At 55.1% G+C, this 139,212-nt stretch overlaps 7 protein-coding genes across 7 annotated transcripts; 1 reads left to right on the top strand and 6 right to left on the bottom strand.

Moving 5' to 3' along the window:
- Positions 1-37,335: 37,335 nt before the first annotated feature.
- On the bottom strand, positions 37,336-38,009 carry LOC309602936 (transcriptional and immune response regulator-like). Its single transcript, XM_082337110.1, has one exon. It carries the CDS (start codon positions 37,970-37,972, stop codon positions 37,652-37,654), a length of 321 nt encoding a protein of 106 aa, XP_082193236.1. The 5' UTR covers positions 37,973-38,009; the 3' UTR covers positions 37,336-37,651.
- Positions 38,010-56,901: 18,892 nt separating this feature from the next.
- Positions 56,902-64,461, bottom strand: LOC309602320 (indoleamine 2,3-dioxygenase 2-like; the record flags this gene model as incomplete). The annotated part of the gene is made up of 10 exons (XM_082335813.1): positions 56,902-57,272; positions 57,959-58,107; positions 59,955-60,006; positions 60,464-60,581; positions 60,786-60,885; positions 61,356-61,370; positions 61,729-61,847; positions 62,034-62,153; positions 62,786-62,881; positions 64,369-64,461. 10 exons carry the CDS (start codon positions 64,459-64,461, stop codon positions 56,902-56,904), a joined length of 1,233 nt encoding a protein of 410 aa, XP_082191939.1.
- A 5,044-nt stretch (positions 64,462-69,505) lies between these two features.
- LOC309602593 (disintegrin and metalloproteinase domain-containing protein 2-like) lies at positions 69,506-79,620 on the bottom strand (the record flags this gene model as incomplete). The annotated part of the gene is made up of 19 exons (XM_082336253.1): positions 69,506-69,557; positions 69,826-69,979; positions 70,166-70,274; positions 70,749-70,829; positions 71,119-71,302; positions 71,685-71,790; positions 72,788-72,986; positions 74,539-74,628; positions 75,547-75,727; positions 76,012-76,148; positions 76,436-76,517; positions 76,605-76,771; positions 76,917-76,988; positions 77,226-77,291; positions 78,019-78,196; positions 78,312-78,388; positions 79,139-79,217; positions 79,382-79,443; positions 79,522-79,620. 19 exons carry the CDS (start codon positions 79,618-79,620, stop codon positions 69,506-69,508), a joined length of 2,175 nt encoding a protein of 724 aa, XP_082192379.1.
- A 1,121-nt stretch (positions 79,621-80,741) lies between these two features.
- Positions 80,742-89,489, bottom strand: LOC309602592 (disintegrin and metalloproteinase domain-containing protein 32-like; the record flags this gene model as incomplete). The annotated part of the gene is made up of 14 exons (XM_082336252.1): positions 80,742-80,902; positions 81,063-81,171; positions 81,737-81,817; positions 82,067-82,250; positions 82,668-82,776; positions 83,313-83,511; positions 84,045-84,134; positions 84,378-84,558; positions 85,778-85,914; positions 86,418-86,567; positions 87,413-87,484; positions 88,287-88,479; positions 88,679-88,755; positions 89,376-89,489. 14 exons carry the CDS (start codon positions 89,487-89,489, stop codon positions 80,742-80,744), a joined length of 1,857 nt encoding a protein of 618 aa, XP_082192378.1.
- A 682-nt stretch (positions 89,490-90,171) lies between these two features.
- LOC309602591 (disintegrin and metalloproteinase domain-containing protein 32-like) lies at positions 90,172-103,056 on the bottom strand (the record flags this gene model as incomplete). The annotated part of the gene is made up of 18 exons (XM_082336251.1): positions 90,172-90,237; positions 90,589-90,658; positions 92,916-93,072; positions 93,180-93,297; positions 93,955-94,035; positions 94,358-94,541; positions 94,845-94,953; positions 95,758-95,956; positions 96,690-96,876; positions 97,434-97,570; positions 97,824-97,872; positions 98,287-98,453; positions 99,396-99,467; positions 100,153-100,342; positions 100,548-100,624; positions 100,765-100,843; positions 101,282-101,343; positions 103,045-103,056. The coding sequence occupies 18 exons, from the start codon at positions 103,054-103,056 to the stop codon at positions 90,172-90,174; spliced, it is 2,016 nt and encodes a 671-aa protein (XP_082192377.1).
- On the bottom strand, positions 101,791-132,216 carry LOC309602416 (disintegrin and metalloproteinase domain-containing protein 9-like; the record flags this gene model as incomplete). The annotated part of the gene is made up of 22 exons (XM_082335985.1): positions 101,791-103,916; positions 104,696-104,823; positions 105,418-105,520; positions 106,004-106,142; positions 107,850-107,952; positions 108,902-108,982; positions 109,645-109,828; positions 110,566-110,671; positions 111,200-111,395; positions 111,630-111,722; positions 111,844-112,015; positions 112,230-112,363; positions 113,143-113,224; positions 114,481-114,650; positions 115,380-115,451; positions 115,898-115,963; positions 116,772-116,961; positions 117,685-117,761; positions 119,668-119,746; positions 120,852-120,916; positions 122,296-122,393; positions 132,120-132,216. 22 exons carry the CDS (start codon positions 132,214-132,216, stop codon positions 103,802-103,804), a joined length of 2,550 nt encoding a protein of 849 aa, XP_082192111.1. The 3' UTR covers positions 101,791-103,801.
- A 4,704-nt stretch (positions 132,217-136,920) lies between these two features.
- On the top strand, positions 136,921-138,241 carry LOC309602205 (TM2 domain-containing protein 2-like). Its single transcript, XM_082335594.1, has 4 exons — positions 136,921-137,129; positions 137,208-137,295; positions 137,395-137,510; positions 137,699-138,241. The coding sequence occupies exons 1-4, from the start codon at positions 136,924-136,926 to the stop codon at positions 137,910-137,912; spliced, it is 624 nt and encodes a 207-aa protein (XP_082191720.1). The 5' UTR covers positions 136,921-136,923; the 3' UTR covers positions 137,913-138,241.
- The last annotated feature ends 971 nt before the right edge of the window (positions 138,242-139,212 follow it).

The raw sequence follows: 139,212 nt of genomic DNA, 5'->3' as shown, positions 1-139,212 counted from the left end.
CGTGGAGACCTACAGCTTAGCCTGCAAAGTAGCTAAATAAAAGAGATATATTCGTTTAACAGGCAGCAGAGTTCCTCCTGTCATTCCTCTAATAAATGACTTCTCATTGTGGCTGCCAGTCTGTTGTTTGCCATCAGGAAAATCTGTATGTATTCATGGCATTTATCGTGCTGGCCTCCAAAACACACAAAAGGGGTGGTTAAAAATAAATGCTTCCAGCGCTGTGCTCTGCCCTCGTTACGTTACCTGCAAAGCATGGGGTTCTACCAGCAGGGTTTGTGTCTGTTTTAAGCAGGAAAGTATTACAAAAAAAAATCTTAAAAAAGCCAGTTGGAGGCGAAGAAATCTTTGGAGTGTTATCCTATTATGTCTAATACCAGAAAGATCAACATTTCCCAGCCCGGAGTGCAATGATCTATTGTAACCCGTGTTTTTGAACGTCGGTTGTGCGAGAGCGAGGAGCCGATGGCTTTGTACCTGAGAGCGGGTGCCGAGGGCGGCAGGAGGGAGTTGGCCGGGGCTGGGTGCCCGTAAGGCTTGGGAAGCAAAGAGCCGGGTCTGCAGGGGTGAAGGCGAGCCGATAAAACGCCGGGGGTATGGGAGACGTGCCTGGCAGCACGGGAGGATCGCCCTCCTGCTCCGCCGGGGCACCGCTCCCGACGACGGGGAAATTGTGACTTGCTATCCCTACTACTTCATTATTTAGGTGCAATTGATGGGGTTTAATGCTGCAGAATTAGTCCAAGTAGACCAGCACCTGGGCTGTGTTCGCTGTGAAATACTGCTTTACGTTTCTGGGTGGCGCCTACTTATTCAAGTTTGTGTTCAATAAATGCCTGACATATACGTGAAGGGAAGCAAAACATTAATAACACTCTCTGTTTTGTCCTTAGAGAAGTGAAGTATGTGAATGCTTATTGTTAACAAACTACAGGAAAATGAGAGGTACGCGAGCCAGGGAGAAGCAGAACTGCGTTCACTTGCATTCATTAAATGTCCCCAGCGGCGTTGTCACAGGGCTTGACCAGAATATAAATGGATGAACGAGCCGCTGTCTATATTCAGTTTGAAAGCGCACCGCGTGCCGTGGCTTGGTGACTGCTGGTGGAGGGGTGGGTGCTCGGCCCGGCCGGCGCAGCGCGTGCGGCCCCCCGGGAGCGACCCCGCCGCGGGCCCAGCCCGGGCGCCCCTGCCCGCGCGTTCGTACGCGGTTATTCGTGGCGCAGACCTAGAAATAGGTATCTGCCAGTGGCCGAGAGGATGAAGAACAACTCTTGGGTCTCCAGAGTTTGGCTGGAGGCTGGAGAAATCCCCAACCCATCCCAGATCGCTCTGCAGCCTCCCGAAGGCTCGGTTTGTGCTCTCTGCGTACCATGGGTTTTATGCTAATTGCAGCAGAAAGGGGAGCAGACCTTGAGCTGGACCATCCCTCCCCCTGCCCATGGCTCCTGAGAATATGCTAATTTGTTACTTAATATTTGTGACTGCTAATGCACCCTCATCAGCCCCGCTTCTGTCCTAGCAGCCGCGTTCTGCGCAGAGGCAAAGATAAAGCGTTGGTCTACGAGCTGGGTCTCAAGAGAACTGTTGTAGTAAATTCAGTTATATTTTCTTGTCCAGGTTAAATGCAAATAACCTTCCTAGTGCTGCAGATCTTGATTATAAACTTCTCTTGCAACCCCTTTTGGCTGAACAGTATTTTACTGTCCCAAAATCTGGAATTTACCACTTGCTTTTTTCAAACCCCTTGCTGCTGTGTTGATGTAAGTAATCTCACCCGTACAGGGCTAAGTACTAGATGCCAAAGATAACAGATTTTGATTGTCACTACCAGAGATTTTAACAGCCTCAGCGTATTATATATGCAGCTCTGCAGCTGGAGATAAACTAGGATAAGAACCTGTTGAGACCCAGATGATTTTCAGACGCAGTACTGGGTTAAGTCCCTGTTTGCCTCTGCCGGGACACGACATCTTGCTGCAGAAGTGAAGAGTAAGCGCGGACGTCAGGTCTTTGCCGTCCTGGACGAGTGCTACGCGGGCTTGTGTTGCCGTTGCCGTGTCCCTCATTCTGGAGAACGCTGCTAGCGATGCGCCCAGGGAAGGTTAATTAGCAAAGTGATGGGCACAGAATAACGAGTGGGATGGAGAAAAGGAGATCCTTTTCCAGGCTTGGTCTCTCAGCAGAGTCTTGTTGGACAAGGGCGGTTGATGGCTGACTTCCCGCCCTGGTTTTGGTCTGGGCTTGCTGCCGGCAGGGGATGTGCGTTTTGCCGGCGCCGTGCTGCTGGTGCACGGCGAAGTCGCTGGCGTTACGGCTACGGCTGCTGCTTTGCTCGGTGCTCGGTGTGCGCTGCCCTTCCCCGGTGCACGCCTGTGCTGCACGATCGCAGCAGCCGCCCCGCGGGCGGCCCTGGGCGCCGGCGCCGAAGGGCTGCCGTGGGTGCGACGGGACAGCCGGCGGGTGCGGGGTGGGAGCGAGATGCGTGCGTCCTGCCCGTCTCCCGCGGGAAGGGGACCGAGGACAGGGAGGGTGAGCCGCAATGGCAGGGCTGGCTGGCGGCTGCTGTTTGGTGGCCATCCCGGCTGATCCCGGGACGAGGGCACGCGGGGCTGTAGCATGCTGATGATCCGTCGTCTTTTTGTCTTCCAAGCCTTTATCCTAGCCATCCCTGCCACAGTGACCGTTTTGGAAACCGCTTGTTGATGAGCACACAGCAAAGGCTAGTCGCCATAAGAGAGCATTGCATCCCAGATAGATTGCAGGGTTTCTGCGTGTGTGACTTTCTAAAGGTGTTGAAGCTTTTTACTCTGCTGCTGGCATTCGGACTTTATACCCCTTACAATTAACCTGCTAGCATTGTGTTTCAAAAAACAAGCCCCCAAAACCCTCAGCCAAAAAAAAAAAAACCTTCTCATTGAAAAGGGAGGTAATTAGGTACACAAGGAGAATCGGAAACAATAAAATCCCGACTGTAAAGACTGGTGATGCCTTATCACAGGGTTGCAGACTGGGGTAGGGAACGGACTGAAATAAATCTGTGGAAGATAGAAGAGTCACAAAACGCGAGCGAGACAGGAGCTGTGCACAGCCTGGGCTCCTGCCAGAGCGCAGGAGACGAAGAAGTACGAGTTGCACGAGCTCATACCCGCAGATGTGGCCAAGCTCTCCAAATGGCTCGGCTCACTGGCAGCCGGTTGCTGAGAAGAGCAGGGATCGGCCGTGCGGAGCGCTCCCGCAAAGCCGGGCGCTCGGCCCCGGGAAGCCACGCTTGCCCTCCCTCGGGCGCCTTGCGCGGAGGCCGTCGGCAGCCCTGCTCGTCCTGGCCCCCGAGGCCGGGCAGCGCTGGCGGGGCTGGGGCTGTCCCTGTCCGTGCAGGGGCCCGGGGGAGCCCCGCGATCCCTCCCCTCCCGTGCAGCGCTTGCTCTCGCCGCGTCCCATGGAGCCCTCCTCGGCACCGTTCACTCGATGCGGATCCCAGCCCAGGATCAAAGGGGTCCCTGGGGATGGGAGTTGTGTGGTGTCCTGGGCCCTGAGCGAGCAGCTGGGAACTAAAGTCATTTATTCCTGAAAAAGCGCCATTTCTGATGGAGCCAAATGTCTAGGGAGGGAAGTACTGCGGACCCAGTGTATGCTGCTGATTTTTGAGCCAGTTCATTCTCGTTAATGTATTTCTTCCTTCATTATTAGCCTTTCCTATTGTGGCTCAGGGCAGATGCATTATCAACAAACAGCAAATCCCCTATAGGGCCTGTGGGCTGAAATCGGTGATTTCCCGCGGGCCATGCAGCTCGGTGTGCGGGGGGGTCTGCCCGGGATCGGAGCTGAGCTCAGCTCAGCCGCCGGGAAAAGGGCTTGGAGGGAAGGATGTGCTGGAAAGCAGCTCACACTGTCAGGTTTGGAGTCAAACAGAATAAAACTGATCGCTTTTAAAAATTCATGGTTGTGTTAATGCACTCAGTCAAGTGTAATTAAATGTAGAGAGACTCAACAGTTCCATATAAATACTTTGGAGGAGCCTGTCAATCTCCCGGGGAAATGAACACCCCCCCAAACAAATGAACAAACCGGTAAAATCTTCAGCATCGCCTCTTTCAAGAGCAGAGACGCAGGCTGCGGAGAAGCACCCGGGGGTCTCTTCTGCGCCTGGTGTAGAGGCATGTCCAGAGGAGACACGGCGGCTGGTGTACCGGCGGCTGAGGGAAAACTCTTCGCATCCTCTGTTGTGCGTACCTTAGTGCTGCAGCACAGACTGGCAAATGTAGGGCTGGAAAAAGCAGAATTAGGGATCAGAGCCGTCCTGGGCTTTAAATGCAAGCAGCGGGCAGATGCTGTGCTTGGCCTTCAGCCTCACCCACCGAGAATTTCTCCTGCGCCCGCCTTGTCCTTCAGGAGCTGCCGGAGGTACAGGGCCAGGAGAGCTTGGCTGTGCCCGGACCTTTCTGCTCTGGGGTCCTTTGCCTATCAAAACAGAGGCTACCTAACTGAAAATAATTGTTCCAGTTTTAAAATCTGCAAAAAAAACCAAACCCAAAACCAAACCCCAAAAAAACACAAAAAGGGGGGGAACGCTGCGTGCCTAACTACGCAGTGGATGGCTGTGTCTTGAAAATGAGCATTTCCTCTGTAGGAGAGGTTTCATCCTACAAATTGCACTCGATCACTAGTAAGTAGTGGGAAGCAGATGTATGCAAAGGGTACTGAAATGCAGAGAAATCCCCGAGAAACCCCACCTGAGGCTCCCTGTTTCTGCAGCTCGCAGGGGCGGGACGCTGCCCTGTGCCCCCCGTGCTGGCTGCCCCCGCGTCTCTGTACCCCGCCTGCCGAGGGCTGCAGAGCATCCTCGTGTTCCCGCAGACGGACTCGGATGCCTTGACGTGTTTACTCAACAGAGGCGTTTCTGCGGCAGATCATTGCCAGGACTAGCAGGACGCCTTCACGCGGCTCCCTCCGCGGCAGGGCGCTTCTGGAGGTGCTTCTCCGCAGTTGCTTCGCAACAACTCTTTTGGGGTCGGCAGCAGAACGGGGGAAATCACCTAAAGCAGAGCAAGAAAGGGAGACTCAGATGGTACTGGTATCTCATAGAGCTCAATTTTTCCCATTTGTGGTCTTTCCTTCTTTCCCTTGCGCAATTGAATTCTAACCTTCTCACAACAGTTGTTGAATGTCACTGTAAACTTAATTTATTCCTTTGTGAAGTTAATGTAAATATGACTGAGAAAAATACACGCTGTACTTGATGTAAGACTAACGACGTGTCCCCCAATTATCTTCAGTAGTGATATAGCTATAATCAACTTTAGAGAGAAGCTGCGTTGCTCAGTGCAGTTGACAGGGATGCGGGGAATTGGGATTTATGCCTGCCTTTTGCATTAATTTAGCAACAGGCCGCTGGCCCTGGCAGCGATGCGCTCACCCGGCCTCGGCACGGGGCTCGGTAACGCGGCGCCCGCGGCGGCAGGCATTGCCGGAGCCCGCTCTGCCCCTCGCCGTGGCAGTGCCCGGGTGCTGATGCTTTGTCCCCAGTGCTGCTCCTCCCAGTCTGGTCCTGTAAATCCCGGGAAGCGTGTGGGAAGCGGGACGGAGCTTCCAGGCGCCTTCGCCCTGCCTCGCTGTAGTGCCCTGCCGAGCCATCGCGTTGCACCTTGCTGAGATGCCCGTTCCCGCCGCCTTCTGGGAAGCAGAGAAATTCTTATGTCGGGCTTCAAAGCCAGCAAAGCACCTGAGGGTTTTTTAACTTTTATTTTTCTAACTTTAGCACAAAGGCTTGGCTGTGCAGGGGACTCATTTCAGGTGTCAGTTTGCTCAAAAAAGTCTCACCACCTGCCTGGTGTCCTGCCTTCGCGGGACCCAGGCCGCTGTGACACGCCGCAGCGGGGAGGTGCTATTCAGGAACGCGAAGGGACCTGGTGCTTCAGTATCGCCAGTACCTTATGTGATGCTATTGGGTTTTCACAGTCAATCTAATAGCAGTCTTCAAAATAATTGCTATAGAGGAAAAATCTGGCTTATCACAGAGAGCGATGCTTTGACAATGAAAGCGTTTCAGAGCATATTTTTAGGACAGGAAAAAAAAAAATCAATCTAAATCTAATGCTCTTTTCATCATATGCCTTGAGCAGTGGCGGGGGGGAAGGCGATCAGCGTTTTTGCGGTGCTCCTCCAGCACCCGCCAGTCTTTAGCAGGGAAACACAAACTCAGCGGAGAGCCAGATTCGATGGATCCCAGACACACGCACTTGCAGGAGAGGGAGGGTAAACCCGTTCATCCAGACAGTGAAACAAAGAACGGACGCCCTTTTGGATCATTAAGCGAACTAACAGAACAAAACCCCAGCAAACCCCTTGTGTTATCAGCTGTTTTACATTTTGCAGTTCTTGCAGTCTCAGCTAACTTAGAAGCATTAAAAAAATGAAGCAGTTCCTGCATCAAAAAATAGCTGTGGGCATCTGCCGCCCGTTCCTGCTGGCCATCGGGGGAGAGGGGGTTTGCACAGCACCAACCGTGCCTGGGTAAAGCAGGAGACGTGAACGTGCCGCAGCAGCCTCGCGCTTCAGGCACAGTTATATTCATTCCTAGCAGAAAGGTGGTGACTCTGAACGACCTGCCTACCTCTTCTGCCTCTCCTTAGCTCAAAAGAGGGATTATTGATACTTTAAAAAGTTGAGCTGCGCTGCCCCGGTGCCGTGCTGGGGCAGCGGCGGGGTCTGCGTGCCCTTGGTGCCCGTTTGGGAAAGGCAAATGTTTATGTATAACCTAAAAAAAAAAGCCATTCTGCTGGTGTGGGCTGTTTGGTAATAAAACGTGGAAAGGCACTGCAGCCGATAAAAGTAAATTAATAACTAGAGACAACAAAGCCCTGCTTTACTGAGTGCCATAAAGCGATCCTTTGCTGAAGGAAGGAAAATGCGACAGTTTATGAGGAGACAGGTCAAGCCCGAGAGGAACGGGCCATAGCATTTTGTGGGATATTTGTGACCGAGATCTTTTTTTTCCTCAACTTGTGTGGTTTATTCCCTCTGTGCCTCAGGCAGAGCTGTAGAGCAGGATCCTGCCGAGACAGGGCACGCCAGGACTAGGAAAAGCGGATTTGGAGGCTGCCTATCCAAGCTTTGGGAGACAGCCCCTCAGCTCTGCAGCCCAGGGTGCCTCTGCTCCCCCCCGAGCGCCCACGTCTCGCAAAGCCCGAGAAGCCAACCCGAGATGCTGATCTGGGGCTGCTCGGGCAATGCTGGCGGTGCACGTGGTCCTGCTGCCGCGGCGTGGTGCCCACGCTCGGTGCTGGGGTCCGTGCCAGCCGCCGCCCTTGTCTCCAGCTAAATCCTCGGGACGCGCGGAGCAGCGGCACTGCGGGGCGGAGGGAGAGCCGCCGCCGCCGCCAGAGCCAAAGCCCGGCACCGAGCGGGAGCACCCTCGGCGTGGTGCGGTGCCGTGGTGCGGTGCCTCGGTGCGGCGCCTCGGCCCGCTGCCGGCGCGGGGCTGACTCACACCTGCCCTTTCGGTTGCGCTGCTCATGCAGCACAAATTAGGAGGCTTAATTATTTCAATAGAGGTTAATTACATTAGTCACTACAGCAAATCTCCAGTTCATGCCATGCTTTCCACTTCATTTAATTCATTACCCCCTGTGAAATTCAGTAGGTTTCTGCATAGAATCGCTCGTTTATGTCACATGTGTCCCTTCCAGCGGCAATCCCCCACATCTACCCCTTCTCTTTCTTCTGTTTTTGTTCCTCTAAGTGTTCACGGCTGACAGCGACGAAGGGCTTTGGTGGGAGCAGGTCGGAGCAGCCTGGGACATCCTTGGACGTCCTCTGCCCCGAATCGAGGCAGTGGGCAACGCAGGGCTGTACCCAGCTTGCCAAGAGACCCTCGTCCCGGGAGGGGCAGGCTGTGGCTCCCAGGCGCCGTACGTACCCTGGGCTGTGGCTGAGCGGCCGCTGATTCTGGATTCCATAAATCATCCCCTTCCCCTGTTGCATCCTTGCTCAAAACCTGGGCTTAGAGATCCGTGTCCTCTCCCCACCTGCGATGTGGGGCGGCCGTGCCGTTCGCGAGCCCGCTGTCTCCTGACTCCCCCCTGTACAAGACGACAGCCCATCATGGGAAAAATTAGCTGTTGTGCACCCCTTGCGATGATTCTTAAAGAGCAGTTCCTCACCGCTTAATGTATTTCTGTAATAGTAATAGATGGGAGTGCTAAGGCTCTTGGATGTTATTTAATTAGTTTTACTGTGCCTTCCATACTCAGCAGAGATATATCTGAATAGCTGCAGGATTAATACAAGCTCATGCCTTAAACAGAAATTCAAGCTCAAATTAATAGAGAACAACAAAGACCTGAAAATAAACACAGATTTTAAGAATTGCCCAGATGAAATGGCAACGCAACAGGCAGGCAGTGCTCCCGTTAAAAGTCAGCTGATGAATTGCTCTCGGTGGCCAGAAGCCTCAGCTCTGACCCGGCGAGCGCTGGATGCAGGCTTAGTCCTCTGAGACACACGGACATTGGGAAGGGCATTCGCCAAGCTGCACCAAAGGCTCAAAATGACTATGCAATGCTTATCCCCGAGTTAGTGTTAAATTGGTGCACGCTATCATTTGTTCAAGCACATTTATCATATCCTGTGCTGAGCACAGAGTTTAATATTTGGCCACTCTAAAAGTGCTCATAGCAAATCTATTTTGGATGTATGAAAAGGAGAAGTGAAAAGGGCGCTGCAAAAGGCATGTTTGCCTTTAGAAGGGTTGCCAAAGCCCAGGGAACAGAAGCGCTCTGTGTTACAGCCTGTCTCCAGCTCTCCTCTTTCTTTTTTGTTTTTAACCTGAGCTCGTTCCTTTATCCTTGCACCCAGCGGGGGCTCGTCGTTCCCGTGTCTCCTTGTCCTCCGGCACCCCTGCGTGCAGCGTGTCGATGGCGGTCCTGCGGAACACGGCCACGCGCCGATTCCCTTGCAAGAACGGCTGCGTGGCATGCGTCAGGCAGGGCTCCCAGTAATGCCTGCAAGCGCCAGGTAACTTCATTCCTCAGCAATCCGTCCTGTGGAATAATTTGGCTGGAGCAGCCACTTTCTGCTGGGTCACCTGTGTGTGTCTATGGGGTCAGCACTCCAGTGGGATCTCGAAAAGCTCACAAATAAATGCTCTTTCTGACTCTCCGTTTTGTATAGGAAAGGGAAATAAGCACAGAGCTGGGATGAGACCCCCATTTCCAAGTCCAGAAAATGGACACGGTGACTCCTGCTCCCCAAAGGAGGTCGAGAGTCTGGGAAACGGGTCCCTGCCCCAGGAACACCCCGCGTGGGAAGGGCAGCAGCATCCCCCGGGGTACGTGAATTGAGCTGCGTTTTACCTTCCTTCTCTAACAGGACTGTTAACAGACCGTGACACTGAAATTCAGCCCGGTTCATTAGTGCTACGTTCCGTCCTTCAGCATTCATCTACCTTATTTGTTTGTCTCGTCAGTTGTTAGCACGGATGATTGTTTGCATAATTATGCAAAACGATCTCTGTTCTTTCAAGAAGCGGTAGGAGTAAAATGCAATCGCCTGCACTCCCAGCATCATCAGACTCACTAACCTAGGGCTGCCTCTGCTTTCTGTCCTCCACTGGAGGTGGGTGAGATTCCCCAAAATTCCCGCTCTGGAGGACTGGAGGTAGGAGGCACGGGGTCTGTCCTGCAGTGCTTTGCATTCCACCCGCTCAGGCAAAGCCCTGCTTCAGCGGCGCGGCTGTGAACGCCGCCTGGCCTGAGCTGGGGTACCGTACCGAGCGGGCCCGCGCAGGGCTTTGCACCCACTTTTCCGCAGGTACGCGTGCGAGTTAAAATCAGACGTGGCCATGAACCACCAGGCTCCGGAGGAGGTTTGGGGGCAGTAACTATCCCCTCTGAGCCCCAGTGGCCCCTGTCTCTTCCAGCCTGATGCCGCTGAAGGGTTGGAAATGATGGTAAATTAATGCTGTCGCTGCCAGTTCCTGACGGGGGGAGGTTTATGCAGTCACGTAGCCCGAGTGTCCAACTCGTGTCTGCTGCCGTGCGCAAGGGGGAAGTGAGACATTTCCCACCTGTTCAGCTATTTTGCAGCTTGGTGGGATATTTCCTATTTTTAAGTGCAGCTGCAGTTAAAGGAATACACTTGTAAAGTCAAACATAAGGTAACAACCAAAGGAAGAAATTTTTGAGTTGCAGATCTGTCCGACTTTGATTTAGTACATGGCGAAGATTTTCTTTAGCATAATGATACTCCTTAGGGTGCATGATAAAAACCCGCAGTAATGGACAGACACTGTTCTCAGTTATCAGCCTCATCATTAGCATTTTGCTGTCATTAACCTTCACAGGATAAATTGCCTGCTTATAAAAAGATATTTCTTTGTTGGGCATTAGCAGGTCTAGTTGTGGATAGGGATGTGGAAATCGGTCTACAGAGTTTTGCAAACATGAACGTGAACTAGACGCGATTCTGAGATTGGAGGTCAGGCCGGTGTAAATCAGAGAAGTTATTCTAGATGTTGATCTGAATTGAGGCTTAGGGATTTGAAGATATTCATGGGCCTTCACTTGGGCTGGGAAGCAATCAGCCTCGTCGTCTACAGGTGGAGGGACTGACCCGCTCCACCAGCCGGCCCCACAGCCGCTGCAAGTAGCGGTTCCCATCGGCTGCTGGGAAGCGGCTCTTGCTGTGGGCAGGTAAGGGTCTCGCCTCTCTCCTCTCCTTTCTTACATTTTAGGACTTTCCCTCTGGCCAGGGTTTTAGAGATGCTGCTTGTGCATTTTTTGTCCGTGCAGGCATCCCCTGCCGCCGCTGGCGTTCTGCTTGACGTGCCGCGGGAGCAGGAGCTCAGCCGGGGCGCTCGCCAGGTGCCGGCCTTGGCTGGGAGTGCTGGAGGGGCACACGAAACGCTTCAGCTGCCAGAAAATGGGGTACACATTTATTTGGGAATCCGTACTACTCAAAGCACTTTAATAACCATATTCATCTAAAGGCTACATCAGTAGAAATAGCACTGCCTGTTCCCTGTTGAATGCCAGTTAGTGGGGAATGCTGTTATTAACATTTAGCAGGAGCTCCAGGTCACCTTGATATAATCAAACTAACACACATTTTAATGGCTGTTTAATTAGATTTACCATAGGGAAGATGCCACGTAAGAAGGCTGCATTTCTGCTTTCAGCACTTGAGATGGTGGCTGGATTAAATAAAAATGCAGATAAAAGACTACAAGTAATAGACAGAGGTGAGCTTTTTTTTTCCCCCCTGTTCAATATAATTTTTCAGCCCGGTTTGAGCGCACGCGTCCGCTGTCGCCCTGCGCAAGCGCGGCCCCTCCTCGCCGGGCCGGGTAGCTGCTCGCACCCCCGCGGAGCGATGCAGTTTTCAGGCTGCAGCAAGCCTAGGGTACTCCTCCAGGGGCGATTTGCTTTTAGGTGACCCCATCTTTTAGCACCTTGCTGTGAGGCTCTTATTAAATCACTCATCGGGAGCCTGCCCCTGTGCCATAAATGGGGTTGAAGCAGAAGGCAAGGATCTGTCTGGTTTCCAGCGGCAATTTCCGAACGTTATGGCAAACCGGTCTCTGCATTAGAGAACAAATAGCTCGTGTCCATCTCCCATCAGTTTTGATACCTTCGTGAGGTTATGGGAGACTCCGAGGAGCGTTTTGCAAAACTGCCAGTTGCTCCTTCATAGAAAATAAAACATTGAAACATATTGCTATAAAAGATATGACACTTCTCTCAATGGATTTATTAAGACGACCCCCTAGAGTAAAGAGTTATAAAATCTGATCAAGTCAGCAGTTCCAGCTGCGTAATTGATATCCATTATTTCCTATTGACTGCTGTGCAGGGCTGTGTTTTCTGTAGCATCAACAAATTCCTCTTCTGCCTGCTACAGAACTACCAGGGGGTTCGGCAGAAAACGGAGCTGATCAGCAAACGCAGAGCACACATCCCAGGAGAGTGCCAAGGCGTTTTTCCTCAATTGCTTCCCACAAATACACACCTTTATCCTAATCGACACCGTTTCTCAAATTATCCCATTTGCATAGGGCAGTTTTACAAACGCGCTGTGGCTCTGCTGCAGAGCAGCGACTGGGCGACGGTTTCATTTCCCACGTGATTTTCTCATCTGCTTCATTTTACGGCAATTTTATATGTTTTACCAGAGTAGGATTATTATAGTAACAATTTTACTGAGACAAAGCGGGCAGAAAAAAGCTGTCCCCACAAAACGCAACCCATCGGTTTGTTTTCATGCCAGTTCTCCAGCCAGCAATCCAGCCTCTCGCCGGGGCGCGGGGCGGCTGCCGCGTCGCGGGTCTAGCCCAGCAGAGAGCTGGCACTAACCCTGCACCGCCTCGGGTTTATCGGGTTTATCTTATGTCAGAGCAACCCCCGCTTCTTACAGGGCCCTGGTGTAGCTCCGTGTCCGTCTGTCCTAACCATTTGTCTGTCACCTAGCAGGACTAGAATGGCAGATCGCTTCTCAACGCTCCCACAGGTGATTTAGGCATTGGACTCATTTTTGGTGGATGTTAGAGCAATGAGAATAACTGAGAGACTGATAGTAACTGTCCTAACATTGTCAAATATTTGTAATAAGTAGGTGCATATTCCAGGTCTAAAAGCATATTTGTCTTCCCTCCTCTGCTGAGCAGGTATTTGTTGCCGATAATCACTCATCTCATGGGAGAGCGAGATAAAATAGTAGGGAATAGAAAGCAAGAGCATTGTCTGCGTGGTCTGGAGTCACGAAGACACCGAGCAGGGTACAGCCACGGGTGCAGGGCATGCTGCTGGCAAAGCTCTCCGGAGGGCAGGGGTCCCGGGGGTGCTGGGGGTCCCGGGGCTGGCACCCGCTCCCGGCTTGTGACCTGCTGGCAGGACTCCTCCTCTCCTGGGGAGGCTCAATGCCGCTGCCCACGGAGGGGTTTGCAATCTATATTCAAGGTCCCATCTTAAAAACCAGCCTGTTCCAGTATGGGGGTTTGGGTTTTTGAAAACGTGTTGTCTTAGCTTGGTTTCTCACAGACTGCTGTAGCCATTCGGTGCTCAATCAATTAATGGCAAGTGGCAGCATCAGGAAGCGTAGGTCCCTTTGAACCGCAGGGAGCCCGTTCGTCGTGCTCCTTCAAGCCCTGTTCCGCCGTAGGAAGGAGACGGGCAGCACCAGGCAGCAACCCTGCCGGAGGGGAGCAGGGGGGGTCGTGCTGCGCCGCGTGGTTCGGAGCCCCCAGACGCGGTTCTCTGCCCGCGCGTCCCTGCCCAGGCTGGCAGCGCGCCCGCGCCTGCCTCCTGCCTTCTCCCCCTCGCATGGCCGCGCTAGGCAAACCCGTCATTTGTCCCTCTTATTATTTAAAGCTTTTCTCTGCTACTGACCTCCCGCCCCTTCCTCCTGCAAATCATTTGCTTTTCTAGATGCTTCAGTATTAACTTGTGCCGTTTTATTTCTTTTTTTTTTTTTTTTTTCTCCTTATCTCACCTCAAGAAGGAGAGGGATTACCTCATTCCCACCGCCTCAGAAATAAATCCTCATTATGGATTTGTACCTGGGGAGGGAGAAACTGATTTCCACTCCCAGCCGGTTCTGAACAGATATTTGAAGGTAATTGTTCAGTCCAGGGACATTTCACTTGTCTAATAACCATAAAGAGTGCTTTTATTAGCGCTGTGCTTGAGGTTGGGACTATTTAGAAGATATTTATGGGGAAGATATTATTGCAGAAAACTAGAACATGGCCATCAGATTTATGTTTTTATTTCGAGGTGGAGCAAAGGGGAAGGACCTAACATCCGTTAAATGTGTGAGTGCTGGCGCGGGGCTCGTCCCCGGTCTGGGCGAGGCGCGGGCGAGGGGGGCCAGCACCCGCTGCGGGTGATGCTCCCGTGCCCTCGGCGAGGGGTGCTGGGGCTCGGCACTGCCGCTGCGGCGACAGGAGCTGGAGGGACCCAGAGGTGGAGCTGGCTACCCTGGAGCAGGAGCCGGCACGGGGCAGGGATCCCTGTTCACGTGGGCAATCGAACAGGCAGTACAAAGCCTGGAGGGGGGAAATTCCAGTTTCTCTTACCCGTCTTTTGGGATGCAGGCTCAAATCGGGATCAGAAGCAACTGCTTGTTCTGCAGCACGCTTAGTGCAATGCAGCGCGCTCGTGCTGGCAGGACAGTTTGATCCCTTGTACAAATCCCTTTTGCATATCCTCCCCCTCCCGGCGCACGCACGTTTTCAGGATTGCCTCAGATTTGTCAAAAGCCATCTCCCGAGATAGCTAAAACCCAGCAGGGATGAGTAGCTGTTATCTCATGCTGTGATGTGCGCTAGCAGACATTAATAGCGTTTTTTTAACTCAGGATCCAGAAGGCACCTCTAGGTTGTGTCTCCCTAAATGCTCTGGAATACATAAGGCTGAAATGCTGGTGTGATGAGGCCCATTTTTTCTTGGCTAATTGCTGCAGGATGAAATAAGGGCCAGAATAAAATGTGGTCATCTGCTAAATGGCTGCTGCGCCCGACTGTCAGGCTGTTCACTGCAGCCAACGCTATATCGACTGTCACGGCTTTTGAATGCTCCAGCTCGGGTGAAAATCATGCAGTGACTTCTCTGGGCTTTAACAGACCTGGTTCAAAGCTGCTCTCGCATAGCCAGCAGGGATTGACTACATGAAAACAAACAAAGAACAGCCAGTGAGAACTTTCTAGAAGAGCAACTACTTGGTCTGGTTTTGCAGATTTACCCTGAGATACAACGAGGTGGTTTTGCTTCTGCAGATGGGCAGAAATGCTCGGCAGAAGTCCCCAGTACGGAGGCTCTGGGACACTGGGACTCGCCATCCCGTGCCTTTTTCTGTGCGTTTGTGCCATGTGCTGCTCTGCTGCCAGCTTTGGAGGTAGCAAGGACCCCTCACCCACCCGTTTAGTATCCAGCTGCTGGTAAAAGTTTTATGAAAGGTCCTTAATTATTAATGAAGAACGACATCTCCGTTACACGACTCGTCTCGCGGGTGGAGTACAGTCGTTTAGTACCGATGCTCCAGGGTAATGGGTTCTTCTCGCGCTGTGAGCCTTCCTCCCCACCTCTGATCTCACCTGGAGAAGAAGACGGGAGGATTTGTTCGTGCAGGTTGTGACACAGACAAGTCCAAAGCGATCCAGCAGAGCTGGTGCTCCTGGTTCAAACCCGAGTAATCCAGAGCTACCCTGGGTTCCCTCGGGAGATGGCGTTCGGGGTGGACGCAGGGCACTCATCGCTCGCTTCCCAAAGGGCTGCTGGCCACCAGCCGTCCCGAGGGCTGCGCTGCCCTGGCCCATCCTCCCCAGCCAGGACTGACTGCTCCTCCCTGCCCGTCCCTCTGCGCTCGGAGCCAGCCGACTGGCAGCGGGATGCAGCAGCTCTCCAACAGCCTGGCTGCATTTAAGATCCTTGCTCTTAATGCTGGGGGTGGAGATATTGCGGCCTGCTTACATTACATGGATCTCCGGGGATCCTAGTGAAATTGGGAAAATGTAAATCAGACTGAAGTGCCAAAAACGAACGCGGCAGAGGAGCCCAGGCAGTGCTGGAAGCCTGCGGCAGCCTGTTGAGCCAAGGTGCTCGAGCCACCAAAAAACCCATCCCGTGTCTGTAACCCCTGGGGACGCGGGAGCCGGGACCGAGAAGCGTGCCGCCTGCTTGCGCGGTAATTAGCCACTCTGCCTCACGTGGGTTGGTGATGGATTTGCGTCTTGGGCAGTGAGTCTTGTTGAACGTTTTCTGTTGCTGCCTGATGCTGCTCCGCGTATGGGCGCTGAGCAGGGAGGGTAATTAAAGAAACGTTGCATTTCTGCAACCATAAATGAGATGCATTTCTGCTGCTCTCCCAGACGCTGCACGTGTCCTGGGGCTGATCGTTACAGGTGAACATCGTGCACTACTGGAACGGGACGGAGGAGCTGGAGCTAAGGGAAGAGCTGGAGAGTCCCCATTCAGTCTTCACTCCAAAGCTCTTTGACTGTCCACACGTGGTGATTATGTCCTCGGGCTCTTAAAAGCCTGTGCAGTCGCCTCTGGACCTAAATAGTCCTGGCTTTGAGTTGTCCAGAGTCTCTATATCATTTTCTAATAGCCCGTGCATAAGAAAAGCAGGCACTAGAAAGCTGTAAAGCTGGATGTTTTAAAGGCAAACTGAATCCCAGTCATGCTTTCCTTCCCGTGGAGCAGTTTTAGATATAAAGATGATGATACATTAAATTATGTTTGACTGACAGATTTAAATTGGGACTTCTTTCTGCAGCCTCCACATCCACGCTCTAAATAGGAGGCTTGGGATTACGGCCATTAAATTACGTAGTTTATTGGAAAAATAAAATATCAGGAACAGATGAAGATGAAAAGAGAGAGAAACGCAAACTGAGAGAGTGTTAAAAAATGATTAAGCTAAGGTAGCAAATGAAATAGAAGAGCACTAAAACTAGATGACACGTAAGAAATTCTCTCAAAGTGGCAGTGCTGAGGAGTCACTTAGGCGGTTAAAATAGAGAGCTGCGAAGTTAAGGACAGATGAGCTTGATGTTGCCGAGAGCCTGAAATGGTTTTTCAGCCACCACTGGTGCGGAAGGTCGTGCCCTGGGGCAAGGTGCAATTAAAAAAGGAGAGAAACAAACTGCTTTGGGGTATTATAAATGTCACAAGTCGCATGGCTTTTCCAGTTACACGGTGGAAAGAAGCAGCCTGCGAGGCAGGCAGGGCGCTCCGGGAGGGGCAGCCCCCCTCGCTGGGCGGTGAGCCTTCGGAGGAGCGTGCCGCAGGGGCACCCGCAGGGCTCATCTCTCTGCGGCCACCACGGGCAGACTTGTTTCCCTGCTGACGAACGTGCCTTCAAGGAGAAACTAAAAAAGTGGTTTGAAAATTATCTTAATGCCAGGGTAATTATGCTAGAGGGATGCTGCAGGACTTGGTCCCCTCCGCTTCGCTTCGTGACGACCCCTTTGCCATCTTCTCCAGGGGATGCTCTGGGCATCACCGCCCTTCTGAAGAGAGTTTCTGTCCCAGGGCTGCACTGCAGCACAGCTTGCTGGAGCATCGCACGCTGCTTCGTGCACCCACGCACCCTGGTACCCAGGCCCTCTGCCAGTGGGGACGGGAAAGGGATGGAGTTGAACCTCCGGCTGTCCTCGTTGCAGCTCAAAGGCAGCAATTGCTCCTCCTTTCCAGGTCCATGCACCAATCCCAGTCCCTGCCCCCAGCCACTGGACTTTGCAAGATTGTTGTTACTGGCCCTGCTCCTGCCTCCCTGCTTAGCAGTTCCCGCACGCCTCCACCAAATCCAAGCAGAGGTAGCTTTCTGTCTGCTGGCTTTGAATAACTTCTTTTAACCTCTCTGAGTCTTTGCATCTGTATTGCTGCCCTCACTCTTTCCAGTAATTACGTACAAGGCCACGGAAAGAGATCAAATTTTGCTGTCTCCTTTGAATCCTGGAAACTGCCTCTTACGGTACCCTTGAGTCTCTTTAGAGGAAACAAATTGAAACGCTGCAGCCCAGATGACTGCAGGTAAAGCCGTGCACCGGAGGACCTGGCAGTTTCCAGATAGCCCTCTCTATGGCTAGTGAAACATTTCCAGGAGATTGATTTCATATCAGGTCTGGGGAAATTCCGCAGCTCCACAGATCATCTATCACCGCCTGCCCAGAGAGGAGTGATAAATTCTTCCTCTTCTCGAGCATCCATCGTGACTGCAGGAGGAGCAGCAGTGTGAACTGTTTTCCCTGCACATGAAAAAAAGGTAGACTTAGGTCAGAGGAGCGGCTTTCAGGCTCTCCTTCCCCTCCTGTCGTGATTCATTGGAGTCAGGCGGCTCCCCCAGCAGCTCCTTTCCCATTGCACAGTTACAGCTGCGATGTTTGGCAGAAGTTATCGCCTGCTTTCTTTTCAGCCTTTGCTTTCCATTTGTTATTATGATGGGTTTTTAATTCTCTAGAATAGCAGCGTGCGTCCTCCCGAGTGATATTTGTATGTCCCCACCGACATGTGCAGCTTGACCTGATGAATGTCACTGTCCTCCTAAGCGAAATGTCTTTGGGTAACTTGTGCACCGTCCCGGGGTGATGCTTCCAGGGGAGATGTCCTCCTCCTCCTCCTCCTCCTCCTCCTCCTCCTCCCCTCCGCAGGGCAGGCTGGCAGCAGGGACTCCCCAACGTGCCGGGGGCATTTGCAGGGGACGGATCGGTGCCACTAGGTGACAGCATCGGTCTGCAGGCGTGTGGCAGAGGGACAGCTCCTCCGCCACCGCCTGGGGAGGTGCTGGATGCAGATCCAGCCTTTGGACCTGGCTTAAAGTGCTTTAATGACATCTCAGCAGGAAGGGGAGAGTTTGGATAAATGGTGTAAGGGAGCGTACTCCGTTACGTTAAATCACCACTCTGGGTCCTGTTGCCATTGGCAGCCTGAGGGATAGTTTGTGCAGACGCTAAAACACAGGGTAAATTAGGAAAACAAAACAGAAACCAACCAAAACACCATATTGTGCGAAGATCGTTTCTCTTGATACCAGAAAAGCTTCTCCGAAGGAACCGCCTCATTCATGTACCCTTGTTGTTTAGGTTTTTCTTTATTTGAAGAAATGCTTTCATTTCCGCTTTTCTATAAAAATAGCTGTTGTCATTAAGAGTATCTTTGCCGTCTTGCCTGGCTGCCTGCAGTCCGGGGCCGAGCGCTGGCAGGACGGTCCCGGGCCAGGCAGAGCAGAAAGCGCCCCGCCGGCCCCCGCGGAGCTGGGCTGGGCGAGCCCCGCGCCGAAGCCGTGGGGCGCGGGAAGCGCACCGGCCCGCGCAGGTTTAACCAGACTTGGCTTGCTCAGACCCCCACCCAGCGGAGCCGTGGGGAGGGAAGGTGCATCTGCTGCGGGCTCGGACATCACCAGGGGCGTGCGAGGGCCCCTTGCCAGGATGCTCGCATGCCTCCTGCAGCCGGGCTCTCTGCCCGGTTCTCCCCGCCGAGGCCAGTCAGGCTGCAGCAGCTGAGCCTGGCTTTCACAAGCCCCCCCTGAGCCTCCCCACACGGCTCCCGCCTATCTTAAAGTTCAGCCCTTGCACTGGCGTAGCAGCTGAGCACCGTGAGCTCGAGCTGCTTTGCTTACGGTGGTCTCCTGCCCCGGTGGGTGGGTGAGGGCGGGCAGACCCGGCCCCGCCGGGGATCCGGCTGCGGTGGCGGGTGCCGCGGGCGCCCAGGAGGGGAAACGCCGCCCGAAACGCACAGGCATCTCGCGGCCCGCCTGCGAGTCCCCGGCCACCGCTCTCTGTCCAGCACGAGCAGCTCTGCGGTTAAAGGCCACCTCCTGCTGATGGCTTCTTAATGGGGAATGGTCGAGGCAAATTATAAAATTAAAAGAAATAGGGTGAGAATACAATTAGAAGCAGCGTCTCTGACCTGGAACCGCTTTGCCATGAATTGAACATGCCTAAACCTAGTCATGGTTGAGCAGAGCTATTCCACTCAGCATTGGATTAAGTCATCAGCAGAGAGCCCAGAATCTGATTTAATTTGAAAGACTACAAAATTATATTTCTCTGCTGATTTTCCAGGTGGCAGGATTAGATGTGGAGCTTTTAGTTTTCCACTACTTCCTTTTAACTTAATTTGACAGAAATGGCTTTCGGTACAAGACAATATTTGATGGGTACTGCATCGGGGATAATGAAAACGTCAGACAAATGGCAAAGCATAATTGGGGGAGCTTGTTTTCCTCCGTCTGGAAATGCTCTGGGTTTGATAAACCATGAAGAACAAGTTTCCTGGAAGAGCATAAACCGTGGAAATTTGCCGCTCTCACGGGACGGTGCGTGCTCCGCCAGAGCAGCACCTCTTTCGGGGGAAAAAAGGGAAGAGCAAGAGGTGCAGCAGCATCTGGCAGATGCGGTGTGTGCCAGCCACCGTGAGGACACGGGAAGGGTTTGCGGCACGGGCATGGCCACGTGCATCGCGGCTGCAGGGGAAGGAAGGGTGGTGGCCAGGGAGAGGGGTGGCCGCGGGGATGCCCTGCCGCGGCGTGCGGGAATGGGCGCTGCCCTTCCTCCCGGCTTTGCTGATTAAGGAGCTCCTTTTTTTGGCAGTTTGAGCCTATTGCTGGGAGGGAGACCTGGGGACAAGCGAACAGCTCGTTCCCAGCTGGCTCAGCACTCTCCTGTTTGCAGTTCCACCTACCAGAGCTCAAAAAGGCTCCCCCGAAGGCGGCCGGTGCCTGGCAGCCCCGATGCCCGGCAGCCCCTCGGCCGGAGCACGGCACGGGCAGCTCTGCTCATCCCGCTGGGAAGGCGGTGTTGGAGCAGAGGCGGAGGCAGGAGAAGGCTGTGCCCAGGCTGATTTGGAAGCAGTTGTCTGAGCGTTGAAGCAAATGGGCGTTTTTTGGCAAATCGTTTTCTCTTCTGCGTTTGGCTCTCAGTGGTAGTTTAAGCATCCATATGCACAGAGGGGAACGTTAATGAAATACAAACTCTGTGCAGGTATTCACAGTAAACCTGGTCAGGGGATGGAAGCACCCCACCAGCCCTGTTTTCTCACCTTCAGACAGCTCTCAGCTTGCTTTATGCCACAGGCTCCTTGGGCACATCAGACCTTACCCAGAAATCTGTTTATCAGGTTACAGTAAATACAAATGTATGAAAATCACCAGCTGCCAGAACACAACCTGCAGGCAGAATAAAAGGCAATATTCGTGGCACCTACTCTCTTTTAGGAATCCATTCCTCCTCTCCCTTCGAGGCCTTTCCCAAAGGCACAGCTCTCCCAGGGATGCACGGCCTCAAGGGAGGGCATCTGCCAACACCAGGGTGCCGAGGCGTCAGCATCTGCCGCCTGCGCAGGCTCCAGCTCTGCACATCAGGGGACCGGTGCCGACGCCGGCAGGAGGAGGCAGTGATGGAGGGCCAGGATCCAGCCAGGGCTCCAGCACCCAGCAAGGACACTCATGGTTCGGCTTGCTCTACGAGCTCGTTCGGAGCTCCAGGATTTGGATGAAGCCCTACGGGAACTCCTAGGCAGCCTGTTTGTACAGGACTCTGCCTTGCTCTCCGTAAAGCTGCATTCCCGAAGCCCTTTAGAAGGGGGTTTCTCCTTGCACGGGGACGAGACCCCCGCAGGAGCTGCTGGCTGCCCAGGACATGCCGTGCGGACGGTTTGTGATACAGCTCATGGTCAGTGGGGCCCCAGGGGGACCCAGAGTCCCCCGGCAGAGCCTGAACCCACCCAGCCATTTCCAAAGCCACCGATCCCTCCTGGAGGAGCAGGGATGGACCAAAGGGTTAAGGGCGTCATTGCAGGGCTCTCGAGGTGCTGGGGTGGAAGAAGGGCTGGGAGGATTTGTTGGAGACCAGGTCCTCGAGAAACACCAGCCTCCCAGGAGGAGCAGGAGGCTCTCGCCCTTTATAAGGGGGAAGCTGGAGCAGCAGAAGGTTTGGCAGAGTCCTGGAAGAGGCAAGGAGGTGAGAGTAGCTCTGGAGCAGGGTCCTGCTCTTTTCTGTCCCTAAAACATCTGGGGTTGCTTTGGTCCCTTTGGGTGGAGGCTGCCTGGCTCGGAGCCCTGGCATGGTCGCTTTGCCTGGTGACCTGGCGGGGTGTTTGTGGGGGTCCTGGAGGCTTCCAGGGCTTCTTCCCTTCTCTAGGGAAGAAAGGGGATGTTCAAGCTGACCTCCAAACTACAGGAGCTTTGGGGAAGCGTCTGCCCTGGGGGGTGAACAGCGCAGCGCCAGATGGTTTAAAGACCGAGTTATTTGGCTGCTCTTGTGAGCCTTCTCCCCAGGTCATGCACGCCTCTGATGGAGCCCCGCTTTGCTCTGGGAGCAGAAGGGACAGACCCAGGTTAAGTGACCCCTGTGCGCAGTTCCCATCGCTCTCCTCTTGGTCTCTACTGCCAGGCCAGAGCAGAACGGTTTGGCTGGGAAATGGTCTGTAAATTTGCAAGCAATGTGCTTATGAGAGGCAGGCTTCTAATGACTCCCAAAACCGAGATTTTCTCCCTGTAAATGCAACTAGGTCTCAGTGTCCCTGATTAGCTTCTTGTGATGAATTCCATCTGCCTGCCTGGGATCAACAAAGACCTAAAAAAACTGAGCATCATGCTGAGCTTTGTTCATTATAGGAAATCACTTACAAAACAGGAAGCTCTTCCTTGTTCCACTCAATTTCTTGGGCTTATTTGCCATGAAATGTCACCTTCTCAGATGAAAGAATGGGATTTATCATAATTAAGGGAGGCTTTGACATGTCCCTTTAAGTGAATCAAGGGTGCTTTTAATTCCGAATCTGTGCAGGGTTTTGTTGGTGCAACATGAGGCCCTTGCAGTTTATGACGCTCGTAAAACACGCACATTCTCGGGGAGCGGGTGCATAATTTTTGCTGCTTCCAGCAGCGCTCGCTGCAGAGAGCCGGCTAGCCTTTAGCCCGTGGAAGCTAACGAAGCATGTTTACGATGAGTGACTGTACACACGCTGACATAGCTCTGCATGCGTTGGTTGCTGGGCATCGGGTATCGGTGGGGCGTAATCGCTGGGAAGGCACGCAATAAACCGGGGCAATGGCAAACGAGTGCGTGACGGAATAAGTGCTGAATGAGTTAACCTCTGCTGTAGAGAATCAAGTGTACTGCAATGTGCCTGGCTGCTGCTTTGTCCCTGGTCCTCCCAGAAAAACCCCGGTGCGGGTTAACTTGCTGCTCCCTGCACAGCACCCACCCCTGACCCCCCCAGAGACAAACTGGGAGACGTCCCCCAGCGCACAAGCCCTGACAGCGGGCGCTGGTGGGAACCCAGTCCCCAAGACGTGCTGAAGCTGGGGAGCGTGACCCAGCAGAGAGCCCAGCGCAGGCCTTGGGGGGACATTTCCTACCGAGAGGGGCTTCAGCTGAACGCCGCAGCCGTTTTTACCGCCGCTTGCCGTCGTTCTTTGGGGTCACTGCTGTGTGCAGCCGAGGGAGAAGATGGGGGTGGGAGAAACTGGTGTCAACAGGGAAAGCTGAGGAAGAGATTAATAAAAAAAAGTCACTTTTAAAGAATAATTAGGGTTACAGTTGGCTGGGGGGGCTATGGCCAGCGATGCTGGCAGCGGTCAGGGTGATGCTGGCAGCGGTCGGGGTGATGCTGGCAGCAGTTGGTGGTACTGGTGGGCTCCACCGGCCCGGGGCAGAGCTGGGCTCCAGGGATAGTGCCGCTAGCTAAGCATCGCTCTCCTCGGTTCGTGCCGGGTGCTGTGGTAGCTCACATTCTTGGTTTGGCTTCCCAGTCTTAGCTGTTCTGGTAGATGTTGTTTCTCAAAGTGGAAAAACCAAAGCTAGCGTGAGAATAAACAAAGAAACGTACCCGCTCCGGGTGACTGTAAACTCCCTGCTAGCACCAGAGGGAACAGCAACAAGCTGAGATAACATCATTTTCTGCCCGAAACCCCTTTTTGACGGGTTACACGTCCCCAGCGGGGCCTCGAGTAACTCCCTCGAATCGCTGGGGCTGAGCGCGGCGCGCGGTCGCTGTGAACGAGCCGGGGCTTGGCCCCCGCCGAACGCAATCCCCTCGCGTACCGCGCGTCAGGGAAGGAGCTCCGGCTGCGCTGCGCCTTGGCGAGGATGAGGTGGGTGAAGCTGTCGGAAGGGCGTCAGGACGCATTCCCGGGCTGTCGCTGCCTTTAGATATGTGTTGCTGATTTATAGTTGCGTTGATATCATATATATTTTAGAAAAAATCAGAAGGGTTATTAGGAAAGAACGGGTCTGTGTCTCCTTCCTTAGGAATGCAGAGAGAACTGTGCTGGGTTATTGACTGATTGAGCATTTTCCTATATATTTTGGGTTTTTACATTCACACTATACGAAACATCCCATCCGTGCCGCTGGCCTCGTCAGTCCCCCACTTGGCTAGAGAGGTTTTTTTGGCTGGTAGGTGAGCTGCAGAGGAGATGAGCCTGTGAAACCCTGGTTTTGCAATTGCAGGGCCGGGGGGCAGCGGCAGCTCTCGGCAGCGCTCCTCCACCACGGCCTGCCCGGTGCCTGACGTGTACTTGTTCGCCGGCTCTGCCCTTCCCCTCTGGCATTTCTCCTTCTGCAGCCGCAAGCTGCCTCACCGGTGCCTTGGATCAATGTCCAAGGTGTGGCAGCAGCGTTTGTACCTGCGCCTCGCCGGCTTCTTTGCAAAAAGCTTGCTGTGGCCGTACGTTAGTCCAAAGCCCGGGTCGGCAGCTGCGTGGGTTGCTGCCCCTCGCCGGGGCGCTGGCTATGATGCTTTTTCCGTGGCGTGCCCGGTCTCTTCAGCGACTTGAGTGGCTTCAGCAAAGCGTTATTATATGAAACACCCTACAAAAATGTGTTGCATGTGCTGTTGCCATAGCACAAGTAGGAAACCCAGAGCGTGTTGTGGAAGTTGGTGAGTCACTGGGGTGAAGCATTTATCCCAAATCCCCCTCTCCTGGGAACCTTTTGGTGTGTATGGACTTTACAGAGCCAGTAGCCCTTGGTGAGAGTTAGCAGGGCCAGTAAGCGTGTCCTGGCTACTCATATCCGCCTTACTCCGGTATTACCTGGCCCAAAGTAATTTGGAAATTGTCAGTGCTACTAGCAGATAGATGGTTTTTGATGAAGTTTGAGTAACAGCCTATGATTAATGGTGGACCGGTTCCTCGCTTGCTGCTGAGCCTGGCAGGGTCTGCCGCCTCACAAGGCGAAGGGCTCCGCAGCAGCAGGTTTTAATGGACTGAAAATAACTGCTTCCACTCATCCCTGAAGGCAAACTGTTATTCCAGCACCGCGTACAGATATCTCAGAGCTTTCTTCCTGAGGACATGGCTGTGCTTTTCAAACATGGGCTGCGATTGCAGCTGGTGCCTTTGCTAGGCAGACAGGCTGAAGCAGGGAGCAGAGGGATTTCCCTCGCCCCTCTATCCTGCCTGCACCTCTGGTGCAAGCCCCGATGGCAGAAGAGGGTTTGCCGAGCAGAAGATGCCTCCTCCGGACTGTGCATTTACCCGGAGAGCTGAGGGCGCGGGGAGGGTGCTCAGCCCTGCCTGGTGCCGCTGTACGGTGCGCAACCAGGGGACGGGCATCTGTGGCACCCTGCTGCAGCCAGCCCTGCACAGCCCCGCCGCGTCCCCAGAAGGGACCTGCAGGCAGTCGCTGGGGTGCAGAGCGTCTCGGGAAGGCAGAGTGAGGGCGGCTTTGGGAGTACGGCTTCTCTCTTTTGCTTCAGTTATATATTTCCTTCCGTCCTGCCCAGCAAATGAGTTGTGTCTGTGCTTGGGTTGCTACTCGTCCGGGAGTTTTTCTGTTGTCGCTGGGATCCTTCCCATTTGGTGGGGACGAATCAGGCAGTGTCGGTGTCAAGGCTGAGACCTTGAAGCTCATCGCTGTGATGGCTGCAGTCTGCATCAAATGTAGCCTGGGAAAATGCAATTCACGGGACTTTTTAAGCTAAGGTTTGTTTCTACTCGAGCATAAATTCCACCGTGGCAGTACAAAGCCACAGCAGTGAGTAAAACCCCCAGGACGGCGCGGGGCGGCGGGAGCAAAGCAAGGTGTGTCGCACCCGCGTACCTTTTCCCTCCGCGCTGTCTCCACCCTCTGCGGCAGCACCACGTTGCCGAGCTAAAAGCTCAGAACAGTAACTGAGGAGAAAACCCCCTTCGGCTTATGAGCCTCTTGCTCGCGTTACTGCTGAGCTGCTGTGGCTTCAGGTGCCCAGCTGAAGTATTTAGCTTTGCCAGACCAAAGGCAAGGCAATAACTGTGGGTTTTAGTTACTTGGTTGTGTTACATCAGATTTTTAAGCTGTTTTTATTCCAATTCGAGCAGTTCTCCAGCCACAGGAGGGCGGCACCGCCGCAAGCTGTAAAAATGTTGTTTCCAGCTTGCCCAAATGGCTGGTTTTATTATAAAATAAAACTGCTTAACAGAAAGGAAGGGGGGGGGGGGGGGATGCTCAAACGCCCATCCGCAGGACTCGGGACGCACAGGCGGGCTGCTTTACGCAGGCCACGCTTCTGCAAAGCATCACCCAAGCCAGGTGACCCCGCTCCCCAGCTGCTCCCGCCGCATTTGGGGTTGCTCCGGAGAATTCTGCTGGCACGAGCCGCCGAGCCCGGTGCTATTGCCAGGCAGGCAGCGGAGAGGAGGGAATTAACTGGTCCTTAAATGAACTGAACGCGCTCAGCCGCGGCTCCGGCAGACGGGCACGGCGGAGCTGCGGTGGCGGGAGACCCCGGCAGCGGGACGAGCGCCTGTGGTGGGTGCGCGGGGGAGGCTGTGGTGGGGCTGTGCGGCGGGGGACAGCGCCCTGCTGGGGCCGGGCCCCCCGGCGGGCAGGGGCGCGGGGCACCCTGCTGCAGCCTCGGGGCCCTCCAGGGCTGCTGCAAGGGGCTGGTGGTGTTACAGCACCCAAAGACTGACCCCGCTGACCCAGATGCTGCACAGATGTGTGGGGACGAATACCTCCAAATAGCACTTTTGATCTAGAACTGTTACTGCTTTCACACTCCCCCCTCTGTCCTGCCCACGGTAGCGTTGCACGCAGGGTATTTTCTCCATTTGGTCTCTCTTCCAGGACTTTCTCCAGTCCTACAGAGAAATGCGGGACTCCCCATGCTCAAGGATTAAAGTCTAAAATTACTATTGTTAGGAATTTTTTAGGTAAGGGACAGCAAAACCTCAGGATCCGATCCTGGATTTAGGCTTGGTCCCGTGCCCAAAACTCGACTTACAAACTCGGAGAAGAGGGTGCGAGGCAGGCAGAGCTGCAGGGTCCCCCCAGACTGCACTGGAGGGGACCTGTGGCAAACCCCAGCAGCCCCAGAAGCAGAGGCAGCGGGACAGCGCTGGCATTCGCGGGCTGACAGTCCGTGTGCGAACAGCAAGTTGCCTCTATCAGCACCACGGCTCATCGCAGCAAAGCATCCACGGCTCGGGAGGCTGGTCTCCCATTACAGTATTAAACCTTCCCCGGGGGACCCGGTGATGAGCCCGACGCAGAGGTTCAGCGGGTTATCCCAAGGTGACTTCGCTGGCGGAGCAGTCCCCAGCAGCGCTGCAGGAGACGCTCGCAGCCTTTCCCCTCCTCAGCAGGCTGCGTGGGCTGCGGGAGGAGCGTGAATCCGGGGGAAAATGTTAATGAGTTTTCAAACCAAGACTTATCCCACCAAATTAGTTTTTGAGTATCAAAGAAAGGTCAAAAACGCATGAAGTGATCTAGCAGAAGACAGAGCTGTTTCCTCCGAAGGCTGAAGGGGCTGGAGAGGCAATGGGGTTTAGGGGCAGCTATTTCTGGGACCTTTCCACGATCAAAGTTTACTGCGGGGGACTTGGGACACTCTGACTTAACGCACTATTCATAGGAAAAAAGTGTTTTCAGTTTTAAATATCTCTTGTGGAGGGGGAAAGATGTAAATTGCTGGCTGTTTTTTTGTTGTCTGTTTACAGCAGCTTGAAAAATAATTGAGAGAGAAAGCTAGCGCAGCGTGGGCGTGGAGGGCCCGGCGGGCCGGGAAGCGGGTCCGGCGTGCGGGTCGCCGTGCGGTGCGGCTCTCGCGGCGGCGGCAGGGGCTCGAGGGTGCCCAGGGGTGGGCTTCGAGGCGTTCAAGCAAAGCGCTCCTGCTTTGCGTAAACAGCGTAAGTGAGACATGATATAAATGGTATGAAAACGTGGAATTGCTGGGCAGGAGCTGTTGGGCTCCGCAGCTCTCGGTACTCAGCTGATGTTTAACCTGAATTCCCGCTCAGGTAAATGGGACTTTGCCTGTGTCAGGGGTGTGTGAGGGTAAGTCCAGGCCAGTACAGATTCAGTGGTGTTTTCCTCAGCTAAAGATAATTTCAGTTTGCTTAGTCAAAGCTCAGTCAGCAACAGAGCAAGGGCATCATCTCCCCGGAAAGCTTGTTTGCTTCATTTCAAGGAGATGTTTCTGGGCGAGATCCCTGCGACAGCTCAGTGGCGAGGTGAGGAGCGGGGCCGGGGCACGAGGAAGGCGGCAGAGCCCCGGCTGCCCGGCCCTGCCTCTCCGGGGCCTCTGCAGGGCACCGGGGCTCCGGTCCATCCCTCCCTGTCCTCCGACGGCTCAAGGTTAAACTAAGAATTGGCATAAAGCGACAAGGGGTAGAATGTGGGACTCGATGAACTGAACTAGCCAAACCCTGAAAAGTACAAAATTGGAATTATTTTATTAATTTTCCCCCGCATTGATACTTGCAGACTTTTATCTGAAGCTGCGTGGGAAGAGATCGCGGTGCAAATATAATTCCCTTAGGGTGGTGCTTTGAGTAATCAGTTTAAAGGCCTGTGTTCAAACCGTTTCTGAAGAAGGACCCAAACATGCCGGTTACACAACCGATGGCAGGGAATAGCGTTGCGACAGAGATGAACGCGATTAGAGAACTGAGAGGGTCGCTTGACCTAAAATAGTACACAAAAGGCTGAAATTTTTCATTTTGTAGTAAGCAAAAGCTGAAAGCAGAAGGGAGGTTAAACCCAGCCTGTAAGCCAGCCTTCGCAGGCATTCAACATGATTCAGCACTGGGAAGCTATTAAAATATATTGGGACGCTGTTTCAAGTTCAAGTACTTCACTTTATTTTTTTATAAGATATTAAAGCTGTTTACATTATTCAAAATGAAAGGGTTTCAAAAGTAACAGCAAAGCTAAATTTCAGTCTGTAGCAGCTGACCTCGGATCAACCCCGGGTTCTGTGCCAGAATAACCCGGGTTTCTGCGAGGCGACTCTGGACTCTGCTCTGCCCCATGACGGGGCGGGTGTATGTGGCTCTGTGCATTAATTCCAGGCAAAGAGCAATAATTCCCCCCTTAAAGCGAGGAAAAATGGCTTCCTCGCCCCCCGGGCCGGGGGAACGGCATCAGGCCGGGGTGGTGGAGGTTTCCCGAGCCGGTGCTGCCGCCCGCCGCAGCTGGCACCCAGAGCCAGTCCTCGCCGCCGGGGATTAATGGGGCTCTTCATTTAGCTCAATTACTGGCCATCCACCTGAGAAGCTGTAAAGAATAGAACAGTAAATCTTACAATCAAATATTAAATTATACCTAATTTATTTACTTATGGCAAACTGTAAGCCCTGCAATCAAGCGTGTAAAGGTTTATAACACAAGCCCTCCTGGGAGGGAGGGGACGTGCCTGGCAGCGCGCCGGGAGGGCTTGGCTGGGGCTCAGTCTGAGCGGGGGGCACAGGCGGGGATTAACCGCTGTAAACCCGGGCTCTCCCAGCCGCAGAGAGCGAAACGGCGCGGCCTCTCCCTGCGGCTCCTCCGGGCAGCCTGGGCCGGGCAGCCGAGCAGCGGGCAGCCTGCCCTCCGCTCCTGCGTGCTGCAGAGTTTCGCTGCCTTCGGCTTTACGGCTCCTACCTATGGTGTGGGAGGAGGGAGCTTGTCGAGCCTCCCCTCAGCCCTCCAAAGCCATCCCTGCCTGGCTGCTAGCCACCTGCCTAAAAATCAGAGGCACTGGCTGTCCCCCATCAGTGCCCAGTGGCCACCGAAACGGGCTGTAATCCTGCGTGAGCCCCGAGAGCCGCGTCCCCGGGGCTGCCTGGTGCCTGCCCACACGAAGCCTGGCTGCAGGCACGGCCTCGCCGAAGCGGAGTAAAACCTCCTGCATCCCGTCACCCACGCCGCCCCGTCCAGGCTCCCGCATCTGCAGTGCGGCTGCCACACGCCTGAAAGGCGGCGTGGGGTTTCACTCCATTGCATGCTCGCTCTTCTTCATCACGTATGTGGTTTTGCAGGGCATGTCATTTGGCCAAATGTCTGACTGATAGGAATTGCTATAAGAAAAATACGGGGGGGTGGGATTGAAAAGGTTTAGCTTTAATGGACAGGCAATAAATGTGCATCAGTTCGTGCAGGCAGATGGAAACAGGCTGTTAAAATGTCCCACGCTGAGTATTAACTGCTTAGATGCATGTCGCTTCATGCAGGACAGCCGTTACAGCAGGGCTCAAGCTAGCGGGGACACACTGTGCTGCTGCAAGCCAGCGTGGCTGGGAGCCGCTGGTGGCGGTGGTAACCAGCAACAAAGAGCGAAACAGGGAGGGCCCGCAGTGCTGCAGCGAGCAGAACCGTGCCTATAGGGTTTTTCTGGTCCTTGACTTCGATAAACGTCTCTCCACCATCCTAATGCATTTTTGCATACTTTTTATTGCAGCTAAGCCGCTCAGTATTTAGGAAGAAGCTTATTGTTTGAATCAGGATAAAAACAGCATATGTTTGGCAGCGCTCTCTGCAGAATATATTCAAGGTTTTTACTTCTGTACAAAATCCTTCAAGGCGCCCGTATTTTTTCCACGGACTTCGCTCGGGTCAAGATTTCAGCATGCCTTTGAATTGTAGGTTTGTCCTTGAACTCTCTGGCAGCCCTGTGCAGTCATTCTGCAAATGGGCTCAGAAAATGGGGCTCGGGCGAGGGTGGCTGGATGTAAATCAGAGCCTCCCAAAAAGTTTGGCAGAGGCAAAGGGTCCGATGGCTCGCTAGCACATACGCGAAATGATAAATTGCGTCTCGTACTTTGCGGTTCAGAGAGAGGGAGAGGAAAAAAACGCGTCTGGGTTAGAACTTTTTTGCCGTTCAGGATGTTAGGTGAATTTTAAATAGAAACCCAGCTGCAGAACGCGTCCAACCTGGGAAGCATAATTTGACAATTTTCTCTTTCCTTTCGATTATGCAATGTCAAAGCAGAAGCAGGTGGGAAAAGTACCTTGAGCTGCGTCAAGGTATTGTGAGATGTTTGTATGCCAGTTTGTGCCTGCTTCCTCAAGGCATAAAATCACCTTTACTTTGCAAAGACAATGAAAATCCACTTTTTCTTCTGCATGGATGTTTAAAAAAATGGAATTGTTGTGGGAGAGCAGCTGGAATGGAGCAGGAGAAATTGGTGCAGCCGCCTGGTCGGGTGCGTTTTCCAGGAGGGTGCCGTGCGCCGTGGGAGGCTGGAGCCCGGCCCGGACTGCAGTGCCACGAAAGCCGGCCCGCGAGCCGCGGTGCCAGGTCCTGCTCGCAGGCACTGGAGCACCGAGCCGCAGCGTGGCTGGTGCCTGCGAAAGGGACGTCCCCTCCCTGGGCAAGGGCCGGGTGCATCTCTGCTACCCCAGGCATGTGGGACATCTCTGACCACTGGGATCAGGACAGACTGGTCAGAGTGGGGCTGGGACAGCCGAGGGACCCCAAGGACCGCTGAACCCCCACCCTTCGAGCAGCTCCTGGAAAGGGCTCTGCCTTGGGGTGGGCAGGCTAGGGGACCTTTCAGGCCCCCCAAAAAGCTTCACCGCTGCATCCTCGCAGCCCCTTCCGAGCGTTCACATAGCTTCTTGATACCATGGGGAATAGCTTCCCCCCGGAGCGACGGGGTCCTGGCCCCAGGGGCAGACCCCGGCTCGGTCTGGCAGCGCGGCGCCCCGGGGGAGGGCGGCAGGAAGCAGGCAGGGCTCAGCAGCCCCAGCGCAGCTGCCTGTTGCGCAGGCAGTGCCGAGGAGCTGCTCCGCGTTGTTTCCACCCCGGGTGTTGTACGGAACCAGTTGCTTTAGTGTGAGTCAGCGAGCCCCCCCAGCCCTGCGCCCCTGCTCGGCATTCGGAGGAAGGGGGTTTTCCATGGAGGAGGATGCGGTGCTGAGTCCCAACTGTTGCTGGGTTGCCGGAGCCTCCACTCCCGCCGATGACGACGCTCCTTGCGCGTGGGCTCCCGGAGGAGCCGGAGTCCGGGAGGTGACGGCTGGCTGGCTCAGCTCTGATTCACTGCCCAGACTTCGGGAGACACGCACCATAAAAACCTCCCGGCGTGCGAGGGAGCCCACGGGCCTCCTCGGTGCCGGCCCTCCCGGCTTCGAACCCCTCGGTGCCCTCCTGGAGAGCCCTCCCGAGCCCCCCGCGCAGAGCAGAGGCGCAGATAAGCATCGTCATGCCGTGCCACGTGCACCGATTCGGTGTACAGCTCAATGGAAATAAGGGTGTTTTCAGGTCTGTGTATTAAGATTCTGGACATAGCCTAACTTTTACTTTTTAACAAAGATACATGGCAACTGTGCCATCTCCTGTTGGCTACCGTATTTCGGAGGCTTTTCTTCTCATAAATAGCCTTGTCTATCACTTCAAAGTGACACTGTAGCATCATTTTGCTGCATGTGAGGCATTCATGCTTTGAAACCCCAGACCAGCTCTTTTCTGTGAAAACCATACTAACCCAACCATAAATCTCGCCGCTTTATAGCTCTTCACTCACATTTAACACGCTTTATAGTGGAGGTTATCCTTTTGCAGCCACAGATGAAATATGCTTCAGGTGTGCCTTTTTCTTTGGTGGTCCTGCTGCCAGCCTCCAGTTTCTCCTCTTGGGTGGGCAGGCAGGGGAGGGGGTGGCTTTTGCCTTGCCCTAGGCCAGCAGATGCCTCGTGCTGAGGTGCTTGCCCGTGAGTACCGGCTTCCCCCGGTGCACCCGGGGTGCTGAACCGCCTGTTTGCAAAGGAGAGGCTGTACCTCCGGGCGAAACAGATGTGCAGTTTGGCTGAACAGTCAATTTTTAACTTGCCCCATTGCTCAATGGCTTGGAAGGGAAACTTGCCCGGGAGGTGTTGCTGTTGACCGGAGCACCCTGTCCATCCGCACACAAACACTGCCGTGTGAGGTCTGGCCCACCTCCGCTTTGGACTCTGCTCATGCCATGTGTACTTGATTTCACCAGAAATTAGAAGGTCACAGTACCGGGTGTTCAGACCCCGGGGACCATCCCCACCTCCTGAACACAGTGGACAGGCTGAGCTGCACCCTTGACTTGTTCCGACCCCGTCTTCCCATCATCAGGAGGGTTGCAAGAGTAGTTTTGTGGAGAGGTGGGGATGGCTGTTTGATGGGGGGATAGATTGTGGGGCCTCTGCGCTGTCGGCTGTAACTGACCCCCCCTTTGCTCTGGGCTGTTTCTTTCTGGCACCCTGTGAGCTGCTCCCCACCTTCCCCAGTTTGTCAAACCAGAGCTTGGGCGAAAAAAGCTTCCGCTTGTTTGCTGTCCTGGCTTTCCGTGGCTTCTCCCCAGCTGCCCGCAGCGGGGAGCCCACCGGCACGCTCCTGGGCACGGCCGCTCGAGCTGGGGGTGCACAGCCGCCCCTCCGCTCTACTCCTGTCTATGGCAGAGCATTAGAAAAGCTAGATAAAATTAGCTATTCGGACGCATGTTCCTCAGGATGCCGGGACAGAGGGACACCCAGTACAGCCAGTTTGACTCATGGAGAAGAATTAATGGAAACGCCCGGCTCCTGGAGGGAGGAAATACCTTGAACAGCCTTTTCCTCTGTTTGTTGCGTGGGGAGGCTGACAATGGGCCCCGCGTCTGGCGGGAGCGCTGCCGGACTGTCTCGTGAATGCAGCACGCGCGCCCCGACAGACACGGAGTCTGCGGCACCGAGCGCTCAGGAAGGGCCCGGCACAATGCGGGTGACCTGCCCTCCTGCACCGCTTCTGCCCAGACCGCGGCAGGATGGCGGAGCAAAGCGCGGGGCGGGCACCGGTACCTGCGGTGCTTTGCTCGGCCCTACCGCTGCGAGCAGACGGGCTGCCGCGAGCGCCAGGTTGCCGGGGTCCGGCTCCAGGTGCTCTGAGCCGGCCGTTGCGCTGGCCTGGTTGCAGGGAAGGCAGCACCACGAGTGTGAGGGACCTGCAATGGCTGGACATTTGTACATCAAACTCTTGTCGGCAAATGTTCCATAACGATGAATTGCAATTTATCCTGAGCCTGCTGCAAGACACGCTGCTGTTCACAAAGCACAAACCTGCCAAAATGGCATACAGGTTACGACCAAGGAAAATTGCCTTTTTCCACTGTAAAAATCCAATAAACACGTAGCTTTTTTTTTTGAGCACAAGTCTTACGAGGAGCGGCTGGGGGAGCTGGGGGGGCTCAGCCTGGAGAAGAGGAGGCTGAGGGGAGCCCTCATCGCTCTCTGCAACGGCCTGAAAGGAGGCTGGAGCCGGGGGGGTCGGTCTCTGCTCCCCAGGAACAAGCGCTGGGACGAGAGGGAACGGCCTCAAGCTGCGCCAGGGCAGGGTTGGGTTGGGTATTGGGAAAAACTTCTTCCCCCAAAGGGCTGTCAGGGCCTGGCCCAGGCTGCCCAGGGCAGGGGCTGAGTCCCCATCCCTGGAGGTATTTAAAAGAAGGGCAGACGTGGTGCTTGGGGACATGGTTTAGTGGTGGGCTTGGCAGTGCTGGGTCAACGGTTGGACTCGATGATCTTAAGGGTCTTTTCCAACCTAAACGATTCTATGATTCTATGAACTTTTTTGTAAGCGGCCTTTATTTATCAGGGACGCCACTAGGGCCAGTAATTTAAATGTAATGAGACGAGAGGGACTGTAAGGTCCCTAAGTCACAGGATCTCGTCAGTCAGGTTATGCAGATGTTTGTAAGCAGGAATGGCTGGGCAATCGTAGGACGTGCCAGCAGCAACCGCTGCAGCTGGTGCTGCTTTCAGTCTGCCGCAATCGTGGCTTCCTTCAGATTCGCTTTCTACAAGGAAAGGAAGTAGCAGATGATGCATCGGGCTCCCCGATTGTTGGTAGCATCGGGCTGGACGTGGATACAGGGAATCGGAGGGACCGTAGTGAGTCAGGGTACTGCCGTGCCGATGCGGGCGCGTGCTGCAGGCCAGGTGTGGAGACGTCTCTGTCTGGGGAAAATGGGCGGCCGCAGCCCCGTCAGCCCCTTGCAGACCTGTGCCTCGTGGTGGGCAGGTTCTGGGTGCGTGCTTTCGTGGTGGTTATCAGCGTGAGGGGCCCCGGGTCCCGGTGGTGCACGGCAATGGCAGGGAGCCCAGCTGCCTCGCCGACCCCCTCGCAGAGGCTCTGCCCGTGTCTGGCAGCGGCAGCCCCCTTGCGCGTGTCCTGCTGTCGGCCCCCTCTCCCCAAACCGCACGGGGTGCCAAAGCATCAGTCCTTCCCTCGGCACGCCTTGCCCATTCGGAGCTGGGTGCGGGGTTTGGTGTCGGTGCCGCCACCCCAAGGGAGTGGCGAGGCTGTGACAAACCCACAGCTGGCCCTGGCTGTGGAAAGCTCGATGGTCCAGGGCAGGGAGAGAGAGGTGAGCACCGAGTCAGGGAACTGGAAAGCAGCAGGACAGCATAAAGCTAATTTGATACCCACGGCGGGGTTTGGAGAGCGTCCTCTGGCAGCAGGGTTGTTGGTGTCCTATCGTGTAACACCCCAGAGGCAGATGGATTTGGTGCCTGCATCGCCCCGCTATTTTGAGTGTTTGTAACACAAGAAATGGCTCTGATGGGAAAACCTACCGGAGCGGGAGGAAAGAAGCTGCATCCCAAATGCCCGGAGCGGCTGGGGGAGGCAGCGGGAGGGGCGGTGCGGCAGTGCCCTGGGCCGCGGGCGGCCGCTCAGCGGCCCCGTTTGGCCTTTTTTGGAAACAGCTGTTTGAGGCAGTTCGTGTCACTACGGATGGTTTTGTGGGGATGTGTCACGGATCGGTGAAACAGCTGCAGCTGAGTGTGGGACGCTGCCTTGGAACAGGTCGAATGCCGGAAAACTGGCAACGGCCTCTGGAGCAAATCCCATGCTGAGGCAGATTATTCCGAGCGAGGGCAGTTCTGGAAAGCCGTCGGAGGTCCTTTCGAAAAGGTCCATCCCAAACCAGGCGTGACCCCAGCTCCCTGAAGTCTTCCCAGGAGGAGGGACCCCCGTGCCCCCCCTCCCCTGCCCCAGCAGGGCTCCGTAGCCGACGCTGAGCGTGGCAGCGATGGGAGCACAGGGCAGCGCTGCCCGGCGCTGCTCTCCCGCCGCCGTCCCGGCCTCTCGCCCTCCAGGCTGCGGTGGAGGCTGCGGACGCTTCTCCCACCTCCTGCTTTCGGGAGGCCGGCGCCGTCCCGCGCGGCACGGGGCTGCCCGCGCCGATCCCCACACCGTGCATTGCGTTCCCAAGCGTGGTGCTCTCGGGGAATGCTTGGATGTGCTTCATCACGCTATAAATAATTACAATTATCTATTCTATTAAGTAATTTAAGGGTTTACTTCTAGTCTCCCTGACTTATAGGCAATTTGGAGTTTTTCCTGTAGACAAAAACCTCTGTGGCTGGTCTATCATTCTTCTGAATTGTTTTATCTTTGCTGCTCTAAGCAGAGTCATGGGAATGTCTTTTTCTAAACCAGCAGGTTATTAGAGGACATACTTATAAATATCTAGTCTTGGCTATTTTTAAGTATTTTTCAGTATTTTCAACATACTCTATCATGATGGTATGGCATAACCTGCAGAAAAACCAAGTCCAATTCCGCTGCCAAAGCGTTCATAACTCATTTCTGTTTCTTTGGATGATGGGGAGCCAAGTCCGAGTTCTCGGTCTGCTTTGCAGGAATGCAGAGAGCCTGAGGAACCGCACCGCTCGCTGTGGCTCAGAACGGGTCATTTCCTAACCCCGTTTTTCTGTTACGCTATTGCAAAAGATGTAATTCTCCTTTTTTTACATGGAGGAAACGAACAGCTGAGTCTGATTTACAATTAAATTTGGTGCGGTCTTTCTAGGGATGCCAGGGTGGCCCCAGCAACCGTGGGTTAAACTGGTGCTGCTGGAGGGGATGGGGGGACTACGGGGAAGCCGGGGGGGCTGCAGATGCTGAGAACAGGCTGCCAAACCGACGCTTGGGAACTAAGGAGAGGTGCAGGGAGTCTGCTCTTAAACCAGAACCTATGTGAAATGACCAAAAAAAGTAAAAACCCCACTCCTCCAGGAGAATTGAGCATTTCAGACAAGAGAAATTATATTTACTTCATAATTTATTCCATTTCAGATCGCCATATGCAATAAATTATAGTCAATATAATAATAACGTTGTCATAAAATATTACCATGAAGTACTCGTCTAACAGCTATTGTAATCTATACAAATAACGATTGTAGTTATGCTACTCAGATTTTTAGTGTTAATGGGAAGTGAACAAAATATTAAGGAACTTCACAGTAAATTCAGGGAAATATGTCATTATTATTGCTTCTGTGCAAACAATTTATACTGCACATATACAGCCTGAGAAAGAATAGGTACAGTGCGTTTCTAGAGCAGTTGCATTCCCTGAAGGTTGAGCTTACTGTACCCATACGGTGCGCTTACGTGCATTTTAACAAATGCAAAGTGGTCCCTGATCCGTAGCTGATCAGTCTCTAGACCCTCCCGCCTAGCCCGCAACAGCGAGGCTTAGCAAGGGCTCAGACTGTAAGGAAACGAGTTTGAAAAGGCGAAGCACCCAGGTGCAGTCAGCAAACACCGAGTCCGTCAGGTCTGGAGTCACGCCCAGGCGCGGCGTCCCCCCGCGGCTCGGTCCCGGGGCTGCCCGGAGGAGCCTGGCTGCTCTCTGCGCCGACGCTGCCGTCCGTCCGCACGGACACTGCCGTCTGCACCGATGCTGCCGTCTGCACCGATGCTGCCGTCCACGCGGACGCTGCTGTCTGCACCAGTGCTGCTGTCTGCACCGACGCTGCCGTCCGCACCGACGCTGCCGTCGGCGCTGCGGTTCGCTGCCTGCGCGGTGGGGCTGAAGCCCTGCAGGCGGTCCGGCAGGTCCCCCGTCCCGCCAGCAGCTCGAGGGGCAGCGGAGCGTGCCGTGTGTGGTCGGAGGTCACAAACAGTCCCGTGCCGAAATGTTCTCCTCCATTTCTGCTCCCTTCGCCAGTTCAGTGCACTTTAATGGAGTATTTCCGAAATGTCAGGAACTGGAGCAGCTTGTCTTTTCGCCTCTGCTTTAGCGCCATTAGCGCTCTTGTTTTCTCCTCCAAGTCCTGGTCGGTGGCGAGGATTATCTTGGCTCTTTCCTCTGCCTTCTTGTCCCCGGAGTTTTTGAAGAGTTTCTGTAGGGACTCTTCGTTGATGCTTTCAAAGATGTTGGCCACGGCTTTCTTGCGCAGGGCTGTGTCAAAGCGGTAGCCGTGGACCGAGGGGCTCACTCGCAGGGATGTGGACATGGCTGGAGTTTTGGAGCTTCTCTTTGCTTTCATCTATGTGGGGTGCTGCCGGGTTTGCCCTCGGGTCCAGTCAGAGGGATCGGTGCTGTGCTGGCTCCCAGGACCGGTATTTAAAGGCAGTCTGGAGAAAAAGCCGGAGGGCTCAAGTTACAGTGATGAGATCATGCTGATGTCAACGCGAAATAGTCATAGGCGAGTTTAACAGTTAAGCTGCCAACTTTCCTCTGCCGTGCAGCCAAGACGAAAAGTTTTCTGCGTTTCTGCGATGGGGCTGGTTTTTCTTTGACCCGCTGCAGAACTTCAGGGATCGCTGTGGGACTTTGAGCTACTACAGCTCAAACTCTGCTGCTGGCCTTTTGTTGCATGCGGAAAAGCTCTGCATTCATAATATATAATATATAATATAATAAACAGTTAAAACTCCAGGTGGAAACTATTGCAATACTAGCAAGGGGTGTTAGCGGCGAGCCTGTGCATGCAGACGTGCGCTCTTGGTCAGACAGCAGTACGGCAAGGCAGCAGAACCTGCTCAGGTCTGGGCATGGGATGCTGTCTGCTGCTTCCCGGATGATACAGCTCATGTTTTGCGCTCACAAAGCTGTATTTTCTAATTGGCAAGTGGTTTACCGAAGGCAGCTGGTCCATGATGTCCCCCGAGGGGACTTCCCTGGGGTGGTACACCCCAGAGCTGCCCAGCTGGCACATGGCCATGCTCTCGCCAGGGCAGCAGGTAAAATCTCTGCCCCGCTGCGCTGCAGCAACAGCACCGAGCAGTTTGTTGCCCTGCTCCTGCCTCGAGCATCCTTTTTCTTTATTTTCCAGCTCACCGGTGCAGTTCCTCGGCTCCAAAAGAGCTTGTGCTCTCCACCCCACCCTCGGCTCATGCCAAGCCCTTGGGCTGGGAGAGCTTGCTCTTAGTCATACGGTTTAGTTTTAGGTAGTCCTAAGCAGGGAGTTGGACTCGGTGATCCCTATGGGTCCCTTCCAACTCCAGATGATTCCCTGACTCCCGCTCGCTGGGGACGTGGGCAGGGCAGGGCTGCCGCGAGGGGCCAGCTCTGGCCACTGGAGCTGGGCTCAGAGATCTGGTATTGCTGAGCACAAGCAAATCTGGCCCAGAATGGCAGTTCGTTCAAAAGTCACTTGAGACCAAGGATTTAGAGAGAAGTTTATTTTTGTTAATGGCTTAAAAGCAGCCGGATGCCCTGTTTGGAAAACTAGCTTCTTGTTTACTGGTTGTGTTGATGACCCCTGTTACTCATCCTTACTGAAGAAGTCCAGAAACAGCCTCTGTCCCCACGCTGGTTTGACCAACGGCCACAGGGGGTTTCCCCGTATTTACCAGAGAGCTGTGGAGGTGATCCATGACCGCAGCGGTGAGCAGATCCAAAGTAACATTGCCCAGTTGCTTGTCATTGCACATTCCCTTTAAAACTTCTGTTCCTTCGGACAGAGCGAGAGGATGCGGCTGAGCGCAGCCCCTGCAGCCCCCCTCTCCCATGGCCAGCGGGAGCCGTGGAGAGGTAAGGGCGCCTGAAGTCCCTGTGCCAGGCATTTGTGCCGGCGCAGAGCGGAGAACGGGATTCATCGCGGGCTGTGGCTCACCAGGCAATGCGCAGAGCGGGGCAGGCTGCTGCCCGGCCCCTGGAACGACTGGCAGTCCCGGCTCCAGCCAGGCTCTCGTGGGCTTCCAGCTGGCCAGAGCGCGCCAGGCTTTTACCTTTAGGAGAGGCAGTGGGCTGCACTTCAGTGGTTGGCCACTTTCCTGTCTGGGACCGAGGGACTCATCCGTAAGTGCTGGGCACGCCCCGGCACAGCCCTGCATTCGCCCGCGGCCCGCCGGAGGACGGCTTTCCCCGCGGCTGCCGGGACTTTGCTCTGCGCCGTCGTTACCGACACGAGCTCTCCCAGCACGAGCCTGCCGTTTTTTTCCGCCAGTTCTGCATCGCTGTCATTGTGCGGGTTACTTTTTACAAGTTTTTCTCATTTTCTTTTGTATGTGCTAGCTGTTACGTGCTTTAGCGTCTAAACGACGGCTTTGCAAAGCCTTGTGATTCTCCTTCTGCCAGAAAGACTTAAAAGCCTTTCGCTTTGCTGTAGTCTCGCCGAATTTGTCAGAATTACACACCAGCCTCTGTTTACTCAACATTTGCAGGGCTGGTAAATCCACCCTGAAAACAGGATGGTTTTGATGTGGCTGGCTCCTGGGCCTCTGCCTGTGAAAGAGCCTCATGTTTTATAGACTGCTGTTAACGTGAAATACGAGCGGGGAGCGGTAGGAACGGGGACCACGCTCGTCGCCGGTCCCCTCCTGCTCGGATGGAAAGTGCTGTGCGGGGGGAGAACCTGCCTGTAAAAAATGCCTGGCCGAAATGCTAAATGTGCTTTGCTTCACCGGACAGATAATACAGTTTCGGAGTACTTAGGGCAAAAAATAGTGCCAGAAGATCAGCCGTGATCTTGTGGCTGTAGAAAATGAGCCCTTCTTTTGTGAGGCACAGTTTCCCCTAGTTGAAAACAAGAGCTGAGGCATGTTAACGTATGCCCAGTTTTCACCGCTCTTATTGCACATGGAATCATTCTGCAGGTATTTGCAGAGACATGGCTGAGAGAATAAATTAGCAGTATTTGTGGAAGGTAGAAGCTCAGAAAGCCATGCCATGGAAACCGGGAATAAAGCTGATGCTTTAGGAGTAAGACATCAGAAAGCTGCCAAGATGAAGCATGCGTTCTCTTGTGGGCTCATCTGGCACAGAGCAGTAACAAATGTCTTTGCCCCTTCAAGCTCCTCTGCCCACTTTGTATAAATTTAGTTGTGTTCAACTCTGACTGAGAGATGAAGCATGCCTCATCTGTTTTTTCCAGTAATTTTTGTGTATATCGGTCTTTTAATACTGCTTTCCCAGTAATGCCTTGGAGGAATTATTCATGTGTTGGATTGGAGCAAAACTTCAGACGATGCGATTCCTATCATAGCTCTCCTGCTATTATTGTATAATTGCTTTGTGAAACGCAAACGCTCTGTTTCACACATTAATGGGAGGATTAATTCCCATCCCCACCGTCCCTGCAGAGCAGCTCAGCCACATCCCTAATCGTGCTCTGCTTCTCACGACGCCATGGGCTTGGAGCGCTCCAGCCGCGGGGGTCTTCGGCCCGGGGGGACGGGCAGGTTTGTGCTCAGCTTTAGGGTGCACAGGGCCCTTCTGCGGCATCTGGCAGCGACAAGCATCCCACTAGCATCTCCTCCCAGGTCGTGGCCACGAAGGTTTTGAAGCTGAAGCGCTTATGATTTGTTGAGCAGTTGCTGGAGGGAAAGATTTGGGAAGGACGGTGACTCAGCGGCCAGGTCTGCGCTCCGCTGGCATTGCAACGCGTGTTTAAATAGACCTGGAGACGCCTCCGGCTCAGAGCTGCAAGTCGCCGGAGGATCCTGCCTGCCCCGGCCGCACCGTTGTAGGAGAGGGGCAGGTGAAGCAGGGAAAAGGGGAAAAACCCCCGGCCCCTGCAAGGAGCTGGCAGCCCCGGCAGCAGGAGGCGGAGGGAGGCCGGGGCTGCCCTTGGCGGCAGGGGTGGCGGGGGCAGCCAGCGCCTTTCCCGCAAACTCTTGCAGAGAACTTAGTCTGCATTTATGTAACGGTCCAAAATCACTCCAAAGAAGGTAATCTGGGATGCCTTTGCATTTTGCTAGGGCATGTTTCACATAGCTTTCCTTTCACTAGCCTGCCTAAGCCTGCACGGCTTGTAACACCGCGTTGGCATTGAAAGATGCGGCAGTCCCCTAGGAGAGCATTGGTGCTGCCGAGACCTTCCCAGCCATATGCAAAATATTCACAAACTGAGCCCTTGGAAGGGCTTTGGGACAGGAGAGGAAGGTGAAATTATTGCCTTAAAAATATATATATGTGCTTTGTCTTTAGCATATATAAAGTCTAAGAATCTGAGATGCCCAGGAGCCTCAGACCATCTCTTCTCTTCCCATCCTTTCCCTTGCCGCATGTGTTCGACCTCCGGCTCACTCGCAGCCTTCACTTCTTCCACTGGCCGGGGAGGCTGGAGGATCCCTGCCCTCCTCAGGAGCCGTAAACGCTGCTCTTTATGTTTGCTCTCTGCTGGGAAATGTATCCGAGATGGAGCACTCTGCAGCAGACACAGCTGCGGGATGGCTGTAAGGTCAAAGAGGAACCGGTTCATCGTGTTCCTTGTGGAATCCAAATTCCTGGGAATTTGTCGGACATCCAGGTCGTGCGAATGGCAGCGCCTGCCCCAGCTCTCCAGCCTCCCTGCCTCTGCCTTCTTCCAGCTGCGGCTCGTGTGCCTCTTGCCGTACGGCACGGGCTCCACCTGGGTTTTTCTGTTGTCAGTTGGGTTTTTCTGTGGCGGTTGTTTCTTCGGTAGCGCATCTGGGAACGCTTGTCCCGGATCTCACGGCAGGACACCGTGCCCTTTGCTTACAAAACCCAAGAGCTTAACTTGACCGTGTGTGTTCCCTGTGACTTGTCCTGTGGTCCCCAGTTCAGATCTGCAGTACAGGGGGATGTATTTTAACGGCACTTCTGCTGGAGCTCAGTTGCTGGGAAGTAAAGACATTCCTCAGACAATCCTGATCACACAGCTGCCTGCCTAAAAAACAGAAAAAAAAGCTATCGGCTTTCAGACAGCGGTAGACATGATTAAGCTGCTTAAATTCCATCGGAAAAGTTTTTAATAAGGAAAAAAATTTGCACCGTGTCTATTTAATGCTTTTCTTTAGCCTACCTGTGAAAACTAAATTAGATGCTGGCTTCTGGGCTGCTAAGACAGGCGTTGTTCTAGCAGGCGCCGTCTGCAGGGCATCAATTCTGCGCCCCAGCCTCCGGCGGCCAAGGCGAGCAGTATTTTTTATTACCGCCCGTCGCTCAGCTGCAGCCGGCAGCTCCCGGGAGCTCTCCGCAGGGCTCCCGCCGCACCGGGCCTCCTCTCCTTCCCCAGCAACCTGCGCATCTGTTCCGCTGGCACGTGGGAAAACCGGCGACAGCCGAGCTGGTCCTACAGCCGGCGTGGTTTGCCATTTTAAGGGCAGCACAGGGTGCTGACAAGTTAAGAAAATTATTGTTCGTGCAGTAAGAGGAGTCGGTATAAAGTGTCAGGGGTGCAAAGTGGGACCATAGCCTTGCCCCTCGCTGGTCCTGCTGCGGCTCGCTGGCGGCGGCATCCCTGCGGGCAGGTCCGTCCCTGGTCGGTGACACCAAGGGTGCAGGTTGGACTGGCTTGAGCGAGGGGGACTGTGGCCTTTGGGAAGAGGAAAACGGAGCTTTGCAGAGCAGCACCGGCCTGCGCAGGCAGAAGGAACGCGCTGAGGCTGCCCGGCTGCGCGAACGCTGCTGCTCGGCCATGGGAGCTGAGCGTGGCAGGGAGACCATATAAGAGTAAAGTTTGTGGTGTTACTGATAATGAATGTCTCCTCATTTCTCATAAATTCTCTGCTAAATGTATGATCACTGAGTTGATAATGGAGTGGAGGACATAATGAATAGCCAGTTACAGTAAGTAAATCATGCCTGTTAAGAAACAGAACAAAAACAGAAACTTCTGGCACTTTTAAAAGCCAGTATAGTTCTGAAGAAACCCTGCTTTCAGCAAAGCTGACCTGAGGACACATCATCTTCTGGTGTGAAATGGCTGGAGAGGCTGGGGCTGGGGAGGGGAGGCTGGCTGCGTACGGACGCCACGGGTGGCTTCTGTCGCCGGAGGCTTCCCAAAGCCATCTTGCAAAGGGAAACTCAAGCTGTGGTGCTCCCCACTTGTAGTGGGAGATAACTGGGAGAGAGGCTGGTGGCAGATTGCCAGCCAGAGCATGTGGTGCAGCTGAAAGCCTTGTTAAAAACCGAAAAGCCGTGTCTAGCGGGGATGCAGGCAAGCAGCAAACGATGCACTCGGAGCACAGGGCAGGGTAGAAGCGAGGGGGTTTGCTGGGGGCCCAGCCGGTCGCTGGAGAGGGCTGAGGTGACCCCGCAGCCGGGCAGCCTCTGCGGTGAGCACCGGGGCTGCTCCGTCAGCTGGGTGCTGCTTGCTGGCAGGACCAGCACCCTGAAATGGCACCTACCCATCGTGTCTGCCTACCAGCTCACCACCTCCTGCTATTTCCATGGGAGCCAGGGAAGGTATTTTAATATTCTGACTTCAGCATCTTCCTCCCGGGTCAGCAAGACTGAGCATGGCAATGAAAGTTTAGACTTTCAAGCACGAACAACCTTTTTCTTTCTCTGCTGAATTTCCTGTTTGATCTTCCTGAAGGTCCCCGAGTACCCCTGGCTGGAGCAGGGCGAAGGCAGAGCTGTCTCCAGTTGTCAGACAGCTCATTGTCTGGTGCCGAGGGGACGGGCTCACGGGAAATCCTGCCTCGGGGCTGGGACGCGGGGCTGGCTCGGGTCATTGTTGCAGCCCAGCCCATGGGCGACGGTACCAGACACACGTACCAGCGCTCAAGTACCCCCTTCAGCCGGGCTCTGATTTCTGCCGAGCTGCTTCCTCTGCTGCAGAAGGGGTGGCAGACAGGATGCCTGCCTTTGTACTGCTCCGGCTTCTGGGGGCCCTCGGTGCCCCCCAGCACCGCCGGAGCCAGAGCGGCTGCAGCCCAGGGCCGTGTACAGGGGTCAGCGCCAGATCGGGAGCCAGATGTGCAAAAAGGCATGGCACAGCCTCCCACGGGGCCTGAAGCGATCAGGATGGAGGCAGGACGGTGGCGATGCGCAGTCACGAGGCAACGTAGGGGCCCGGGGGGGCGTTAAGCTGCTGATCTGCGGTGCCCGGTAAGGGCTGCCACGGTGCCGAGACTCTGGGCTTGGCAGCGGCTCACCAAAGGCTCCGGGCTGGTGGTCTGCCTGGGACCACGACCCAGGGGAAAGCCTGGGTGACCTCTGTGCGATGCTGCGACTCTGCGAGGGGTCCAGCGTGGCTGGGGAACCACCAGAGGGACTGCGCCGGGATGCAAGCAAGTTAGTTACAATGGCAAGGCACTTTCACTCCAGGGCGCTCAGCCCGAAATCTGGTTTTGATCTGCGTCTGCTGCTTATTTGCCTGCTTTGAGTGAACCGCTGGTTAGCAGTAAGGCGATTTCCCAGCTCTGGGGCACGGGCAGTGACTGACCCCTCAGTTTTGAGGCAGTTTTCAGTTCTGATTTGCACAATGCAGTCCTGGTTTGTGATCCACCCAGAAGGAAATTAAAGAGCATTTCCCCTGGTGAGAAAGAAGCACGGCTTTGTGCAGAGGCAGCTGAGCCGGGTCCTGGCTCAGAGGGCCAGGCTTTGCTAGCAGAAAACCTGCAAATTTAGTTTTCAGTTCCTTAATCTTCTAACAAAGCAAAACAGACACATGGAAGAGCAGCGCGTCTGGTAGCAGCGTGCTTGGGGCTGGGGGGAACATGTATCCGAGGAACGCCGAGAGAAGAAAACTGATAATCAGAGCTGAGGGAATCACCCGGCCTGCCCCTATGGAGATTTATCGGGAAATCAACTGATACTTAAGTCGTGTGGGAGATTAGCTTGAAATTGTGGTGTTATCAGCCTTGTAATTCATCCTCCAGTAACAAAAGAGTTCCTTGGAGAAAACAGATGGTGTTTGCTTCCCGTCACCCTCTCTCGTGGCCTGACAGCTTTCACTTTGTAGCTGCTAGAAAAGCAATTTCTGCGATCCTCCTCCCATCACCGCTGCCGTCACCAGGGCAGCACCGAACCCTCTGCGGAGCCCTGCCCTTAGCATGCCTATGGCAGCAACGGCAGCGGCCGGCCGAATCGCAGGGGCTGGTGGTTGCATACGGGTTTTTGGGGGTTGGTTTTTGCATGCTGAGGCCCTGCTGCAGATCCCCCCAGGGTGCACTCGGGGCTGGCTGCGCCCCTGCTGCTTTGGCGGGATGCTGCACAGGTCGCATGGGTTTGCACGAGTGTCGCATGGGTTTGAGACCCACGCAGCCACTGGAGCCACGGCTCAGGCTATTCCCAGGACCGTTGCGGCTGTTTCTGGGGTTACAGCAGGTTACTGAACTTCTGCCAGTGGTTGTTTTCCCCAGCAAATTGCACTCAGCAGCGCACGTCAGCTCTCACTCCGAAGAGCAATGTCAGGGCTGTAAAGCCTATCTCCAAGCCAGAGGCAAGGCTGGCAGTTTCAGGCGCCGGGCCGGCCAGCGTCGCCTGCCCCAGCTGAGGTCCGTGCCAGGGGCCGGGGAGACTCCCCCCATCCCTGGAGTCACCGGGAGCGCAGCGGGGCAGGGACCTGCTCCGTACGGCCGCAGCGCGGGAACCCCCCCGAGGCTTCCCGAGCAGCAGCCCGCTGCCAGGCTCTGCTCTCGGGCTTGTTTAGCTCTTCCAGTGACGACTTCTAGATGTTTCCTAACAATCACGTTGCCTAATTGTTATAATCTAAGTGACTGATGCCTTGTTTACAAGGGAGCCTTGTCTTTGTTCTCGAGATCTGCCCTTGAATCCTTGTCAAGTGTCAGCGCTGGTTTATGGGTGTTTCGGTCTGTCTGCATCGGGTTATTTATGCAGGCAGTTCAAACAAAAAAGAACTGGTTTAGAACTGCAAGTTTATTTCAGCTCTGTGTAGGAGGGGAGAAAAAGGGAGAGAGATGCTGCTGTGTGGATGTGAAGGAAAAAGTGCTTTGCAGCCCCTCCGACAGAGACCCGGCTGATCAGCAAACTGCTAATTGAGTGTACGAGCCGTGACCGCTGCGGCTTCGGCTCTGATCTGTCAGAGGTTTGGTGTCAAACTAGAAACCAGCCCGGTTTGCAGTTTGTGCTCTGAAGTGCCTGGGAGAAGTAGATCGGATTTGTCTTTCTGCCTGCCCATCGCGAGGGTCTGTCTGAGCGAAGCGGGAGCCGGCACCGATACCAGCCGCCCCTCCGGCTTGGGGAAGATGTCTGGGGAGAGAAAGGCCTCCGAGCTGCCTATGAGGTCTTATAAGCCTAGCTACAGATCTTCATATAGGTTATGCTCTGTATTCAATAGGTGAAATTGTTGTAGGTGCACTGCAGAGTCCTTGCTGCAGGTCACGGAGCTGCAAAGCCTGGTCCGCGTCTCGCAGGCAAGCATGGCGACTCGTTTCTTACCAGGGCTGCTCCCGCAGCAGCGCTGGGCTCGGTGGGAGGCTGTTAACTTCTCTGCATTCAGAGTCGCTGCTTCGTGGCCTCGACGTGGGCCGGATCAGCACGCCGAGCAGGCTGGGCAGCACGCAAAGTGTTGGAGAGGTGGATGGGAGAGCCCCGATGCTGCTTCCAGCCGTGTCCCTTTTCCCTCTTTTCTCTCTTACATAAGAAACCCTGAAAGGCGAATGGGTCAGAGTAGGCATTTTCAGTCTCGCTGGCGTCCTGCCCAGCCAGGCATCGGAGCCGTGTGTGACACGACCTTCCGCGGCCCCCGCCACAGCGGCCGACGGCTGCAGCCTGTCATTAATGTGCCAAAATGCCAGCGTGGAGCGGCGTGCTTTTTCCATAACACATGAAAAGGTCATTTAGATGGAGAACGCTGGGTAAAACAGCTCTCGTGTGGGTTGTCTGCTGCTGATCTGAATGCACTTGAGTGCCTGGATTGCTCCAAGCTGCTCACTTTTGCTCCGCGAAAGCATCAAGGAGGAAAAGCTGAGCAATGCCTTGTGGTTTTGGGAGCAGCGTGGGTGAAGGCTGGAAGGACAGGGCAGGTTCTGCCCCTGCAGCGGGCAGGGAAGAGGGGAAGGGGAAGTTCAAGGTTTCGAGGTTTGGGTATTATCATGTGCGGGGGTGGTCGCTGCTGCTCCTTAAATCGCAAGTTGCTGTTTGAACGGTGCGCGCTGACCCGGCGAGCGGCCGCGCTTCAGGCGGGTTCGTGCAGGAGGAGCCGGGGACGCTGCGGGGCCGGTGGGGATGCGTCAGAGCTCTGCGCACGCCGCTCTGACGTGAGGCACAAATGAAAATAAAATACGTTGTCAGTAAACAGCATGATGTCAAGTTAACGATGCCAGTGAGCTCGTCTCCAGAACCCTCTCCGTGCAGAAAACTGAGTCAGTTCCGGCCCCGATGAGGTTCATGGAAGGAGCGTTTCCCAATGCTGTTTAGGGAAACCTTACGGAGAAGGTAAACAAAATCCAGCAGCTATCTGACCCCCAAACCCTGCCCCTCCACAGGCCTCGCGTCATGGCAGCAGCTGGGGAAGAGAGGATCCCGGTGCAGCAAAGGGGACGGCGCTTGCCCCCCTCACAGCCAGGGCTGCACCCACAAACCTCGGGGCAGCCGCGTGCGGGGGACGGGATGGGGTGGGTGGGAGCTGCCCCACGGAAGGGTGCTCGGGGGGGAGACCCATGCCCTGCCCTCATGTGCCCCACTGCCCCTCACCCCTGTGCCCCCATCCACCCCCCGGAGCTCCAGGGTCTCGTCCCCACGAGCAAATGCACCCCGGCATCGCCGCTGCCACGCAGCAGCAACGGCCTCGAGATGTTCTCAGGCGCTGTGCTTGGCCGGCACGTGGGTAAACACCCAGTCTCTTGTTCGGCAAATGAACTGGGGGAAAAAAAAGGATTAACAGCCTTGCTAATGGCTCCCGGCCTCGCAGGGATCGTGTCCTGACTCGCCCTGTCTGCTCGTGGGGCATCCCACTGCGAGCGAGCTGTGCCCCGCGTCTCCGCAGTGAAATAGTTTCCTCGGGGCTCCTCTCTGTTGAGGAAATGTCTGTGATCAGTAGAAATTAAACCAGGAAAATATTTTCCATTTGTGTCAGGATAAAAATGGCTCAAGCTAGGCGTGATTGATTGCTGAAAAAAATGGGAGCAACCCCGGTGCCGTTTCAGAAGGCTTCCTACTGTTCTTGCGTACAGTAAACACAGAATATATTTAGCAGCGGAGCCCAGCATGAGACAGCCTCTTACTGCAATAATAGCAGTGCCTTGTCTTTTTCTCCTTTTTTTTTTTTTCCTTTTTTCTAAGAAGTCGGTTTGGCGGAGCTCTTGGGAAGCTGGGTCCGGGTTGCCTCACGGGCTCACCGTGCCTGCCTGGAATGCCAGCGCCTTTGTTTGCCCTTGTTTACCCGGGCTAGCAACGGCAGGCTGCGGTGACTAACTCCGCAAACAGGCGCTGGGGCCGCCGCGGCGCTTCCTCTGCGCGGCACCGCCACATGCCACCACGCAGCTGGTGATTCAGCCCTGGCTCCTGGCATGAACGGCCACTCCAGGCATTAGAGAAGTCATTCCCCGCCATCCGCCCACTTTCCCCTCGTTAGACCGAGCGTGCGGCCCGTGGCCGGGGCTCCGGTCAGGCCCCTGGGGACGGCACCTTTGCACCGATGCCCAGTGGGTCCACGTGGCAAATGTGGCACGGCTTTCCACGCGAGGAAAGGCTTGCAGAAATGGGGTCTGCCCTGCCAGTGTCACCTCCTCGAATCCTGAAATGCAAACCCAGTGGGGCTGGAGTGAGAGGCGAGCTAAAGGAAGGGGATGTTGGTTTATGGCGTATCTTCGAGTCTTATTGCAAATCTTCGTGTCGGACACTCCAGCCAGCACCAACCGTCCCAGATACACTCTCTTGATATTATACATGCAAATAACGGCCATGATTTATTTATTGGAAAGACCCATATTTCATGATACTGCACTTTCTTCATGGTATTTATTATTCAAATTACTCTAATGCATCGTCATAAACCAGGAGCCTGCTGTGCTCGTCTCCGAGTAAATACGGAAGACGACAGCCCCGGCCTCAGAGAGCTGGCGCTCAAAGCCTGTGGATTTTATCGCCTCCGCTCCCGGCTGTGAGCAGCCCCGGAGCTGCTCCGGCAGCGTGCGGCGAGAGCCAAGCTGGCGGGGGGCACCTGCAGCCGGAGCAGAGGGAGCCCCGGCCGCCCCCTCCTCCAGGGAGCCCCTTGCTGCCCCGGGGCGCGCGGGGACCCCATCTCCTCCCCTGCTTCGCTGTGGGCTAAAGGATCCCAGAAGGGGGAATTAAAGCCATCGCTGCTGTCCCTGAACACACAAGATGTTTCTAGGCCACACTCGTGATGTATTTTTAATGCTCCCCCAGTCTGTGGAGGGGGGGAGGCTGCACTGCATACCCCTCTCATCCGCTGCCCACGTCTTAAAGACGAGGCTGCAAACCCACTCCTATATCCTGCCATGCACTGCATTTCTGCTCTACATTTTATGAACAGGATTTTTGCTGTGTCCCAGAAACCCATAAAACCTTGGCTGCCAGCTGAGACGCTCAGGTTGCTAGCGGAGAGCTGGGCGCAGGGCTGCGGGCAGCGGGGGCTGCGGCAGCAGCCTGCGGTTGCGGCGACGTCCGTAATCCTAAAGGGAGGTCGAAGACCTTTGTCAAGGCCTGTCTTTGGCTCCTTTCCAAACTGTGTTTGTTCCATGCAAAGCTATTTTTATTCTAATGCTAATGTTTCGGTCTCTGGTTCCTTTTATTTCCAAACAGCATTAACAGTGCATTGGTTTGTAAATGCCGGCCGTACATTGGGGACTTCAGGGCTTGAAATAAAGCCCTTTCCCAAAGGTCCCTCTGGGTATCCTTCCATCTGGTGACTCGCTTTACACCGATGCCGTTTCCCAGCACCGACCATCCATGGGAAAACAGGACCAGAGTTTGTCCGTGCGGTCCTTTTAGCTTCCCAGCAGGCAGAAACGTAAGGTGCCGGGAACCGCAGCCCACCGAGCGTGTGGCTGCGTGTGACAGCCCCGGGCACGCGTCCCTTGTCACCTCGCCCCAATGCCACTGCAGCGCTGACGCTGCGTCTGCAGGGATGACACGCTGCGGCGAGGAGCCAGCGAAAGAGAGGGCAGCGTTAGGCTTCAGCAAACGGAGGCAGCTACAGGAGGTGACGGAGAGCGCGAACGCAGCCCGCACGGACGGAGCGGAGCAGAGCGGGAGAGGGATCCCCACGCCGTTAGCAGATGCTCGCCCGCCTGGTAAAGCTGGGAAGCTAAAACACACAGCAGAACCCCAGAGATTTACTGGAGGTCACACAGGGAGCATAAACAAACCTGTTCCTTCCCTGACAGAGGCTTGTTGACAGGCCGCTGTTGGGCTCGGGGTGGCAGGTCCCAGGGACACTTGGGCAAAGCGCATACAGCATCGAGTGACAGAGCGAGTAGAACAGGATGATGCAAACTGCAGAATTAAACCAGTGTTGGCAAGAGGTCTGCGGCTGCCTCGGGGCGCTGCATCTGGCGTGTCCCCTCGCTGCGGTGCCGGTGGCCCCGGGCTGGGACAACCCCGTGTTCATCATCTCTGCAGCAATGGCTGTTCAATCTGTTCCTAACGCCCCTTCCATTTTAGGCATAATTTAGCAGCTCCTCTCTCCTCCTCTTTCAGTGCCATAATTAGCGCTTTTTGGCTTGAGTCATGTCCTTTAATCATATCTGGACTGCAGTCACTCCTGCCAAGGTGAGTAATTCCCCGGGCAGAGATAAAGCCCTCGGCGTTGCTTGTGCTCTTGCCAGGTCGAGCGTTCAGAGGGATGCGGTGCTCAGGGCATGCACGCGATGCAATGTCAGGTCTTGGGCAAGTGGCAGCACCAGAAAGAAGGTGAAGGCAATTATTTTCTGTGCCCTCCCGTCCCTCCCAAGGGGGAAATGCAAAGCAAACTTGGTTGTTTTTAATAAATTGCTTTGAGACCTGTGGCCAAGCCGTGCAGGAGAGGAGAGCGCAACGAGGAGACCTGTCTGTAGCGGTGTTGTCACGGCGGGTACATGTCCATCGTACGTGCGCCGCTTGCCCTGCCTGGCGTGCCGTAACGTCCATGCCTGGAGCAACGTGCCGAGCCGGGACAGTCCACGGCCGCTTCCACAGAGACCTGCTGGTGGGCTGTGGGTGGCTGAGCTCGGGCATGAAGGGCAGCGTGAGCGGCCGCCCCAGCCGGTGTCCCTTCAGGAGAGCCCCAGGACGGTCCCTGACCATGATGCAGGGACAGCCAGGGCCGGAGGTGTGACAGCTTTGGGGGCTCGCTGCTTTTCCAGGGTACGGTGAGCAGCAGGGCGAAATTCGGGATGTGACCATCCAGAGCCCGGCAGCCTGCGGGTGCTCCCAGGAATGCAGCAGGTCCGGTACTCGCCTCCAGCCGTGCGAGCTGAGCAGGAGTTGGGGGGAGTTGCTCTGAGATAAGCTTGCCAGCAGATAGAGAAAGACGGGGATAAAAATGAGCAATCCTGGCACAGAACGGGAACGCGTGGAGAGGGATGGCAGACACGCGTCGGGCTGGAGCAGGCGGTGGTGTCGATGGGTTCTAGCAGCAGCCAGGGCATCCTGAGATGGGGCTGCAGACCTCCCGGGCACTTAAGGAAGGTTGATCCTGAAATGTTTTATAGCTTATGAGGAGCTCGTAAGGCTGCCAGGACCCGGATAATGGGGGATTTTAATTACTTGGATATTGATGGACATAATAAGTGTGCAGCAAACCACAAAGGGAAACCTGTGGCTAGAGGGGAGAGCGAGATTGATCTATGCACAGCATGTTAAATAACCTAAATCGTTCAGAGCCTCTTCTGGCCCCGGTTCCAGGAGCAGAGCCAAGTATGATAAGCAAGGTCGGGGTTGGGAAGTGTCTAGAATCCAAATGTTTGTATTCTTGTTCAATTTCAAATATTCACAGGGACAAAAGTGGTAGTAGGAGGTGCAGCAAAGCGCTTGGCTGTGTCTGCCTGGGGACCGTGAGATGCCTTGGGGAGAGGGGCCGGCCGCCAGGAAAGCGGCTGCGAGTGCCCGGAGGCATCTCAGGAACTTTTGCACAGATTTGCTACAGTAGACGCCTGGGTGAGACCCGGGCAAGGCGAGGAGGGAACCAGAGGCCAAAGCAATTGAGGAGAAGGACGGAAAGTCTGAGCAAGCAGCGTGGGTGGGATGGCGGCCGCCAGGCTGGGAGGGGAGCCCGGCGGGCAGGGCTGGCGGGCAGGCCTGGCCACCGTGCTGCGGGCAGGTCCCGGGGCCAGCCGCGGCTCTCGTGAGGCTTGATGGCATCGAAGGTGTACCCAGGTGAGGTCTCCTCCCGCCACCTCGGGTGCGCACCGGGCTTCCTTCTCCATCCCGTCAGACATCCCGGGGCAAATCTCTGCTTAATAAAAGGGGGTAACGAGGAGCCAAGAAGAAGGTGGACACCCCCAGAACGGGGCCCGGAGTGCCGTGCCGGGGCTGCCGGGCGGCTCCCGAGCTGCAGAGTCGCAATGGAAATGTGTGCATCAGCGCTGCAGGGGCAGGGCCTCTGTTTGCAGTGATAAGATAGTTTTCTGTGTGGGTGGTGCTAAGTTGGGTCTGTAGCTGCCGTTCCAGTCGTGGCCGAGGGCTGCAACATCCCTCCTGGTTTTGCATCGGCTCCCTGGCAGACATCTGGCCCGGCTGGCCCGGCAGATGCTGCCGGCTTTGGGGAGGTGGTGCAAAATCCCGTTCTCGTTCGTGTGGAGCCCAGGCAGATAGCACCATCCCAGCCTAACCGCGGAGAAGTGCCTCTGGGAGCTGAGGTCTGGGGTGCAGCAGTTCTTTTGCTGTTTTCCCCTTGCTGAAAAAACATTCAGTTTATTAAAGAGCTGCAGAAATGTCCGTCCCATTGCAGGGAGCAGTGCAGGGTGTCTCGGGTCTCCTGCGGGCTCAGGTTGTCCTGTCGCAGCGGGTGGCAGACGTGCAGTGCCGCCCCGCGAGGGCTGGGTGCTGGCTGGGGAAAGGCTGGGGGCTTGAGACAGGGCACAGCGGACCAGAGCAGCAGAGACCAAACATTGCTGCTACACCTGTGGCTCTGTAAAGGTGATGGAGAGCTGGGGCTGGGCTCGTCCCACGCGTCCCGGGCTCCGCCAGCGCCTGCCGAAACCAACCCTTCAGGGCAGAGCGGGCCCGCGGGCCCGCAGTCCATCGCAGCGCGGTTCCTGGTGGCAGCATGCAAAATGAATGCCAAGCACCGTGTAAGTCTCAAACGTATAGTGGCATTTTTTAGGCGTAGGCGTAAATTATTTAAATGCAATGTGCTTCCAGTCATAATGCACCCAAGACCTTAGATGTCTGCATCTTGTGATCAATATTAGACAGCAGTGGTTTGGGAACAGAGAGAAATCAAAGCTCTCGTGCTGCAGCTGTCCCAGCCTGCCAAGAGAAGAGACGGGAAGGGTCTGTGCATCACTGTGCATCACTGTCTGGGTGCTGCGAGCGCGGCAGGATCCTCCCTGGATCCGACTTTAAAGGAGCTGAATCTGATTAATGCCTGTGCCGCCGCTGCACGCGTCTCTGACAAAGTGTTTGGTAAAGTGAACTCAAATGCGGTGAGCCCTTGCTGCGTAGTTTGCTGACCTGGGAACGCCATGGTCTGGCTGTTTCTGTGCAGTTTTTAGGCACCTTCCTCATCCCCCAAAAGTCATCTGCTGAAGTTGAGCGTGCCCACCAGTGCAGGGTACCCCCTTGGCTCTCTCCGGCGTCTCTCCTCCAGTTTCCCAGCTCCTCTTTTCTCTCCCAAGGCGGCACAAATCTCCCTCCTGAGTTAGAGCACCTCTGTGATTCTGCCGAGCAGGGCCAGCGTGCGCGGGGCAGGGCCCTGGGGCTTCGCCAGGGTTTGCAGCAGCAACAAAACCCCCCCGGGGCCCCTCTGCCCCTTCCCGACGCTGGCGTCGCTGCTGCCCAGCGTGGGCTGGGCACTTGGAGCCCCCGCGTCCCCCTGCAGCCCCGGCCTGCACCAGCTCCCGGCGAGTCCCAGTTGGATTTTTCATTTAGCCAGAGTGCTTATTATTTTTTTTTTCCCCTCTAAGTTTGCTGTTTTCCTGAAATGGTCTGAAATGTAATAGACCAGGACAATCACCAGAATGAAATATTTCCTACATAAAATAGGCAGCAGCTATTCAGAAATGAAGATCGAGTGGAATGAGGGCTGCCAGGCAAAGATTTAAAGGTGCTGACATGTTCCCATAGGTTGTTTACTGAAGATATCTTCTCCTAAGCCCCAGTTTTAAGACTGCCTTTCAAAAGAGGGCACAAAATAAAATTTAGCAAGGAGCTTTAATAGTTGAAGCTGCTGTGTGCTGAGCTTTTTGTTGCCCGTATGGGAACGAAGCCTCGTTTCAAAGGACCTTGACTCTCTTCCGATAGTGCAGGAGGAGTGGCACTGCCAGAGCTATTTTTGCACCAAGGCACTGACTGGGCGTGAAACCTGTCCCTGGTGGCTGTGCCAGCAAAACCTGGGCAGGCGAAACACCGAGGCATATGGCCTGATTTCCCTAAAGATGCCGATTCCAAGGAATTTGGGGGTGCGCTCTCACTGTAAAAGGGCATCTTGGGCACCTGGCATTAGGAAAAAAGCTTTAGCGCCGCGAAGATCTGCCCAGCCATCCCAGCGCGGTGGGGCGAGGGGAGCCCAGTGCGGCGGGGGAGCGGGGGGGGCCGGCAGCTGGGCCGAGCTGCGGGGCCGTTTGCTGCTCTTGCTTCGTCTGCCGCCGTGTCCGTATCGTAGGAGCCTGTATATTAGGTCCTGGGCTGAACCCGGCATCAGGCTGGGTGTTGGGCTGCTGCGGTACCCGGTGAGGACCATGGGTTTGTCTGAGGCGTTTTTCCCTTCTGGCCCCTCGAGGAGTCTCTATGTACCCACGTCCCCTTCCACAGCACCATGTTGCTCATGGAGACCTAAGACAGTGAATCCTATGTGTGCTCGAATGTTGCAGCTTTGCCCCTGTGACATCCTGAGCTCTTAATAAATCAGGAGTTGCAACGAAGCTGGCAATGGAGAGTAAAACCTTATGCCCTAATGCGGCATCTCCCAGCGAACAGCCTTGACAGCCTGCGCTTTCCCCCCCTGCTTTGCTCGCTTCTCCCATCCGCTTTCCCCTCTCGGCTGGGTTTGGGTGACTTCAGCATCATCCCCGTGGCTGGAGAGCTGGTGTTGGTCAGCAGGCTTCCCCTGTGCGTAGCTGTGGTCCTGCTGCAGATGCACAGCTATGTAAGAGCTCTGCCAAACCCGGAGCAGGCATTTCAGCAGGCAAAACTGTCTGTCTTGTACAGAAACAAGTAATAGTGCAATGCCGGACAATCAGGAGTCTGACTTTTAGACCGGACTGCTTGTTGTTACCAGCCCAAGTGTCAGGATCAGGCTGAAAGGGTTGATGAGAATTGCTGACTTGAGACTGCCTTGGTGCTTTGGGACCCGCAGGGGCCTGGCAGCCCTGGGCACGTAAGAAATGTGCCATGTCCGGGTGTTAAAATGACAGGGCTGGTTGGTGTGGGGGGAGAGGAGCCGTGTCTGGGTGCCAAGGGCTGTGGGTCGCAGCGGGAAGCCCCGTCTTGCGACCCGCTGCACCCCGCAGCGCCCAGCACTCGCCGCAGCCCTCCCAAATCCCGAGGAGGGGGTTATTTTACCTGCTCCCCCCTTGCTCCTCTGCTGCGGGGAGCCCGGCTGCGGCAGAGCCAAGAGCAAGTTTCTGCCGCCACCTCGTGATGGAAAAGCGCTGGGATGTCACGAAGGACGCAGGGCCAGGCAGCACGGCTGGATTAGGGAATGGCTGCTTTATTCGTCCCTGAAATCCCAGCCGTGTCCAGCCAAGCCGGCAGCCCCGAGCCCCGGGGTGTCGCAGGGAGCGAGCCCGGTGGGACGCAGCAAGCAGGGCTTGGGTGGACACGGCTCTTCCCAGTGCTGTGGAAGGATGCTGTGCCCATCCCGGTGCCGTGGAAGGATGCGGTGCCCATCCCAGTGCCGTGGAAGGATGCGGTGCCCATCCTGGTGCCATGGAAGGATGCGGTGCCCATCCCGGTGCCATGGAAGGATGCGGTGCCCATCCCGGTGCCGTGGAAGGATGCTGCGCTCAGTGCTTGCCTTTCAGGGGTTATCAACCGCAGTGTTCTCCTCCCCGGACAACCCAGAGCGCATTCCCCATGTCCCAGAAGTGTGCGAGCGGGAAGGGGGCTGCTGAGAGGAGGTTTTTGGTGAAGGTCACTGCAGACGTGCACCCGAGCCGTTTGGCCTCCTGCCCCTGCTTTGAGCAGCGCCTCGCAGACCCTCAGGGCAAGTCAGGCACTTATCATCCCTTCCCTGGTGGTGTCCCTGACACTCTTCAGGAAGCTGAAGATGTGGGACCCGCCGGTCCCTTTGGCCTCCAGCGCCGACGGAGGCTTCCCTGCGGAGTGGCCAGCCCCGTCGCCCGGCTCTGCCCGTCTAGCCTTGGCTTTGGCCGCCGCGACGGCGATGTACTTGGTGACGATGGTGATGTGGTAGGACCTGAAGTCTGCCAGCGCAGAGACGCACTGGTTGAAAGCCGCGCAGAGCCGCGCGTCTCCGGAGGAGAGCACGTGCTGCTTCAGGGAGGGGGCACGGCGGATGGCCTCCACGAAGGCTCTGTGCGGCGGGGGCATGTAGTCCCGCATCCTGTGCAGGAAGGCGGCTGCGAGACACCGCAAAAGACGAACTAAGTTGTGGGTGAGTGGGTTAAAGCACCCCGGTGCGCTCAGAGAGCGGCCGGACTGCAGCACTGGTGCTGGCGCGGTCTGCAGGGACTCAACAGCCTGCCCAGCCTCCTGGGCCCCTCTGCTCTGTCTCAGTGCCGCCGATTAATTGAGAAAGAAAACCCATATTAGGTCAATGCTCCATTAGGGTCAGTCTTAACCCTAAAAGGCAGGTTTTAGCCCTTGCTCCCAGCCTTTTGGTTTCGGGTTGTTTGGGGTTTTTTTGCTGTTAGAGTGGTTTTGCTAATTTCTGATAAATATACTCTGTTGTGGGCCAGACTAACGCGAAGCTATGTGAATGGATGTGCTAAATTACTGGCAGGATGCTGGCCTGCTCTGCTCCCTCATCTCTGTACCCATATATAACCTCAGTAAAAAGCAAAATCTGTCCATCTGGGAATTTATAGCAGTGAGGGAGCGCCTGCCAGAGCCTTGTTTATAGACTTCTTCCCAAATGAACTGGGCAGAGCCTCAGCCCAGCCGGGCTCTGCGAGGGTTTTGCGAGGGCGAGATGGGCGCGTGTCCCGTCGACTGGCAGAGCTGGGCACTGCCATGGGAATCGCTCTGGCTCTGTTCTTCCCCCGCCCCTTATTTTCTTAGGAAAAAGGAAGAGCGTGTGACTTACTGCTCTCCTCGCTGTGGCGAATCCCCAGGAGCTCATCAAAAGCGTGAAGGACGGTGCTCTGGGCCGCGCTCCCTCCCGAGTACGCCATGGGCTCGTCAGATACACCTTCGTATATCAGCCCCTCCGGCATGGCGGCGTTATCCTTCCAGCTGAGAGGGAAGACACGGCGGTCAGGCAGGGAGCGGCCGTGGGGCGGCTGATAACAGGGGGGGCTGCGAGAAGGGACCCTGGGCTGGCAAGATGGAGCGAAACCTTCCCGACCCGGCCCATGGATCTCCTCCTCCTCGCTCAGCCTTGTCAGCTGTCCTCAAACCCGAGATAAACTCAGAAATCACACTGCGTCGAGGCGCACGACAAGGTCATAGGTGTAGGGAGAAATCCTTAATTATCCTTTGCCTAGGAGCTAGGGATCGTGCTGTGGGATTGCCGCGCACTGGGGAGCACCCCATGGCGTGGTCCCGGGACAAGCTGCCCTGCACCTCCATCTCCTGCTCGGGTGCTGGCTCGGGCAGGTGCCGCATGGTGGTTTGCGCTGGTTTGCGCTGGTTTGCACGTGCAGAGCTGCTTTGGGTGTGCAAGAGGCGAGGGGGCACTTGTCTGGGCAATAGTGGCACCTAGCATGAATTCCTTGAAATCCTGGTGGCCATTAGGAGAAGTCGGGTTGCCTCTGCGGCAGACAGAGTTGCCCAAACGCTCCTCCGAGCCCTTGAAGGTTGTACTTTGGATTTTAGCCTGTTCTTGTTACTCTTGACATGATGTCTTTAAAGACAGTGCAGGACAGCCTGCCTTTATTTATTTCAGGAGAAAACAAGGCTGTAATGTGATTTCCTCCCTCTCATAAAGCTGCTCGTCCCCGGCAAGCCCAGGCACGGGGCAGCATCGGTGCCTCCCCCCGTACACCATTAACTCAGCCCCTGTCAGCCGGCTTTATGCGCCTGTTGTGCAAAAATGGATAAATGCTCGCTCACAAATGGAAAGAGGAGTTATAATTTCAGAGAGATAATGTGCCTGGCACAAAAATATCTCTTGACCTTCTGAAGAATGCACCATTTCATGAAGCTTTCGGTGCTGGCTGCTAAGGCTGTTTGACGGCTGGATCAGATTTTGCAGAAAATGCAGAGAAAATAGATTCATTATCAAATACCGTAATATTTTTAGCTCTCCCAGGGATGTATTTATAGTAACCTTTACTAGTGGGAAGTTCTTATAAGCAGAAGAGAATTTAAAAGGCATGTTTTTCTAGGCTGATGACCATCAAGACAAGGTCAGCTTGGATAAAAAAATGAGAGAAACCTAATCAGGATGCATGGAGCCTTTTGACTTAGGAATGCTGAGATATGCTGAAGAGAAACAAAAATAGAAACCCCCTGGCAAGCCCAGGAGCGGAGCAGTTGGGGATGCTCCCAGCCCCGCAGGGAGGATGAGGGATGGCAAACCCGCAGCGCTGGGCTCTCGTGGCCCTGTTTCTGCCTTGCCCAACTGACTTCTTTCAGTATTTGGGGGGGATTTGAATTAATGGAATTGCAATGGAGCAAGAGGCTTGTTACAGATATTTCCTTAACACTCAGGGGGAAGAGACCCCACTTGGCTTTGTAGCTTTGTGTGTACGGTGTGTGAAGTTAAATTAGTCTCCTCCTGTCAAAACTGTTTGGGCCAAGAGCAGGAATGGTTCGTTTCCGCACAATTACGGCTGTTGCGGCGCGGAGCCCGTGCGGGATGGAGGGAAGCGGGTTGAGGGACAGACGCCAGCCACAGCCCCTGCCCAGCAGCTCCGGCCCCGCGCAGGCGGATCAAGCGCCTGGGAACTCCGTCCCTCGAGGGCAGCAGGACCGCGTCGCCCTGGGGGCCAACGCTGCCGGACGCAGCGCCGGCTCCCTCCCCGCCCCGGGGGACCCTGTGCCCCGTCTGGGCTGCCCCTTCCCAGCACATCCCCTGCTCCCCCTGGTCCCGGGAGCTGCCGACAAGGTGGCTTTGGAGGGAAAGGCACCGCACTTACCCGGAGAGAAAGATCCGGATCACAGCGTAAAATACTGCTGGATCCACATAGTCTAGGAGGAAATCAGATCATAGATGTTACTGCGGGCAAAAGGCAACTAGTTCGCTGTGCTCCCCCCTGCTGCCGACGCCGAGGCGACCTGAATCTGTGCTCCGAGAAGGCCCGGGCAGGAGGAGCCGGCACGTTGCGTGGTGCCGGTGCCCGCTCCCTGCGGTGGGTTCCCCCCAGCCGGGCTCCTTGGGGCACCGCTGCGTGCAGCACGGCATCGGTGCTCGGAGCTGCTCAGCCCAAAAACACCCCACACGTTAACCCTGGGCCCGTTTGGGTGCTCAGACTCCATGTATCATCCTGGGAGCTCCGAGCTTCCCCTGAATTGTTCCCGCCCATCCCTCCGGAGAGGCGTTATGGGCCAAGTGCAAGCGCGTTTACGCCAAGGCATCCAATGAGCTAAAGCGTGCGCAGCAATGCACACAGACACAAACTGCCCTCCAGCCGAAGGCTGTTGTTACCGTGCATCTGTTTCAAAGCCTTGCTCATGTCCCCGATGGCCTCTGCCAGCTCCTGCAGGGCTTTGTGCAGGGTCTCCTCATCGAGCTGCAAGATGGCACGAATGGCCTGAACGGTTGCCTGCGAGAGGAGGGAGAGCACGAAGTGTTGAGGAGGCTGGGATGTCTGCGTACCAGCTCTGGATACCCGCTACCACCCACGCCAGCTCTGCCCCTTCCCCCAGCCCGCGAGCAAGCGTTGCAGGGGACGGGTACGCCTCGTGGGTGCGCGCCTGCGGGCGCTTTCCAGGTGAGCAAAGAGCTACGGGGCACGGCGGTACCCTACCTTAATCCCAGGCACAGCCGCCTTCTCAACCAGGAGGGTGACGAGGATGAAGCCTCGCAGGCTCTCTCCCCCAGGCAGCGAGATGATGGTGTCCAGGTTCCTGCAGGGGCGACCGGCGGAGCAGCCGAGTGCGTGGGGGTTAGGAGGGTGCTTGCTCAGGCTTCCCCCGCACACCCCAGGACCCGCTGAACCCTTGGAGCAAAACCATCCCGGCTGCAGAGCCTCTTAGCTGCACCCCAGACAGAGACAAGCCGGCACAGAGCAGAAGGGGAGGGGGGCTGCTCTGGTTTTGAGGGATCTGCGACCCTCCCCATGCACTCGCTGGGCTAAACGTCTGGCCCATGACAGCCAGGCTCAGCGTGGACCAGAGCAGCCCATGGTTCAGCCATGGTCACGGCACTTTGATGTTCTTGCAGTGGGATTTGCGTGCCAAAGACGGAGCTGGTTTTGTTGTGCTCGTATATCAAGAGATAGGTTCAACTTAAGCAGAGCCCTGCAGTGTTGGAGCGCTAAGCCAATTCAAACAAAACTAATACTGTTAGAAAATAAATAAGCATCTTAAATACTTACTCAATTTCCAGAGGCCTGAAGACATTTCAGTTATTGCCAACAAATGCACAAGAAAAAGAGAGAGACGTTATAAATCATTCGGCAACGGACTGTGCTCTGTGGGAGACAAAGGAGCTGGCTGGACCGCGGGAAGCACCGTCCCCGGGGGGATGCTCCCAGAGGCACCTGGTTCCCCCCCGGCAAGACCCTTCCCCAGACCTTCTCCATGAGACAGGCCCCCAGTGATGCTTTTTCAATGATGTTTTGTGGCAGAACAGGAGCGGTTTGGGAACCATTTGTCCCCATTGTGCTGGATGGGACCTGCTCAGGCTCATTGCTGTCGCCCAGACCCTGGGAAGAGCTGCGCTCGGTCTGCCGGCATTTGCCCAGTTACCCGTTGGGGTTCTTCCTCTTCCAGTTGGCCAAGACAAAGTCCGCATGGCTGAGGATGGGAGGGAGGCCAAGGGCCTGTGAGACCTCCCAGAAGGGGACAGCGAGATTTCGGGGCAGGACCTGAAGGGCACAAAGCACAGGAGAAGACGGGGACACTGTCAGGCTGCTGAAAGGTGCCCATCTACGGGCACCCAACCAGGCAGGAGGGGTCACGCTCCTGCTGCAGCCTCAGGAAAGAGGCTTTGCTCCCATGGGATGAGTCCCAGATCCCAAGGAGCAGGTGAACCTGCTCCACGTTGCTTTTACCTTCACGGTGCCCTCCTCACCCTCCTGCCAGAGGTAGCCCATCGTGATGAAGCTGAGCACCAGATGCGCCAAGTGCAGCTCCTCGCGCCCTCGGAGGTGCCGGGCGCTCAGCTGCGGCATCTGCCGGGGAGACCCTCGGGAGCAAGGGGCACCGCAGGCGATGCCAAGGCCCCCCGCGGTGGGGGGCTGCCCCGCCAGCCGGGGAGAGACCCTCCTAAATCCTCTCCCTGCCCTTGCCCTCTCCCCGCAAGCCCCCGTTCCCTCCCAACCCGCAGGGTTTGCTACCGATTTGCTGTTGGCGGCTTGCGAACACGGACAGAAAACCATGGGCTTTTACTCAAAAAGAGGTCCCTCTCCCTTGCGCCGGGACGCACAGGAGAGCGGCCGATCCCTGCGTGCCGGCGGGGTCCAGCCGGGCTGGGGGGCTCATGGGGCGCCCGGGCTCCTTGGCGGGGAGCGTGGCTGGGACGAGCCATGGCTCTCATGACATCTAGAGGGTTTCCCCTGCCACCGCACGCCACGCTCCAGCCCTCGCTGCCTCGGCTGGCCGCCGCGACCTAGGATCTGCCGTAGGAGCTATTCCTGTGCCAAGGTTAAGGCTTTGCTTTTGCATGGTATTAGTCCTGTCTGCGTGAATCCTTGCTGAGGACACGGCTTTGCTGTTGGTTTGCTTTTCCGTGCGTTCAGCAGACGCTGCTGTGTCAGACGAAGGTCTGAGAGCGCTCCAGAGGCAGGAGAGAGAAGAGAGGTACCTGGTGAACTTGTGAGCGGAGCCGATGGCTCGTGATCAGCTGAGGCAGGTCATGGGCAATCTCCATCCAGGGACCGTAGGGCGCTGGCAGCTCTGTCTTGGTAGAGAGAGGTGAGAGGGAGGGCTGTATATGCACGGAGACTGGCAGCACACGGTGTCGCGAGGCTGTGTCTCCTCTCTCCCCCCGGTTCCCGAGCAGCTCAGGACTGAGGCAGGAGGAGATGTGTCCAGAGGTTAAATCTGGGATCAGCAGAGCCGGCTGCGGAGCCCTGCAAGAAGCAGGGACAGGCTCGGGGGAGAGCGCAGCCCCCTGGGCTGTGCTGGGCCGGGGGGACGTGCTGCCACCGTCGTCCTTCGCAAAATAGCGAGGGGCTGTGGGAAACGGGACCCGGGGCATCCTGGCGTGGGCAGGCGGCAGCCGAGGGGGGACAGGTCGCAGCAAACGTGGTGCTGCCAGCACCAAGCCTGGGAATAAGTCACAGGGCTTAGAGGCGGTGGGTTGGTTGAAAGAGTTGGGCTGGCTGCCCCGGCGCCTGGACTCCCGGCTTGGGGGGCAGAGGGGAGCGCGTCCCCTGCGCACCCACGGGTGGGGTGCAGCGGGGCGGCCAAAGTGGTCCTGCACCGCTGCAGCTCTAGGGACCGGCGTGACCCTCAGGGAGTCACCGCAAAGGTGGACGGAGGCTGTCTGTCCCGGCGTGGGGAGGGTAACCCCGGGCTGGGGTACGGGGGGTGCTGGGACAGGAGCAGGAGGGAACAGAGAGCTTGGAGATAAGCCCAGCCCTGGGTAAACTCTTTGGAGTCAAGGCCAGCTGAGAGGCAACACCCAAACTCTCCTGCTCCGGACCCCGCTCTGGCTGTAATGCAGGAGAGCCGTACGGTCCGGGGAGAAAAGGGAATTGGGGGAGCGATGGCAGCCGGGGGATGCACGGTGGGCTGGAGCGGGGCTGCGACTCGCCGCTGGGCCGGGCAGCCCCAGGAGGGCTGTGCCGGACATTGCCCGGCCAGGGAGGACTAGGGTCCTTCAACCGTCCCGCTCCGTCGCGTTTGCCGTTTTCCTGGGGCTGCCAGGCTCCCCTGCCTGCGGGGAGGGGAAGGGAGCAGACGCCGCCAGCCCGGGCTCCCAGCTTCCATCCAGCCTAATGGTTTGTGTCTGGTTCCCCCTCTTGTAACACCAGCTTGTGTAATTGTGAATTAATGGATGATAAACAAGTATCTGCCTGTCCCCGAGCGCTCCCGCTGTGAAGTGAGCCCAGTGATAAATGGCACCGCTTTCAGCAGGGGAGATCTGCAGTCTGACTGCTCGCCTGGTGCTCCCTGAAATCCTGTAAAGCCAAGGCCAACGTGTGAATTGCAAAGCTCCCTCGCCTCTCCCCGGTGCCACTTGCTGCAGCCAGTTTAATCGTTTTTAATGCGAGGGGTTTGTCCTGTGAAACGGTCCAAGCACGTGCCTTCCTCATTGCTTTTTATAAACTTACAGAGTAGCGTTACATTGAAACCCAACCAGAAAGCCGCTCACCAACCCCTCTATTTTTCTGTTCTCTGTCTCTTGTAGCACGCAGACGCGGTGGCGCAGCCATCTCCTACCAGAGGGTGGGGAAGAAGGAAGCCGTACTCCTTGGAGAGCTGAAACCTGGTCAGAGGCAGCGGGGTCTCCTCCGTGCCGTCGCTGGCCTCCATCACCGCAAGGTCGAGATGTGCTCTGGCTCGGCGGAGACGCGCCGGCTGCCCCGCTCCCGGTATGTGCTGAGCCAGCGCCGCGCGCCCCGGCCGCGGGAGCGTACCTTGTCCTGGGGGGGCCGGGGCCCGGCCGCCCAATGGCCAGAGGGTCCGAGCAAACACGGTTAAAGGTTGCCGATAAAGTGTTGTCGCGGAGCAAACATCGATCTCCATCCCCCTTCCCGACGGGGAAGGCTCAGGGCAGCTCCCTTGCTGTGGGTAGGGGCTGCGAGCTGTCTGCCCCCGGGACCTCCCCTCGGGGCTGCGGGGATGCGCCAGGCTCCCGTGGGAGGCTGCATCAGAGGGGCCCAGGGCGCCCGAGGCTGGCGGCAGCGCAGGGTCGCTGTCTCCGGGTTTCCCCACGATCCTGGCACTGTCAAACTCATGTCCTGTGCGCTGTGCTTGGTCTGCAGGACCTGTGCAAGAACGGGGGACCGTCTGTGTCTCGCTGGAGGCTGCAGAGCCCTGCACACCACGAACCCCACACCGCAGCACGGACCTGCAGCCTCCGCAGGTGCCAGGTACAGCCCTGGCAGGGCAGATGTGTGTCGTGGCTCTGGGAGCTGCCCGCAGCTCCTGCCAGGCTGTGTGTGACACCCCCCGGTGCCAGAGGACATTTATCCCCACAGGAGCGATACGCACTCCATCAGACACGAACTGTACCCTCAGCCCCCTGCTCGCATGAGAGGCTGCTGATGTATGCGCTAACAATATGCCCAGCACAGCCAAAATAAATTAATGGGAGCCACAACCAAAGCCGCTGCCACAGAAGCAAGCGCTGCGTGGCAGGGAGTGAAACTCCCTAATCTGCATTTCGCGTCACTTAAGGGCCTATCTGCATTTCCAGCAAGCTGCCTAATGACTGAACGTGAGCTGACGTTGTCATTAAATTCCCAGTGCCAAATAAAGTGCAAGACCATAATGACAGTTTTAACTGGCGGTAGCGAAGGGTGTGCTGGTAGCGTGCCCGCACCGGAGCACCAGCCGTGCAGGCTTCTGACCTCATCGCCATGCACTGGAGCAAAACTCCCCTCCCGTTGGGTGGTTAACGCCGGCGAGGCTCATGCCGCTGTCTGGCTGGAGATGAAGGAAAGGAGGCTGAAAGGGACGTCGCAGTGGAGGCTGCTGTTTCCCTGTGTTTCAGCACAGGAAAGCGCAGGGCTGCAGCGACGTGGTGCCGGTGCTGTTTGCTCTCTGCGCCTGCTCCCCTCTGTTTATCCCTGGGGGTCAGCTGGGAGCAAGGGGCCCCGAGGTGGGGGCACGACCGTGCAGGCCTTTCTCACGGAAAGGCTGCAGGGGTGTTGTTTGGGGGGGGTGCCGGAGCTGGGCAGGGCACCCCGAGCCCACCCAAGTGTGAGGGTGAGTGCCACGGTGTGCCTGTCCAGGGGACGTGGGCTGCAGCCAGAGCGGGGAGGGGGCCGCCCGGCACGCGAGGGTTTCCCGGCCCGGCGCCTGCTCTGGTGAGTCAGGCTTCCTCCGCCGCCACCGCCCGAGCCCACCCTCCCGCCAGCCCCACGCCAGCGGGAAGGAGCCTGCGGCCACGGCAGGCACCGCACATCCGCCCCGCGCTCTTTCTGTGCGTCAGCCGCAATGGCGTGAGCCTCCCGGTGCCGCCGAGAGCCGCCCCAGCCCGGCGCCCGGCAGGGCAGGGTCCCGGCGGCTGAGGGTCACTGGGGCGGCCCAGCGGGTCCCCCCCCATCAAGCGGGGCTTGGCAGCGTGCTCTGAGCGGGGCCTGCCAAAACAGTGGTTTCCTGGGGGAAAAGCAGCACCGTGAGTGCCGCCTGCGCAGAAAGCTGCCCGTGCCGAGGCCGGGGCTGGAGATGCCATGGGTGCACGGGAAGGGAAGGGCTGTGTTAGTCGGGGCACGGACAGCGAGACGGGCGTCTCTGTGGGACGCAGCCCCTCTTCTAGGGCTGCTGGCCAGTCCTCACCACCTGGGGATGGGGACGGCAACGGGGAGGCGTCTGCGAGGGCTGGCGCTGGCAGAGCACAGTGGTGCAGCGGCAGCAAACCCTGGGAGCCTCCCGGTGCAGGGTGCTCTGAAGCGCAGGGCTGCGTTGCCTGTCAGTACGACTAATATTCTCCCTGTAGCCTCAGCCTAGAGAGTGCTTTGCTTCTTGAGCGGAGCTGTTTTGCCCCAGGCAGTTTTGGTGTGGTGGTATGAGACGTGCCTCCATCCCAGCTGGCAGAGGTGCCGGACGGGCAAATCCACTGCCAGTCCTTGCATCCCTGAATGCACCAAGCAAAGCCGTGGTCCCAGGGCAGATGTGCTGGGCAGAAAATGTCTCTTGCTCAGGCTGCTGCCGGTGCCCCGCACCTCAGCTCCAGCCACCAGTGCTGCCCCCACCAGCAGGGACCCGAGGAAGCAGTCGGTGCCACTGTCCCCACCGGGGAAGGAGAGGAGGGCATCCAGGTTCCTGCAGGATGAAACGGTGTCCCCAGGTAGGTGATGCGCTGCGGTGCCTCTGGGATCGCACTAGCAATTTTCCAGCTCTGCTGAGATGCTCTCAGTGTGCAGCACAGTGTGAAACCCTGCTCCTAGGGACCAGCTGTGGCTGCAGGGTCAGCAGCAAGTGTCCAGGTTTGCAGCACGGGTGCTCCTTGGGTGGCACAGGCTCTCCGGGGCCCTGGTTGCTCCGTTGCTTGACTGACACATGGCCAGGCCTGCTGCCCTCTTGCCTCGCTGGCTCTGAGTCCAACAAGGGCCAGGGCTGGCAGGCACCTCTCACTCAGTCAGTCGGTCCCTGGCATCACACTGGGCACACGCCAGTCAGGGCTGGCCACGTCGCCTGGCTGTGGCCCGGGCGGGAGCAGCCCTTGCCCACACCATCACAGCACACAGCCAGGGCTCCTCCACTCACTTAGGGGCCTCCCGGTCCAGGCACGGTTCTGGCACCCGGTGCCACTCCGCAGGGATGACACAGCTCCTCAGAGACCGGAGACACCTTTTATTGAACAACAAACACCACCACAACGGACACACTACACATGCTTACAGTGGCCACTACACAGGCTGCAGGCCACTTCGCTCCCAAGCCTGGGGCCGTGGGCATCTCCTCCTCTGTGCCACGCTGCAGCGTCCTCCAAGGACTGGGCTCCGACACCCTCTGCCAGACGCTGCCTGGCCCCAGACGCTGCCAGAGAAGAAACGCCATGGAGGCACCGCTTACTTCTGGGCAGCACCCACCTCCAGCCACCTCCACCCCAACGTCCCTGCACGCCCAAGGGCTGCTTCACATGGGACTGCCCCGGCACCTGCCACGCATGCTCCTGCCACCCTCCGGGCTCACGTGCCGAGACATGGACCCCGTCTGGGGGCCGAGCCCACCACAGGGACAGCCCTCAGCACCTCACCCAAGTGACACTCGGTCCAGCTCTCCACCGAGTCAGCTTGCACGGGCAGGCACCTCCACGCACAGGGCTGCTCGGCACCCTGCACGCCCCAGGGCCGCCGCTGCCGCATCCTCACCAAACGCGTCGCTGCCGCCTGCCCTGCACGAGCACTAAGACCAACTACTCCCCAACTTGGGCAACACTCGCTGCCACCACAGTCCTCCCCTATCCCCCTGACAAACCACCCACCTGTAGGATCACTGAGGTTGGAAAAGACCCTTAAGATTATCGAGTCCAACCATTAACCCAGCACTGCCAAGGCCACCACTAAACCATGTCCCTAAGCACCACGTCTACCCTTCTTTTAAATCCCTCCAGGGATGGGGACTCAACCCCTGCCCTGGGCAGCCTGTCCCAAAGCTTGACAGCCCTTTCGGTGAAGAAGTTTTTCCCAATCTCCAACCCAAACCTGCCCTGGCGCAGCTTGAGGCCGTTCCCTCTCGTCCCAGCGCTTGTTCCTGGGGAGCAGAGACCGACCCCCCCGGCTCCAGCCTGCTTTCAGGCCGTTGCAGAGAGCGATGAGGGCTCCCCTCAGCCTCCTCTTCTCCAGGCTGAGCCCCCCCAGCTCCCCCAGCCGCTCCTCCCCAGCCTTGTGCTCCAGCCCCTGCCCCAGCCTCGCTGCCCTGCTCTGGCCACGCTCCAGCCCCTCCATGGCCGCCTTGGGGTGCGGGGCCCAGCGCTGAGCACAGCATTCGAGGGGCGGCCTCACCAGTGCCCAGCACAGGGGACGATCCCTGCCCTGCTCCTGCTGGCCACACCGTTCCTGATACAAGCCAGGATGCCACTGGCCCTCTTGGCCACCTGGGCACCCTGCTGGCTCATGTCCAGCGGCTGTCGACCAGCACCCCCAGGCCCTTTCCCGCCGGGCAGCTCCCAGCCGCTCCTCCCCACGCCTGCAGCGGTGCCTGGGGTTGTTGTGCCCCAAGGGCAGGACCCGGCCCTGAGCCTTGCTGACCCTCACCCAGTGCAGAGCCCCCCTGCCCTCCAGCAGATCAACGCTCCTGCCCAACGGGGTGTTGGCTGCAAACTGACTGGGGGTGCACTCGATCCCCAAGTCGAGATCATCAAAAAACATATGAAACAGAACAGCAGTTGCACTAAACAACTGTCGCAGGACCCTTCCAACTAACTCCACTATTCCAGGCCTCTCTATTCCACCCTACTTCCCTATTACACTCATACGCCTTCTCCCAGCAAGCACCTCTTAAGCTTCACCGCTCAGAGCTCATGCTAACTCACCGCCACCCAGGCTGCCATCCGCTGCCACGTGCCCGGGACATTTCACCAACTGCCACCTCCTGACCACCTACTCCGACTCCCGTGACTTCAACCGGCCACATCTGCAGGCACCCAGGAGCCGACGTGCCGCAGAAACCCTGCTGCCACCCACCCGTGACTCCAACAACCACGCTGCCGGCGGTGCCCTGGCCCCCAGCCCGAGGCTCCCACTAAGGCTGCTCCCCTGCCAACATCAAGGCAGCCACAACGGCTCCCTCTCCACTATTTCCACTGCCAGCTCCACCGCTGCCCCCACACAAGCCCTGCACAAAAAAACAATCATCAGCCACATGGGCAAAGACTTACATTTCAATGTCCTTCCCTGCTGCACCGCTACACATCCGACACGCTCCTTTCCTCATCCACACAGTCCTTGTCTTCCAACCTAGAGTGGGACGGGAAGGCAGCTCCTGTCAGTCGCAGAGCCGCCCAGAGCTGCAAGGAGGAAAAATCCTCCCAGCATCGTCGCCGGCCCCGCGGTGGCACTGTCTTGTCCCTTCGTCATCCATCGCTCCTGCTTTCTCTTCCCGCCTCGGGCGTGCTGCAGGGCGAGAGTCCTTGTGCGGGCTCCAGCTGTCCTGCTGCCTACAGCCACCTCCGTGCCACCCCCACACCATCACCTCAGCACCCTTTGGTGCAGAGAACAGACTCACTTGTCTTCATCCAACTCCTCGGTGGCAAGACAGCGCCTTTGGCCCCTTCTCCTTAGCGCCATGAGGATGAGCCCGACGGTGACGGACACAAAGAGGCAGAAGGTCAGAAGCAGCCACAGCTTCAGCGAGCCCTTGCTCCCGACGTCTGCTTCATCTAGGCACAGGAAAGAAAACAACCTCCTTGCGCCCATCCTGGGACACACCACAGGACCCAGACACTTGCTTACACAGCCCTGCTCTGGCAAGCCACCGCCAGAACAGAAATCCCTCGCCCTGGCCCCAGAACCATCTCTTCCCGTGAGAACCCTCACCCCGAGCAGCCGCTGCCCTCGCCGCTCACCATCTCCAGACGCGCTGCTGCTGCTCCCACCCATCGCCCCTGCTTTCTCCTGGCAAGTCGGTGGTTTCCAGCCGGGATGGCAATGGCAGCTCCCTTGGTTATTGCAGACCTGTGTGACAGGCAGGGAGAGACAGGATTTCTAGCCGGCTGCAGAGGACCATACTCGCACATCCTCACTTGCCAGACACTGGGCACAGATGTCAGGGCACCCGGCACTGGGCAAAGCCTCCCGGTGCGCAGCTCGCCCGGGGCTCACACGGCTGGCCCTTTGCCTCAGTCAATGCTGGCTGTCACCTCCCGGGGTGCTGCCTTCTCCCCATCCTTATGGCTTCTTCCAGCTCCCCAGCAGGCTCAGACCCTTTCTGTTTGGCTGATTTACAAAGAGGAGCCGCCTGGCTCCATGAAGGAGTTCTGCTGGAGGTGCTACGCATGCAGCCTCGAGAGAGAGTCCGGCACTTCCACTGCCAAGCCCCCCCCTCAGCTGCTCTTCCCCACAGCCATGACCCGAGACACCACTTTTGCAAGCCACGTCTCTGGAGAGTTGAACAAACCACAAACAACAACGTGCAGCACCGTGACTTACACCGCGATTGTGGCACTTTGTCTTCACCTCACATTTATAGTTCAGGACAGTGGCAGGCACACACTGCTGGTTCAGGCAGATCTACAGGACAAGCACACAGGCAACCCTGGTCAGCCAGCCGGGCGGTTACACACCAGCTCCAACTCAGGAGAGCTGCAGATCTTTCGGGAACCCACAAGGGAGCATCAGGCTTCATGCTAGACCCCGTCTGAAGGGGGGTCACGCCGCCCGTACATCCATCCCGACTCCTTCAGGATGGACACAACAGAAAAGCCGCTGCCCTCGGGGCCCTGACACCGCTACTGCAGCAATACTTTCTACAAGTCCTTCTTCTCCCAAGGGAGCTGCTACACATCAGGGGTTTCCTTACCTTGTGGTCACCACAGACAGTGCCATCGTTCACCAGCATGGGGTCCCTCTCCGTGGGAGGCTTCATGTAGTCTAACGTTACACACAGCGTGTTCTGCACCCGAGCGTAAACCACCGCAGCCTTCTCCTTGGTAAAGGGCTTGGAGCTCGGATATTCACACACGAGCTTCCCACATCGGAGATCCCTGCAAAGGCATCGCGAGCAAAGGATTGACAGCAGCCACCTTCATCCTTCCATTCCAGCTCTGTTGCCAACACCGAGCGAGTGCTTGGAGAACGGACCCCGAATGCCCGATTCCCAGTATGTGGACACGGCACGCTTATGTCCGCCATGGGCCCTTTCCGCATCCCCCCTCCCAGCCCATGCGCTCACCAGCCCTGCATGGGCCCGTCCAGTGCCCCTGCCCGCCCAGCCCCAGGACGGCACCTTCCTCTCCGCCGACGGGCGGCTGAGCTCAGGGTCCCCATCCGCGCTCCGCCTCTTCCCCGCTGTGGGGCCAGGCTCCCGGCTCCGTGGCAGACCACGCTGCGGCCAGAGCACCCCGGCACCCTTGCTACAGCACTTACTTCCACGCACAATGCTGGTAACCACGGTGATCGGAGCCACAGTGTCCCATTCTGTCCCTTTGGCTATTAATTTCTTCGTAGCAGGCCAAAGGCCCGTTCTTGGCACCTGCAAACACATAACGACACCCATGGTCTGTCCAACAGCCCCTCTCCACCTTGGGTTTAGGCATCACCGCTTAGGCCACATGCTACACCCACTACTCGGTGATGCCTGGGGCCACCTGCATGCTCACAGGCATCCAGAGCCTGCTTGCTCTCATGCTCCCTACAGCCTGCTCCAGTGGGATGCCCTGGCTGCCTCCCATCTGCACCCCTGCGTGCCCATCGGCTCCACGCCAGGCTCCCCCGGCATAGCCACAAGACCATCCAGGACATTTCTGGGAATTGCGTCCCAGAGAACGAGAGCATCCGCCTGGCTGGAAATGACAGCGCTCGCAGCTAGCCAGCCCCATCCTGCACGAGTGTCCCCCACCAACGGCTCTCACCACCGCTTCCAACTACACACCGCTCCTCCATTGCCAGCCTCCCTGGAACAGCACCAGTGCTGCAACACAACGCGTGCACACCTCGCCCTGCGGCCACGAGGCAGACGCTCATTGCGAGCCGTTTCTCCGGGTGCCCAGGACACTCACGACTGCGTTGCACCTGACAGCGTGCCACCAAAGCAGCCCCATGTCTCCTGGCAGATGCGCTGTGCCACCCCAACTTCAGTTACGCCAGTCACAGCCCGGCCAGCTGCCCACCCTTGTCCCTGGACACCCTTCCCGTGGTGCACTCATGGCCTTTTCCACCAGCCCCTCGGCCACTTGCTCTTTCACCCAGCTTAGATCAACTTCCATGAGAGCTCTTCTCTCACCGACACCTCCACTCCGGCTGCGGGGACTCCGTCCCTTGCAAACACCCCCAGCCTAACCCACGCTGTGGCAGCACAGTGATGGACAGACAGCCCAACACGCCTCCTCCCATTCCTCCGTACCTCCTGTCCCTTTTTGCCCACGCACACGAGTTGGGCTGCCAGAGTTTCCCACTTCAGTGCTTCCCTTCCAGGTCTTTGCATTTCCCACACGACAGCCAGCTCCCCTCCTGCAATCCATCACCCTTACCTTGGCCGAAGACCTTCTGACACTGCTTGTCGGCTGTCTGGCAGACTCCCTGGTAGCAGAAGGCAGTGTTCCTGCTGCAGGGATGCCCGTCCATGACCCAGAGGTCGGGTGTGCACTGCCCAGAGGTGCCGTTGCAATATTCCTTCAACTCGCACTCGTCCTCGGAGCTGCTTCTACATAACGTGCCTCTTTTCACAAACTAGAGGAAAGAAAATAGATTAGGTTAGATTAGAAGAGAATAGAATTAGAAGAGAATAGAACTGCAATAGAACAGATTAGAACAGAATTAGGAGGAATGCCCAAATGCCTCTTCAACAAACACTGACAGGCTTGGGGCATCGACCACCTCTCTAGGAAGCCTGTTCCAGTGTTTGACCACCCTCTCGGTAAAGAAATGCTTCCTCACGTCCAGTCTAAACCTCCCCTGGTGCAGCTTTGAACCATTCGCACTCATCCTGTCCCTGGATCCCAGGGAGAAGAGCTCAGCACCTCCCTCTCCACGTCCCCTCCTCGGGAAGCTGCAGAGAGCAACGAGGTCGCCCCTCAGCCTCCTTTTCTCCAACCTAGACAGACCCGGAGGCCTCAGCCGCCCCTCCCAGCACATTCCTTCCAGGCTGTCACCAGCTTTGGTGCCCTCCTCTGGACGCATTTGAGGACCTGAACATCCTTCTGAAACGGTGGAGCCCAGCACTGCACAGAGTGCTCAGGGTGAGGCCACACCAGCGCTGAATACAGCGGGATAACGGCCTCTCTTGACCGGCTGGCTGTGCGGCATTTGATGCCCCCAGGATGCGGTTTGCCCTCTGGGCTGCACACTCCTGGCTCCTGGTGAGCTCGCTGCCGACCAGCACCCCCTGCTTCCACCACGCGGCTTCCAGCTGCCTGGAATCGAGGCCCGTAAGGGAGAGATTTCAGACCAACCGCTCCGTCCGCCGTTTTCGACGACTGCATCAACCAGCGACACAAACAAAAGGACCCCCAAAGCCTTGCTCACGGTAACACCAGCTGGCCTGATGCACACAACGTGGAGAGCAAATACCGTCCAGAAAACACAGTGGCTCTCCCCCAGAAAGAGAAGTCTCAGGTCCTCTGGCTCCCGAGCACACTGCACCCTGTCCTCTCTGTACAGTTGCAAGACCAAAGCTGCCAGTACTTTGGGGCCCCAGCTGCAGCCCCCCCAAACTCCTGCACACCACAAGACCGCTGGCACCCGCATGGCCCGATGCAGCGCGATTCTGGTGTGCGGATTTCCACTCGCCCTGCCTTTGCTCCAGCTCCCGTGGCCCCGGCTCGCTCCTCCGCCCTGCCGCCCTCCCCTGCAGCCTGCGCGGCTCTTGGCGACAGGGCAGACGTGCCACCACTGACAGGAGTCGCCCGGCCCCGAGCACCCTGCGCTGCCCAGCTGGGAAGGCCAAACGCCGCTACGAGCCTCACATGTGGCCATAAAGTCGGCATCTCCTTCACCTCGGGACTTTGGGAGCAGGCACGGTACCTGCCCCCTAAAAATACTTTCCTGGGACACAGGCCCCTAACTGGCACCCGCACTTCACAGCGCTCACTTCACTTTCCAATGCTTGCTGACCCTCTGCATCAACGCACTAGCAAGTACCGTCGGCCGGAGGCACAGTCCCCGTTTTTCCCCCTTGAGTCCCGTTACATTCCCGTTTCACATCAGGCATGTAAGCGAGCGATGCCGGCGCGGGGGCTATCCCTAGGGACCGCAGCCTGCCCGCTCCCGCCGCGTGGCTTACCCGGCATTTCCGGCAGCACGGTCCCGACAGGCACTGCACCCCTCTCCTCATCCTGCAGCCAGTGGTGCAGCACGGGTCGCGCTGGCATTCCTGGACGTGACCAGTGGGGACAGTCAGGTGAGGTTCCCTTCTCCCAAGGACAAGGGAACAAGCCAGAGAGCTTGGCCCTTCCCTCCGGCAGCCCCCGTCATCCGAGGCAGCCATCTCCCAGGCATTCCAGCAGCGCCCGGGGTCCCGGGGCAGAGCCCCTCTGCCACACTCGCTGCCCCCAGCCATCAACACTCCCACGGCAAGACCGTATTTTCCATCCTCACAACCATGCACGCTCGAGGCCGGGGGGAGCCATTGCCAGGGCTGGCAGCACTTGCGGGGACAGAGATTGCTTGCAGATGTGTGCACATGGCTGCACCCAGGTTGGCACAAAAGTGGGGGGGCTTCTAGCAAAACAGAGGAGTTCATCTGCTGCTCCAGTTCTCCTCTGCAACAGGAGTACTGCTGCTCTACCAGACCTTCCCCGCTGCCTCCGCCCTGCCAGCAAACCACACGGCCGCTACAGCACCCCTGCCTTTTTGGCAGGCTGCAGTCACAGAGTTTCTCCCCAGAGCATCACCACGTGCCACGCTGCTGTGCAAAACTGCTTCCCCAGTGGTATCTGCAGCAGGGCGCCTTGGCAGGTCCCCGGGGTAATCCTCCCAGCGCCGTTTCAGGTGGTGTCCCTGCAGCGGGGGGCTGCGGGCAGCCCCTCTCTACAGCTACAACCGCTTACAAACTCCCTCCATCCACCCATCATCACCAACACCACACAACGGCCCTCTGTGACGGCCGCTTCAGACATGGTGGCAAGCGTCTGCATGGCTTTAGGGTTCCATAAAGCCTTGGGCCCTCCCTGCCCTGCACAGAGGTCTGGAGGGTACGGGAGGGATTCACACCTCTCTTGGGATTGCTCTTTCCCCTCGGGACACGCGGCTCGGCTCTTTGCGCTGTCCCGAGGCTCCACAACTAACTAACCTCTACTGAACCGCAGTCACAAGCCTCTCCCTGCTCCACCACTTTGTTGCCGCACACAGGAGCTTTATATGCTGCATCCATAGCTGGCCTGTTCAGCAGGCACTGCCCTTCTCCAGCGGCGAGAAAACGCTGAAAGTCTCTTACGCTGCAGCTGCTGAAGGCTTTCACGCCAGCCGAGTGTCTGCAAGGCAGAGGACAGGGCTGCTGTTACCATAATCTGCAATTGGGGCCCTTCCCGCCCGCAGAAGGCGTCGGTAACGCGGGGTGGCTGCTCTCCACTGCGGTCGCCCCCAGGAGCTGCCCGCTGTCTGCCCCCTGCGCCCCTGCCCGCTCCTGCACACGTCCCCTGCTCTGCCCCTCGCAGGCGGCGGCGCACAGACGGGCACCGTGCACGCCCGCCGGGAGCGCGCCCCACTTGGGCCATCACACCGCAACCGGGCGCCGAGGGGGCAGGGGGAGCCTTACGCCCAGCTGGCCTGCATTATGCAGGCGGCTCCTGCGCAGCGACAGCTCCTGGGATCGTCGTACGCCATCCCCAGGCTGAGCCCCAGCAGCCGGGCCACGACGACTGCGAACGCCTCCAGTGTCATAGCCCTCCGGTACTGCAAGGGGGACAAGGACTGGCCTCAGCCCGCCGGCGCTGCCGTACCCAAGCGCCTTCCCTCGGGGCTCTGGCGGGCTGCTGGGCGTAAGGGCTCCTGCACCGACAGCCCGGGGGCACCCGGTCTGCACCCCCCAGCACCTCTGCTGCATGTCTGGCGGGGCTCCGCTCCCACCTGGAGCTCCTCGGCCTCGGGCTGCGTGCGGGGCTCAGCTCCTGAGGCACCGCTCGCCACCTTACCTACAGGCACGGGAGGTTATGGGGACAGCCAGCTCAGTGGTACCGTACCAAGGCAACCCCTCCAGCATGGTTTCTGAGACACAGCTTCCTCGCAGAAGATGCCCCCACGTAATGGGACTGGTCCCTGTAACTGGGGAACAGAGCAGACCCAGTCCGACACACCGTATAGCGGCACCTTCCTTTCGTTTCCACACTAACACAGCCATCCTCGTCTTACACAAATAGAAACGTTATGTCCTGCAGCCGCAACACACGATGCACATTTTTCCACTGCAAAAATCTCTGCAGCAACTCCTCAGCATCTCCCGTGGTTGGGATTTTGTTCTTTTCCGTCCAAAACTCCAGAGAAGACAGTACTATTGTCAGATTGAGGCGAGCAAACATCTGGAGGCAGACAGACAGACACCACGGCTGGTCCACAGCGCCCTGCTGCTCCGCGGCCTCCCGCTTGCTTTAGCTACGGGGCCTTATCCATACCGCTCCCCCACCCTTCCCACGCGCCTTCGGGATGCGACCAAAAGCAACTTACGCTGTTCACATAGCTGAAGAGCTGCACTATCTTGGCCGTCACGGCATCCTTGTCTGCTCCCATATAGTCATACTGGAAGGCGACAAACGCCAGAGCACGTCAGGGCACCGTGCAAGGCAAACTCTCCGAGAGCGCTGGCTGTGGTCCCTGCCACAACGAACTCTTGTCCGTGCCCGAGGGAGTTCGTTCCCGTTGCGCGAGGGCTCTCAAGCCTCGTGCAAATTGCCCTTGACATTGCTACGGACTTGCTGCGCGCAGAAGTTTTTTCTAGAGGCAGCGATTTACAGCAGAGAGGATGCAAAGACTTACCAGAGCCTTGTCCAAAACTGCGTGCGTTTCCAGATACCGGGGGGATCTACTGACAGCTTGCTTACTCTTTAGGAAAATCAAATAACAAAACAAACTAAGCAACAAAACACCCCCTGCACACATTAGGGCAGAGCTGCTGCAGTTCGTAGCAGCTCTGCAAAGGAGACCTTTGGGTCCTCCGTCAGTTCCTGCGCTTCGTGGCCAGTTGGAGCTGTAGAACAGCCACAGACTCCCACGAAAACCATCCTCACATCGTCTACAACGTGACATCCTCAGCCACGGATTCCAGACATATTTACAACAACAGACATTTTGGCAAGGCCACAGACCAATGGAAAAAAGGCAAGAGAGTGCAGAGGCAAACCTTGAATCCTTCCTATTCGCAGCAGCTCTGAACGCGGCCACCCAGCAGCACCACACACCAGCCGCCTGCCGGGACCACTGCCCCCCCGGCTCTGCACGCTGCCGCTGCCTTTGGCCCACCAGGTTAAGTTCCAGCGAAGGAACGTGCCCTCGATTGCCTGGCTCTCTTCCACCCCGTTAATAAGCAGGCAAGAGTCGACTCTGGCATGATAACTGCTGCCAAGAAATCCCCGTCCTGCTCGCCCAGCCGTGGACCACCCTCACAGCTCCCACCCATCGCAGGCAGAGACCTCATCCTTCGCACAGACGAGTTCTGAAGCCCTTTAGCATCTGCGGTACCAAATCAACTCAGAAACACACTGTTGCACAAACTGAGGCACCCTTTGGCTACCGGTTTCCCAAAGACCAACCGGCCAGGAGGCGTACTCACTGCTGTTGCGTCCTCCGGCTTCCGCGACACCTCCCCAGTCCAGGCAAGAGAGCTGTTTTCTGCAAACAGCCGACTCTCTCCGTTTTCGTTCCACATTGGGTACACGAGATGCTGATACCCGGCTGCAGCCTCCAGAGGCTTGATCCCGTAGCTGGCATTCGCGAGCTGCAGGATCCCACTGGAAAGCAAAGGTGCGGAGCGGCAGGAATGGCTCCTCCGCCACCCTGGGACGACGCCGGCAGCGCCCGGCGCTTGGCTGACGCCTGTCCCCCAGGCGAAAGCAACCGCTTTACCTCAGGCCGGAGCAGGTGCTAAGTGCCACGAGCGAAATGGGGAAACCCTCGACGTAGCCTTCGTAGAAGCAGTCGCGCTGGAAGGAGTAAAGCCGTATCAACGGCTCGGTGCCTTCTCCCGAGCCCTGGGGAGCGCCGCTGCGTGCGAGGCACCAGACCTTGCTACCGCCTGTGCCGCGGTCCCCGTCCCCGCAGAGGACGGGCACGCAACGCGTGTGGGGAGGAGCACGGCACTGCGGCCTCCTCTGGGAAGGGACACCTGCACTGGCCCCCGCTCGGTCTTTGTCCCTTCCTCAGCTCCCTACCGTCCTCGGCAACCCGTTACGCTCCCGTGTCAGCCCTCGCTGCGGCGGGGTGCGAGCCGATGCGTGCCCTCAGTGTGGCTGTCCTCCCAAACGCTGGGCTGGCTGGGTGACGCGGCCATTCGCCTGGCAGCAGCCGTAGCCCCCCAGGTAGCCCGCGCCCACACGCTGCAGGGCGAGCTCCACCGTGGGACGTGGGATCGCTTGCGTTGCTGCACCAGCTACAGGCTGAGCCCACACCCCTGCCCCTCTGCAAAACCCCTGGCTGGCGGCTGCCCGCCTTCCTCCAGCCACACGCTACCGACCACGTCGATGTTTGAGCACCGCTGGCTTGGCCACCCGTGGTCCCAGCACGGGGGTTTGGTGCCTTGAGAAAATTCCTGCTGGCACCGTGGCGGGGGAGAGCTGGGCTGTGCAGAGCACTGCTGTGGAGGGGAATCTCCTCTGCACCTTCCTGCTGGAGCACTTCCACGGCTGCTCTGTTCTCGGAGACGTTGGCTACAGCATACGGGACGGGACTATTACCTCGATATGTGCCAGTTCGGATTTCGCAAGCCCCCCTCGGCCATCGGTATAGATCCGGAAATCCTCCGGCAAAAACACTCTACACACAGAACAGAGATGACGCCCGCGCAGTCGGCACCGTGGCCACGCGTGGTGGCCACCGCACGAGGCAGTGGCCCTGCCCGCTTCCCGCCCGTGACCCTGCACAGCCCCGGGGGCTGCAGAGGGGCCGGGGGGCCGCGCTGCCTGCCGCACCCCACTTACTGCTGCCGCAGGCGCACGGGGCGCGGGGTCCCCTCGATGGGGATGATGTAGGTCCGGGCGTGCTGCCCGCGGGGAGAGGAGCGTTAGGGGCCGGCGCAGCTGGGGAGCGGGGCCGAGGCGGGTCCCGGGCTCCCACCTACCTGCGGGCCGCCGCCGCCCGCCGCCGCCAGCCACGGCCCCAGCGCGGCCAGCAGCCCCAGCGGCCGCAGCAGCCCCAGCGGCCCCAGCCCGGCCCGCATCGCCCCGCCAACGGCCCAACGGCCCGGCCCGGCGCGGCCCCGCGGGCCCCGCACACAGGCGCCGAGACGCGGCTCCACCCAACGCCTTTATTTTAGCGCCCGCGGGGCGGCCCCGGCTTCGTGCCCGGCTCCGGCTCCGGCCCCGGCTCCGTGCCCGGCTCCGTGTCCGAGTCCGGGCCGTCGCTGCCCTCCTCGGCGGCGGGGCTGCGCGGGGGGAGACCCGGAGCGGTGCCTCAGCCCCGGCCCCGCCAGCCCCGCTGACCCCGTGTCCCGAGCCAGTCCCGCTGTCCCCCGAGCCAGCCCCGCTGTCCGGCCATGTCCTGAGCCAGCCCCGCTGTCCCCCGAGCCAGCCCCGCTGACCCCGTGTCCCGAGCCAGCCCCGCTGCCCCCATGCCCTGAGCCAACCCTGCTGTCCCCCGAGCCAGCCCCGCTGACCCCGTGTCCCGAGCCAGCCCCGCTGCCCCCATGCCCTGAGCCAACCCTGCTGTCCCCCGAGCCAGCCCCGCTGACCCCGTGTCCCGAGCCAGCCCCGCTGCCCGCCGAGCCAGCCCCGCTGTCCCCTGTGCCGCAAGCCAGCCTCACTGTCCCCCAAGCCAGCCCCGCTGCCCCCCGTGCCCCGAGCCAGCCCCGCTGCGCCCCATGCCCCGCTGCCCCCAAGCGTCGTCTGCCACCCGCGCTCCTCCTCCGCATCAGAGCGAGCTGCGCCTCTCCGCTTTTACTGGGGCCTGCAGCTTCTCTTGTATCCTACTTTCCCCCGTTTGCAGTTTGCTTTCCCCAGGAGCTAGCAAATGGAAAAGCTGTTTCCTCCAGCTCTTGCACACAGACAGCGTGCTCGGTGCCAGGAAATCCACCCTTAGTTTTGCTTCTCCTGTATTTGTATACTTTAGACATCTGTTTGCTCGTTTCTTCCCTTGCTGACCAACAAACGGTTCCCAGTTTACCAACAAACAGTTCCCAGTTTACCAACAAACAGTTACTGTTTCCCAAGAGCCACTTTCCCTGCTCTGCCCAGGCTGTAAATCCCACTCACCAGCTTTTCCAGTTAACTCCGTGCTCCCACAAATCCCTGCCCATCTCCCACACCCAGAACGGTGGATTTGCATTAAGTAACTAATATCAATTCACCCATCCGCTTCTGATCCCCTCCTTGCACAGAATCTTTTCAGCCGGCTCCGCTTCATAATCACGACAGTGCCACAGACCAGGGCGAGGAGGACGATGCTGAAGCTCAGCAGCAGCCAGTTCTTCAGCACAGCCGGGGCAGAGCTTTGGGCGATGTGATCTAGGCAGAGAAGCAAAGGTACAGCGCCGGGTGAGGGCTGGGCGATGCCACGGGCCGTCTGCTCAGCCGCGAGCCTGATGAGGCTGTTTGCAGGGCCGTGGGAGCTGCTGTCGCACCCGGTAAAACCCCGGGGCACCCAGAGCCCGGCTGCGGCACTCACCGGGGCCCAGCGCGCCGTCGGTGCCACGGCCTACAGGGAATCCTCGAGTCTTGCACCTGGGGGGGTTCCAGCCCGGATCGCAGTGGCAGTTCTTGTTGTTATCGCACACCTGCACACACCGGGGTGGGCAGAAAACATCCCTCATGGTAGAAACCCCTACCGAGGGACAGTGCTCCGTCTCCAGCGGGATTGCTGCTTTCCCACCCGCCCCTGCTCTCCTCCGCACACCCGGCTCCCGTGCTGCGGTCACAACCAGCCCGCCAGCACCCCGCGGCCCCGCTGTGCGGCGGCCCCCTCGGCCTTCCCGGTGTTCCCGCTCCGCTCTTCCCCGCGCTGCCTCGCCGTGCGCAGCTACGCTGATCGCTTCCAACCCCATTTCCATTCTGTGCAGTTAAATCCTCTCGAGATACTCTTTTTCCAGTTTTCTGCTAATCTAGACAAGCAAATACTCCAAGCCCCTTTATCTCACTTATTTTTCACTTGGGACAGAAAGTAAGTTAAGTAGTCTCACCTAATTTCACCCATAACAACTCATGACTGATTTCAGAGAGCAAGCGTTTTAGCCCAAAACACGGGGCTGGGCAATTCACGGGCCAGCCTGTGGGCGTTTTAACAGAACGGCTCTCTCTCCTTCAGGCCAACGACGCTAACTTCACTGCATTGCTGTTACTTACGCCGTGCCCGTGGCATTTTTTCTGCACGTTGCAGTCATACTTGAGGACTGAATGTGGGTGGCACGTGCCATTCAAACAAACCTGAAAGACCACAAGGGAAAAAAATCCTGCTGGGTGCTTTTTCGTCACCCTTTACCACGCTTGCCATAACCCTAAAAAGGATTCCTAGCCCTAAAGAATGACCAAAAGTCAATAGCACAGGTAGTAATTACTAAAAACGTTACGTACAGACCACCTTTAACTCATACTGCAAAATGGCAACTATTTCTAAAACTGTTACGGTCGTGATAAGTATATGGCATTTACAGATGCTCGTGCGATATGTCTCACCTTCCCGGGACCACATTTTGTTCCTTCTTTTACCAGGAGAGGATCTAGCGCTGTGGGTCCACGCATAAAATCAAAAGACACGCACAGATGTTCTTGCACTTGAGCATAAATTACGGCACCCTTGACTTTTGTGAAGGGAATACGATTCGGGTAGGTACACACTAACTTTCCACATCCCAGATTCCTAAAAAATTCATTAGCACAATAAATTAGAACAGCACGCACAGCATCTGATTGATCGCAGTGCTGGAGACGTTGAGGTGCACGACGCAGGGAGGGGGATTTACACAAAAGAAAAACACAAGCATGAAGTTTCAGAAGAGTTGAATCCTTGATAGCAAGGGAGAAGCCGTCCTAAGAACCATCAGAAAATGAAATCCTCGCACAATTAGCTGTGTGCTGAAGTTGCCTTCGGAAGTCTCCAGTTTCGCTACGCCACCACTTCTCTAAAAACGGTTTCTGCAAGTCAATCCCGCCCAGCAAAAGAAAACCACACCGAAGGCGACCTTCTCACCGATTATCACTTTGCATCGACAGTAAAGGGAAGCACAAATTAAATATATGTTCCCAATTCAACGCTTTCCATTCCCTTGAAACCTACGGCCAGGAACAGGGCTGATAGCCGTCCTTCGGGTGGTTGCCACAGTGTCCAAACCTATCCTGCTGACTGTTGACTTCTTCGTAACAGGCCAAAGGAGCGTTTTTTGCACCTGGAAGTTTAGAAATAATACTGGTTACCACTGAGGGTAATACAGACTAAAATACCTCTGTTGCTTCTAACACTTGTCAGTTCTGGCCTCTGGCAGAGGAATATTTGGCTACTGCTCCAGTCCCATCGCTAGCCACCTCTGTTGGGGTTGTGGGACAGATCTCACAGACAGCGGCATGGCCTGAGCGGTCCAAAACACCTTCCACAACAGCATCAGGGTGTGTTTCTGGCTCGCCCTCCTCTCTGAGAGGCAGCGGGGCACGCGTGACTGGCCGTGCCCACGTTCAGCCTGAAAGCCCCGTGGAAGCTGTCCCCCTCTCCTGATGGCCCGTTCCCTTCCCCTCGCTGCAGGCGTGAGAAATCCATCCTGCCACCTCCTCTGCCCTTCCCTACGCTGCATGCTCCCGGTGCTCCCCAACTCGCCCAGTTCCACGCAAGAGACGGCGTGGGCATCCATCGTGCTCGGATGCCGCTTTCTGCCCTAGACCAGCCCTGCAGCTTGACGTCAGCACGCGTGACGACGGAGCTGCCCGTTACCTCTCCCGTAGAGCTGCCGGCACTGCAGGTCCGGAGACTGGCAGCGTCCCTTGTAGCAGTAGCCGGTGCCGTGCTCGCAGCCGTGCCCGTCCTGCACATACAGGTCGGGGGGGCAGGACGCGGAGGCCCCGGTGCAGAACTCGGCCAGGTCGCACTGCGCATCGGCGGCGGGGCGGCACCGCGAGGTTTTCGGCCTGAACTGGCGGGGGAGGCAGAAAGGACCCTTCTCTCCATCCTCCCCCGCCCGCCGGCAGCGTCCCCTCTCAGGGGGGACCCGCATGGACCCTCCCGACGCTGTCCTGAGACGCATCCCCCGTCCCTCGGGACCCCCTCCGAGGCACTCGGCTCCCCACGCGCGTGACGCTGCCCCAGACAGCCTTCCCCCGGGAATATTCCTCCCGGGGCTTTCCGGGAGCTGAGCTGGGAAGCCCTTCCCCGGGAACCTCTCCGACTGCACAGCAGAGAGTTTGTCTCCGTCCTTCAGCACGGGAACATACTATTTCTCCCCAAATAAATAATGATCTTGTGATAATTATAAGAACGTGCCTTACCTGACATTCACGACAACAGAATCCAGAGGAGACAAAATGCAGAACAAATATTGTTACGTTTTTTTGGAGACGCCCATCCGAGCGAAACCAGAAAGCTGGTTGACAGTGCTGCTATAGAAGCTGCTACAGCTCCAAAGTTTAAAAATGGCCTTAACTTCTGCTAATTCTGAACACACCTTACCTGGCAATTTTCACAGCATAATCCCAAGGAGCACTTCATTCCTGGTTTGAAGTTACACTGGGTATTACAGCATTTGTCTAACGCACAGGCCTGCAAACGCACCAGAAATCATTATTTGCTGCAGGTTTCCCCATCCGCAGGATGACTGCTTGCCCAGAGCCCCCTCCTCCTAACAAACAGCGTACCGCGCAGGAGCCGAGGGAAGAGCAGCAATGCTGCACGCCTGCGTGTTACCCCCAAAATGCCTTACACACCCCCTGAGACCGCTTCCAGCTGACACCCGCTCTCAGGACCGGGAGAAAGTACAACCCTCCGCCGGAGCGCGGCACCCACCTCCGCCGCCCCGCAGTCGCACTGCTCGCCGGGCTCCACGACGCCGTTGCCGCAGACGGATGCGCGGTAGGAAGGATGATACAGAGATTGCCTGATGAAAGGGCAGTCCCTGTTCTGCTTCAGGAAGGTTTCAAAGTCCCTGACGCTGCAGCTGCTGAAGGCTTTGGCCCCACTGAGACGTCTGAAATAAAGCAATTATCCAGGCTTGGTTGTGTCACCCATCTACCGCTGCTCACTCCCTCAAAATCTCTCTGCAGTTCAAGAACTCATTCAGACGCCGGCACAAGGTGCCGTGGTCCCCTGGGCGTCTTTCTGTTCCCTCGTCAAACCTGATTTTACAACGCATTATTAAGAGAGACTGAGAAGCATTCAGAAATATCTTGCTTTTGAAACAAAAAGTGTCCATTTCTCAAGTCAAATCACTACTTCATACTTCATCGTTTCTATCCTAAGAACAACTCCATTTTTTTCTCACACTGTCTCAAGTTCCTTTTAGGATCTCACTCTAGACATGCTATTTTAAAGTATATTCAACATGCAATCACTCGGTAAAACTTGATTCAAATCATGTATGACTAATAACACAGGCAGAAGTGCTGGAAGAGCACGCTCTCCTGTTTAAAGCAAATGCAACTATTACTTCTCAAAAATAGTCACTAACACAAACATTGCATTTTTATGGCTGATATAGTAAAACGGAAGGCCAAAATATCTCAGGATTTCTAGTAATTAAAACATATTTTTACTTTAAGTCCTATTTTCTCATTGGCTATTCTTTTCCTAGTACTAACAAAATCAAATCTGAACTGTCATTTTTTTTCTTGAAAAATATTAGATTGACTGTTCTCTTCATGTTGGTAGCTACACATATATACCATTATAGACATACGTATACCTATACACACACACACACGCATATATAAATACGCTCCTCAGGCTTCGCAGGGAATGTTTCAGGCTCAGCTCGGCTGCAGCGACCGCTTCCCCTCACCCTCTCAAAGACCGAAAGCGTTTGAGGTACACAGCTACTGCGCGGTCAGTTCACAGGCAACGCTTCTTACAAAACTAACTTTTATCGCATTTACAGTAACCAGAAATTAAATCGGATTTGCGGATGTTCAATTTCTAAACATTAAAACTCAAAAAAGGAATGCACCTTGCCTAGCCTAAGTAAAACGCGCCCCAGGCACCTCTGATGAGAGGGCACCCGCGATCGTCCCCACCACGCGACCGCGGCACCACGCACGCTCGGCCAGGCTGCGGGTGACACGCGGCTGCGTGAGCCGGACGGCGCTGGCCACGGCCACGCCACCGACCTGGCGCCTGCCGGGGACCCCCGTCTCCCCCAGCGCGTCCTGCCCACCCGCCGCCTCTGCCCGGGACGGACCCGGCCGACTCACAGCGCCTCCAGGCTCATGAGGCAGATGCTCCCGGGGCAGCGGCACTCTCCGGAGCTGTCGTAGCTAATGCCCAGGCTGCGTCCCAGCAGCTGGGCCAGGAGGACGGAGAAGGACTCCAGCGTCACGGCCCCTTGGTACTAGAGGGAGGAGAGAGCAGGGCTGTCGCGGCTGCGCTTTCCCTGCGGAGACCCCGGCGGACCCCAGCTCCAGCTGCGGATGCTCCCGCCCGTGGGCGAGCTCCGGCTTCACGGACACTTGGGCTGGCGAGGGACAGGCAGGGGACAGGCGGCACCGTACCACGGCCACTGCGCCGGCAGCGTTTCTCTGACACACCTTTCCTGGAGCTACTGCGCCCACGAACGGTGCTTGCTCCCTGTACCTGAAACACACGTGTGCTCACCGGCCGCCCGGCCCGGGACGCCCCGTCGCTGCCAGCCCCGGCCGGTCCCAGCTGGCCGTGCCAAGCTCGGGCAGGTCTCGCTTTAGCTTTGCAATACCACTGCATCCTCACTTAATTTTTACAAGAGGCATCACTGTCATAGCAAAGTCTACCGTTCAAAAGCACGTGGATTCAGCAGGTTGTTACAGTCTGCTCTTAAATAACGATGACAATTTATTCTTACAGGAGCAGATACGGCACTTCGTGGGGCTGCATAGTGGGGCTGGTCTGCTTCCACTTCAACAGCCGTGCCAGCACTTCTTCTCCGCTCCCCGCTGTCTTAAATGCGTTGTTATCCGTCCAGACCTCCACGGAGGACAGGGTAACTGCTAGGTTAAGAGACCTGAACATCTGAAAGTTTAACAAGAGAAGTGGCTGCTCCCATACGTCTCATTTCAAGCGCTGTTTGAATGTTTGTTCTCATTAGCGGCCACGCTGCTTCGGGAAAACAGACGGGAGCAGTTGGCAACTGATGACTGCTTTGTACGTCTGTCATGGAAAGGGTGAAGGAAATATAAAATGGAAAGACACAGAAGCGTATCCAAAAGAGCAAAGAAAAAATTAGCTCAGTAAGCAAGATCTAATAAACCCAAAGACAACCTAAGCTTCAATAGAGATATTAAATAATTAAACGTACAGAATACACTAACTTGTCCTTGCCTGCATTTTTCAGGTTTCCAGGAGGAAACACAATACTCCCCGTGATTTCGAGTCAAACGCTCACCCAGCTGTGTACGCTGCGTGCTACACAGGCAGGAGAACAACAGACTCGCTCCCCGAAGACAGAGAGATGGAAAGGAGCCGCGGTGGCTGCGGGCGCCTGCCTACGCGCACGACGGTCCCTCGGTGCGGCACGGGCCACGGGACAGCGCGTTATCTCAGAGATTTCAGGAACAGGCACTGCTGGCCTCCAGAGCAGCACGGATTTAGAACGTGTCTTTGTGTTGGGCAGCGGGGGGTAAAATCCCCTCCACACCTCCTGCCCCGGTCTGGCAAGTCCTAGACAAACCTGGAGCTCCGACAGATTAAACCAAGCAGTCAGAAGCTAACAAGCTGAGACTCCGTATTTCCAGAAAGCATGTTTAATTATTATCTTCTCAGAAATTAGACAAATCCTCCCAATACCTAGCCATTAGTTGGCTGAAATAAGCCACCAAAATTTCCATCTCAGTACGTATAAACCAGGCAAAACTTACACCGCTGAGCAAGCTGGAGACCTGAACTATCTTCTGTGTCACAACATAGTTGCCTGCACCCAGGTGGTTGTACTGAAAAATGACAAGGGATTATACCTAGGTTATTCGCCACGCCGAAGCACACGAGGTTGTCACGATCTTTCCCAGAGCGGCTTCTACCCACTGACCCATGGCCAGCAGGCCCAGACCGTGCAGAGCCAGGCAGGGCCCGCGGCAAAGCCTCATCGCAGCAAGGGCAAAGAAAATAAACACAGAAGAGGGACTGCCTGACACGGACTTACCAAAGCCCTTTCCAAAACTAGGTGGAGCGCTATCTCTTTCTGGTATTTGGACGCTAACTGGAAAAAAAAAAATTCTTCACTGTTAATAATTCATTTCTCCATTTCAGTCACGAGGCGTAAGAAATGCTGACTTGTCTGAGGGGCTGAGACACTCAACCCTCCACGAGGCATTGCCATCTGCTAATCTTGTTTTCAGGGCAGAAAGCAAAAGCTATACATTAACACCTAGGGCAACACTGAAGCCTTTCGCTAAGAACATTGGCTCTCGGCTCAGCTGAACATCGGGGCCCTGGGACGCTCGCATGAACTCCATGGCCAAAGTAGCCAGCACAGCACTGCCAACCGTCTGCAAACTGGAGCGGGAAATACCCCCACTTCTACAAATCCATCAATAAATCCTGGACCCCTTGGCAATGTAGGCACTAGATGAGTAACGATCCACGCAACGCCCCATCGCGAGCACTGGCACTCCTGAACGCCCCCCTCTCATCTCTGTCCGTCCAGACGACACCGGACAAAGCTTCCTGCGGGATCGGACCCCTCCTCGCGTGACGGGGACACCGGCACCACCGCGAGGACGGGCACCCACTCACTTCATCATCTCCACGTGCTTTCTTCGCCATCTCCTCCGCTGTCAGCCTGCCGGGCCCTCTCTTGGGGTGGCTGTTGGCAAAGAGGGAACCTGCCGTCTGCTCATCACTCACTCGGTACACAAAGTGCTCGAACGCAGGAGAATAATCCAGGGGCTCGATCCCATAGCTGACGTTCTCAAACTGCAGCAAGCCCCTGCCAAGGTGACGGTGCGTCATTTGTCACCGGCCATTTGCCACCGGGCGCTGGCAGCCGCATCGGGGAGGCTGCCCCAGCCCCAGCCCCAGCCCCAGCCGCCTTCGATCGCGGCTGCCGGGGCATCCCGGGGCTCCCCCGCGGCAGCGGCCGTGAGCACTGAGGGGCCAGGCAGCACAGGGAGGTGGCGGTTCGGTACCTGAGCCCCGAGCAGGTGCTGAGGGTCACTGCCGAGCCGGGGAAGCCATCGACGTACCCGCGGTAGTGGCAGCCTCCCTGCGTCGCGACAGGAGAAGGAGCCCCTTCCGCGGCCGTGAAGGCAACTCCAACAGGGGATGGCACAACAAGGATTTTGTGGACAATCTCTCTTTGGCCCGAGTCATTAAAAACAAATCCTAGTGTGAGGATGCGGCATGCTCATGGTAAGGAGCCACGCCACCCTTTGCCAAGCCGCACTGCTGGGGCTGGTGGCTCTTCTCCCGGTCTCTCCGTAGGGAATGGTAGCCACGGTCAGGATTACAAGCTTTGAAGCGAGCAAACTCAGCAACTCCAAAAATCTTCATAAACATGAATGTGACTATGCATTTGCAAGGAAAACTTTTTATTTCACCCCAGCACCTCCTGCCGTGATTAGGAGGCAAAAATGTGGCGAGAGAAGGGACGCGCTGCTCCCCGGCAGCAACCAGTGACATCCCCCGAAAGACCCAACAGCGAGGCTGCCCTGGAACAAGGCAGCAGCAGAAACACCGAGCAGGTCACCATTACCTTGATACGGGGCGAGTCAGAGCGCAAGGATCCCTGCTCGCCATATGTGTAAATCCTGAAATCATCAGATAAAAAGAATCTAGAACAGAAAAACAATAAAATCCTCTGAAAATGCTCTGAAATGGCCTTACCCAGAGTTTCTTGAGCTGATTCCAGGTCCTGCAGCCTGCGCCGGTGCACTGGTGCTGCCAGAGCTTCTGGCGGATCCAGAACGCGCTGGCATCAGGGCTCCCGGGCACGGACATCCCTCAAGCCCTCCTCCAGCCCCTGCCACCCCTGGGCGCTCGGCACCCACGCACGCAGCCCCTGCGGGCCCTGGGAGGTGCCTGCAGCGGGGCACGGCCCCGGCACCTGCAGAGGCTGGCGAGCGCCCGAGGGCGCAGCGCCAGCGTGAACGCCCGCGGGCGGGAATCGCCCCGCAGCGCGGCACCGTCCCGTGCCGGGGCAGAGCGCGCGGCCCAGCAGCCGCCGCCGGGGAACAGGGCGGCAGCGGGCAGAGGAGGCGACGCCAGGGCCAACTTACTGCTGCCGCAGGTGAATGGTGTACGGCCTCCCCTCTATCCTGAGGACGTAGGACACCGCGTCCTTGAGCGTGCGGAAAAGCGGAGAGAGGGGGAATTAGGAACGGGGGCTCTGGGAAAGCACGCTCCCAGGGCAACTGCAAATGCTGAGGGCAAGCACCAGAGCTCAGCAGAGCGTGCTCCCATCACCCGCACAGGCAGAACGGGGTTTCCTAAAACCGTCCCTCTACCAGTCACACCTCGGCTGTCACACCTCGCCTTCCTGTGCGCAGGTATCCACTCGCACGCTCACACAAACAAACTAACTTGCTAACTTCAGTACCGTCTCTCCAGCTCTTTTTGAGAGCAGCCTCTGGGGAACTGTGATGTGCAGCAGCATTTGCGAACCTAGGGAAAGAATTTGTTCTTAGTTATAGTCCCAGATTAGCGTCACACGGTTGTGCCCGTCAGCCACAGTCAGAAACACGTACGCCTGCGAGACACGGACAGAGCCACACGGACAGAGGCGGTCCGCACCTGCAGAGGGTCACCAACTCTACTTTCTACCCTGCTATCCTTCACCCACACTTGATTTTAAAGTATCTAGGCGCTTGCATAGAAAAAACCAAAACGATGTGCACTTACTACTGCGGGATCCGAGCCCAGGAATATGAGTGATGGGAGCGCGAGAGCAAGCTCCAGCTGAACAAACCCACCTCGCGCCAGGAGCAGAAATGGGGCTCAGGGAGGCCGGTCACACGCACATCCAGCACCACGCAAGGAACGTCCCCTTCAGCAGGAGCCACGCCACCTGCTCCGTCCCCGTGAGCATCCCTGTCCCCACTGCACGGCTGCCAGCGTTGCGCAGCTTCACACACTCGGCCGCTGGACAAAACCCAACCACCACAATGTGCCTGCAGAGAAAAAGGGTGCCAGCCACGGCTGCAGCCCCTCAGCGCCCGAGAGCAGGATTTAACACTTGTTGAACGGCCCAGACTAAGTAAGCATAAAACCCTTCCACGGGATTCCTCCCGCCGGACGGTGTGCCGTGCTGGGAGGAGAGCATCATCCCCGTGCACCCCTGCCAAGCAGCCAGGAGGAGCAATCCCCCCCGGGGCCCACGCCAGCCGTGGGACAGACGGGCTCCCACGCCAGAGAACCTCGCCCCGGGCCCGGCGGCCCTGCCCTGGGGTCATCACCAGCCACGACACCCTGCCGCCAGCCGGGGCTCGGGCCTGGGGGAGCGCGGCCCTGGGGCAAGCTGCTGCCGGCGTCTGGGCAGCTGCCAGGCCGTGAGGTCAGCTCCCAGGGTGTGACATCAGCCGCCAGGCCGCGATGTCAGCTTCCAGGGTATGACATCAGCTGCCAGGCCGTGAGGTCAGTTTCCAGGCTGTGATGTCAGTTTCCAGGGTATGACATCAGCCGCCAGGCCGTGAGGTCAGTTTCCAGGGTGTGACATCAGCTGCCAGGCTGCGATGTCAGCTCCCAGGGTGTGACATCAGCTGCCAGGCCGTGAGGTCAGCTTCCAGGGTGTGACATCAGCTGCCAGGCTGTGATGTCACTTTCCAGGGTGTGACATCAGCTGCCAGGCCGTGAGGTCAGCTTCCAGGGTGTGACATCAGCTGCCAGGCCGTGAGGTCAGCTTCCAGGGTGTGACATCAGCTGCCAGGCTGCGATGTCAGCTTCCAGGGTATGACATCAGCCGCCAGGCCGTGAGGTCAGTTTCCAGGGTGTGACATCAGCTGCCAGGCTGCGATGTCAGCTCCCAGGGTGTGACATCAGCCGCCAGGCCGTGACGTCAGTTTCCAGCACGTCAGTGGCACGAGGCCGCGCGGGTGCCCGGCGGGGAGGGGTGCGGGGGTTCGGTCGCCGCGGGGCAGCGCCGCAGGCGGGATCGGGGGGCCCCTCCGCCAGCGGGGCCCGCCCGCCCCGGGGGCAGCGGGGCCCGGGCTCTCACTCACGCAGCGCGGCCAGCAGCGCGGCCAGCAGCGCCAGGCGCGGCCCCATCCCGCCCGGCCGGTAACGGCCCCGCCGGCCCCGCACACAGGCGCGGACACGCGGCTCCACCCAACGCCTTTATTTTAGCGCCCGCGGCGCGGCCCCGGCCCCGGCCCCGGCCCCGGCCCCCGCTCCGGGTCCGGCTCCGGCTCCGGCTCCGGCTCCAGCTCCAGCTCCGAGTCCGGCTCCGAGCGGTCGCTGCCCTCCTCGGCGGCGGGGCTGCGCGGAGACCCGGAGCGGCGCCTCAGCCCCGGCCTGGCTCGGGGGTCACCTCAGCCCCGGCGGGGATCGCCCCAGCCCTGGGGAATCTCCTCATGTCCCCCCCCAGGAATCACCCCATAACCCCCCGAGGGAACCACCTCAGCCCTGGGGAATCTCCTCGTATCCCCCCGGGAATCACCCTGTGCCCCCCCCCGCCCCCCAAGGGAACCACCTCAGCCCCCCCAGGGACTGCTTCAGCCCTGGGGAATCTCCTTGTATCCCCGCGGGAATCGCCCTGTGCCCCCCGAGGGAATCACTTCAGCCCCGGGGATCACGTCACCCCCCCAAGGGAATTGCCTCAGCCCTAGGGATTCTCCTCATATCCCCCCGGGAATCACCCCGTACCCCCCGAGGGAACCACCTCAGCCCTGGGGAATCTCCTTGTATCCCTGCGGGAATCGCCCTGTGCCCCCCGAGGGAATCACCTCAGCCCCCCCAGGGATCGCCTCAGCCCTAGGGAATCTCCTCATATCCCCCCAGGAATCACCCCGTACCCCCCGAGAGAACCACCTCAGCCCTGGGGAATCTCCTTGTATCCCTGCGGGAATCGCCCTGTGACCCCCGAGGGAATCACCTCAGCCCCCCCAGGGATCGCCTCAGCCCTAGGGAATCTCCTCATATCCCCCCAGGAATCACCCCGTACCCCCCGAGAGAACCACCTCAGCCCTGGGGAATCTCCTTGTATCCCTGCGGGAATCGCCCTGTGACCCCCGAGGGAATCACCTGAGCCCCCCCAGGGATCGCCTCAGCCCTAGGGAATCTCCTCATATCCCCCCAGGAATCACCCCGTACCCCCCGAGGGAACCACCTCAGCCCCGGGGGTCACCTCAGCCCTCCCAGAGAAACACCGTGGCCCCATCCCGTGCCCCCCAAGCCCCCCAGGGATCCCGTGGCAGGGAGGGCCCCACTCACCCCTCCGTGCCCGGGGGCTGCCGCCCGCAGCACCGGCTCAGCGCCTGCCGCCGGAGGATGAGGCAGGCGGCCCCGGCGAGGACGAGCAGGAGGAGGCAGGAGCCCAGCACCGGCCAGGCCAGCGTCATGTCCTCCAGCACTCGCCGCAGGGAGAAGCCTGGCAGGAGGCAGCCCAGCTGGCAGCGGGGCCGGGACCGCCACCCTCCCTGCCTGCGCCGGGGACCCCGGCCCGGCGCCCATTCCCACCTCTCTGCGGGTACTAACCGCCGTCCAGCACCTGGAGGCCACCGTCGACGCTTCCCCCGACGTGGGATCCCTTCTGCAGGCAGTCAGGGGGCTTCCAGCCAGGGTAGCAGTGGCAGTGTCTCTTATTATTGCACACCTGAAAAGCCCGGGGGCGGGGGGTGAAAGTTTGCAATGAATTCATGCAACGGATTCTCCTGCCCAGACCGGCATCGGTCTTGCTGCCACTGGCCGGGTTGGGACAAGGCTATGTGCGCTTATCGGCATTCTGGCAGTTCAGAAAGCGTATCAGGCAAGGAACGCACCATGAAGCGCAGGCTCTAGTAGCCAGGAGACATTGAACAAGCATAAAACATCACCCCCCCGCAAAACCCGCCTGCGTTTCTGGCTGACGAGCAGAAAACAGGAGCGGCTTGCCCCGGCCGTCAGGCGGGGGTCCAGAGAGCCTGGCAGCCCTCCCTGCATCGCGGGGCGGCTCTCCTCCCCCTACAGCCACACAACGTTTCTATCTACCGGCTCCCTTGCCCTCAATTCTACGTCCCTTCTATTTTGCTTTCTTCCCCGCCCCCCTCTATAAACCAAACAAACCATCAAATTCTCCATTTCAGTGAACAAAAACTGCCGCTATGTTTTGATACTGGTCTTAGGACCAAGAGTTTAAATGGTTTCCCTCCATGTACCAGCTGACAAGGGCATGATTTCGTAGCGGATCGGCCCAAAATGGCTCTGCAGCCAGCTCCCACGCGAGCCACAGCAAACACGCGCGACAGAGCCACCCGCCCCCGCAGCGACTTACGCCGTGGCCGTGGCACTTCACTTTGCTGTCGCAGTCATATCCCAGCACCGAGTGCGGGTGACAAGTGTTGTTGATACACACCTAGGAAAAACCACAGCGGCTCCAGCTCAGCGTTGCTTTACCGTCGCAGCACTCGGCGCGTCAGTCTTTCGTCCCAAAAGGGAGCGAAAATACGCTACTTCTAAAAAAACTGTGCTTTTAAAAAGCTACGTATCCTGTCTTGGGGCTGGGTTATGTCTAATGTTTACGCCATGCCGAACGTTTAATGTCACGTTTGCGTGTTTTTACAGCGTTTGTAAATATCAAGTACAGTTATGCTGCAAAGGAGCAAATAGTCCTAAAACCTTTTTATCATCTACAATTTATACCTGACATTTTAGATCATTATAAAATGTTTTCTTACCTTTCCAGAACCACACTTTGTACCCGGCGGAACCAGAAGAGGATCCAGCCTTGCTGGTGCATTCAAGTAATCCAAAGATACGCATAAATGCTCGCGCACTTGGACGTAAAGAACGGCGGCGGCGGCTGATGCAAACGGAGTGCTGTACGGGTACGTGCAGATTAACTTTCCACACCTGAGATTCCTATAAAATGGGTTTGCATAGGATGCGTATCACACACGCACTTACCTGATGAAACACTAAAAACATTAAACAGCACAACGCACGTCTGGAGCGCTGCGTGGTAAGAAAAACCGCAGCAGGACTGGGAAGTCCACGACACGATCGGCAGCGTAAGGGGGGACGCCGCGCTGCTAACAAGGAGAAGGCACGCGTAACCCCGCTGACTGCTTCACAAATCTTGCTGCCGGCTGGAGCCTCGGTACTTGCCTTGTCTGCAAAGCCCCGATCACACGTGCGCGTTTGTGCCCTTTCCCTGGCGCCTACCTCCAAGCACAGGACTTATAGCCTTGTCTGGGCTGGAACCCGCAGTGTCCAAATCTGTCCTGCTGACTATTGAGTTCCTCGTAACAAGCCACAGGAGCATTTTTTGAACCTTCGAGTTTAGCAGTAACAGTTATTATCATGTAAAGGAAGACAAAGGGACGTATTATGGTATCTAATAACTTCCTAATTCTTCACCCTGTTCACAGCAGAACATAGATGCTGTTCACTAATGAGAGAAAATGCAATACCTGTCCCTGAGCTGCCAAACCCGCAGCAGTCCTGAACTCCAGAAACACGGGGTTAGCAGCCAGCAGGCCAGCTCTCTGGCTAAGTGCACTCACAGACAATCATTTGCTTTTTTTGTTGCCGTTTTCATTGCTATCGCTGAATAACCGGGAGAACTATGTGCTACTGAAGTGCATATTAACCAGATTCAAAACGGAGCTTGAAAAGCTTGCTAAAGCTGCGTCCTTCCCTCCTTGGGTGCCGTGCCCGCGCCACCCCTCTGCCCTCCTTTTGGGCGCTGCACCCACCCTCCCCAGGCAGCCCAGCCCCCGCTCTCCCTCCTGCCCCCAGCCGCCCGCGCAAGAAGCCGGGGCGCAAGGCACAAGTCTTGCGCGAGCACTGTGCCTCCTCGCCCCTCGGGTACGTCCAAGGCGGGCCCTAAACCCCCTCCTGCTTCAGCAGGTGCTGGAAATGGGGTTCAGGCTCCCAGGGAAGTACCCGACATGAGTGAGCAACCAACCACAGCCCTCATTTCCCCTGAAACCAGGCTGAAAAGACACAGTGAGACCAGCCTGCGACTGGTGCATTAGAGAGCAAAGACACAAACTGAGTATTGTTACTACTGCAGCCACAGCCTGCACCTGGGCAGCACCAGTAGCACCAGTGCAACCAGAGCAGCCCCTGCTACCTCTCCCGTAGAGCTGCCGGCACTGCAGGTCCGGAGACTGGCAGCGTCCCTTGTAGCAGTAGCCGGTGCCGTGCTCGCAGCCGTGCCCGTCCTGCACGTACAGGTCGGGGGGGCAGGACGCGGAGGCCCCGGTGCAGAACTCGGCCAGGTCGCACTGCGCATCGGCGGCGGGGCGGCACCGCGAGGTTTTCGGCCTGAACTGGCGGGGGAGGCAGAAAGGACCCTTCTCTCCATCCTCCCCCGCCCGCCGGCAGCGTCCCCTCTCAGGGGGGACCCGCACGGACCCTCCCGACGCTGTCCTGAGACGCATCCCCCGTCCCTCGGGACCCCCTCCGAGGCACTCGGCTCCCCACGCGCGTGACGCTGCCCCAGACAGCCTTCCCCCGGGAATATTCCTCCCGGGGCTTTCCGGGAGCTGAGCTGGGAAGCCCTTCCCCGGGAACCTCTCCGACTGCACAGCAGAGAGTTTGTCTCCGTCCTTCAGCATGGGAACATACTATTTCTCCCCAAATAAATAATGATCTTGTCATAGTTATAAGAACGTGCCTTACCTGACATTTGTAACAACATAATCCAGAGGAACACTTCACTCCTGGCTTAAACCGACATGTTTTAGTACAGCACTTATCCTTCAAGCATGCCTGGGGACACATCGCAAAACCATGTTATTCTACTTTTTTGCTCTCCCAGAGATTGTTACTGTCAGAGGGTCTCCTTTTCCTTCTTCTCCCCAAAAAGCTACACTGGGGCAATATCTAGCAGAAGAAAGTCGGCAAGGCTGCGATCAGATCGATGCCGTCACAGAAAACGATCTAAAACCCAACATCATCCTTCTCGGGCTGGCCTCTGCTTCACTTGCGCCCTTAGTCTCAAGGGTTCATTATTCTAAACATAAAATGTACACATTTCGCCATAATTCCTGCAGCACCCACCGCCGCCGCCCCGCAGTCGCACTGCTCGCCGGGCTCCACGACGCCATTGCCGCAGACGGTCGCTCTCCGGTAGGAGAGTCCGGTCAAGCGGGGTCTGCTGAAAAGGCACGCGCCTCCGTTGTGCTTCAGGAAGGTTTCAAAGTCCCTGACGCTGCAGCTGCTGAAGGCTTTGGCCCCACTGAGACGTCTGAAATAAAGCAATTATCCAGGCTTGGTTGTGTCACCCATCTACCGCTGCTCACTCCCTCAAAATCTCTCTGCAGTTCAAGAACTCGTTCAGACGCCGGCACAAGGTGCCGTGGTTCCCTGGGCGTCTTTCTGTTCCCTCGTCAAACCTGATTCTTCAACGCATTGTTAACAGAGACTGAGAAGCATTCAGAAATATCTTGCTTTTGGAGAGAAAAGGTCTCTATTTTCAAATTAAGCACTGAATCGCTAATTTAATTATTCTTTTTTTCCTTGTTAAAGGAATAAAAGCAGATATTTCTTATTTGTTGTCATTTTTGCAACAGAATGACATTTGTCGAGGACACCTCTGATGAGAGGGCACCCGCGATCGTCCCCACCACGCGACCGCGGCACCACGCACGCTCGGCCAGGCTGCGGGTGACACGCGGCTGCGTGAGCCGGACGGTGCTGGCCACGGCCACGCCACCGACCTGGCGCCTGCCGGGGACCCCCGTCTCCCCCAGCGCGTCCTGCCCACCCGCCGCCTCTGCCCGGGACGGGACCCGGCCGACTCACAGCGCCTCCAGGCTCATGAGGCAGATGCTCCCGGGGCAGCGGCACTCTCCGGAGCTGTCGTAGCTAATGCCCAGGCTGCGTCCCAGCAGCTGGGCCAGGAGGACGGAGAAGGACTCCAGCGTCACGGCCCCTTGGTACTAGAGGGAGGAGAGAGCAGGGCTGTCGCGGCTGCGCTTTCCCTGCGGAGACCCCGGCGGACCCCAGCTCCAGCTGCGGATGCTCCCGCCCGTGGGCGAGCTCCGGCTTCACGGACACTTGGGCTGGCGGGGGACAGGCAGGGGACAGGCAGGGGACAGGCGGCACCGTACCACGGCCACTGCGCCGGCAGCGTCTCTCTGACATGCATTTCCCGGAGCCGTCGCGCCCATGAACGGTGCTTGCTCCCTGTACCTGAAACACACGTGTGCTCACCGGCCGCCCGGCCCGGGACGCCCCGTCGCTGTGGGTAAGTGGGGGGTCCCGGGTCTGCACAGTCCCCCTCGGTCCCCCGGGCTGCTCTGCTGTCCCCCGGTGCCCCCTGCCAGGGTCTGGTGGTGGCCGGTGCCTGTGCCGAGTGCCCGGCAGGGACCGGGGCTGCAGCCGTCCCCTGGCAGGGCAGCAGGAGCCTCTCCTCAGCCACGGGCTGCCGGGGCGGACGGCACAGTCGCGTTCACTACATCACCACTGAAAGGCCGGCTAGAAGGTATGCCTTGAAAGAAATGCTTTCAGAATATTAAGGAATTAGGAAATATGTAGGAAATATGTTTCTTTTAAAAAAAAACATTTTTCATGGAAATCTTTATAGTCCAACTGACATTGGTTTAACTGATTTCTACCCTGTAGCCTTTAACGAGTAAGCAAACCTTTCTCTTACACTAATAGATAAGCTATGTCATACGACCGCAGAGCGAGATATGACTGTTTCCACTGTAAAAACCGCTGCAGAAGGTCATCTGCTTCCCCTGCTGTCGATATCTTATTCTCCTCGGTCCACAGCTCCAGGGAGGACAGCACAATGGTAGTATTAAGAGGATGAAACATCTGAAAGCGTAACAGAGGAAACGCCCGCTCGCATGCCTTTCCTCCGGCGCAGAATCACAGCGCTATACGCAATAAATCACGGAGGAAAAGCCAATTGCTATTGCCAGTCCCTGAACGGCATCTGTACGACAAAGAGAATGAGCAAACCTACAAAATAAAAAGATAAACCAAGAGGCATGAGGAGCTAATCCCTTCATAGGAAGGGTTTCGTGAATAACTTGTCATTGTACGCATGAATCGTAACAGCACCAGTGACGAACAGGGTTGGAAGTTGCTTATAAGCCCCTGAGTGGGAACAGATTAATCGCCTGGCGGACCAGGGAGACGCGATCCGCAGCGCAGAGAGGGGAACGATCTCGGAAGCCCCAAGACGCTGGACTCGGGCTGCCTTAAGGCAAACCTCCTGCCTTGTTGTACACCGGCGTGAGACGTTGCCGCCCCGTATGGAAGGACGGTAATTGGTAGCAGATTGCCGTGTCGAGAGCAAAATCTCCTCGGGAAACACTTCACGGGTGATAAATGCCAGGCGGGTGGAAACGGGGGGGCAGTGGCCAGGTCCTGCGGATTCCTGCTCCATTCTGCTGACCAGAGCTTTCCTCGATGCCGACTTGTCGCAGCCTCACCCCAAGCAGCTAACCCTAACTCCAGCCCGGACCGTCCCGCTAGTGCCGTTACAGCTTTAAAGGAGCCCATTTTCACAGTTGCTAAGCCAAACCTTTGGATTAGCCCACTGGGCTTAAACCCCTCGCCCACCTCTGACCAAGTCTGGACCAGGCTGCCGAGAAGCCGGGAGCTCCTCCAGGCCACGGCCAGCCAGCGTGAGCCACAACCTGACATTTTACACAACCTCCTCCTAAAACCAAAAGCAGCTAGGAAATAGGCGGCCGTAACGTAACCCACCCCATCATCTTACTACAATACAAACCAGACTTGAAAACTTACGTTGTTGACTAAATTGAAGACCTGGATTATCTTCTGCGTTGCAGCATTCGTGTCTGAACCCATATAGTTGTACTGAAAAATAACCCGAGAGGACGTGAGAGCAGGCAAGGCATTGACCACGGTGAAGCAGAACGATGCTGCAACGCTGACGCGATTGCCAACATCCAGTCGTGTAAACGCGAGCTACGAACTTTCGTTCTTTCTTTGCTACAAGATCACAGTACACGTAACTTTTCAAAAGGGAAAATACAGAGATAAGCTGGGAAGGGGCACCGTTTCTATGCTCACAGAAGGCAAATACAGGAGAAAACGACTGGCAGGGACTCACCAAAGCCTTGTCCAAAATTACGTGCACTTTGAAGTATTTGGGAGATCGTGCTGCAGCTGATAGCGGCTGGAAAAGAAAATGGTCTCCGATGCTATTTATCCCTGCGTTCTATAGCCACCTTATTCCTGAGGTTTGCTACGCTACTCAAGCGTCCATTCAAAAGCAATGCTTCGATGCCATCTTCAAATCAGCCGTTAGAAGCCATTCCAGCGTAGCCATTCGGACGTTTTTCAGAAGCCTTTCTACCTTGGCGATGCCTCTCGTTAGGCATTGGAGGGTAACAATCCACGCGACACCCCACGGCAAGCACGGCACTCCTAAACCCTCCCCGTCCGTCCAGACGACACCGGACAAAGCTTCCTGCGGGATCGGACCCCTCCTCGCGTGACGGGGACACCAGCACCACCGCGAGGACGGGCACCCACTCACTTCAAGGTACGTGAACGTCAAGATCATCTCCTCCGCTGTCAGCCTGCCGGGCCCTCTCTCGCGGTGGCTGTTGGCAAAGAGGGAACCTGCCGTCTGCTCATCACTCACTCGGTACACAAAGTGCTCGAACGCAGGAGAATAATCCAGGGGCTCGATCCCATAGCTGACGTTCTCAAACTGCAGCAAGCCCCTGCCAAGGTGACGGTGCGTCATTTGTCACCGGCCATTTGCCACCAGGTGCTGGCAGCCGCATCGGGGAGGCTGCCCCAGCCCCAGCCCCAGCCCCAGCCCCAGCCGCCTTCGATCGCGGCTGCCGGGGCATCCCGGGGCTCCCCCGCGGCAGCGGCCGTGAGCACTGAGGGGCCGGGCAGCGCGGGGAGGTGGCGGTTCGGTACCTGAGCCCCGAGCAGGTGCTGAGGGTCACTGCCGAGCCGGGGAAGCCATCGACGTACCCGCGGTAGTGGCAGCCTCCCTGCGTCGCGACAGGAGAAGGAGCCCCTTCCGCGGCCGTGAAGGCAACTCCCTCGCCCGCCACCCGAGCAGCACGTACTGGACAGCAGCTCTACGCTGTAGCACTCACGGTACAAAAACCCCAAAGCACTCCCAGGTTACCTTGATACGGGTCGAATCAGAGCGCAAGGATCCCTTCTCATTAGACGCATAAATCCTGAAATCGTCAGATAAAAAGACGCTACAAAAGAAAGGAGTAAAGCAAAGCACTTAAAATAGTGTCTCTTACCCAGTTTCTTGAGCTGATTCCAGGTCCTGCAGCCTGCGCCGGTGCACTGGTGCTGCCAGAGCTTCTGGCGGATCCAGAACGCGCTGGCATCAGGGCTCCCGGGCACGGACATCCCTCAAGCCCTCCTCCAGCCCCTGCCACCCCTGGGCGCTCGGCACCCACGCACGCAGCCCCTGCGGGCCCTGGGAGGTGCCTGCAGCGGGGCACGGCCCCGGCACCTGCAGAGGCTGGCGAGCGCCCGAGGGCGCAGCGCCAGCGTGAACGCCCGCGGGCGGGAATCGCCCCGCAGCGCGGCACCGTCCCGTGCCGGGGCAGAGCGCGCGGCCCAGCAGCCGCCGCCGGGGAACAGGGCGGCAGCGGGCAGAGGAGGCGACGCCAGGGCCAACTTACTGCTGCCGCAGGTGAATGGTGTACGGCCTCCCCTCTATCCTGAGGACGTAGGACACCGCGTCCTTGAGCGTGCGGAAAAGCGGAGAGAGGGGGAATTAGGAACGGGGGCTCCCAGGGCGACTCCGAGGCGGAGGGCAAGCCCAAGAGCTGGGTGCCTCCGCAGGGCGCGGGCAGGGCCCTGCCGTGCCCGCCCCCCCCGCCGTGCCCTGCCTGCCGAGCTGCCGCCTCTCCCGTCGCGTTTGCGGGCAGCCGCCGCGGGACCGTGAGCTGGGACAGCACCCGCCAGCCTGGAGGGGAGAGAGACCCGCCAGTGCCCGGCCCCGGGGGGACGGGGGGCACCGGGGGGGACGGGGGAGCGGCCCCGACTCACGCAGCAGCAGCAGCAGCAGCAGCGCCCGGCGCGGCTCCATCCCGCGGCCGGTAACGGTCGGGCCCCGCCCGCCCGGGGAAAGCAGAGGACGAGAGCACCTTGTACAAAACCGGTCTCTTTATTGCTCGTTTGTCTCTTTACAAAGGGGGACGGTAACGGCCCTTTCGTCAGAGCCCGACGGGACGGGAGCCGCGCGGTTCCGCGGAGCGCAAGGGTTTAAACGCGCGTGGGACGCGGCCGCTGCTTTCTCCAGACCGACTCGGGGGACGGGGAGAAGCGTACGCTTTAAAAAGTCAGTAGTCATCTTCAATATTCAACGCACACAACATTTGAGCTATTTCCTTTCCACAGCATCGCTTCTAAAAACCGCATGTTCGCTGCTCTACACCACCACCCTGCAAATATTGCTAACGTGCATGCTGGAAGTATAAAAACTCTATTAAAAGGCACCATTTTCAGCATAGTTTTAGTTCACGCGTACAGCTTCAAATACAAGGCAGTAGGTCGCTCGCTCTCAGATGAGTTCATCCCCTGGATTCCCTCCGAACGCGGCCCACCCCAGCCCTGCGCCGCCTGGAGAGGCTCCCACCAGCGCCTGCCTCCTCCAGCTGCAAAGCTCGTCCTTACGGACAGACAGACAGCCCAAACCGAGTCCAATACAACAAAAATTAGGAAGTGATTATCTTGGAACAGACCCCCCCAAATACGCCTGGTGATATTCTAGGTGATGTTTTACATATTTTAATAGTGTTATAAACCTTAGTCTAAGTTTATGGGAAACCACAGGAGTTCAAGTATTTTATTACTGCAAATGCAAACACTATATATATATATATTTATATATGTATATACAGAGGAAAATATTCTTTTTTTTTTTTGGCAATATTATGGGGGTTTTTAACAGATTGAGTTTGTACTCGGTGGCTAGCACGAAGTGAAAAAGCCAAGCACTCTTTTCAGTACTTACTTCACTTTTAGCAAATTTGTGCAACGGATTTCTATTTGTGACCGCCAGCCTCCAGCTCCTACCCCCGGCGCAGCGGCATCCCGCCCAACAGACCTCCTCTCCCCGGCCAGCACGCCAACTGCGAAATGCTCCTTCGCAGAAAGGGTTTGAAAGTCTCGTTTAGTCGGGGGTGTAAAACGGAGGGCAGTCCAGTCTAACGCGAGTTAGCCCGTACGCATCCTGACTGACACTAAAACGGTTCGAGGGCTAGGTGAAAAGGTCGCAACAGGTTTCTGTTTCGAGGGCTCGGAGCAGCCCAGGCGGCCTAGGCAGAATTTTTTGCTTCTTAGTGTTCATCAGGGACTGCTACTCAGCCTTGAGACCCAAATTAAAACCCAAGAGCTCCCCGTTTTTTAAAATCCAAAATATGGCCACGTCTTTTCGTACCTTCATTTTCATTGCCCGTTCACGGTATTAGTGGAAATTAGTAGAGGATTCTCATTTAGCAACTCACCATTACTAATTTAAAATCATTAAACTTAGTGCTCATACAGCACAGCTTAGTGTCAGTCAGCATGAAAGTAAGAATTTAAGTGCATTATTACATATCAATAAACATATATACATGCATAAACATGTTTACAATATATTTATCTTCCTCTGAAAAAGTACACTGATACCTTATTTCACTTGTGCCATTCACGTGTAAATGGGTAACATGTTCCAGTCCATGCAAAGTGATTTTAAATTAACTGGCCAGATTTCCTTGTTTTGAAAACGGTATGGGTTACGTCAATTCTTCACCGTACGTTTAGGAAGACGACAACAAATCGGACAATTTCATCGTTAGGGCTCATCGCAGAACTGGGGAAACCAAAAGCAACTCCCAAGTGCTGTACTTTAAAGATTATTTCGCTGCAGGCCGCTCCACTTCCAGCTGGGCAGCCCCGCTGCAGTTTACAAAGCCACAATGCTCAGATCTAAGAACGGGTTAGATGTTTTCAGTTCCTGTAGCTTTGGTAGAGGTATTTAGTTTAAAGTTTTACATTCCTCATTTCGATATCTCGTTTGCCTTGTCCCAGGCTGCAGAAGGAAGGCTTTCCGGGATTGCCACCGGCCACTCAACGCGAGAAGGATAACTGCAATTTCAGCTCTGTCTCAGCGAGCGGGTCAGCTCACGTGAAGGCCCCAAAGAAGCCGAAAGCTATTTGGGAGGCAAAGGTGCCGGTCGGGAAGGGAAATACTGTCCCTGAGGTAAACATTTTTGCTGTGACGGAGGAGGTCCCCGAGGTGCACACTTCTGTTGCGGAGGCGGCGGCCTACAAGGGGACAGAGAAGCCGTCGTCAGTCCAGGTGGCCGCATCCAGGACGCGCGTCCCGCTCCCCCTCGCCCGGCGCCAGCACCGCGGCCGCTGCGGAGCCTCCCCCCGCCCAGCTACGCTGCTTCTCGCCATCTCAGCTCCACGTTCATTTCGAACGTGCCGTGGTCAGGCTCTGCTTTCCACCGCCCGAAATCCTCAGGGAACCCCCATTTGTTAACGCATCATTTTTCCCAAAATAGCGTAAAGACCCCTGCGGGTTTCCCACCAACACAAGCTATTTTGAAGTTCTCCCTCTCGATTCCTTGCGCTTTCTGGAAAGGCATGTTTTATGGCATAGGCTTTACATCTTAGAAATATAATTAAAAAGTAAAATGAAAAATAAAGGAAAACTTTCTGTTCAAAGTTAACAAGAATTTATCCTGTACTTGGCGATAACATTCACCAATCAGCGAAATGACAGATTTTTGAGTAATTTCTTTTTAAACTGTGTATTTTGAAAAGCGTTTTATTCACCTGTACGCAGGGCTAATCTGGCCCCAGAAAAGCATTCTGAAACCTGTTACTCAAAACGTAGCCACGACAGCGCGGAAAATGAATGCTATGGGTAACGGCACTTCAGTTCCACAGCACGAAATGAAGGAGAAACTTCTTTCGATAAAAGGTCAGTCCTGCTTGCGTGCGATACGTGATGAAATACCCTAACGCTCGCAGAGATGAAGGCAGTGACAATCTGTACATATCAACTGCCGGTAGTTATTTGGAATAACTCAACCCACCTTGTCGGCAGCTTCTGTGGCTGTGGTGCCCGGTATTGCGGAGATGGGTAGTAAGACTGGTGGTAAGCCTGCTGAGGATGCTGGTTAACTGGGTAAGATGGAACGGGAAAGGTATTTGGTTCCGTATCCTACGAAGAAAACGTAATGAGAACGTCCACAAATCTGCACTTAGGGAATTGAAATATTTGTTTCCTTAGTTAAGTGACATTTAAGACCTTTGCACACAAACCTGGGAATGTCAGAGTTGCTCTTTCCTCTGAGAAACTCAGTAGAAAGAAGCAACAGCAGTCTGAAAAGCACTCTATTTTGGAAAAAACCAAAAAGGCTGATCATGACAAGCGTTTGATGTGTTCTGCCAGTGTGCTTTGCTTAGTTATTGCAGTCAGAGAGAGAACCGGTCTCTGCAAAGGCGTGGGGCCAGGGAGCTGGCAAGGATTGCTCCTTTCCTCGGGGGGGCCGGGGGTTCCAGCCTCAGGGAAAGGGGGTAGCAGAGCGGGTGACCTGCTTGCCAAGCCAAGCACAGCCCCTGAAAAAGCTTAAACAGTGGGAAACCGAGGAGTTCCCCCCCAACACACCGTAGCAAATAATTATTCGCTTTGCCTCTCAGAGAGGATAAAGCCCGATGTGCAGAACTGAAAAAATAAAGTAGCTTTGAAGCTTTTATTAGGGCAAAAATTATAAACTGCCTACGAATAAAGCAATGAAAAGTAGATCACTCCTACCACGGGTGCGCCTCGCGGAGCATAAGGCATGCCGTGTGAAAAGCCTCTGGGGTGGTAGTCTCTGGGTTCGGTTTCTGTCCTAGGAGGTGGCGACTGAAGTGACCTGAAATCCAGTTGACGCGGACTGCGTGAGCATATAACCTCGACAGCACGACTCTGCAGGCTGTGAATCCAAGCACTTCGAACCCGCTAGATGGATTTATACTATCTTAGCACATACCAAGTGTCGGGAAGACAGTATTTGCCACAAATCTAATAAACATAACCCTTCTTCTGTTTAGGACTAGGACAGCTTTATTTTGCCACTTTATACCAAAGACGAGACCCAAAAATATAAAACGCATCGCCAGTGCATGACAACAAACGTAATGGTAAAAAGAAAGTTCTCTGCTCCCTCAATTTAAGATGAATTTATCTTTTCTGTCATTGCCCGGGGCAAGCTACATGCGTCACTTGATGCAGAGGCCTTTGCTGCTATCTTGGGACCGGAATCTGCCTCCCTACTTTGGCGTTGGCTTGTGTAAACAAACGTCTGTGGACTACTTGGGAAGGGCAGAGGAGAAGGTAAAAAGGAGGCTGTACTTACGAATGGCAGCGTGACATCAATCTTCTATAGCATCGCTTCAGCCTGTCTCTTTTTGCAAATGCCAGAGCAGCAGCTATAAGGAGTGGGAGGATCAGGAAAAAAAATACCAGCAGCCCGTTTCTCAGTGAGGTGTTGTCGTCTGATGGGGACAAAACGACAGAGAAGAAAAAAAAAAAGTATTACATGGCATTAGCACCACTTGACTCACTGCAGCAGTGAATATTTCGTAGGATTGGTTCTACAACTATTTTCCATTTTTAGTAGAAGAAAAAAAATAAAGAATTGAGTAAGACTGCAAGATATATGCCCAAAAATATTCTTTTCCGATTATCTTTTCGCAGGGGTTGTCTGGTCAAAGATGAAAGAACTGTACGTGCCATGACACCCTGGGCTCTAACAGCATATTGAGTTACTACATCAATAGCTAATTTTTCTTCTACTACATTACTGTGAAGATCTTATGAGCTCAGCTGAAAGAGAGGAAAACAGAGCTTCTGCCCTTTGGTCTGATCCTAAATCTTCCTCTTCTCCTACCGTTGTTTGCCATAGGCAGGGAACTCGGGTTCTCAACAATCTCTACATTTTTATATGCAGCAAAATTTCTCCACTGCAGGCTGTACAAAAAACCCTTGCCCTTTTTTTGATTTGAGGCATCTGTCCATGCTTCAGTGTGGTTCTCCAGTCTGTTATTGCATCAACATAGTGTCTAGCTTCCCCTAAAACCCACATTGTCTTATGAAAAACAGTCTTCAGGATCACTCTTGCAGCTCGTAGAACGGACTACATCAATCCCATCTTTATATACTCCACATGGGCACTGCACAAGTTTTCTCCAAATTATAGCTCGCGTTTGGCTTCCTATTTCATCTCCAAACTCTCAGTGAGAAAAGTAAGCTTCACAGCCTCTTTCAGCTTGCTTTCTCGGGTGCATGAGTTGTGCTTTCCTGCCCCAGGCACCATTTTCCCACTCTTCACATTCAAACACAGATACATATATCTTCCGAGTACACAGATACATCATCTTGCCACGTCAAACATCGACCTAGCGCCTTTCCTGGGGGAAAAACCACATGGGAAAAAACCACAAAATTCCCTCCCCAACGTGTCCTTTCCCTTCACAAAAACAAAAAGCGAACTGGAATCTGCAAACAATGTAGTGTCACAAACCTCTGTACCTCCCCGTTTCTTCATCACGTACCTCTCTCCTATACCGCAAGTTGTTCGGGGCAGGGGCTACGCTTGTATTTACTACCAAACGAAGCATGCTGTCTGCACTCAAATGATAAACGTTAATAAGAGTGACTTGTCAGCACGCGTTGCCCTAGCCCACCTCGGCCAGATGTTAGTCCTGACTGCACTGCAGGTGCGCGTGCAACTACCTGCAGATACCAGAACAGGGCAGCTACTCATCTCTGCTACCACTGCTGGGAGCAGCACGTCCTTACGGAGATGCAGATTCGCAGCCATGGATTTGAACCCACATCCTCAGCCAAATTTCATCTTTTGTTTAGATCTAAGAATGGAAGGGGCTTCAGTTCCCAGCTTGGATACAGAGAAGTCCAACAGGATCTTGGTGCAAGGTGGCAGAAGTCACCTGAAGGCCATTAAAGCCGCCCAGTTTCTTTACAGATCCCCAGCATCCCAAAAGAGAGAAGTGCAACACCTTGAGCCCAAAACCTTAACTTGAACCGTTTGCAAACGAAACCTGGTGGAGGAGCCAACCACCAGCGCTTCAGCCACCAGAAATCAGCTGCTTCAGAGCCATCGGGCACTCTGCACTAGCCCAGCACCACCCACCCTTAGCAGGACAGGCCCACAGCTCTGGAGCTGCCTTACGGCTACTTGCCTTTATAGGGCCCGCTGTCCAGGCTTCCTCCGTAGCCTTTAGTGTCACAGTACGGGGGGGCCCAGCCTGCTTCACAGTGACAGTTCCCGTTGTTATTGCACACCTGTATTCAACCAACGCAAACATCACAGCAAGGGCTGTTTAGTAACTTCGTTTCCGTATATTTAACGGCAGCGTGCAGTAGCCACGGCCATCTATTCTGTCCCTTCCACGTCACTCAGCCTGGAGAACTTTAACCAGTAACTCCCACATCAATTCTAAATACTCCTTGGCCAGGCGTCTCAAGATTTCACATGACTGAGCAAGCACAGCACTGGTCAGGATGAGCTTCCAAAGATCAGCTATCCCAACGGCTTAAAGAACATGGCTTTTGCTTTTTTTTTTTTTTTTGTGAGATGCAGAGTTTCAAATTACATTAGTAATACTGGAATCGGGAACTCTTCTTGCCTGGCAAAAATATAGCATCTTAAGAGCTTTTGTCAAAGATTTTTTTTTATGCTGTTATGGGATGTCTTGCCCAGAGACATTTTATAGAGAGTTTTAAAATGAAACAAAACAGAAAAATTAAGTTACTATCCACCATTTTAAAACTTGCTCAACTTACATAACTTCGGTCCAATTTTCGCTGACCGTTGAAGACACTTTTCTCATTAGCAGTACCAAAAAGCAGCTTTTTATAGCAAAACCCATCCTCAGGAACCCCACAGATTTTTTTTTTAATCGCTGCATCTAGCATCAGGATTACTTTATTCCACATTAGTTACAGCTTTAAACAGAGAAGGGCAAAAGACCTCTCAAGTGCTAAAAAGACTCATATATAGACACTATTGATTAAGTACAATTACCATGTACCTGGCTCAAACTAGGACCTTTGATAAAAAAAAATTCTGTTTATATATTTGCACAGTCATTGGGCTCTAAAAATCTACTGTTCTCGTCACAAAGACGTCAGAGGACCTTACAGCAATACTGCCAGTTCTGTCAAAACTTACAGGCTTAGTGTTTGTTGTAAGCGGACCGTGAGTAGGAGCAGAGGCTCTCGCTCTACTTACCCCATGTCCGTGGCACTGCTTCTCCACGTCGCAGTCGTAGTTCAGCACAGAGGCACTCACGCACTGGAAGTGCCTGCAGATCTAGGGGAATTGAGAGGTGCGCACAAATGAAGCAAGATGGCATCTCACCGACCCACCCCTTCTTCCCCGCCGGCGGCCCGCGCCACGGCACGCAGCTCCGCAGCCGCTCTGCGCTCCCTGCCCACAAAGCAAGTCTGGTACTCGGACGCGATAAACCCCAACTCCACAGAAACGCGTCTGTTCTACACAAGGTTTCTCAGCGTGGGGTCTGAACTGTCGCTGAAGTCTTTTGTCTCTAGTCTGAATGTAAAGGAATAGCAATTAAATTGTGCCCAGTAAGGATACGTGGAAGGCACATTCCTCTGCTGGGGCTAAGCTTCTAGGCTTTTGAGTTGAGTTGGATTTTAATTGAGAGTTGTCTTAAAGGCATTTGTGTGTGCCCAGCTCTTCCTGCTCATTGACAGAGCAAAGATTCTGGCTCTCAACAAACTTAATTTCTTTTGCTTCACCTATAAATGCGAGGCTCGCTACATTTTTTATGCCCGTGCACTGCAGTGCTAGGCAGCGTGGGGAACCAATGGGCGCGCTCAGTTTTGCACTACCTACAGGCATCAAAAGAATTAATGGCCATAAATATTCAGGAAACAATGTAGCTGAAAATTTTATTCACATGAAACCCCCGAATTATTACTTTAAGAAATCATTTTTTAATTGTTAATTACCTTGCCAGCACCACATTTGGTGCCTTCATTCACCATTCCTGGGTCCGGGACATCAGAGCCTAGCTGGAAATCTACACCCCAGCACGTGGTGTCTCCAATGGGAGTTCGGATAATAGCAGGCTTAATTCCAAAAACAGACATAGTTTTCACATTTTCACATTGCAGCTTCCCACACATGGCATTCCTACAACATCAACATATGAATACTGTAGTGACACTTGAATTTATTCTGAGAAAAAGACTATCGCGCATTTGATGTGACCTTTTCTTTCTACTGGAAGACGCTACTTGAAAATAACATCGAGGCAACTCGCCAAACAAAATTGAGCTGGGCCTCATATGGATTTATCCCTTCTTTCTGTAAGCTGTCGGGATCTTTACATTAAAGAAAACATGACTATTTGCTACTTGTTTTTCTGTACGTGAACGCCTTCGGATAAGAACAATCAATGACAGGAGACGTGGAACCCTCTCCTCGCCGTACCCCACGTCCGAACGCGTGGATCCCCCGCGGCCACAGAACAGCGCGCGCAGGGGAAACTGCGGCACGGGCCCGAAAGCTTCAAACCCGGCTACGGCAGAATTGCCTGAACACGCAAACATTCAAACTCGCTTCAGCTATTACGTGCGAGAGCTAAAGCCAGAAAACCTAAAACTGAAGTCGACAAAACTCACAACTGCGTAAGCGTGGGGGCTTTAAGCGCTAATAACAGCTTCAGAAATTAGGATAAAACGCATCTTTTCTAAGCTCTCTCACTGCGGTTTCAGAATGATGCATACGTGTCAATAAGGTGAAATTATGGGATAGCACGCCTCTCCCCCGTGCACCTGCTAAAACACCCCAAACCAACACCACAGCACCCGAATAAGGATTCGCAGCGATACATTTAGGAACTTCTTGATGCGCTGTGCTCAACTCACCAGCTGGAACATTTCTTGTAGTCATGGCCATGGTAGCCACAGTTGCCAAATCTGTCACCCTTGGAATTCACTTCAGCAAAACAAATGTTGGGGGCTGCTTTGGCTTCTGCAAACAACAGCCCAACCCCCAGACAGAGGAACCAGGTTAAAGAGGGACAGAAACACCTCGCATCATCACGTCTCCTTTACCCAGAGCAATTATCCTGCTACACCTAGTATTTTCCAAGCAGCGCAGAGAGCTTAAGAACTCGATCAAAAGAATAAAGAGGCAAAAATGTCAGTGCTACAAGGTTCCAAGTTTAAAAAGAGAGAGAGAAAAATAGTCACTTAACATTGAGCCAATTATACCATTTGATATTTCTTCATGGCTTCTTTACAGCCCTATACCCCAGGAGCCCCACTGTAACAGGAATGACCAGTGCAAGAAAATTACTACTTGAATCATCAGCACAGCATTAAATGTAACAAAGGAAGAATGTGCGAAGGCTAAGCCATAAATACCGCGATTTCAAATCCCTTGCCAAAGCCAGCTGGTCTTTGTTACAGGAACACAAGTAAATATATTTTAAATAAACTTAGTGTATTCTTTTAGCTACGTCTCCTAGAAAAACCGTAACACACTGCTCTTCCTTACTTGGGCCAAAGATATCCTGACACTGTGCATCGTAGTACTGGCAAACGCCATTGTAACAGTAGGCTTCGTCGTTGTGGCACGGGTGGCCGTTCTGAACGGTGAAGTCCGGCTGGCAGAACTGGGACGTGCCATTGCAGTACTCTGGAAGGTCACACTCGTTGTTACTTGCCCGACACTCGGTTCCTCGAGGAAGGAGCTACGGAGAGAGAGGGGAGGGGGAAACTGCATCAGAAAACAGAAACCTTACAGCAGAGACGAACACTGCACCCGACCCACAATATGCACCCAAAAAAAGGGCACTGATCTGAAGCCCTCAGTGGGTGCTGTGTACACGTGGCAATTCCGTCTCCCAGATGCGCTGGCTAGGCTAACGCTCTGCTTTTCTCAACCACCGAAGAACAATTCCAGATGCTACGTTTGAGTCTCTTACCCGGCAGTTTTTACAGCAGTCGCCATAAGCACATTCAGCACCAGATCGGAGCCTGCAAGTACCTGGTTCGCAGCAAGGATCACTTTCACATTCCTGAGAACAGAAGTGCTGTCAGCGTCAAGGAACCGCACCCTCCGCCACGCACGGTCCCCTCTCTCGCGAGGGGCGCGCAAGGCTACCCTGGCAGCACCTGTAAAACACACGAGCTACTAACCTTTGGTGAACCACAGTCACACTCCTCCCCGGCATCTACCAGCTTGTTCCCACAGTACGGGACGCTATAGGTTTCATCAGGCCTGGGAACGTTGAGCAGGCAGCTTCCACCTTTGTTGAGAGTCAGCTTCTCAAAGTCTTCTGCACTGCAGCTACTGAAGTTCCTCGATCCCCTGCAAGAGAGAACATGAGCTTATCTTTAAGTCAACCCACAAGCATTCCCTCAGTTTGCAGAACAAGGCTAACATTTGCTTTCCCCATGAGCTGCAAGCATGACACGACTCTTTGCAAGAGTACTTTGGAGATGAAAGCAACCTGCAAAAACTAAGCGCGTGGCTGGGGAGCGTTGACCTTCGGAAAACACTTTCCCTTTTGTCAGTTACTTACGATGCTCCAGAGCTCATAATGCAACTGCTTGCTCCGCAGTGACAGACACGTTCATCGTCATGGTTCATCCCCAGGTTATGTCCCAGTTCATGAGCCATAATTGATGCAAACATCTGTATACTGATTCTTCCAAACTGCACAAGAGCAAAACAGAAGAAAATTAGCGGACAGCTTCTATTGAGAAAGTCAGTGTTTACTTGTGCGCAAAAAAAGACACTTCTGTCCTTCTGTCTCTACATGAACAGGATTCTCAGACCAGCTGTGCCCGCTTTCCAACCAAGTGCATGCCATTAGCTTAAGTAATAAGAGCACTTAAGCAAACATATCTGGGACACTACCTAACAACCTCTACTTTCCAGGGCAGCTGCAACATTAGGCACAAAAACTAGAGTTCTCCACACCAGCCCAAATCTCCTTAAATATGCAAACTCCAATTCCAGTACTTCTGTCACTAGTCCAAGAAAACAAGACTGCCGGGATTGACAGCTATCTGAGATCAGCAATTCAGTTCATTAACGCTCTGCAATTTCACGTAAAGAGGGCAGTCAACCGGCACTGCTCTAGGAGTTCACAACCGTGGAGGTCGAGCAGACACCACAGGACAGATTTGAGAACACCCACAGCTCCCACATACTTCTAAGGCAGGGGTGCTTAAAATGGCAGCAAGAAACCCTGTCCCTTTTTCATGAGTGCTGTGCACTGAGGAGAAGGAAGGCTGAGCAGAGGATGCGGAAGACTACAGAAAAGTTGTGATCCAGGTATCATGGAAGCACCAGAAATGGTTGGGGACCACATAAAAGCCCCCACTAAGCCACTTCAGCTTTGTTATTAAAGATGGTGCACTTCCAGGAAGACTTCTGAAGCACAAAACTCTTATCTTGACCACATCAGGGTATCGCTAAAGACATCTCACCACATTAATGCCTCCTGCGTGGCTCTTGGAGCACACCGTTCCAACGTAGGCCATCCCAGCTGTGCCACCAAACCCCTTCTTCCTGCAGTCACGGGGAGAAAAAGGAAAGGCAGTCACCCCGACTGTACAGACACACGATGCAGCCCATCCGCACAGCCACTCAACACCTCACTTCTGCTGGTGGGGCACAACACACTGCTTTTCCAGCTTTCCAACACCAACAAAGGAGCACTGCTAGGAGCGCTACTATTGACTGTGGGTATGAACGTACCGGTTCGGCTTTACCTTTCTGTTCGTGGTGCTTTTATTCTTTTAAATTAAGACAAGAGTTTGCAGAGGAAGCTATCCTCTTCCACATCTTCCCTCTAAATATAAAGAGCTAAATGGTCCACCCTTATAATCATTTGTTTTAATTGGCTGTTAGCTGCCTTTCTACTATTGCCAAACTCCATAGATTTCTTTCCTTGTCAACTTCCTTTTCATTACTGCCTTATTTTGTTTCTACACAGTTCTTAAAGCTTAAGTGCAACAGCACAACGCACCACATTTCACTTCATATAAAAGAATTTTTCAAATGAATATTTTTTTCAGCCATTTCACCCTCATGGCCTGAACGGTGCTGTTCTGCCTGGGAGGAGCAGGGGCTCCCAGCTCCTGCGGGAAGGGGAGCTTCTGCTTCGCACAAGGGCAGGCTGGGCCGTTGCCCCGTGCGAAGCAGCGCTCTCCCCGCTGCCCTTTCTCGTACTTTGGGCAGTGACTTCCTAAGGACCGCGCTATCTGCGGGAGCGGGAAGTGCACAGGGGCACACGTCCTGGAAGCGGGGCAGAGACGGCAGCGCAGGAAGCTCTGTGCTAGTTTAAGGCAGTAGGGACGGACGGATTAACGTCACGTGCCAAAGCTCAAACCATGTAGCTAGCTTCTGCATACCAGCTGCAGAAACAACTTTCACTCCATTAAAATGCAATGCTCTGCACCAGGTTTATGCTCATTTTCAAGTGGAAAAAGCCCTAGATTACAAGTCTAACCGGTGTACAACCTGACACAGGATTATCTGAATGGAAGCTTTACACAATACAACATAAAACGTTGCAGGACAGGAAAAAAAAATGGTTATTTAGCAATATACCTGTCAGAGAGGACACTGAATTCAAGGACCACAGAAACCTTCTTAAAAATGTTTAAGTTGACTTGGAATGGTTTCACAAGTACATAAAACACAGCAGATTGCCCTGGGTTCTCTGCTGAAATACAATGGCTACTTTTGATACTCGAGCACGGCTGAGCAGACAGGAAAAGAATAAGCTGCTTAAGAGTCAGGGGGAGGGAACTGCAACTCACAGAACAAACTGGGCACTGTCATGTCTCCGGCGCAGAACGAGATTCTTCTCTCGCCACTGTACAAAATTTGCCAGCACATCACCAGCACCTCCGTCCGTGCTAATTATGTTTTCATACTTCCAAATCTCCAGACCAACCAGCACAATGCGGATGTTCAACATGATGTACATCTGGGGAGGAAAAAAAGGGAGAAATATTTCTGAAGACCTTCAGAGAAGAACAAGTGGCCTGGCGTTATGTTATCTTATTGCAAGAACCTACTTCTTCTGTTTGATTGGGGATTTTTTTTTTTTTTTTAAATTAGTACACAATTCAAATCACCAGAATACGTTTTCCCTGTGATTCAGACTTTCATTAGCTACAGGATAAATGAGAAAATCCAAAACAGAAATAAAGAAGGAGTCTCAATCCTGACAAAAAGCATCGCCTGAAATAGTCAGCTTGAAAGACATGCTTTTTGTCTAACCTTGACAAATACTTCAGAGTTGCAATAATTGCAGCAATCTGGCCTGTCTCTCACTGTACATAGCGCAAGCTGGAAGAGTTCCCTAAATTCTCAAGTATGATGACTGCAGATGAATTTAGAGGTGGAAAAGCTTTCATAGCGATGCATTCACCAAAGCCCACTGTCAATAAATGCTGACATCGCTTTGCAGCCCCTGCTCCTCTGGCACTCCTTCAGCACAACACGCAAGCGCGCCTTGAGTTCTTTCAGTCATCAACGTGATGGCCGAGGGGACAGGTTTAGCTCCTGGCTTGATAAAAACCTTCATTTCATTCTCACCACCAAAGCGGTAACAGAACAGACTCCAAGGTGGAAGTTTACACAAGTAAACAGAGCCGCAGGGCTGCTGCACGCAGCATCGTTCCCACTTACGCTCAGCGTAGCTTTAACTTACGCTGTCAAGGAAGTTTGCCAGTTGCACCATGTGTTCTCTTACTTCTGTTTCACTCTTTCCAAAATCTTCAAACTGCAAGACAAAGAAACTTAGTCATAAAGAGATAAAGACAAGAGTCAGAAAAAGGAACAAAACGTTTTAAGACTAGCAACATGAAAAACGTTGTGGCCTGGCTCCAAATCTCCTGTCAAGAAGATGCTAATCAAGACAGCCGCATCTTCATTGCTATTGCTCAACAGCTCAACATGCAAGAGAAAACAGCAAAGGCAGTTTTTGCCACGTGTTTTCCTTACAATATTAGATTCCTTGCCGATAGAAACTCTTCATGTCTGGCAGTTTACTCTTTTCCTGAAAAGTATTGCACAGAAGATGCTTATTCAGTTTTAGATTAGCATATTTGCATAACCTTGGCTAAAGTGTCAGTGTCTTTCAAGGATCCATTTGGGAGTAATGAAGACCGAGGGCTTTTTGAGCCACCTCCTGGGTAGAAGGCAGGGACAGCGACACACAATCCCTACCTTTTCTTTATCCACGACTATGAACAGCTCTACATATCTTGTTTGATGTAGGACCGCTCTCTTTCTCTGCGGAAAAAAAAAAGTTTTAGACAACTTCAATTTTATTAATTCAAGCGTAAACAAAAAAAAAAATCATGACATTGTCACATTACACTTGATACAACTAGTGGTTTGAGAGACACACCCAAAGCACGCTGTGCCAAGACGAAAACAAGCCAAACCCCAGAAGTGTAATCCAATGCAATGACGATTTCTCTGTAAGTATTTTACCCTAAAACTGAGCTGCACAAAGATTTCCCGTGTTTCAAAAGCAAGGGACCTTTTTACTTTTCACACAGGTTTCTTTGGAAAGACAGCATATGCTTCTATAAAGGAGCAGAAAGATATTAACGAGCAAACGCCAGCAACCTTGAAGTGAAACACAAGGTTTTTCCTACTCCTGCTTTTACTGTGATCTTGTTCCTGTATAGCCAGTCTTTAAACGACAAGGGGGACCTTCACACCAAACTGTTATTCCGACGGTTAGGAGAATGGAATCAACAGCACAATATTCTCCTGGCTTCTGATGCAACGCTTCGTTAATGAGCCTCTCCAATGAGGGTAACGTTCCTGCCCTTAAAAGCCCCAAAAAGCTCTGCCCATGAATAACCTAAGTAGCCACTCGACTCTCACCCCTGCGTGCAGAAGCAGAAGGAGACTGCGACGGCTTTGTTGAAGCAACTGAGGTCTTCAGCAGCGTAGAAAGCCCTCTGAATCAGAAACCTCTTGGCATGTGTTAAACCCCAGGAAATCTGATAAGCTGCTTCCATATTCTTAGCTGAACATTCACAAAACCCATTATAGGGGACTGCGGAGGAAACAGTGGAGTACTTACTCGCAGTAGCTGAGTCATACTGGGATGGTGATTTTCCTCTGCATGTTCCCTTTCATGGTCTTCGGTGGTTACTCCACACATCGTGGGCTCTTTCTTCACATTATCCAATCGATATAAAATGTGTTTAGAGCCAGAAGAGGAATCCATGGGCTCAATTCCATAGGTGATGTTCCCTATTGTCACCAAACCCCTAGAATATGGTAGTGTGTGAGAAATTCTTGCATCCCAGAGGATAGTTACCCAGATTTTTACAGTAAAAAAAGAAGCAATTATTCTTTGATAACTAAAGGCAAGTCTATATCTCAGTCCTTGCAAAACAGCGTGCTTCATTTCGAACCTGAAAGCAGCCTTTCACTGGATAGGGCCTTCGCAAATGCAGCGAATTAAACATTTTTGTAAGAGTCTGCGATGGCCTTAAGCAGAAATGCTTTCGTTCAATTACTATTGCCACTTTGGTGCCTGACACGGCACTGCAAAAAATCAAAAAAGTCCCAAAAGATATGGAAATTAGACCAAAGCAGAAAAAATTTCCAATCACATTTGATGTGCATAATTAGAGCCAATTTTGTAAAATTTGCAGACTGGCGTTCCACTTTCCTTTTTTGCACTAGGTGCAGTTCTTTGTAGCGACCATCTAGCCAAATTAGAAAATAAGCCAAAATTTGTGTCCTAGAACAAACAACTGATAACAAATTGCAACTTATTTAATAGTATTTCAAATACCTATTAACTACAGGAATAGAAGATACCACAGAAAGACTGCACAAAGGAATACGCTACTGCAGCTCAACCCCGGTCAACGAAGCCCTGTCTGGCTGAGCTGTAGTTAAAAACAGAGCAAGGATTTTGTTTCAGGTTCAGCGAGCCGCGAGACTCACGTGCCAGCAGGGAGACAAAAGACGAGCTGTGCTACCTGAGCCCCGAGCAAGTGCTGACAGCAACCACGGAGTCCAGGGTCCCCTCCACGTATCCCTGATAATGGCAGTGATCCTACGCGGGAAAACAAGGGCGCGTTACACACATACTCCACGCGTATCTGCACGCACAGTGTGATCTCTGATCGTGTAATCGCTATGCCTGCCACTGACCGGCAGTAGTTACAACTTGAGAGCATAATACGCTTCAAATTAAAATTTACCACGTGCCATTTACCTACAGTATATAGCCTCAAACATGCCTCGAGCTCTACCTCAATGCAACAGCGTTTCCTTCACTAACGTACATCTAAACATTTCCTCACCCGCCTTAGTACCACAAGGACTTATATATACGAAGCTAATCAAGATGCCAGGGGCACAGCGCTCCAGCTCTTCACAGCTCAACAGGGCCAGCAGTTCCTTACACATTTCAGTTTAAAACCCCACTCGCCCACTCAACCGTTCTACCTGAAGCCAGATTCAGAGCTGGCGCTGCCAACCTGTTAGAAATACCAGGCAAAGAGGGCTCAGAAACATTATCTAGCAAACGGATTTCTTAACTTGACCATAAGCCGTTCTACTCTTAAGTTCTGTCCTCCACCCTGCCTCAAATATTTTGAGGCCAGCCCCTCCCTACCGATTTGGGCCAAATCACCATGCAGCCTTCTAGAAAACAGTCCTGCAGAATGCTTGACTTGGGACGCAACCTCTTTCCAGCAAGAAGAGGGCCAACACCAGCTATCCTCGCCACCGGGCGCTGCGCTGCCAGCTTTTCAGTTGCACAGTACCTCCCTCATCAGCCCTAATGAGACAGAATTCTTCTATTTTGCCCTCTTACACACTTTCGAAACTAGATGAGGAGGTAGCATGGGGAAAACACACTCCATTTTCTCTGGCAAGTGCATTTTTGAATGTTATTATAGGGGTCAGGTAGATTATGCCGCCTGTTGTTTCAGCAACGAACGCAGAAAGCACTGAAGGCATGTGCTAATCCTTCGGGGCCACCGTGGCTTTCACGACCTCGTGCAGAAAAAGCATTTTTCCTCTTAGTCAATCCCTTTGAGCTAGGAAGCAAATACTCAGTTGACTCAGGTGCTCTATTTTCAAAACCAAGATCCTACGAATCATCTATGACTAATGCTTCCCTTTCAAAGGAACAACGTTGATACGTAAGAGTGAAACCATTAGAAATACTCTCATGCTTTTTGTATCACACGAGCTGGTTTATACTCTTATTCTACAGAAGCAATTAAATTTTCAAAGGCAACCTATCAGGCAGCCTGCTTGTACAGAAACAGAGGTCTGCAACTGCTTTTTCACTGGAATAACTCCAATGCTACGCAGGTAACATCCTTCTCAAAGGTCCTCCAGACTTGATCTCATCCATCCCTTCTAGCAGTTTACAAATTTCTGGACTAAGGGAGAGCCCGTCAACCCTCAAAAATTCTTAGAGTCACTAACAGACAGCCTCGCACAACTGAAAAGATGGGTCACCAGCTCACCATTCATTTTGACTTGTGGACCGATCGGGAGGACCGTTGTGTGTAAAAGCAAAAGCTATACATTCCGCCACCAGACCACCCCAGTTCTGCCCCGTCTGTTCTGGTCCCCACGAGAAGCAAGGCCTGTGTCCAGAAGTGATACCAATGCTGCACTGTGCCGCATGACAAGGACAGCACCACTCTCAGATAACGAGATACCTGACAGAAGAAGAGCATTTCCTTTTTAGAGAAGAGTAACTTTTAATTAGACAGCAATCACCTCCACGTAAGAAAATACAGGGCTATTGCAAGCTCCAGGCTAGAGCCTCATCCAAAAATCAAGGCTTCTCTCCAGGAAGAGTGCAACGCATGCACGGGATTAGAAGGTGGCCCAGCGGAAAACACAACTATTGCTTTGTAACACGTGACTCCCTCATCCTGTAGATGCTCAGTGGTCAAGTCACCTTCAGTAAGGGTATAAAAAGAAAGAAATCCTACCTGGATATCTGGATATTCGGATTGCAACTTCCCCTCCTTATTATAGGTATAAACTGTGAAATCTTTGGGCAGCAGTTCTCTGTAAGGAAAGGGGAGAAGGAACACAAGAGGAATTCAATGAAATGACTATGACACTACAGCAGGGCACTAAGATGATCCTAATCAGAAGTGTCACAAATACATAAATTGCAAGGAAATAAGGAAACATTCAAAAGGAACCCCCTCCAAAAAAAAAAATTAACAAAGAAACTGCATTTCCACAGCAAAATCCAAGATATCAGACTGGTGGAACCGTCAGTGAAATCAAATCAACCACCTCACCCCGGGTAAGTAAGACAAGCATCAGAACCCATTACATTGTGCTAAAAGCTTGCTTTCATGCAGAATAAAAAGAAAAAAAAAATCACAGCACTCAGTTTGCTGCATATGACTTCCCTTCCCCGGTTTTGGAAGGAAGCGCATTAGGAAAGTCTCCCACGATTAAGACTGCTGACCCATACCGGTAAATCCCTGGATGCAGCGTAGCTGAATTCCCATGTTTCTGAGGGTCAGGGGCTTGGCAAGCGGCAGCTAGAGATCCCCAGGGGCTTGTACATTTAAATAGTTCTGTCGCTTTTGTCTATTATGAGGGCAGTTTTAAGAAGCAATAGCCTGACAAACAGTAACTTGCTGTTGCTGCAACTAGCCCTTTAAAAACGAAACTCAGGACAGACAACATCTATATTGTCTGTAAGTTATGGATATTAAGGCCTTGGATATAAAATCAGCTTCCTCATTTATTAGTATTCTTGTGCTACTGAGACAGGAAAAAAACCCTGAAACAATAAACAAAACCCAGAAGAAAGCCAAAATATTTACTTGAAATATAGTTCAGTTTGTTTATTTTTAGATGTGAATGGAGAGAGTCATTTCAGCGATTCCCCAGATCCCCTTTGAGCAAGCTACTGCTTCCTTCACCGACAGGGGATCACCAGGGTGGCCGGAGTTCAACCAAATTTCTGGCCGATAGCCAGGACCGTGTGACTGAATCCACTTTCGCCGTCCTTCGCGGCAGATTTTACAGAGCTAGCATGGAACTGCACTTCTCAAAGAACCTCAAGAATCAGAACTCGCATGGTACCTGCCAGCTTGTTATTTGGACACAACAGATGGAATTTAATAATCTAAAGAAATGCATCACTTACTTGTTCTTTTCTAGATGAATCGTGTATTCTTTTCCCTCTATCTCAATAGCGTACGACACCTTGTCCTGAACATAAAAAAGCGACATTTTACTCATGTTAACAAATAAAACATTCTTTGAAATCAACAGAAGTTTGGCAGAAAAGAGTCTCTGTGAGCTCCATGACTGCTACGACTATAGCATTCAAATCACTGCTGCCACCTTCCGTGACTCAGGACTAGTCTGTGTTGGTAGCCTCTTTAGACACAGCTGTAGGGGCCGGAGACGCAGCTCATACCAACAGCATTCAAACCACCTCCTAGAGGGAGGCAGAACTCTTGTCGATAGGAGTTGCCTCTCCCATCACGCTTCTTGTGGGTACCCCAGCGCCGGTGAGGGGAGCGGGTGCTTCTTGTGCTCCTAGACGACATCGCTGAGCCCGCAAGACTTCGCAATGAGAAGCTCGGGATTTGCTCTGGTTCCCTGACATCCAGCAGACAAAATGACCACCACGTCCACACATGGAAATTGCCAGATACTGAGCTAATAAACTTTCCTTCTTAAATCTTGCTAGTTGCACCACACCAGGAATAACCACATGTGGGTGAACCTGAAACCTGTTTTATAATTGTCCCTACCTCCGGAACCTGGCATCCCTTCCTGTGTAACTGGGGAAAAGTCACATGAAGGAAGCTATTTCAAAATAGCTTTGTGGTTTTCTTATTCCTTGTTTCTAAGACTTCCACAGAAAAGCTCTTAGTTACAGCTGGAAAAGGACAATACAGTTTTATTACTGAACATTCACAGTGAGCCAGTACCTCCGCAGCCTTGCGTTAGCCAAGCGCTACACACAGCAACCAGGGTCCTTAAATACGAAGCGGATAAGCTGGGTCGCCTGACCACCACATTAAATATCACAGCAGGAGTACTAGTCAGTGACTGCAATAAACTGCAAGGCATTTTTGTTAATATTAAATTCTGCCAACGTTTATAAGATTTCTGACTAAACACAGTTGGTCTAATCCAAATACCTTGAAGCGTGCAGTCTTTAGATACGTGGCTACAGAATAATATAGGCTGGAAAGTACCGCTGCAGGTCGTCTAATCCGACCCCCTGCTCAAAGCAGGGCCAGCTAGAGTCTCAGCCCAGGCTGCTCAGGGCCTCCTCCAGGCAGATTTTGAGCATCTCCCAGGATAACGATTCCACCACCTCTCCCAAACTCATTCCAGTGCTTAACAACTCTCATTATGCAACTTTTACACCCAGATCAAAAATCCCTTGCGGCAACTTGTAACCTCTGGAGCAGGGAGGTGTTTGCCGTAACTCCGCTAAAGGCAATGCTAGATGTAGTACCTTTCGTAAGGATGGATACTTGTTTGCTGTGTGTTTTCTGAGAATTTCAGCTCAGTTTTGGGTGGACGTCATTAGGAGGTAAACTGAAGGCGTTTTTAAGACTGCCCAGTACCTGTACCGAGGAGACATTGGAAGCCTCTCGCCGTTCTCTTCCTAACCTCTGCGGGATTACAACTTCATAGGAAGACAACAGAGAAACCTCCTGGAAACCTAGAAAGCAGAACAGAAACACTGGCTAAAGAAACAAAGCAATCAGCAGGGTAAGGCACGAGGAAGAAAACGCTATTTCAGGAAAAGCCCCTTCCGTAGGAAGGAGGCAGCCTGTGATTCCAGTTCAGGTCTCCACCTTATCACGGGCCCCTGAAACTGGGCTGCTCAGTGTGGGCCTGCAGCGCTGCACTGGGCAGATCCCTCTGCCACCAGACTGGCAGCGTTTCTCATCACATACTTACGAGCTCTGCTTTTAAGAAACAACATAGCACCACATTGCCAAGGCACCACGTGCGTTTGGAGAGCTGTAAGCCAAACAGAAAAAGCCAGAGGCCCTGGTGCACGCAGGAGGGCACAGAGCAAATCTCGGAGCAAAGCACACTTGGATTGCCTCGTAAAAGGCCAGAGAAAACAACACACAAATGGCAAAGACACCAAATTTTCCAGAAGGTTTCAAATTGAAAGCTTTGCATTCCAATTACTGTCTTACAAGTATCTTTCTCATACACCATCGCTTTTCATCAGCAGGAATCAGAGCATTTAACAAAGCAGGTCAGCACAGAGAGAACTCGTTCAAGGACACGCAGAAAGACAGCGTGGAAACCAGGCGCCCTGTGCTGCAGGACCGCACCAGCTCGACCACGCAGCCTCTCTAGATGAGCTCCCAGGGGCTCCAGCAGTTCCCGTGCTTCTAACGGCGCGGCGGCACAAAGCCAGCCCAGCAGGGCCCAGCGTTACGTCCTCGCCCTGCACATCACAGCCAAACTCCTGACGCGAGGCCGGTACTACTCATCACGTTCTTCGAGAGCTCCTGAGGACCTTAGGAAAACAAGCGAGGTGAAGCAAACGCATGCAACAAAGTGGCCTTTTGCAGATCACTTTATAAATGATTTGCATATGCAACATCAGCCAGATCCTCTGATCTGATTGAACAACCACCAAACAAAACTCTACGGTCCAAGTTTCCTTTATAAGGCACCAGTTTTTGCAAGTAACTGTTCTGTATCGGCCGTGTAAACAATAATAAATTGCACATGTAAGCTTACTTTTCCCATCAACAGCCTGCCTGGGCCTGGCTCGGGAGCCGCTCCCCCGGGAAGAGGGAGGTTTGTCGCCAGGGCTTGCAGGCAGGATGAAGAGCAACAGTTCTACTAGCTCATGGCAATGGAATCGGTGAGCTCATCAGAGGAGCCCGAGCTTCCCGACCCAAAGGTAGGGGGGAAGGGAAGTTATCCTCCTCGCCACCGTTTATCTCCAGAAGTAATCGCCACACGTCTGGGGGGTGGCGAGGGGGTGTTTGGTTTCTGAGATCCTCCAAAAACTCTCTGAATGGGACCAAGATGCCGCATTCATTTAAAAACCAGCCGCTTTGAGCACACCAAAACTCACGCTGCAACTCCGAAGGCGCCCGTGCCTTTGCGAGTCGCACGAAGGCGCTGGGTGCTGGAGGCCTCCGTGGGAGGCCTGCTCCATCATTTGGGAAACGGGCTGGAGCCCCCCCGCAGGCTTTAAATGCCAGGGGTCCCCCTGAAAGCCTCCCCAAGCCAGCACCGCCAAGCTGCAGTGGCGTTCAGACCCCCGCAGATGCTTTTGCAGCCTCTCTTCCATCCCCAGCAGGCTGCCGCGCAGCCTCCGTGCCACCAGTATCACCTCGGGTCAGCGTTTCGAACGGGCGCCCCAGCGAGCGACTGCCCGAGGGAAAAGCACGTCCACTTCTCTGCGCGCTTTCCACCGATATCCCCAAAGAGGAAGCAAAAGCAGTTCGATTGCTTTCAACGTCTCTCAGGTTACAGCGCGTCTGTCCGTCCGTCCGTCCGGAGAACGCAGACGCATTGCAGTGCGCCTATTTGTAATACAGCATTTTTATCACACAAGCATAGGGAGAGCCGTGTTGTTTCTCAAGAAATAACATAGTGCGCGTACCGCAGCTGAAGTTGCATTAATTACAGTGATTGTTGGAAAAAAGGTATAAAATAAGCAGAAATAAACTTCCTGAAAATAGCCCTTACGTTTACAGGCTACAGAAAGCACAGGGTCAATACCTCCTTGGCCCGAAAACAGGGGAGGGAAGGGCTGCTTCCTTCCCTGGGATGAACCACCAAAAGTACAAACTCCGGCAAATCACTTCTCTACGTTTGTCATTTCCAACCACGCGTTTCACTCGTATCCGGCCCCGAGCTCTTGCACGGCGCTGCTCTGCACTTGCTACTTCCCCACGGCCGGCCAGCAGCGCCGTTATCACTGGGGGATGTGACACGGCGACACTTGGACACAGTTTTGGAGACTCTCTTAGGACACACGCTAGAGAAACAGGGGGGCACGCTTAATCTTCGTAGCGCTCGGAAAGCAGCATGCCTCCCCAAAAGCAGCTTGGAAGCAGAAGACAAAGGAGTGAATCATCGTACGAAGCTAGCAAAGCTGGGAGGGATTTCTGGGAAGAGTGCAACTCGGAGGCCTCCTCTTAGAGGAAGGGCACTGAAGGAGTGCAATTTTCAACTCCCCGAATACTCTGAATACTCCCCCTGCTTTCTGCTCTCCTTCCCTCCCTCCACTACCACCAGTTCGGGAGCTGGTTTCAGGTACAACGCCTTATTCTTCCCTTCGTTGTGGGCAAAACTCATCAGAGGAGGAGGGCGTGTTCGTCTGGATTAACAAAGTGCTTCCTATTACAACAAGCTAAACTACAAGGGTAGGAAGGCACCACCTTGCTTTCGAGTGGAACTAAAAAGAGAAAAGCAGCCTTCACATTAACAGTTTGAACTTGATGCAAATAGCTTTCCCTTTAACTTTCAGTTCTCCTTCCTCTTCTGGCAAAAACATCCTTTCTCTCCCCGCCTTTCAGTACAGATCAAACTGACAACAAGCCTGCTGACGTGCAGAAGAGACAGGAGTTTGTTTTGTGGGATTCTCACTGGGACAAAACCGCTCCGCAGCGGCTGCAAGCGCAGCACACCCCTTCACCGGCACCCCCAGAACCAAAGCACCCGTGACGGCAGGTATCTCCATTGCGCTGACCCTCACTTTACAGAGAGCCCCTTTCCACGCGGACTGCCCCACGCAATGTTTCACACATCGCTAGCAACCCTCAGAGAGGGCACCAGACTGGTTAATCAAAAATCCCATGAAAGGGACAAGTGCAACGAAGCAGAAACTAGAACATTCAAAAGACAGCCCTGCCCCTAAATCTTCCTCCTGCAAAGGCTGCTTCCTTCTGAGAGACACAAAGCTTGAAAGCTAAGTCCTTAATCCAATAACACACTGGCCACCTCGAGTCCCACCTAGCACCCAGCGCTCCTTCTACTGACTGACACATTCAGACTTTATCTCACCCAGGGAAGAAAAATGTACTCAGCCGACCTAATTAGCACAAGGTGAAATTCTGCAAGGACGAGGCAGTTTGCAGCTATCGCAGCAGTCTAGCCAAACGCGAGGCTCCAGCCTGCTGTGAAGGCATTACCAGGTACGTTCCGGCAACCACACCGGTATTAAGATGCTACCCTCCGGTCAAGATGGTCACGATCCATGAGAATTCATCCATGCATTTCAGTACAAAGTAAAGGTGATTCATAGCAATTACGGAAAGGCAGAAGTGACAACAAAAAACAAACCCAGATACTCAGTTGTTTTCAACATGTTTGAAGATATTTATAATCTGTTTTCCTAAGACAGGCTATTTTTTGTAGCTTTTCCTCCACCCTCTTTTGAGAAACTTCATTGCAATATAAGTAGTATGGTTCTCCAGCACAGCACTTTGCAATAAATTTTTCAGTAACTTGCAGGACTCCCTGTACTCGGGTGCTTCCTGCCACTGGCCAAGGCTGTCCGAGTTGTGCTACACGTCACCCCTGAGAGCATGCTTCTTATCGTTCGCTCCGGGGTGTAACACCAGTTGAAACTGTATTTCCAAGGAGGAAATAAAAAAAAGCAATTGAATCCACTATATTTATCTTGTCTCATTAAAGACTGCCTTTAATTACCAAGCATCGGAGGCAACTAGGAAAACGTGACTCATCTGCTCCTCCCCGCCCCGAATCCACAGTAGGAATTTCGTGTACGTTGCACAGCGTGCGGGAGCTTGAAAGCCATGGAAACGTGTCATAGCCCTTACGGCCCTCCAGACGCTGAGGTAAGCTGCTTGCTCCCCGACAGGTAAGATCTATATTCGGCAAAAGTCAAGCTGCATCTCCTGTCTTCAGAGACCTTGGCATGCCTGCCGATCGTTGGCTCGGTTACAGAAATACTGCACACAGCTACGTCCACCCACACGAAACGGTTCACCCCAATTACCACCCTTCTTTTACCCTAACTCGTTCCCAAGCCTACTAAAGTCAAGTCAAAGATATACTTTTCGATGGAAGCAAAAAAAAAAAAAAAAAAAAAAAAAGAAGAAATAGGAAAATTTAGACTGTAGCCGATTACACCACAAAACGAACTCATTTCATAAAAACAAGCTCATCAGCATGTGACCAGCTCAGGCTCCAGACAGATGCTAACGAGGAACGTGCAGAACACCGCCCTTCCCGCACCGAGCGGGACTGGATTCGCGGAGATGAGGCTCAAGCCCGTCCCACCCGCAGCATCCCGGGGTGCAGCGGGGCGCTGGGCCTGCCAGCAACAGCTGCGGGGCTCCTCTTCTGCTCTGACCGCCCCTTTCGGCTCCCCCACCGCTTTCAGCGTCACAGGTGATACCGAAGAGCATCATTCTGTACAACAAGCAAAACACTGAAGTCCCTCTGATGCTACCCAAAGTTGTTCCCAGCTGTCTCTCCATGAAACGCAGAGAGAGGACGCCCGGTATGACCATTTACTTATACTCACCTACTTCAATTTACTGAATCCCTGAGTAAGAGTGGAAAGTTTCCTATTGAGCCAGGAAAAAAACGAGCACCACACAGAAGTAAGGCTCTCTTTGGATTTAACCTGGGCCTGCATCCACCCTGGCATCTCTTAGCCATTTTACTCTAAAAGTAAAGGCTTGACCAAAACTGTATTAAACCTAGAGCATCAGTTAGCAGCAATGAGTTTTAATCTTCTATTAGCTGTGCAGATGTCTGAGTCAAAAGATACACATCGCTAAAGCATTAAATACACAAACTCATTACATTAACCATTGTTATAATCAATTAAAATTAATAGATGAGGTCAGCTGCACCAGTCATTCCACACTTGGGCAGCAGACTGCTCACGAGAAGAAGTGCCAAGAGCTTTACACAGCCACCTAGTCCGTCCTCCGGTGCCAGGGTAGGGTCGGTTCCACACAAAGCATCTCCAACAAGCACCCCCGACGTCCAGCAGATTTCCCTCGCTGTGTTTTAAAGTAGCATCTCTAACCCCCAAAGGAGGTGGACAGTTTACTCCCCTTCTGTCTTGCTGCAAATTTTTAGATTTTCCAAGCGTGCTGTCACACTCGCCTCTCCTTCCCTTCAACCAAGTAAAGGCCAATATCCAGCATTTCCTTGTGGACCCTATTTCTTCGATCTCTGACCGTTCGTATTAGGCTCTACCGGCTCTACTCTGCAGTCAGACCCCACCTACCCTGCAAAAGGATCCAAACCAGGACACAACAGTCCAGCGAGGCCCCACAAGTATCAAGGTTCACATGCTTTCTGTGGTTATGCACCTCCACAGGTTAATCCTTCTTCCATAACAGACAGCACGGCCGGTTCACTTGTCGTTTCGCCTGCTCCAACGCTCCTTTCCTTTCCTGCCAACACGCTCCTGCACCCCATTTTTCACCCTCTCATACTTGTGCAGACAATCATTTCCACCTCAGCAGAACGCTTCGCACCCGTCCTTCCAAAGCCGCATCTTTCTGCCAGGCATTTCTCTCACGTGTCCACAGGGTCAGGCCAATCCTTTCTTTAAGGAGCCTGAATCCTATCTGACTGGAAGGGCATCAGCCGCAAACTCAGTACGCATCCTCTGTATCCCGTTTTCAAAATCATAAAGGACTTTGCCAAGCAGTATCTGTTTGAGGAGAAACTTCTGTGAACTGGCTTACAGACGTCCTTCCAGAATGACGTGTAAGCACCGATACTTCGGTGTATTTCTTCAATCGATTACGTACTAGGAAAAGCATTTTTAGGTGCAGTTGACTTTTCCGCTAAGACGACAGCTGTAGTAAGGTTTACTCTTTGGATTCCTGGCAGCAAAAATCTCCTTCACTTTCACTACGTAAATATTATCCAAGTCCACTTAAAAATATTTAGAGATTTATACAAAACACCAAGCTAACAAATCTTCTGCTAAAAGTAGGAATGTTTCCTATGAAGCCAGCAGTTTGAGTTCCTCCCATACCTCAGGCTAAAGAGTGCCTTGGTGGTGCTCCATCTCCAGAGCACCCGGGAACATCTGGCCAGCTGTTCTCCTACAGGCACTCCTCCTTGCGACTTTTCTTTCCGTCTCCTCCCTCCCTTGCTCCAAATCTTCAGACCAAGGGGGTCCCCTTGTGCCACAGTGCCTTTTTAGAAGGTAGGAAAAGATGACCAACTACCACGGCAGGAGAAGCAAATTCATCGACGTGATTTACTGCTCACCTGGAACATTTGTTTAACGTTAAAGCTGGCAAGAACGGTTAACGTAATTTCTCTTAGTATTTCACTGGGGGCACTGGACGTTAATGAGGATATTGAGCTCTTCTACAGCAGTGTTTCCTAGAAAATTCTTACCTCCCTCTTGCTGAAATCCTGACCTATGCCGTAAGTGTTTCCTGTCTAGACTCTTACTATTCCTTCTGCCCTTTCTAAAGCCACGCTAATCTGTCTGCAAGACAACAGCGACTCTTGTTCCACAAAAAGGACTATTGCTCCTCTTCTCTGGTGCTGTCCCAACATCCTCTCCACCTTGGAACTGTCTTACAAGGAGAAACGGAGCAAAGCCACGCTATCCTCTGATGCAAGACGATTAATCTCACCAGGACACCCTTCCTCCTGGGCCAATGGCCCTGGAGTCTCTGCGCTTCCACCCGTGACAGCCTTGCCCATGGAGAAGAGCTCCTCGCAGACAGAGCCCACTCGCCTCCTCCGTGTCTTGTCAGCTGCGCAGATGTCAGCTCGCTTCACGCAGGGGAGGTTCGTGGGAACGCTTCTCTTCGGAGATATCGCTGTCTTTAAATTTGGCCACCAGAGGAAACCACACAATACAAATTCAATGACAGAACTCGGTAGAGTTGAGCAAATAAACTTTTTTTTTTTTTAATTTTAGCTTGAGAAAGGAGAATGATCGAGACATGCAAAAACTACAAAGTCATGTTTCAAACTTCCTTTTTCCGAAAACAAAGCTCTACACGAGGCAACATTAGCTACACTGAGATTTCTTTCCTCTTTTTATTCTTCGCACAGAGGAAATAACCACAAAACCCCTCTTTGCTGAATGATTGTCCCAGATTTGTTGAAATACGGGTGAGGCAGTGCTGTGTTTTTCATGAGCTGAACAAAGGAATTATCTTAACCAAACACTGCATCTCCCCAGAAAATTCAAACCAAAGCATTTAGACACTTTAAGAATTCCTTTAAAAACAGGTGAAGCACAGCTAGAACATCCCGGGATGCGTATGACACCAAGTACTGGGGAAGAGACCAAGTAGCAAAATCCACAGTCCCTGCCTATGGCAATGCCAGGCGGTTTCTTGATGAATTTATACAGCCAAACGCTGAGGCCTCCTACGGACACAAATAGGAGGGGAAAATCTACACTGTACAAACCCCTTAAGGCTACACATCGCTATATGATTATGTTCATTCAGGAGTTTTCACTTTAGTAGTTTCCAGTAACACCCCATTTCTGCCTCATATCCCTATTTATTGGGGGGTATCCGAAGCATATACATTCCAACCCAAACGTTGGAAGTGTCTGGATAAACTGAAACACGCGACTTCTACAGCAGTGTTTCCTAGAAAATTCTTACCTCCCTCTTGCTGAAATCCTGACCTATGCTTTCTCCCCTCTCCTTCACGCTCAGACCAGAGACAAAGAAGGTCCGTTATCCTTCATCGCAGATGTGGCATTATTAGCTGGGACAGAGACTTCAGAAGGCAGCAAGAAACACTGCCATCCACCATCGGTAACTCAGGGACCTGTGCTTCCTTCCCCCCACAAGGTAGGAACTAAAATATTACTCCTCAAAACACGGATCAGCCCACTGGGAGCACAAGCATCCAATACCCAGGAGGTGCGGCATTTTACACTTTGCTCCTTGGCGCTCTGGCAAGGCGGTTTCCAACACGTTGTGCTACCTCCACCCCAAGCCAGCAGCCACCTTTCCAAGCCCGGCTTTCGTCTAGCACACAGCACACAACCGCCAGTAACAACACACCAAGTGAGAGGGAAGAGATTCGCAGCACAGAATCCCTCAGGGAGAGATACCCACCACAAGAACACTGTCTCTCAGCATGAACCATCAATATTAGTTTTAGAGAAGATTCCTCAATTAGGAAGCCCTGACTATAAAACTACGCATTAATGATAAACACAGAAGTTTAACACAGTGCATATATCCCTTCAGGAGGAGGAAAACAACGACAGAGGAGACATTTCTGTTATACATATGTATATGTAACATCAGAATCAGCATCATAAAAGCCTGTAAACAGAACAGTTTCAATTCACGAACAGCCCATAAAGACAGCACAGCGTCAACTCGTTAAAAGCCCATAAAGAGAGCACGGTGTCTGTTTGCTGCCATCAGCGATGGCACCGTGCTGCACCCCAGTTCTTGCCCCAGGACGCAGCCTCTGTCCTCCCCCTCGGGGGAGAGCAGCCCGCCGGGGTCCTGCCCCGTGCCCGGCTGCGCCAGCGCAGGCGGTGCCCTGGCTCCGTGATGGCAAAGGCCACCCAGACAGAGAGGGGGAAGACACAGGTCCCTGCACGTGTCCCTTGAAATGCAGTGGAAACGATGTGGGTGTTCTGTCACCTCAACACAGAAACGCAACATCCTCTGGGCAGGGGAAATTACAGGATTGTACCCAGGATCTGCTCACACAAGTTTTTTGGGAGACCCACGAACAGGCTGCCCACCCCACCACGTTTTACAGGCTTTCCTGTGCACGGATTGCCACCTGCCTAGCAAGAGCCTGGAGGAGTGTGTGGAGCAGCAGACTGCCCGGCCCAGGAGAGCCGGAGAGCAAAGCGACTGCGTTCCCGGACACCTGCGAACCCGAGCAGGTGTAAGGGGACGCCGCCAGCTCACCAGCCGAGATTGCCTCCTCGCATTTCGGGGTTAAGACAAAGGCCCTGCTGTCCTCTCGGCCCCTCCGCAGCACCTCTGACCACGCACAGAATTTACCAGGAGCATTTTGGCAGAGGCCGCCCTGGACAGGGCCCAGGTTGTGTCACCACCCACAGCACCCTCCTGCCAGGCACCTTCAGACACCCGTGACCCCCGCGCCGTGACCGGGCTGCCCGCACCGGGGGAGATCCCCACGCATCGGGGGGGGCAGACGGGGGCAGCCGGGCAAAGGAAAACGTGGGGGGGGTATCTCCCACCCCACCTGCCAGCTTTCAGGGCCAGGCCGGGCCCTGGCAGCCCCGAGGAGGGGAAGGGGGCTACAAGACCCCCTCAGCTGGCCCCAGGGCCGGGCCGGGCCCTGGCAGCCCTGGGGGTGCCGGGGAAGGGGGCCAGGCGCGCACAGAGGGGACGGGGAAGGGACCCGGAAGGGAAGGGGGGCCCGGGCCCGCCCGGCCGGAGGGGGGGGTGCCGGCGGCAGGCCCCGGCCCCGGCGCACTCACCCGCTCGGTCCGGCTGCCCGGGCGCGGCCGCCAGCAGCAGGAGGCAGAGGCAGCTGCCCGCCGCCCGGGCCCAGGCCATGGCGCTCCGCGTCCGCATCGCCCCTCCCGGCTGGGGCGCTGGGTCCGGCCGGCGGCCCGCGGCCTTATGGAGCCGGGCCGGGGCCTGCGCCGCGCCGCCCCCCCGCCGCCCCGGGGCGGGGCCGCTCCGCCCGCCGCCGGCACCGCGGAGCGGGGGCGGCCCCGGCGCCCAGCGCGGCTGAGGGCCCTCCCCGGGGCCGGCGCCGAGGGCGGGAAGCGCGGCCCCGCCGATGTCGGGCACGGGCGGGCCGGCGCCCACCCGAGGCGTTCCCGGGCGGAGCGGCCCCGCGGGACGGGGGCTGAGCCGCCTGCGACCGCGGGGAGCAACACCGAGCCCCGGAGAAGAGCCCGGCTGCATCGGGGGAGCTGCCCCAACGACACCTCCTCGTGTGACAGCGGCGGGAAGAAATCTAGCGGCAACATTTCCAGCGCTTTCTTAGAGAAAAAAACAACCGGGTCCCGAGAGCAAGCGAGTCCCGAAGAAAAAGCCTGCGGAAGGGAGCGGGCGTCAGCGCAGACACAGCGGCTCTTCTGGCCTCGCCTTCCGAAAAGCTGCCTTACAGATCTGAAGCACGTGGCAACGCAACTCGATGTTGGCGCTCCGCTGCGCGACACCACGGGATAGAGGTGAGTAAGAGAAAAAACTGCGGGATGAAGCGCCGTCACACGGGCCTCGCTGCCCTCCGCTCCCAGCGTCGCACGTGCTGCTCCAGCCGGCCCACGGCGACCTATCCGACACCCTCCCACGGCGCTCCGGCAGCGCGGCGTCTTCCTCCGGGGAGAGGAGGAATAAACAACACGTGGCACATCACTCACATCGCTCAACGGGTGAAGCGCCCTCACGCCACAGCGATAAGCAGCATACAAGAGCCTAGAGGAATAAAATCCAGTTTTACCAACCGCTTCTCAGATATCGATAACCTTTCCTGGTTTTCCAAGTGTGGTACTTGACGGGTTTTTTCGAGCCTCCATGCTCTTTTCCCTAGTCGGGCGCTGCTCTTGAATAAAGCAGACGCAGCGAAATCCCTCAGGGTAGGTGCAGAGCCAGGCCTGCGCCAAAGGCCACGCGCATCGCATCGGCACAAACAGACCGCGAGACGCGAGGGCTTGGAGGGCTATCGGCCAGAAACACCCACGCGCACCCAAGTTCTCACTCACGAGGGTCTGACCGACATCTACGATGTTTTAGAAATTGCTTTCGAATGCACATAACGCAAAAGAGGCCATTAACAAACACATAACAGGCTGAGCAACTGGCGCAAGTCTTCCCTGTCTCCTTAACGATGAGTTCTTTATAAGAGGCTTACACTGCTTTACATCGCTACAGTGAACGATTAAAGAGGAAAGAGTCATCCGGCCCTTCGCGATCCAAAAGTGCATCCATCTTTGCAGGAGCGGTAGGAAGAGGACCTGCGGCTCAGGTTTCCCCCCTCGCAGCCTCCAGCAACCAGAAAACCTCCCGTTCCTGTTGGAAGGAGGCGACAACTCGACTTTATGAAGCCACTTTTACGTATCCTAACGGACCAAACCATAAAGCTATGCAGGAAGCCAGCACGCTAAATTGTATAATACTGCAAGGTGAGACCGAGGATTTCATTCCTGCCTGATGTTAGAAACAACATAGAGGTTATCTATCTTCAACCCTTACGGAAGCGGCACATAGCTTTTGAGCCAGGTAATATCCTGTGCTTCCCGTAAGCTGGGTGTTACTCAAGACGCAGGAGGCTTCCCATGGATGAGGATAATATCATGGATCAAATACGGGTACCACTGTGCACTGTACAAATAACGCACAAACATGAATCATCCCCTGGTTCCTGCCCGAGGGGCATGAGATTCCCAGGTCCGTAGTTAGCAAGAGCTATATCCACCTCCCTCGACTTCTCCCGTCACTCACCACCGCTGTTGCAGCCTTGCAATGCAAGGAATTGAAGACAACACACCTCAAAGCTCCAGAAACGAACCAGAAATGAGGCTGGAAAGCTAGGACAGCTTCTGAACACAAGTTTTGGGTCAAACGCAAACCTGCCAACTTTGGAAACAAAAAATCTGGAGAACTGCTCATCTGATCAACCACATCAGCAGAGCTATCGCTCAGACACGGTGGAAGATGCTCTCGGAGAAGAACCGGGTGAAACAAACCAATAAATCCTGGAGCTCTGCAATGTCTTAAATCACAAATGAAACCTCAAAGGCAAGCAGTGGGATTCAGGGCGTCAGTTGTCTTCAGCACAGACCTTACAGCTAGAATAAGGCTAAGTGAGAAAACCCATTGCAGACAAGAGCCTTAGAGATTACTCGATGTTAAAATTAGGATGTTTCATTCTTTCAAAGGCATAAATAGGAGCAATACTCTCTTAAATAGGCATAAAAGGCAGAAACTGGAAATATCACAAAGAAGTGAACTTACTGAGAAAAGAACATACACAAATGGAAACGAAATACATGTGCTGGACATCTCATTTCCACAGGACAGTGGTAATACAAGAGTAAGCCATGCAATACAGCAGCCGGTCTAGCTGAAATCGCTTGCCGATGTGGCCGGCGAGCCAAAAAGATGCAAACCCAACTATTTACACCAAAGGCAAAGTAGTATCGGGTGTGATAACAAAGCTTATGGGGTAGATGTTGAAAAGGACCTCATTCAGTGTCTGGGGAAGGGAGGGGAATGTGGTGTTTTCCAAGGAAAAGCATTCCATCATGCTTTGACAGAGCCGGGACACCGTCCTCTTGCCTGTGGTTGACGGTGGGACCGCAAGCCAGCAGCCCCATTTCCTAAGGAACGCAGCCGACGGCGCAAGGCCAGCAACGTAACACCAGCAAATAACTGGGGCCTTTGCATCTCCTCTGCAGCGGTACGGAAAGCCCGTGCAAAGAGGCGTTTCCTCCTTTGTCTGTTGTCACTGCCAGTCCCCTTTGGAGGCTTTAGAAGATTTGTCGACTAGTTTCTAAAGGGATGCACAACCGGAGCGGCAGTACGGCCCGGCGTATCGGGGCGTAGATCTTGTACACGTGGGTACTCGTGCAGTGCACCGACACTTTGTGAGCTGGATGACAGGCATTGCCGGGCTGTGGTTTAGCGAGCCGTACTGCGCTCGAGCAGACAGCGAGGGCAGGGCAGAGGATACGGAATGAATTCCCCAAACAACATCTGCTGTTTGTCAGTTATTTTCACAATTCTTTGTAACAAAGCTGTAGAGTCAGCAAGAAAAGAAGTTTCTCAGAAATCCTCATATGATGGGGCTGACGATTACACTTCCTTTTCCAGTGACTGCTGAACATGTGTCTTCGCCAGACTGAAGGGTGCAAGGACTCCAATTAAACTGGTTAAACATGGAGCAGTTTTAAACAGCAAAGTCAGATGTGTCATGTTCTCCCTCCAACCTCGGTCCTGCTGGCTCCCACATACCACGTGCATGGTGTTTGCTTATAAGCACTGTATATAAGACAGATTAAGGATTTTGGATGCAGTCAGGACTTCACTGACATCACCAGCAACAGTCCAGCTGGCTTAGGAAGCACACTCGTTAACACTACACCAGCGATCGCCGGCTGACGGGCACCTACGAAGCCTGGTAATGGCTCTTTCCCAAACGCATTCTTATCAAATTACATGTTTTGCCTGGCTTCCAGCTGGAGTTAATGAATGCCACGTACCTGTCTCAAACCGCGCTTGGCATTTCCAATCTAATGACCTCAAGATGCTGGGGGGGGGGATTAAGTGAGGCAGAAGAAAACTGATGGAAACAGGCAGCGGCTTGTCCAGATGTAGAGGGTCACTAACAGGATCCCCAGCCCCTTTGGACACGACCTCTCCCCCCGCAATTAATGTGGTAAAGTCTGAAATACCAGGCCCAAAAGCATGAGTTTAATTTACACCCAGTTCAAAGGTGCTTTACACCGACAGAACGGTGTAAAAGCCGAGTAAAACACACGCTCTACGTGATCTTTCTTCTGCCTCCCTTCGTGCTGCGAACAAAACCCACCGCCACCCAGCCCACAAGCTACGTAATCTTTAAGCTATTTCTAAAGCCACTTGGAAGCCTCTTAATCGTTACAGAAGGGCTTAGGGGGACAGCTGGCCATCACACCCAACGGGCAAACCAATTCCTGTCGGAGGGCAGAGCACATCTGACTCCGGCAACACCACTACGCAGCTCTCCAGCCCAGCACCAGTCATCGACCACCAGTGAACAAGCCAAAGCCACAGCTCCTTCAGGAAGGGTCCCCGAGTACCGGGAGAAGCACCACAGGACCTCCGACCACCGCCGGAGGCAGCCAGGCCTCGCTCCCCGCCAGCGGGCCGATCCCTCCCGCCCGGCGGGCTGACAGCGCGGCTCCCACAGCGGCCTAGCAACTCACGCCGAGCGGGGCAGGGCCTCCTCGGCCTCCTCTCTGCCGGAGGCCTGCGCCGGGAACGCCCCGGGGCGCGGCCGCCCCTCACGGCGGGGCGAGCCCTTGAGGCGGCCGCCGGCCCCGCCCGGGCCTCGCCCCGCATCCGTGTCCCGCCCCCTGCCTTCGCCCATAGGCTGGCAGGCCTCCCTGGCAGCCAATCGCCTCCTCGCCTCGTCGCAGCCCCTCAGCTTCTTCGCTCTGACTGGCTGCGAGCGGCTATTCCCCGCCCCCCCGCAGAGGCGGCGGGCGCCTATTGGCTGACGGCGACGCGGCGGCGCGGCCCGAAGGCCCGGGGCGGCCGCGGCGTTTCCTAGCAGCGGCGGCCGCCGCCATGGCGCCGCGGCGCGGCGGGCCGGTGGGCTACGCGCTGCTGTGCGGGCAGGCCGCGCTCCTGCTCGGCAACCTCCTGCTGCTGCAGGGAGCCTCCCGCGGCACCCCCAACAACGGCACCGAGGCCGAGGCGCCCGGACCGGGGCCTCCCGCCGCCGCTTGGGCCTACACCGACCCGCGGGCGCCGCTCGTCCTCTGCACCTACCTGTGAGCGCCGGGCGGGCCGGGGCGGGCGGCGGGAGCGGCCGCCTCGCCCTCCCTCACCGCTGCCCTCCTTCCCCGCAGCCCCGAGGAGTTCGTGGAGTGCGAGGAACCGGTGGACCACGGCGGGAACGCCACGGCGCAGCAGGAGCTGGGCCACGGCTGCGTGAAGGTGAGGGGGCGGGCGGGAAGGGGCGGCTCGGCCGGGCCTCGCTGCCGGAGCCCCCCGACCGCCACCCCCCGGGGCTGAGGCCGCCCGCGTTGCCCGCAGTTCGGCGGGCAGGCCTACGGCGAGGTGGATCACACCCGGGTGCAGTGCCGAGCGCTGGACGGCATCGAGTGCGCCGAGCCGCGGAGCTTCCTGCGGGGCAGCAGGCCCTGCGTCAAGTAGGCCGCGTTCTCCGCGGGCGGGAGGGCCCCCTCTCCTCTCTCCCGGGCCCTGCACCTCTGCCGGCCCCCGCGGGAGGGAGCCCCGCCGTCAGAAACGGGGCGAGGCCGGCGGGGAGAGCCCGCCGAGGGTGCGGGGCCGCCCCCGCAGCCCCGGCCTGACCCGCCCCCGACCGCTTCCATTGCAGGTACACCGGGCACTATTTTATAACCACTCTGCTCTACTCGTTTTTCCTGGGTTGCTTTGGAGTGGATCGATTCTGCCTGGGCCATACCGGGACCGCCGTGGGGAAACTGCTGACTCTGGGAGGACTGGGCATCTGGTGGTTTGTTGATCTGATTCTCCTCATCACCGGCGGGCTGATGCCCAGCGACGGCAGCAACTGGTGCACCGTGTACTGAGAGGAGCGAAGGTTGCTCCCGAGAGCCGAGCCCGCAAGAAGCCAACCCCGTCTCTGCAGGACTGGAGCTGGACTCCTCCGCTTGTTCCGCAGCATCAGAACAGACTTCTGCCTTGCACAAACGTGGATTTACAAAGCTGTAACTTAACGTGCGGAACAATTATTCTTGTTAATTCCCCTGTGCAAACCTTGGACACAAAATTGTTCAGTATATATATTTTGCTTGTTTAAAATAATCTGGATTTCCCCCCCACCCCCCCGAGGGGTAACAGTTTAAGAAATCAGACCTTGCAAACACAGGTGGTCAAACAAATCATAATAAAGTCTGGAAGGAGCTGACTCCTCGTGCTTTCAGTATTAGTAGCGTACGTAGAGCCACACAGAGACATGGGCTGCTAGCATGCGGTTTCATCTTACTAGACTTTGCAGGCCTTTACAGCTGAGTAACCTAACACAAAGTTAGAGAGGCTCTGTGGCGAGATGACGAGCTCTGATTCTATGCTATTTGTTTAAAACCGTGTTCACTGGCTGCAGGGGAAGCTGGGTTAGGTTTAGTGGAAACCGCGCCCTTTGGAGAACATCATTCCTCCCCACTCTTTTGCAGGCAGGGAACGCCACAGCGCAGCAAAGAAAGTTACTCTTCAGGCCTCTCAAAAGCAGCACTTGTGTCCGTTGATGTAACTCTCCCGACCCTGCTCGCGTTCTACAAACATCATCTGTAGGACGCTGCAGCCACTCCAAAGTAGCACGTGTGTTATTTTAAAATCACCTGTTTCTCCCTCTGTCCCCTGGCCTTTGTAGTAAATGAGCGTGCTTTTCAAAACGTATTGCATCGTGCTGCCGTGGCGGCAGGTTGCGTTCCCCTTCCCTGCTGCCGGACAGTCGCATTCTTTAAAAACCCGTGACCGTTCAGCGGCAACCATTTGTGTTTTACAGACCTTTGCCTCATTAGCGACAGAGGCCCGGAGCCGCAGGGAAGGGGCGGGAGCTGTCAGAGCTCTGGGAAGGGGCCAGAGCTCCCATCCGCGTGCCGGTCACCCCTCCGGCTCCAGCCCACGGCACAGGGCACGCGCGGGACCAAAATGAGTGGGAGTTTCGAGCAACCGCGCACCCAAAAGAGGAAGCCCCGCCAGATGCAGTCTGAAAACTCACCGAGCTGAATAAAAACGGGAAAAGGAAGCTGCAGTAAGTCACAGCCAGAACCAGACACAAAATCCGTATGTGCAAAAGTCCAGTCACATCTGACATCGAATATAGCGAACGCACGCTCTCCGTTCTCACGCAGTTCTGCAAACTGAGGA

This window comes from Platalea leucorodia (assembly GCF_965183815.1).
Source record: "Platalea leucorodia genome assembly, chromosome: Z".
NCBI classification, from domain to species: domain Eukaryota; kingdom Metazoa; phylum Chordata; class Aves; order Pelecaniformes; family Threskiornithidae; genus Platalea; species Platalea leucorodia.
Note: the sequence above shows the minus strand (reverse complement) of the source record. Positions and strands in the feature narration are given on the sequence as shown.

Bases quoted from the DNA above. Each gene is read 5' to 3' on its own strand.
- LOC309602205 (XM_082335594.1), top strand. From the start codon at position 136,924: ATGGCGCCGCGGCGCGGCGGGCCGGTGGGCTACGCGCTGCTGTGCGGG. The intron at 137,130-137,207 runs GTGAGCGCCGGG...CCTTCCCCGCAG, and splicing joins CTCGTCCTCTGCACCTACCT to CCCCGAGGAGTTCGTGGAGT. The intron at 137,296-137,394 runs GTGAGGGGGCGG...CGTTGCCCGCAG, and splicing joins TGGGCCACGGCTGCGTGAAG to TTCGGCGGGCAGGCCTACGG.
- LOC309602936 (XM_082337110.1), bottom strand. From the start codon at position 37,972: ATGAAAGCAAAGAGAAGCTCCAAAACTCCAGCCATGTCCACATCCCTG.